Source organism: Haliotis asinina, chromosome 8 (genome assembly GCF_037392515.1).
Source record: "Haliotis asinina isolate JCU_RB_2024 chromosome 8, JCU_Hal_asi_v2, whole genome shotgun sequence".
Lineage (NCBI taxonomy): Eukaryota > Metazoa > Mollusca > Gastropoda > Lepetellida > Haliotidae > Haliotis > Haliotis asinina.
In genome coordinates, this window is record NC_090287.1 from 50,924,795 (window position 1) to 51,068,973 (window position 144,179).

The 144,179-nt window shown below is 39.9% G+C and overlaps 1 protein-coding gene across 6 annotated transcripts; it reads left to right on the forward strand.

Moving 5' to 3' along the window:
• Nucleotides 1–34,286: 34,286 nt before the first annotated feature.
• On the forward strand, nt 34,287–115,791 carry LOC137293475 (steroid hormone receptor ERR2-like). Of its 6 annotated transcripts, none has more exons than XM_067824034.1 (7): nt 34,287–34,434; nt 82,372–82,771; nt 96,284–96,400; nt 105,402–105,515; nt 106,022–106,204; nt 112,859–113,131; nt 113,616–115,791. In XM_067824034.1, exons 1-7 carry the CDS (start codon nt 34,360–34,362, stop codon nt 113,855–113,857), a joined length of 1,404 nt encoding a protein of 467 aa, XP_067680135.1. In that variant the 5' UTR covers nt 34,287–34,359; the 3' UTR covers nt 113,858–115,791. The 6 variants fall into 6 exon arrangements, with proteins under 6 accessions (XP_067680135.1, XP_067680140.1, XP_067680137.1 ...); XM_067824039.1 differs by lacking the exon at nt 34,287–34,434 and adding an exon at nt 68,217–68,501; XM_067824036.1 differs by lacking the exon at nt 34,287–34,434 and adding an exon at nt 68,753–68,820.
• The last annotated feature ends 28,388 nt before the right edge of the window (nt 115,792–144,179 follow it).

Genomic DNA, 144,179 nt, shown 5'->3' on the forward strand with positions numbered 1-144,179 from the left:
GGTTTGTTGTATGAAATAGGTAACAGGCAGGAGATTGCCGTTGGACCATGAACTTTGTTGGCATAAGCTGTCTGGGCTATGGGCTATATGGGTTTGGGCAGGTTGCTACACACAGACATCCACTATTACACGACTAAATATTGTTTGTGGTTTTCAATAATCTGTTATCTCTAGAAACCAGACACCAATTGCGTGTCTAAACCACCGTTACGTAGATCGAGAGAAGTGGAGATCCAAGTTCGAATTTGTTTTCAGCATTCAAGGCTTGCAGTAAGAGGCTACTGACGTGAACAGGGTGTCAGACTCGCTGACTTCGTTGACACAGGTCATGGTATTTTAACTGCGTGAATCAGTGCTCATGCTGTCAACCATTGGATTGCCAAGTAGCAGGAAAACTTGTAACGTTAAACAAAATAGAAAGAAAACCTTCAATTCAATGAAACATAGACTTGGGCATTGCGTGACTCAACGAATTTTACTCTTCCACCGCCTTCACTCATGTTCTGTCATACTCTGATAACTGTCAGACTTCATCCTACCTTCAACTGCTGAGTCATGGGGCAGATGTATCATGTCACCCGCAGCCTTATTGTTGCGTCAGTGTCAAATGTGGAAAATGTTCAAATTGTTGGTGATAATCAGATTAGGTATAGGCATCACAGTGTCGACTGTGGTTTGATACCGATAATTATTTAACTAAGTTAATTCAGAGTGATGATAAAATTTATATTTTATTGGATTTCATGATGTATTTGCATTGAAGTCAGTACTAAAAAATGATGGAACAATTGAGAACCTTCATAGGCATAATGGATTGGAATTTGCGTGAGAAAAACAAATGAGGGTGTATTTTTTTCTGTCGGAATAGAACAAAAGACACAAGAACCAAGATCCCCATGCCTATTATACCCGCCCAGCAACGATCCCGCAGCAGCCAGTGAAATTCGGGTTTTGATCTAGCGAATGATAAAGCTGTTGATCAGCGATGACGGGCTGCCTTAGTCGAATGCTAATGGGGAAGAAACACTGTGGACTAGCATTGCAAGAATCTAATCTGAACACGTTGAAACACTCAACATTCCAAATTTATAATAACATTTACTGAACAGAAAAAACGCAGCCCTGATTTTAGTCAATTTGTTTTAATAGAAGACATAAAGATGAACGCTCACTTTTATGAGATTTCAGTTTTTTGAAACTTGTTTCAATTGTCTTTTGTTGCTCAGTATAAGTAGTGTACATAGCATTGCAATACGTGCAGGTGTAGGTGCTATATTGTTAAGTTTGAGTTAACATAAAAGGATTTACATAACAAGTGACACATACATACATTTTTTTCTAATTTGGGCATTCATCAAGTTCACACTAGAATAATATCTTCAGCTGGATACCAGAGGGGCATATATCTCCTGTCTTTTCAACCATCACAAGTTCATTAAAATGCATACAAATACTCTTCAAAGATTTAAATTCTGCGAGAAATGTCCTGTTTCTTGACGCCATCCACTATCATGCTGGGCAAAGAAGACTGACCGTTCAAAATTGTCTGTATGGTACATGTTGCCGATTGAATGTATTCCATCGGAATGTAAATGAATTTGATATTCTAAATTACCGTGTAATTTATAACCGTAGGTAATACCAGGACCGAGAGAGCGCAGTTCTCTCACAACCTTCATATTATCGGAAATGGTCACGTGCCTCAGACAAAAAGGAAATTGCAGCATGTTGCTGAAAGACCAAAGGTGGCACTGGGATATGATCCTGTACCATTATCATGGCATAACACTAGACGTCACACGCTCTGTACCAATCATATCCCATACAGATAACTGTCTTAGTAGATGAACTTTCTGTGTAAGCATACATACATACATACATACATACATACATACATACATACATACATACATACATACATACATACATACATACATACATACATACAGACAGACAGACAGTTGTATTTCGTAGATGTGGCCATGAGGCCTATAGTACAAAATGACAACATGGAATAGTTTTTTATAGAGTGCTTGGACATTATCTTGTTTACAAGAATTGCTAGACGGAGTATGATATTATGATTCTTAGTTGTTAGAAGATCTGCAAGGTTTTTGTTTATTTGGGTTCATTGTATACGTGCATGGTATGTAGTGCTTTGTTCCGTTGCATATAAAGGACATTTCATTAACACATGATACTCATCTTCTGGTACATTTTTACTATAATCACACATAGCTACACCAATGTCACGGTCTTTAGATCTTCTATACGGAACTATTTTCAGATTGGTGGAACCGCTTCTGAATTTTGTTAACACTGCGCAGGCGTAGCGAAGAGAGAAGAGTCAAACACAATTCTAGAACAATATCAGATTTGAAAGCAGAATGTATGTGCAATGATTTTTGAGTTTCTTATATGCATACACAATGATTTAATAATATTATCGGGATAAAAAATTAAGAAAAGGAATTGACATTAGATTCTGCCCTCCAGTATAACTGTTTGCTGTAGAGAATTAATTCTTCTGATTCAATTATTAAAAAAGACAACAACATAGTGTCAATGAAGCCACTTGAGAGCAGTCATGTTAAACCTGTAATAGTAACATAAGTTTATTACTAAATATACCCTGACTTATTTTATATGGGCTGCGGCAATTCGGGCACATCAAGCAGATTCATGACATGACCGAGACTATGTGTCATGGTGTTGCTGAATCAAGCTCAGTAATGATGCTCATGCCACTTGAGAATCACAAAATATCTCTCTGATTGCTACACTGAGTAGGTAAATTGAATGGTATGCGGGATCGCCTGGTGTGTTTTATTAAAGGAGCAAACATACCTTTTCATGTGCATCACGACGAATGTATACCCTAGGCCTTCCGTGAATAGATACATTGGTTCAAGACGAGACACCTGTGAGTCATTTGTGAGACATAACTGAACCACGAGTGAAGCACGGGATATCCATGCTTTAAAACCGACATCAATACTATATTTTATCACTCAGTCATGCATGTTGAACATTGGGATTATATACAGGTCAAGTTAATGTTAAATGCTTATCACGACCACAAGTGCCCAGCGGTATTAGAAACCAACGAAGCAGTTCGGTGGAAACCTGGTTTAGTACAAAGAGGCATCGCCGTTCTAAAGGATGTCAAATATACGGCACTTCTTGAGGCTATTCAGATGTGAAAGCAAACATGTTCCAGAAACGTTATCTACACCTCTACTGATGAACGGACACAGACTCGATTAAAAACGAAGTATATCTACCCATAAGGATTCCTCATGCAACAAACTTACCTATTATGTAAACAAAAGAAGCTTAGTTTGAGGAAGATATTGCAGTGAGAAATGTTTATTTTTTTAAACGAATTGAAAGATCTCAATAGATACAGGTGTAGAAAATACGGAATATGTATTGAGGACCAGGCCTAGGATATAATCATGAAAAATTTATATCGGACATTTACATAACATTTGAAATATATAAGGGGTTGTGTATATTCAGTGGTTACTCAGTAACCTTGATCTTCATGTTTAACATATACGTGACTGAGATTAACAACATCACTTTAGGATTCTGAATGGGATTTTCAATAACTACCCACAGAAAGGCAACGTTGCTGTCTATTCCATGCTTTTTTCATTTATGAGAATATTAAAAACGAAAGGGGGACCACGACTAATCCCTGAAGCACCCAAGCGAGAACAGGGTCGTAGTCCCAAGAATTCTTTGGAAAACTCTGATCACAACCAATGTGTTAAGAATGGACTTAAGAAGTTTCGCAGAGCTACGAACGTTTCGAGAATAGCTAGAATCTCTTAGAAGAACGTATATTCGGCATTAATACTATGTGTGTTCTGTTGCTTTGACAACTATTAAACTATTAAGATACATTCAACTATTTAGATACATGAAATATTGTCATCAATACCATCTAGCAATCTAGCTCCTCTGCTTTCAAACTTTCACTCTGCCCCAAAATAATGCATACATACATGAGGTAGAAATTGTAGAAATGATTGGAAAGTTAATTAATCAACATTTCTGTGTAAAAGTATATCCATTAGCCTTTCGTCTCAACAACTCTCGACAACAAGGACTTGATTCTGACCAACTTCAGCGCTGAAACGCACCTCTTGACAACTTTACAGCGAAACAGTAAAAGACACGTGTTTTGCAGGCAAGGGCAAAATGCACGTGCATGCATGGTATAAAACATCCTCACAGCAGAGAACAGATCGTATTTCAGCAGAAAAAATATTTTACAATGCCGAGGTTAACTTCTGTAGAGCGAGAGAGGGTCATCGACATGCTGCAAATGGGCGCTACATCGGGTCACGCTGCAAGAACCTTCAATAGCTCCGTCGTGACCGTCAGTAACCTTCGTCGGAGTTATCAACAGATTGGTCAGACCTCAGACAGGTCCTGGACAGGCAGACCCCGGGTGATAACTGCGCAGGACGACCACCATCTGAGGACATCACACCTTAGAAACCACTTCCTGACGGGAACATCATCAGCGTCAACAGCACACGGTCACCCAGTGTGTCGAAGGACAGTTTCAAGTAGACTAGGGGCCTATTGGCATCAGAGCCTACCGAGGAACGTTGCTGGCAGACAGACATTGTCGCTCGAATTGTCCAGAACTGTTTTTCACGCCAACAACGTCATTGTACTGCCGTGGCCTGCATGCTCTCCTGACATCTCGAGAATCGAACACGTATGGGACCAACTCGTCGATACAGTTATTCAACAGAATCTACCAGTTACAGTACAGAAAATGGCTCAAGTCCTTGTCAAAGAATGGAGGCGAATCCCAGCTGACGTCATCAGACGCCTCACACTGTCAGTCACAAGACGTGAGTTTGCGTGTTTTCTTTCCAGAGGTGGACAACCTCGCTATTAGAGACTTCTGTTGTCGCTTTGCTGTGTTTCCCGAATTCTTTAGCTTGACCACAACCTGCCCTATACGTTGTTGTTAAAACTCAAACGTTTGTACGTGCACGTGCCCACGTCTTGACACATTATAATTTGCAAACTTCATGTTTTTAGTGATATAACAAAAAAGGGGAATAATAAAAAAGGGGGAGGGGTGTTACGCGGATATACATAAAATCCTTACATTGTTTGTATAATAATATGCCGTTAGCTCCTAACAAGAGATATTCCTCAGCGTTTCACTATGTCTACATTTCACGGTTAAGTTTTTAAATTCTCCCAGTTGCCTGTTCTTTGAAGAATCTTTTGACCTGGGTTACCCGCCCTTGGTAAACTACCTTTTGCTTGAGATAATCAAGAAGACAGGAAGCAAAGGCTCACACAGTTGAGATATGGAGTGAAAAGGACAATGGGAAGAAACGTCGCACTGAGCAGAAGGTCAATGCAAAAAGACATTCTTTTCGATATTAGCATCTGACCATCATTGTATTTCTACTGGTCAGTCAATGCCGTATGTTTCAGGTTGTTATGAAGTTATACTGTGCCAGCTGGTACTGACTAAACAATCTTGTTATTAAATGTCATAATTCCAGTGTTATCCTTGTTACTATATCATAAATATTATCAAGTTTATGTCTCTCTGTTTCCTGGCTATTTCAAAGGTATCAAACACTTGGTGTTAAAATGAAACAAGTCTATAATAGTATTGACAATGTGAAAATTGACTGAATGTGCCAGTCTAAGTATAGTATTCCCAGAAATTATTGAGAATCATGTTGCGTCATGTAACTCATTACGTTTATTAACTTCTGGCGTTTTACTTACATAAACATGTTAAAACATCATCCTTTTACAGTCTCAGTCTTGTTTTAGTACTTTGTTAGACCTCCTCGCTCAGCAATGCATGCCTGAATACGCCTAGGCACACTACCCATCAAAGTTTGTAGGTAATCGTGTGACAGGGTATCCCAATATTGGACCACCTCGGCCTTCATATCTTCAATATTTCTCAGTCCCTTTTGGTTTATTCTGTCCTTCATGACTCCCCACACATTCTCAATTGGGTTTAGGTCTGGGCTGTAACTGGGCCAGTCTAAAACTTGAACATTTTCGCCCGACAACCACTGTTTTGTGTAGCGCGTGTGTCACCCCTTTCAAAATCATCTAGAATGAGCTTTCTTTTCTCTCTTGCTGTAAATTCTGCCATGTCAACACAGGAAGCCATCTGCTCAGACAAGGGAGATAATTCTTGACGTAATGAGCTGCCTTCTAAGCCTTCAAGAGTTGTCTCCCTTATTTAGTATGCTTAGTGCATAGTGAAAGCCCTTTTCCCACTCTTAGCATCATTAGAAAAAAAACAAAGATTTTCTCAATAATTTCTGGGAACACTGTAAACTTAGTGTTATTCGTTACACCGCCATACTGAGTCTAAAAAAGGATAGTTGGAAGTCGCGTCAGCGACCTATGACCGTCCAATCAAAAACAAGACAGCCGAATTTAACTAATTAGAAAATAGTTACTATAGGGCTCGGCGGGATTTACAGTTCCCTTTCGAAATCACCAGTGACTAGTTTGATCTTTGAGTTTCTGCGTGAAGTGGTTTTGGATAATTCTCTTACTAGCTTTCATTTCTGCAATATGACATCCTGGAATATTTTCGAAAATGCTGTTTTCAGCGACTGTTTACACACTGGATACTTCCATGTGTATCACTCGCAGGCGATCCTGCGGGAAATAGCATTCGGAATCGTTCGAGCACTAACGTTTTCGACGTAAAGGTCCTACGGTATGTGCGAACGTTAAAGAACGAATAAACCGTGTGGGTAGTCTTAAGCGGAAAACCAAATTCTCCCTTAAAAAATTGTGGTCAGTTAATGCCGAGAAAAGTTGCCAAAAAGGTAAAAATCAAAAGCACTCACTAGTTGTAAATGATTGATGACCACAAGGGTTTTGCATGACACAACTTGTGTCATAACGATTTCTTACTCGGACGCGAAGTTGGGGGTCAAGGTGACAATATTACTGTAAGCAGTGTTATATTGACACTCACCTCGCTTCAAAGAATGAAATTGTCATGGTATACGCTATACCATGCTAAATCCTATTTTCCCATATTTAACAATTGTGACGTCAAGGCTAAAGTCAACGATTTACAACCATTATGACAACTAGCGTTTTGACAGAATCGTCTATGAAAACAAGTTGTAATATATCGGAAGCTAAACAAAACAGGTGGCAAGATAAAGTGACAGTGGATTATGAAAAACTTTCATTTTTCACAACCATTGTCAACAAACTTGTAAACAAGATAATTTACCCCCAGAATGTACATGAATTCTACAGCGCCCCACACAGGCATACCTCACCTTATCAATATTGATACAATGTTGTTCATAAACAAAGCATGAGAGTTTTCAGGATAGATTCATAACCTAACTAACATGGTGGTGCTGGGTCCTGTTAATGAAGCCCAGGCCACAAATCAGACGAAGTGGACAGTCTTTTGAAGTGTGCTCATATCTGACAGGTTGACTCCTGAGAGTTTCGAGGGATTCAGTCCTGTCCCACGACGGAACACATATGGCCTCACCTTAAAGCTTGATGCATCCCCAAAATAAGCATAATTGAAACACAATTATATTTTATTTATGGCATATGATATACATTGTTGATTATGAAAAAAAGAAATAAATAAAATTATTAGCGTGCAGTCGCAACTTAAAACTGCAGTATTTTGCTAAACATTGGTAATAAAATCCCATCCACACATACACACTCTCTAGCCCATACACACAAACGCAAAAGCATGCGCGAGCGCACGAACACACACACACATACACACACTTTCTTACGCTAAAATCTTACCTTATTATCAAAACAGATTAAACTATTCTACAGAAATAATTTATTGAAACTTATTATGGAGAATGAGCAAGGGACTTTACGAACTGGTTATTTGTAAGTAAACGCAACATTCTGTCTACTGCCGAGATAGATGGGAATAAACAATAGACACTGGCTATTTCTTTCCAAAGATTATATCTGTGATCTGGGTAAAAGTTAACCAGAAAATGTAATTCGCCTCGAACAGCTGCTACTACAGCGAGTACAGACCCTTTCATGAGGAAGTGACTCCGGACGAGAATATCTTCCACGTTCTACCTATAATGGTAAAGTGCCACAACGGAATGTACTCAAGATACTGAGATGTCATCTGAGTAGAATTATATCAATATAATGTTCATCCTGTAAGAAATCTTTTAAAAAGAAGATAAGTACGAAATAAATTTATTTCCATAATTATTTTTTGTCCTGTCATTTATCATTCCAAAGCCCAGAAATCCTTAAGATGTTCTTTGGTAACCACAAAATCCTCATGTGAAATACTGAACAGATCAGTTATAGGTAAATGAAAGCAAACTACTAATTTATGAGCTCCAATACACCAAGATCTCAGACCTGCAAGGCATTATGTAATGTACATGTACCGCCCATTCTGCCGTGTTCCCCAAACAACGGCTCCATATGAAATACGATTATAATACAACTTAATGTCATAGACTAAATCATTTCAATAGGTTTCCTTAAAACTTCATTTATTCAAACAATCTATTTGTTTCAATATAAGTCCAAAGTGCACCGAAATTCTATCCCCTTTGTCTATGTAATGTATTCGGCAAACATTCGGTGTATCCCCTCTTATCATAAACCCCCCTCCGGGCAGGACCCTTAATTCTCAAACGCTATCAATACATGTCAATTAACACCTCCTTAAGTCGCCTAATCTTACGTGTGTACATGTGCATGGGCCAGTGACCTTGCACAATGTGGCGTAATGACTCTGTATAAAAACCTGACCGATATGGTCAGTCGAGAGACCATCCAGGGACCATCCAGCGAGACCAACCAGCAAGACCAACCATGGAGACTAGATCATCGACAGAAGTGGACGGATTGTGCGTCTAGTCGGGGTGTCGGCCACGGCCGTCGCCCCACCTACGACTCCGTCGACGATGAAGAATCACCGTCGGACTTCTGAACGTGTGTAAGTGACAGAGCGGGTCTCCACATCGGGATCATTGGCCACTCAGTCCCGATGTGCGTTCTGTCACATGTTTACCACTGTATGTACCATTTCGACCATCATTCAACCAAACAGTAATAAAACATGGCTGCTGCTGTCTTCAACTCTAACACCGACTCATGTTCTCCCTGTCTCTAGTCCACCATCCTAAACTACCACCCGAGAGCGACGACCACGACGACCGCTCTTGGACATTAATGTAAACTTTATAATCCATACCACCAACTTCCTTAAACTTAAAATATCACACCAAAAGTTGTACTCGCTGATTAGCTATTTCCTTAGCAGTAAAATGTAAATTTAAATTTAGTGATTCATTTGAACTTCAGTTACATCGCGTTATTTGTCAACTTTAAAGGACCTACTTCCTACTCGTTGTTAAATATAAGTTTAAATCATGACCGAAAAGATTTTGCATGACGCAGCCTGTAACATAGCGATTTACAACCATTATGACAACTAGCGATTTTGACAGAATCGTCTATGAAAACAAGTTGTAATATATCGGAAGCTAAACAAAACAGGTGACAAGATTAAGTGACAGTGGATTAGGGAACCAACCATTGTCACAAACTTGTAAACAAGATAATTTACCCCCAGAAATGTACATGAATTCTACAGCGCCTCACACAGGCATACCTCACCTTATCAATATTGATACAATGTTGTTCATAAACAAAGCATGAGAGTTTTCAGGATAGATTCATAACCTAACTAACATGGTGGTGCAGGGTCCTGTTAATGAAGCCCAGGCCACAAATCAGACGAAGTGGACAGTCTTTTGAAGTGTGCTCATATCTGACAGGTTGACTCCTGAGAGTTTCGAGGGATTCAGTCCTGTCCCACGACGGAACACATATGGCCTCACCTTAAAGCTTGATGCATCCCCAAAATAAGCATAATTGAAACACAATTATATTTTATTTATGCATCGTCTGCATCATTACACTTAACGACGAAAACAATGATTCTGCTGAAAGCTACGACAACGTATTAAAAGCAAAAATGCAAATATTAAAATTAAAGTTATAGGAGCAATGTCAGGCTATTACCTTCTTCGAGGAATGTATCCATCAATATCCACAAAAACAAGTGATATATAATTCATCTGCAGATTTCCCAAGTGATGTGTCTTTTAACAGTCTAAGATACAAAAACGTGATGTATCGTTTCAGGTTTTTCACATTGCTGTACAGTTTCATTGGTTACCCAAGATAGCACACCTGGCAACTAATTGCATAGTGTGCGTCATTCTTTTTAAAAAGTTATTTAGTTAGCCAATAATGAGCAATCAATCAATGTATTGGCGGTTAATCCATTGAAAGAAGGGCGTTGCTTTACGTAGACACAGACACCACAGAGTGTATTCAGTATAGATTAGTAAATGTACATACATAAACACTACCTTTTGACAAATCCCTCATTTAAATCCCCATAAAAGTAATTAATCAATCAGCTTGTTATCGGTTAATCCTTTGATCGACCCAGACAAAAGAAATGCCAAATGGGGGCCTTGTCGGGTAATCTAAGTGGCGTTACCACTGATTATACCTGTTATAAATTCATTAACTGAGCATCAAGTGAATGATGGCAAATAACGTCTAGTTTTATACCACCTAACACGGATTACAACCTAGCGACAAGTGATTTTGACAGAATCGTCTATGAAAACAAGGGTTGTAACTCGAAAACTAGGCAAATCAGGAGACAAAACTAAATGATAGTAGATTGTAAGAACATATAGCTTTCATTTTTTTCAACAGCTTTCGCGATTTCAGGTTTGTACAAACCTGTAAACGAAATAGTTCAACCCCTGAAATGTAGATGAATATTGCACAGACCCTCATTTCTATACCCACTATTACGTCACGGAAACGTGCTGCTCTGATTGGTTAATATTTTGTTTGCGGCTGAGAATTTTGCACCGTTGACAAAAAGGTCGATTTAAGGTAATTAAAGATCGAAATGAGCATTTTTAATGAGGGGGGTTTCATTTATAACGATGTCAGCAAGTGATTTTGCGTTTGTACCCTATTAGAGTGTATGTGACCTTTAAAAGTTGAAAAGGCATTTTTGATAATTTGTTACTGTACATCCACACAGAGAGCTATCAGAATCTGCAAAGTTGTGCTTTGCGGTGCATGTAAGTTTAAGCAAGTGAGTTTGTTAAAACATTACCTTTATTTACTCAGCCGAAAATGGGTACTCGGTGGGATACTTCATGTGATGGTTAGCCGTCTAGCGTTCCACAAGCAGTTTGGTTTATCCGGAGTAAAAATAATAACCAAATTGCAGCGCTTTGAGCATGAGGCTTCGTGGTGTCGAATTCGAAATTCCAAATGCCCTTTCTAGGGCTCCTTCCATTAAGGCAGGAGACCCACTTTAATTGATATCATTCGGATTATAATATGTTATTCTGCCGTATTTTGTACCAAACATCGATCCTAAATTAGTGCTCAGAATCGCTTCCGAAAAATCACTAAGGTACCACAGCGTTGGTTGCGCCAAAACCTCAGGACTCTAGGTCCAATAGCAAAGGACAGATAATTCAAAATGAATCAAACTACCAAATTCCTGGAGCAGCTCTTTAGACCCATAGTGCTATGAGGCAACGTTTGACCGCTATGCAGGGTTACAGGAAACTTGACGGGTGGGCATTTCCGTTATCAATAACTCTATGTGTATGATGTCTAGAACTATGCACATTTGTACATATGTATGATATACATCAAATATGAATAACTCAAGCTGTGTTGCGATACACTGATTATTTACGAATGTGTAGATTTTGGCTTTTATTTTTTTTATTTTCTAAAATGTATCTTAAAACAATCATCACTATTTCAACTACGTCTCTTCCAAGTTATGGGCTATGGTTGATATTCCAACAGGATAATGCCCATTCTCCCACGACTAGAGGTGCTGTGGCTTTTCAAACGTGTTCAAATGCTGCCTTGGTCTGTAGTTTCACTGCAATCTATCGCTTACTGAGCATGTGTGAGATAGAATAGTTCGACTCCTACGTCATATAACAAACCCGTGATTTGACAGCAGAAAACCATTCCACAAGCCTCCGTGCCCATCTGACAGACTTTTTGTGACGATGATGCACCATTCCTCTTACTTCACGGTGGGCATACCAGTGTTTGTGACATCGCTTGACCTCTACCCTGCTATTTAATAGACATGGACATAAAACATGTTTTTCCTGTCTTCTGGTGATCTCAGTATTCACCTGTTAATTGTTACAAGGAAACCTTTCATTGTTGTGAGAATTCCAAACTGAGACAGACTTACAATATGCACATTTTTTATTGGTAGCTATACATTACGTGTTGCTATAATATTAAAATTGTGGCCAACTAATGAATTTATTCATCTGGACAATACAAAATGTAATCTAGGGGATCCTGTTCTATCTTTATTTTGTTCGTCACAAATCAACTCGGAAATATTCGAGAAAAATAACCCGTCCATTTGAAAAAATATGCCATTTTTGTCTAGAGACGGATTTCAACGATCAACACTTTTAGAAAAATAGTCATTCACATCCATCCACTACGCAAAAGGTGTTGACACTGAACTGCCATGTTATGGAAAGCAATAATTTACATGCAGCGAAACAGGATATTGTGCTCCCCTGTAACAGCTTCCTTGACTCCTTGTCACACCACTCTTAAAGACACGGGACACAGGGGCTAGCCATCATCAGGACGACATATCCAGCGAAGCATTTAACAGTAAAATATATTAGATTACCCAGGCAAAACGGGGTAATATACCATGGTTGGCGAAAGAGGTTAAACGTTGTACATTTATACTTTGTAATTGTTCTTTAACGGGTAATTATTGTTATTGCGATTTCACTTGAGTAGTAGATGACATTGCGCACGATTACTGTGTCGGTACATAAGTACATGAGTATAAGTAAATCAGATGAGTCAAACAAGGCCGATGACCCAGAGTTGAAAATACATTTTGCATGTTTTAGGAATTAGGAAATGCACTGACTAACTTCCCACTGCATTTGATACGGAGAGTTTTAACAAGTTTTTCAGTAACCACAAGCCGTGGCAGCAGCGGCGTGCTGTGGCGTCATTATATATTTTCGAAAATCCATTATTCTTAAACAAACGGCGGCCTGGTTTTCTATTAATCATCATCTTGAACCAACATGTGTTAGCATTGGGGCTTAAACCCGCATCTTACATGTTTGTGTGCATAACCGTCAGCCACACTGGGGTGTGAAATTAAAGAATAAAATTCTTAAAAATGTGTACAATCTAGAAATATTCGTAAAAGTATGTTTAATGTCATTAGCGATATCAACTTTTATATTAACGTTCTCAATCACTTCATGAAATTAATGGAAACGATGCAGACAAAGTATAAATTTCGAAACGAGGCTTCAGGCGCGCGCACCTGGATCAAAGACACTTTTCATGTACGTCACGAAAGACCGCCTCACTCAGTTCTTGTCAGTTTTCAAATATTTTCCAGATAATAATGCTTTGGCTTTTTGTTAGAGTAGGAGTGGATATTTGGTATTGGAATATCCGGTTCATCAACTCTTCAATGAATGGACAGTAACTGGAATAATCCATTCCAGTTAGGGACCTCTCATCTCTATGATAATGTAGTGGACTGGGTCCAACAAAGTTGTCTGAACGGCTATACAATAAGTCTAGCGAGGGAGTGAGTCTGTATACAGTTTTCCAATCAACCCATGTTGTACCAGGATCCGCTGTGTTGAGTTGTATTGTCTCAGTGTTGTCTCAGTGTTGTCTCAGTATTGTCTTGAGCTGCTTCCCCAGCCTCTTCCATTTAGTATTCACTTGAATAATTTATCATTCTTCATCAGTAAGGTTAGACGGTATTTAAGTATGTAACTATTCCACCTGATAACATCATTTGGTAATGAACACATAAGCCGTCATAATGTACATGCGGTTTGTAAATATTTATACTTCACTTGTTGCTACAACTAGAAGCTCAGCGAAGGGACCTTTTGATGACCGTAATAAATCATTTTGTTATCTAATGATATGTCCGAAGTAATAACTATTATCAGCGACCACAACAGTGGACATAATATGTTCAGGTGATCAAAGCGACCAATTATCAGGACAAACATTAGCATTGCGATAGAAACAATTGGAGTTTGTACGTCTGAGTTTATGACATAATGGGATTTGACATTACTTTTACTGCGTGAGCCGTCAGGTGAAAAGTTCAGTCCCTGTTCCGAGAAGCCTGTACAAACAACATGGTTGACATTCTAACATGATTTATAGAAGGAAGAACTGACAATTCTCGAAACATTACACTTGTTATATAAACATACAGAGAATTGCAACAGCAGGACCATCAGCAAATAAACTAAAGCACAATCACTCTTACCATCACGACAACAATCTTTACCGATAACCACAAAACAATGTTTCCAAAATTAGAGAGTATTACAAGACTCCAGCATGTCCTCGTGACTCATTGTCAAGCATTGATGACAACGAGTGTTTACGAGACAGTACGCGTGCTGGACCCGACTGACACTGTCACAGACAAATAGCGATCAGAGAACGTCAGAACTGTTTCGATGTATCTTATATTTTTAATCTACGATAGTGATATGGAAAATAAGTGCACTGAGAGGAAAATTGGTCTGAAAACTGTAAGAGCACTGAAATGAATTTCAGACGTTACATCATCGACCACACATAAACGTCTACGTCGACAAGGAAGTGTGAAACCTTTAACTGCCGCGTCCTAATTTGTCTGCACGAATACCATTGCTGATTGATTGTCTGGATTGTCATGTAGCTTATTTACCGATACTGTAGACTGTGTTTAAGTTGGTGTAGACCTGATCCCAGCAAGAGGAGGCGTGATGCTGTTGTGAACAATATTTCAGTTACATCACAGTCTGTGAGCTTGATGTGGGATCACTGAGACCGGAATGTAAATCTTCTCCACTGTATTGGAATTCAATAGCAAGAAGGAAGGAAGCTGATCAGCCAAAATGTTATTATCACAAGTATATCTGAAATTCAAAACCACTTTCGCTGGTACAAACGTCTACACCGTCACCATCACCGTCACCGGCTCCATCACCACCGCCATCATCAACGAACTGCAACGTGAAGTTAACATGGCATTCATTTTGAACACTACTACACGTTTTTAAAAGACATAAAGGCATTTTCATAATCATAAGAAATATCTGCCCAAATCTGCGTCCATTGTAAAACCATGTGATACGTGGCAATACAATGATATACTGATCATACACAGTGTTCTTATTTGGGTGGACGTGTACTACTTCACCGTTGTCATACATCACAAATACAAGCAAAGTCAAGTAAATTGCATTGGTCATCTGAACATTAAGAGTATATTTTCGCATGCGTTGGTTTACTAATGATTGCCTAACCCGTTTTTAATTCAGTAAAAAGGCGGCCAACCTGATGTTACATGACAGCATACAGGCCATAGACGAATATATATCTTTGCGGAAAAATAGAAGTCTTTAGAGCGAGCTGCGATCTCGGTACCAAGCACCAGTTGCACCGGTTCAAGACTACCAAAGGGCGTGCAGTTATGAACACCGGGAAAAATGAAAATAGCACAGTAAATGTATAGTTCTCTGAACCGTGTTGAAATACTTTCAGGGTGATAAACAGGGTGTACTCAGCTATCCTGTTTTGACATCATCCCGGATCTATGCGCTTACCATCCATCTACTTTGGGGTCAGTAAACTGACCTACATTATTTAACGTTTGAGGTGACCTATTTGCTTACCGATGTAGATAACGCGCACTTGGAATAAACCGGCTTATTTTCCTGAATCGTTCCTGAATATCGCTAAGTATATTGACCCAATCATCACTCAACCAAATTAAATACAAAATACTGAAAAGTATCACCAATTAGCGACCTAGCTAATGTGCTTGTAAATATCCATTAAATATGAAAAAGTACGAATGAAAATAGAGATAGATGTCCCCTGTACAGACGTGGAAGAAAGGCCGACAGTACCCACGACCAGGTGTAATATTATCAGTATTAAATTTGTCAGCAACATTGCACTATATGACGGCCTGAGAATACTTGTGTCTGAAACGAGCGTCAATTTATTTATGCCAACTGGAAGCGATGAAATGAACGGGCACTGTCAGTTGCCGCTTGTGACATGCATTCCCGGATCATATGAACATATGAAGTGACAGCCCCGCCTCAAAGCCCGACAATAGATACGTTTTAGAAGCACAGCACTAGTGATGGGCACTTGCAAACAGTTCAAAATATACAAAATACTCTTTTTCTAAATCGCCATTTGAACCAGAACTGTATTCAGGTGGTTAACAAGCAAATCGCTCTGCATTAGATATTCAAATATTTCGTCTACGGTTATCAGAAATAATGGTTAACACTTGACGCCGGTATACTACGCTTTGTGACATTATTCTCACAGGTGTATAGTATGCGTGCATCTCTTATAACTGGGTTATACTTGTTAATATTATCTTATTGCACTGTTGCTGCTTTGAATACGTGCTGGGGGTGTTTTGTACAGAAACACATCTTGATCTGGAATACATACATTCTTTCAAACATACATACATTCAAAATGTTAGTAAAAATGTTGCTAAAATTGTATGAGACTTATGTGTATACATTTCATATTCTTTTGTGTCAAGTTTACCTTCATATACTGGTTTATAACACAACTAAACTTGATCTGGAATACATACATTCTTTCAAACATACATACATTCAAAATGTTAGTAAAAATGTTGCTAAAATTGTATGAGACTTATGTGTATACATTTCTTATTCTTTTGTGTCAAGTTTACCTTCATATACTGGTTTATAACACAACTAAACTGACTATTCGTAAAATATGTCCTGGTCGTATAACACGCACAACAGCTGAGCATAGACTGACATTAGCACATCAACACACATGACCCTAGAATAATGCCTGACATAAGTTAACTTGTGATATTTTCTTTGTGGCCGCTGTGCCTTTCAAAGTTTCATGGTCCGTTGAGCGCTGGAGTTCGTCACGTGGTTGACCTTAACCCAGCCTTGTAAATATAAATATACCGAACACAGCATAAGTCCATTTCACCATTATGGGGTCTATGACGCATATGTGTGTTAAATGGAAGGAAAATATATGTATGAAAGGAATGGGCAAGCACGGCGATCATTCACTCATGCACATTGCCTGATCGAGCGAATCACATCATGTGGTATCTGGGAAGCGTTGTCTCTGTCATTTAGGGGTTTAAACAACCTGGGATTACTTTGATAAAGTCTTTCTTGGAGCAACGGCTATGAGCTATATGTTTGTGTGGGTAGTGCTGTGTTACCTTCGCACCGTATTGAAAGTGGAGAAAAGAAAAAGCAAAACACTCAACATATACACGAAGAACGTTTTCAGCACCCTTGACATATCTCACGATTGAATGAGCCCCAATCTTAACCCTCTAGGACATATCTGGGACATGACTGGTCTTCGTGTGCAACAAAGGGATCCTCTTGTACAGAGCCGGGCCCATTTGGAAGCTGCTTTATACGAGGAATGGAGCAGACTTTACCTTGAGAGGATCAGGAGACTGACAGGGGTATGAGGAGGAGAGTGCTGGCTGCCATACAGTCACATGGAGGTTACGCTCAGAATTGACCTTGAATCTTGTAAGACACACAAAATGACATTTTCAATGTTCACATTCACCAATAAATTCAGTATTAAACCTTCAAGGGCCATTCTTGTACTGATATGGTTTTTTTTAAAAAATGAAAATCAGTTTTTTTTAAAACGAGCAGTTATCATGATAAAATCAACATGGATTCCAATCATTTTGTCGTGTTCCGTGAGTCAAGGGATCATACAGGTCAGAAAGTCTCGTGCTCACCAAGAGAAGATTTATGTACTTTTTGCAAACACATCATTGCAAACATACAAAATAAAAAACATTCAGCACCCCTGCATACACACACTCATCACCTTCCCAAACCCACCCAACTCGCTGGGTTCGCCTATGATGGGCATCGATCTAGGCAGCTGGGCACGGATGACTTGTGTCAACCAACTCTGTGAGTCTGAACACCCACTCCTACGACAAGCAGGGGTTAATGAAGACCTATTCTAACCCGCATCTCCGCGGGACAGATTGTCCCATGGCCAGGAGCACGCAGCCTCCTTCGGTTCATACCGGTTCAGAGCGTCGTACTATCGCTGTCCGTTGCGGGTAAAATTCTTCGAAATGAGTCATGAGTCTGGGTCATTGGTCGTCTTCCCTGGTCACACAGGTCTACCAATATCTGTACTTTTCCGCTGACCACATGCATACCTTACAAATCGAATACTATAGACATGAAATAAAGTATCGCAACCCCTGTGAATTTTATCGTGCACTTAGTCATTTATATCCATATCGTAATATGGTCTATGTGGTTCATATCTCCCCCCTTCGCGTGCACCGTACATTGCATTTATGGCATGATCAAAGGTATCGTAACTTGCTTTAACCGGTCATTAAGCAAACATTAAAGAGAGGTCCTCCATTGGTAAATCTTGATTTATCGATACAAGCCCTCCATCTTATATACTGGAAGAAGGTCAGGGGTGGCAGTTAGCGGAGGTTACACCAGATATTGATATTGACAGGCAGACAGACAGACAGACAGACACTATAATTTATATTGGCACCCATGCGATTTCTTGAAAATCGTATTATGACCACACTCTGATAGCGTCACACGACCATAGTTATAAGAAGTAGAAAATGAGTCAATAATTTGTCATTGTTGTTACTCAAAAAAACCCAACCCTGCACGCGTTTGTCCCTTTTTGCGTTAATATTTCATATCTAATTATTCCTTGAGGCAATTTATCCAGCGTTGTAAGTTTAAATGAGTCCCTTTGCGATGGATAAATTGCAACACATTGGTACTATACAAATTGGGTGTAGCGAAACATTTCGTTCACGGTTAATGCTGTAAGTACCGTTACTGAAGCTGCTACAGGACGTCCATGCATCATGCATGCCTATACCCTTCCTTTGTGTGTTTTCTGAAAGTTTACGCCTTGCCGTGCCAAGTATAATCAGTTCTGGAAACCGTAGTGCATATACTGTAATTATGAGAGTTCTTCTCCAGGGCGCTTGGAGCAGTTGTAGAACGTGAACTTGCGACTCATAGCTTTTCAGATATTCTGTGAAGCACATACTTTACAGGTGCAATCCAGTGTTTTGGGGTAGGATCACCTGACTGAACCAAAATGGTAAAACTTAACCTTGTGTTCAGAGGTGGTGCTTAACGAATGTTATCAGCATATATCTTCAAGAAGATGTCAATGTAGGGATAACCCTCTGAGACCTTAGGGCAGCTGCAGGTCTCCTCCTATCCCGCATTACCTTACCTTGAAAACGACACGATGAGTGTATTCTGTAATCACAAGTGAACATGCTTATAGAATGCAAACAATGCTTGGGGCTATTTGCATCCTGCAGTGTCATCTCTGCTAATGATACCACGCCCATGTCGGGTATTTGTTGTGACTGTTCAGTTCTACTGCCTTCGAAATATTAATTTGTTCCGACCTAGCCGAGACAGTAAGTTTGTACAATATGCTGCTCTCGCACTCTGTAATTTGAGTTATATCAATGTGATCACATCATACTTTAGTTACTACCTGAAACCACTGTGGTCGTTTTTGATCACTTGATGTGTGACCCGAAAAGTTTTAGGCATGAATGTCTTGCAAAAATACATTTATTTTAACTCGTTACAAACACGAATTCACTCGTGCTCATGTCGATGTCGATTTTGTCAGTTCACATGAGTGTGATACCTGACAGGAAAAGACAACTCTGACAATGATACCACGTGTTCAGAGTTTTGCATGGTTCTTAAAGTGAGTGTGTGAGTAAGTAAGTTTAGTTTCACGCCGCTTTTAGCAAAATAGCAGCAATATCACGGCGGGGGACATCAGAAATGAGCCTTAACACATTGTACCCGTGTGGGGAATCGAACCTCGGCTTAAGGCATGACAAGCGAACGCTTTTACCACTAGACTACACAGCCGTCTCTATATTTCTTAAAATTCCTGGTCAGTGTTTCTTCATAAACGATTCCCACTAAATGGAATTCTCTGTGCTACAATGCTAAATACGCGTTTTACATGAGTTCTCGACTTAAAAGGAAAACGTCAGGAAAAATCTCCATTTAAAATCTAACACTAACTATGATAATAATTTATGCAACGATACAACCTTCCCAAAGGTTTGAGCCTGTGATTATCTTTATTAGGACAAATAAAGAAGCAGGGTGACTGCAGAGTCACTACTGCAGTTGGCTTTAGCTGCATTAATCTGCTGGTAGTTCGGGCAGTGGCAGAAAATATATATGAAACTGTTTTGTGAAAACGTGATGATAATGAAGCGAGTGTGAATATGTCTTTGACCAAATTACCAAAGAGAACACCTAAGAACCAAGAGAAGAAAATCAGGATTGACTCCATGTTCAAATAGTGCGTAGCGTCAAACAGATCGATAGATACAGACAGTTGAATATATTACACAAAAGAGTAACAAGTTTGTGTTTTGTTTGTTCACGGAAATGTACTGACTGACCCATGTGAGAGCATCCGTCCCTCGTATGTTGACTGCTCAAGCACAGAATGAACCTGACAGAAAAGGCGGCGTGACATCAAGCCGGTGGTCTATGGTGGAAACATGAAAAAACTCACGTGATTAGAGATCGGTAAAGGAAAGAAATGTCGGTACTTAGGATGCTTTTAAAGAGCTTTTAGACAGTGGGAGCGTTATTAATATAATAATTAGCAGTTAACAGCATTTCAGCTAAGTGACAGAAATATGTGTACGGTGAACAGTCGTGTTGGCAAGCAGGACAAGAATGGTGGTCCATCGTTTGAACCGTTCGTGTTCGTGACTTCGGTTCTGATAATTGGTTCTTTCTTAGTGACATTCAGGTGCCATGTAATTATGGCAATTTCGCACTACTGGCTGTATATCCTTAAACGCTACCGACTGTATTTCTAGCCAGAGGAGTTGTATAAGTGAGGAAAAAATCATTAGATTGGAAACGAAACTAGTAGAGTTGTTGAATCCTATCTGTGAAACGTGTATGCTGCCAGGGATAAATCTTTAATATGTATAGAGATAGCAGTAACAAAGGATTTTACACGCTTTACTAGCATCATACATTGGAGTCATTATATGTGATTACTCAGCGAGAGGAAAAGTGATGGAAAGGTGAATCTACTGAGGTTAAAATTTAATGAACGGTAACTGCACACAGATTATACGAAGAAGGAAGTCAAGTAAGCGCTAGTGAAGTCTACTCTGATTAAAAACGTTCATTAACAACACGAAGAGTATACGAAGATGGAAGTCAAATAACACATTACAGAGGTCTGTATGAAGAGCACATTATTATCTTGAGTAATATCCAGTCATGTAGAAACCCCTGGCAATCATCGGACTTTGTGCCTAGCAATCTGATTGTGTTACATCCATATGTAATCATATACACTCAGTCTGGTATATTCACAGGCTCGTACTTATTATGTAAGGAATGTCGTTGAACAACAACAAACATGTCATAAGATCAAACCCTGTATTTTGTATCTTGTTTATCGCCACAGGGTGCATGATTCTTAATAATTCAGCTCTTACGCAGGGAGCTAGCTGTACGGTGTCAAAAGCCCTAAGCAAATATCTAAAAATATTTAGTCAATTTTGCATTTTAAAACCATCTGGGTTAGATGTACAGCCTAATGAATATTGTATAATGAATATTTGTAGTATGCAAGGACCACCATAGATTAACGTTTAGTCTCTGAATGTGCATATTTTTATTGTAACAAACAGACCTATTTAAATTGAAGGGAGCCCCTGTGAGATGGGAGACATTTGCTTTATTTAGGGCATTTTTCGCAGGTAGGGCTGGGCAGAAGAGAAATGATGTGGTTCAGGGACTGAGACATACAAGGAGTATGACTGACTCGGTCTTCCACGCCGCCGCAGTTCATTGTGCAGAGTTGTGTCCCTTGGACCGTCCGATCCGCATGACAGGTTTCACATGCAAGATTTCCCCGATTTTGTTTCCAGGTTTGTCTGCATCTTAAAGCGTTCACCCACGTGATGAATGCCGTGACACTTTCGTCACTTTCGTCACTCTATTCCCACATGTATATAATACACCCGGTTATTAATCAGAATACTGTTCACAGCAGCAATAAACCTGTGGCAGGGAAATATGTGTATGTGTGGAATGGACAAATCAAGCAGCTCTCTGGGTATTTACTCAGGGTATTTCGAGATTTGAACCCAAAACACCCATACCCAGCAGTCAAGCACCCTGATCACGAGCCCATCCAAAACACTTCAACCACAACCATTCGACATGAATTTGAAATTTACTTCCACATAACAATGCCTAATATTCCTCGGCACACTGTTTACATAGGCAAAACATATACATCAAACATTTTCCTTGGAATAAATGTTTATAATCCAGGCATGTGTATGATGTGAACGTCTCCTCGAAAGGAACCAATTTTTCCGCAGGCTCAAAAGCGGACCGATGAAAACATATCAACATAAAATACTCAAAGAAACAATTTGTTATGAGCAAGGATTGCAGAGAGAGGGACAGTCTGGGGTGTGAAAAAGGATGGAGACGTCACAGCACAGGATAATTAATCAACAACTTTGTAGGCACTTGTGAGACTGATTCTCGAACAAACAGTGAACTGTGTCAATATTTTAATGATAGTTTGTTTAACAGTCCTTCTATTTTTAGGGAAAAAATTCTGCAAAAGTCTCACCGAGTTGGTATGATATTTTGATCATGATCAGTATTTCCTTGAATATTTTGTGTTTATTTGTTTTCGAGTTAGGTTGCAATTTATCGGTCCACTTTTGAGCCAAACGGACTATACCAGCGAGCACTGTATGGGAACGTGTGGCTGGCTGTGACTGAAGATGAAACAAAATAGAACTGTTTTCTTCCCGATAGTTTCCATTTTTTTATGTTTTATAAAAAAACACGGGTTCGATTCACTGTTTGAACAATATTTTTAAAAAAGAAAACTTTAAACTCTCGCAATCATACATTGTTTTATTTAGTTATTATTTTAATTTTGAAATACGTGACGAAATCGGTGATGGAATAAAGATTTTAGAAAATTTCGAATCATAGTCCTGATCAAAGTTGTGTTTTAGATCTTATGTTTCGTCGACATTTTTCAGCCTTGCAACGTTTTGATAACGTTTGAATTGTTCTAAACCGATTTTCAAACGTGTACTGACTTTCGTTGTGCCGTTTATTTCTTAGTTGAAAAGTCCAATGTGTCTTTCGGCTCACATGTGATCCCTTGATATAATGCCTGATGACTGATCTACTAGATGCTAACTTTTCAACCCATTTTGTTTTATACTTTGCTCTCATCCGAAAGTACTATGTACAATTCCTTAGTGCTTGGCTTCAGGTGTTGTCGTGAACCGTATTCAGTAGGAGTTGTCTCCCCTGGACCGTATGGCCTTCGACTCAATTGGCACCGTACGTAAAATCCACTGTTTTGAGTTAAATGAACATATTTTTATCTTTATTGACCTTTGAGGTAATTATGTACTTCGTACGCAAATATTGGTATATAAACAGTTTGCCCGGAGTATAATTACGTCAGAGAGGGAAAAGATTCAGCCTTGCTTTGCATTCTTTAGCTAAAGGAAGCCCCGTCACTCACGCATCCTTAAAATCGTGGACTACCTACCATTGTCATTGTCAGACAATGTGAATGTTTTGTTTAAGTCATAATTGAAAATGATATATAAGATAATGTTTAATCATACAACAGCTTTAAACATAATTTGATAGTCTTTTGAATCAATCATTTACTGAAAAAGCCTTACATTTGCCAGTGGCTAGTCGTTGAGTTCCCTTGAATCCTGTAATCGAATTACAACGTCAAAACCTTGAATTCTGGTTAATGAGACACGCAGAAAACAAATATTATTATACTGACACCTCAAAACAGGCTTTTGTATTATTCATGATGTCAAAATAACTTGTCCAATTGAGCTCGGAGAATTAAATCTTGAAGCGAAACGTGAACTTGAAAAAGTGAATGTTTGAATGTTTTCCCTGAAGCATAGCGAAGGCGAGTTTCATTTGACGACGCCGTGAAAGTATGCAAGTCCTTTTACGACATGATGACCGATGTAAATCTCAAAGTGACACAGATGTCAAATATTTGTCATAAACTAAATGATGCGAACCGGGATTAAAACCCACATGTCCAACTCTGGACAGCATATCACGGTGACTTCGACAACTGGGCGTCATTGTAGTGAACTGTTTTCAGAGTTAAATCATTCTGTTGTTTGTTGTCAGCGTGCATTTTTCATCAACAATATTCCAGCTATATGATAACAGTCTGTAAATAATCAAATTTGGACCTGACAATCCAGTGATCAACAGCATGAGCATCGACCTACGCGATTTGGATATTATGACATGTGTCAATCTAGTCAGCGAGCCTGACGACCCGGTCCCGTCAGTCGCCTCTTATCACAGGCATGGGATTCTAACCTGCACCATCACGGGTCGATACAGACAGAAATAAAGGCGATTTATATGAGGACGCTGCCAAATTGTTAGTAGAGAGTGAATGAAAACATGAGGAATACTTAGAATTGATCTTCAGTGGCCCTTGCTTGTCGGAAGAGACGAATGGCAGGGTCGCGAGGTCAGGCTGACTTGTTGTGTATAGTGTTGATCACTGTGTTGTCTGGTCCAGATTCGATTATTTAGATAGCACCGCTATATACGTGGAATATTGCAGAGTGAGTGAGTGAGTGTGGTTTAAGAGTAAAGATTGAGTAAAAATAAAAAAATGGACTTCACACATTGCACCCATGTGGGTAATCGAAACCCTGTCTCCGGCGTGTCGAGCGAACGCTTTCACCACAAGGTTGCCCTATACCGCCTCCGATAGAGAGGAAACCAGACCAACAACTCAAACACATTGGTGTGATTTAATTTTAGCTTGGGACTTGTCTTTCCACTCTACAGAGTGATGGTACGAACTTTTTCGAATTTGTATAGTATGCATATATACTAGTATACATCAGCTCTCCGTCATCATTAACCAACCATCATAAATCCTCAGCGCTATTCATTGATATATGTGTAATTTGGATCTCTGGATCTTAGATTTCTATTTGTACTATGTACTTGCGTCCTTTTATAGACTATTTCAGTTACTTTTAGGACGAACAAAATTAACTCAATTGCACCACACCTTTGAAATATACGGCTAATGGAGACAGCCCAAAAAACATACAATGACAGTTTGATGATCTTGTCATGCAGTTTCCCGAAGACGTATAATGAAAACAAGTGTAGTGAAAGAGCAAGGCCTCATAGGGTTACCTTGTCCGACGGGTACACTGCTCTTTGTCTGGTCTGTGTAGACAGGCAATAAAGTAGACCGCATGCAGAGTACTACAGAGGTATTACAGTGGGACGTTGTACATTGTAATGCTGTCAGGTGAGCCATGGACCAATAAACCAGACACATACAGGGGAAAGCACTCCAGGCTGGACGACTGCCATGTTTGGCCAAGAACCGATCAGACAAATGGTCTCCACCGTGGGTCGCATATGGCCCTGCCATCATTCGCTTTGCACATTTACGTCTCCTTGGAACACCAGCAACGCATGACCGTGTGTTTGAATCCAGGTTCTTCGTTTGTCATCATAATAAACACCCGGGGCGGTAAGGTGGGATAGTGGTTAAAGCGATCAAACATCACTACCGAAGGCCCTGGTTCGATTTCCCATATGGGTACAATGTGTGCAGCCCATTTCTTGAGTTCTCAGTTAGTACTCAGATATTGCTAAAAGCGGTGTTAAAATATATTAACTCACTGACAATGCACACCCGATATAACGTCGGATTATCTATGAAGCTGACATGACGCTGCTTCTGTTTGGTTTTTAAGCTTTTTCCCGTTGTATTTACAACGTCAATCCCTTGGTAAATTTCCTGTTCTAAACCCTGGTATGGATCGTGTGTTTCAAGAAGAGCAAAGACAAAAAGATTTGAGGAGGACCGATTTATTCATAATAAGACACATCCTTCTAATTGCCATCGTTCTTTGACTTGTTCTGAATAGTATATAAGGAAGCCTATACCAAATAGTACTAAATAATCAATTATAAACCAATCGCAGCTGAAGATCGAGGTCACATTGCGACTGGGTTCTGGATTAGACGAAATTCAGGCCGTAAACGTTTTTTTTCTAAATTGTCTCAGTTTCTTATTGTTACAACCAGTCTTCTGGAGAATGCCGTGTCTTGCAGTTCCGAAACGCGATAGCTGTAATTCTGTCATGGCTTCAGTAAATGCAGGATTGGGATTAGTTAATCAAAGCAATTCAGAGGTATATGATAACAGGGCATACCTCTAATTTTCCAACAGAATGTGTATTTTTTGAAAATCTTAATAAAGTTATGGTAGAATGGAGATAAACGTACTGTGTTGGACGGTATGAAGAAATTATAACTCTAAATTACAATAGCTCTAAATGTTCACAGTTTTCGCGCCCTGGGTAAAGTTTGCACAAATGAACTACCATGTAAGATAGGTTCAACATCATCAAAATCTTCATTGCATTTGAAGGCAACAGGCCCATGTACATATTAATAAGCATATTCCGGAGAAAGTAACCAACAAACTTTTATAGCGCAATCGAAATTTAAAAAAGAAGTGAACACAAGCGTCGCCTTCGTTGGCACTAATATTTCGTTCATTTTTATAGTTATATCAAATGTAGGCGGTAGTGCCAGTGTAAAGGTAGATTATTCAAGCTGATGACGTGCCAGGGTCCCTGCAATCTTGCTTGGATGCTCCAGACGACAGTCGGTTCACTTCAGTCAGCTTCCAGACATCGCCTTCGACTCACTTCTGACACCTAATTAGCGTGATGACATCAATAAAACACCAAACTCGACGCCATGATCCTGTCTAATTGTCCACTTCCTCAGTGCAGGCACGGCTTGATGGGCTGCACCGCGTCCTTCTATGTAATTACGTCTATTGATCGAGCATGTTCTAGTAGGTGGTCATCTGATGCATGTGGGAGGGACAAGGATGTCGAGTATCAAGTCCAGACAGAGGGTACACATGTTGGTTTGCATATGGATATGTAATGACTATGTCATAAAGGATCGCTTTGATGTTCCAAAGGATGATACTGGCTATTTTACGTAGGGAAAATGTGGAGATCAAATCGTGTATAGATCAGCAGACAGGTCGATTTTGCAATTTCTGAGCTCGTTCGAATCCTATTTAGACTCGAGCTCCAGATGGTGTACACCACAGAAAACCACCCAGCTAAATTATGTAAAAACGCGTTTTTGTCTACTGACCGTTAATATTTTCAAACCATAATACTTCACTATATCTTGTATCCACGATACAAAACGGTTGTGGTGTAGTCGAATGGTTAAAGCGTTGATTCATCAAGATCAAAAGTCGGTTTCAGTTCCACGTACAGTGTGTAATGAAATGACCCTACTTCTAACCCTCTGCCATGTTTTAAGCAGGAATATTTCAAGAACAGAGCAAAAACTTCACTCATTCACATCCGTGTAGCAGGATTAGCTCTTTACAATTTTCTTTTCGAAAATCCCAGAACAACCAATGATTGGTTGTGACAAATTTCCCAGCTGATAACAGATGAAGATATACATGTAGCCAGGTGTCATTAATATCTGTGCCACTTTCAATCAACGTTTACCATGTATCTGGTATGAGCCTTACTTGTACATGTGTCCCATTGCACACTAAAGTTAACCTGTTTTCTGTTCATTATTTTCTGATCTGAAACATCATTGTGTTTCAGTGTCCTCTAACTGAACCATCCCGTTGTCCGTATTTTTGTCAGAGTTATCCATAACTAAAATATCAACAGTTACATCTTTAGTCACAGTGGTCTACATTCTAGCTTGTGTGTGTACAGCTTTGCTTTGCCTTAGTAAGTCCGCAAACCTGGACAATAATGAACTCACGCTGTGGGTCCAACCGTTAAATTCCCTTCGTGTCAGTTCACTCGTGATGCCGAAGTCTAGACAATGTGTGTAGCCGATTTCTGGTGTCCCTTGTCGTGATATTGCTGGAACATTTTAAATGCAGCACAAACCCCAACTCGTTTCACAGAAACGAGGTGCTGGGATTTAAATGGTTAATTGTTCGTCGAGTGAGGATTTCTTAAAATATTCCTGGTTCGAGAGTACATTTCAACTACATGTACTTAAAGCTGATGCCTTTTTTCTCCCGATACACGAAATATGACCCAAGTGTCGTCATTGCTATTGCGAAATTGTGTTTCAGCTGGTAGCTATTGCGTAACTGGGTCATATTCAGCGTGAAGATTTGGGTCCTCGATTACGCCACTTCCTTCAAACTAATGTATATAGAAACATAGTGTTAACTGAACAATGAGTTATGTTAAGTGAGTGAGATAAATTCTGAGAGTCGTATTGCATATTTCTCCATAGTACATTTGGCATCTGAGGACAACTGGTACATAATTTACAAGTAATTATGATGCACCAGTAATGATTCATTTCAAGTCGCTTTGTGTCCTCTCAACAGACAACAGAACTGTTCATGTCAAAGTTGCAAATGTTCCAAGTGACGTCGAGTGCCACCTCCTGTAATCAAAGATGGGATAATTACAAATTCACCAGCAGCACAACAACCGCTGGGCTTCGGGTGGTGATGCCAACTATCATTACGTATTCTGTTTGGAATGAGTGGAGTCAGCCACGTTGTAGTCAGCGGCTTCGTGGACGGACACATGCATTTGTCATCTCGGGAGCAGTGGTAACACTTGGAACACACATGCCTGGAAAATAGTGATCCATTTAGAATATCTTCAAAGAGATAGTTGAGCGACAGGGTCCTTGATAAATCAGAAAGTGTGGATGGTTTTAGAGACCAACCACAGACTCATTTCAGTATTGCATGAGCGATTGATCATTAGTACTGTTTGTGCAGTGTGCCCTTGGGAGCTGTGAGTGATGGCTGGTATGGTATGCACAGCATGTCCCAAGGGAGCTGAGTGATGACTGTTATGATATGTACAGTATGCCCATAACGAGCTGTAAGTGATGGCTGTTATAGTATATGCCTTGTCTGTGCCAAGGAAACTGTGAGTGATGACTGGTATGATATGTACGGTATATGTCCATAGAGAGCTGTGAGTGATGGCTGGTCTGGTATGCACAGTATGTCCCAAGGAAGCTGCATGATGACTGGTATGGCATGCCTTGTATGTTCATAGGGAGCTGTGAGTAATGGCTGGAATGGTATGCTCAGTATGTCCCAAGGAAGCTGCATGATGACTGGTATGGCATGCCTTGTATGTCCATAGGGAACTGTGAGTAATGGCTGGAATGGTATGCTCAGTATGTCCCAAGGAAGCTGAATGATGACTGGTATAGTATGCCTTGTATGTCCATAGGGAGCTGTGAGTGATGGCTGGTGTCGTATGTCCCAAGGGAGTTGAGTGATGACTGGTGTGCTATGTACAGTATGTCCATAACGAGCTGTAAGTGATGGCTGGAATGGTATGCCCTCTATGTCCATAGGGAGCTGTGAGCGATGGCTGGTATGGTATGTCCTGTATGTGCCTAGGGAGCTGTGAGTGATGGCTGGTATGGTATGTCCTGTATGTCCAAGGAAGCTGTGGGTGATGGCTGGTTAGGTATGCCATGTATGTGCCTAGGGAGCTGTGAGTGATGGCGGGTATGGTATGTCCTGTATGTCCAAGGAAGCTGTGGGTGATGACTGGTGTGACATGTCCTGTATATCCCTAGCTAGGGAGCTTTGAATGATGGCTGGTGCAGTATGCCCGAAGGGTGCTGTGGGGGATGGCGGGCATTGATAGATACTGACAAGTTGAGAAAAACAGACGAAGGTAAATCAAACTGCGTACCACAATGCCGATTATAAATTACAACACGTAACAGTGATGTAGACAGAGTTTTTCCCAGGTTGTTTAGAGTGAGTGACATTGATGATACAGGTCATTTTAGACGGCAAATTTACATAAATTAGCATGCGAATAACAGTCACGCGTCAGGGTGCTTGAACGACCATGAACACGCGGGCCAGTTCATGACCAAAGTTAACTCAGGGTGGACCAGGCTATATCAAGATAAACCCTCATATATCAGGGTAGACCGGGCTAAGCTAAGACGAACCCTGGTAGATCCAAATGGATCAGATTAAACCAAAGTGAATCTGGCAGATCAAGGTGGACCAGGCTATATCAAGATGAACGCTGGTAAATCAGTGTCGACCATGTAGAACAAGACCAACTGGGGAAGATCATGGGGGTCAAGGATGGACAAAGATGAACCCTGGTAGAGCAGGATGGACCAGGTTTGATCACGATGAACCCTGGCAGATCAGGGTGGAGCAGGCCAAACCAGTATCATCCTAAGCTGACCAGGGTGGACCAGGGTGGACCGGGCTGGACCAAGGTGACCTGGATGACAGGTACTAGGCCAAAGTAGAGGACAAAACAATCTTGACGTTTGGACAATAAGCCTCTAGACCTGCAATAGGGACTCTTACACTGTCAAGTGCCCACTACTACTGCCTGTGATCCCCGATAAGAGTCCGTGTCAGCCAACAGCATTACTTGATCTACATAACTAACCACACTTGTGTTGGCCAAGGAACAACGCCAAAAGCTTTCCATATCACGGCTGACAACTGACATATTTAATGTATAGTCACAAGATGTATATTAAAATACCGAGTCTATAAATGTCACCATTTATTAGCCGGATTCTTGTGAGTGTTGCTATATCCAGCTCTCTATGACCCTCACGTTGCTATATTTGATTCTAGGTCTCTCCCTCTCATGTCATGATGACAGGTGCAGTAAAACAGCTGAGACTGCAATCTGACAGCACTGACCTACTAACAATGTAAGGCGCAGTGAGGGAGGGAGTAGGGGGTGGGGGGTTAAGGTCATGACGACAAAATCCAATCGTCGGCCATGAGCCTGGGTACACTCACCGTCGGTAATTCGAGCCGATAGTAATCCTTTGATGACACTGAACCTGTGCATACATCAAATATCAGCCTGACGCGATGACATGTTTCAACTCTACAGAACGATTCCATACATCCCTGCCCAGTACCACTTACATGCGGCAAAATAGTATAAACGTGAAACTAAATTTGACAAGAACATTTAACGTTATCAGAAAGTAATTGAGCCATTATAATTCATCGTAAAATTAAAGACTCAAGGCCCCAAACGGTAAATGTATCTCGTGTCTAATTCAGCCATCATCAAACATGGGTGTATACTCTCTTTTTCACTTCAGTTTATTTTAATGATAAAGAATATATGGCTGGAACAATGCTACCTGGCCTAGACTCCACTGTTCACAGTCCACTGTCATACCACAGGGCACGGCGTCGGGAGACCAACGAACACTTTCATGTGAAGGCAACAGAGTGATGAGTTCTACCCTAAATGCTTACACTTTTCGCGTTGTCATTAAAGATTTTCAGAGGCCCATCCACATAAACTTAAATCACTATTGTGTGATTTACGTCCCATGTCACGACAGATAATTGAAACATATTCTCCATTCTCCAGCCATTTTCATTTTCACCAGAGTGGCAACGTTTTAAAAAGAGCATCACTACAGGCTGCTTCCTCCCTCAAGAACAAACATTACAAGTAGCAAACATATCATATGAAGAGCCCGTTGTGAAGGCAGTCTTGTAAAGACTTCATCTGGACAATGGTCTAGGTGGGGGTTAAAACTACTCTTATCAACTCCTTAGATCTTATTGGACTCCATGTTGAAAAATGAAATCTACAGCTTCCTGTGCAGGCAACAAAGTATGCCTGCAAATATTTTCGCCCGAATTACAAACTTGATTACGACTGACATATCTTAGAATTGGTAATCAGGTTGTGCTGTCAACTGGGTAGTGAGTCGGTATATGTGTTTGACAGTGAAGCGTTGCGACGTAACCACTTCATTACTGTCCGTTGCACTCCGTGGGTAACGGAAAAAGCCGAGTGGGTCTGAATGAGTTGAAGGTAATTGGTCTGCTGGTTGTACGTCTGCAGGTTTACACCCGACCATAAATCGATGGAGTAATCCACACTGTAATTTTACTTCACTTGTTCCGGATATAATTTGACTGAATAGATAGTGTTGATGCTGTCTATTCATCCACCAATTATTGGGCTAATGGAGATCGGCAGATAGACACACAAACTGTTACTGAACCGGTGAAGACCGTTCCATGTCGTCCGTATAAAACCATTCGCCAGTTTCATTCCCATAAATGAGTGAGCGACGGAGACGTTCAAAAGATTACTGTAATGAGTACAATAAATGATGAACCCATCAACTCATAGTGTTCACGTGCATGATATTTCAGCAATTTGATGCATGATTCTTTTGTAATTGACCTGCATCTATCTATCTAGCTATCTATCGATCTATCTCTAGAACTAGAAGTTATTTTGAAGCGTTCGTCCTTCAAATCAAGGGTATTAAGTGTGAACATGGCCGTCTTACCAGCATTATAGTTTACAGGAAACTGTTAAGGGTAATTCACCTGAAATAAAACACAAAAAGAACATTAGAACCATGATATACATGAATTTAACATAACAGAAAGAATGCATGTATGGTTTTGCAAATTATTATAGCATGTATTTAATGATTGAAAGTCAGTAGCTACTTACAAAGATTATCATGGGCCCCTATGTTGAAGTGTCCTCGGGAATCTGCCCAGCGTATCCAATGCATTGGGACGGAACAACGTGTGAAGCCTATTTCTTGTGTCTTCCATTGTAATATTTACCGGAATATTGCCTCACAGATTCAAACCAGCTTCACTCATTCACTATGTGTTCTAAGTGAGATCACAATGTATTCATTAAAACTGAAACCGGTTTACCCACATAAAACAGGTCATGAGTCTTCGTGAGTTTGACATGAGGCCCCGTGGTCATATTTTACAACTGAAAACAAACCTCACGACTCCTTCTGTACGTCGTAAAAGCAATCTCTGATTGCATGTTAGGATCACCTTCAACAACATTCGGTGCATGTCCGCTAAATGTTTACATTTCTGGCAAAACTAACGAGAAGAGGTGCTATATGATGTAAGCGGACCATGACTCCAGGGCTTGAACACCTGAGCAGCGGGTCCTGTAACGGCTAAGGCACGAATATCTGACTCTGATCACTACTCGATAACCATGATTAACCAACCCGTAAAGATCCGGGTTAGAACTGATCCTCAGTGACAACCCATGCTTGTCGTAAGAGGCGACGAACGAGATTGACTGACTTGGTTGACACATGCCATCGTATCCCAATTGCGTAGATCGATGCTCATGATGTTGATACTGGATTGTCTGGTTCAGACTCGATTATTTACAGGCCCTCGCCATATAGCTGGAATACTGCTGACTGTGACGTTAAACAACAACCCAACCAACCATATTTTACTACAGGCAGTTGAGAACACCTCGTATCAAATAGAGGCGTGTCAATAGTATGGTACTACGGACAATAACATATACAATACCAAACAGCATACCAGGTAATTGTATAGCCTCTTTACCGTTCGCATATTCAACAGAGAGGTCAATTGGGGAGTCGTGTGTTTGTTTTCGGACCGTGGTTAATTTTCCCCTCGACTTAAACCGAATAACTGCGAACATGTTTACCACACGACCAAGGCCACGAGGTCATGAATAAGACCGGTGGCCATTTGTGTTGTTTAGCCCTTGAAGTGTAATACCAAACTGACACGAGAGTTTTTAGGAAGCATATAAGCTGGTTTTACGTAATTCAATTATCTACTGGCACTGTTATGTCTGGCTGTTGATGTCAATTAGCCCAACGGTTCAGTAACTTGATATACAAGATGCATGCAAGACCAAGTACTGAATGAATCCTCTATTGTTCAATTTTAACACACATTGTCGTAAACGTGATTTACGTTTACGAAATAGGTATGAACTGTTTCCCCCTACCCTATTCAAGGTGATGTATTTCCTGTAGACACACGTCCAAATACGCATTCAACAGATACGCATAGCTGTCGACGTGAGCATTGATCCACGTCGTGGAAGTTGGAGACTTAAGTACATGACGTTCTGGCTGACATCTCATTGTTTCGGGTGACTACCAAGTCATACATTATACATTAATGGCCATCCGATCCTTGTTTCATCCGTCATACGCCAACCGGAGTATTGGTGCTGTTTATTCACATGAACAAAAGGTGAGATTTTGAAATGTTCAATAGTTAAAATGTCGACATGAATATCCTGAATATTTCTTCATGGACGTCAAAGACCAGTCGTTTCCAAACAGCAAACGTAGTCCATTGTGACATAATTTATTCAACATACCAGATGGTTTTTTAGGACTTTGAGGTTAAAGATCAACCAGAAATTATTTTTTACAACCTTAGCATCCGAAGAATCCATTCCAAATATATTTACAGATTCAAAATATATTCATACAAAAAGTATTGATTTGGCGTTGATGTACATCATCTATACATTAGTCAAATATTTAAACTTTATTACATATCGTAGTCGTCGAAAAAGTATCTGTCAAAATATGACCAATCACTGTATTGTCTGGTTCACAGGCCGACGGCATAAACATGGTGTATGAATATGCAAATACATGACTAATGCTCACGAAGAGATGTCAGCGCTTCGATCACCGTCTTATGCTAAGATAATCGCCTATACAAACAATCTTAGAACTAAAATTACTTTCTACATTCCGATCTTAGTGCTACGATTTCTTTACTTCCCATGCTTCAACATCCACCTGTCTTAAAATCAGAGTAAGACGGCGATGTGATCTTCCACGCGAGACAGATATAACCCTAAGGACACTGTGAAATGACTGGCAAGTGAATGTTGCTCCCGGCCACCCTCCCAGTTCTAACAGCCCTTCCACCTTATATATTGCTGCGTTACGCAGTAGCACGTAATTTAACTGCTCCACCATCTTGAAGATATGTGTACACATTTGCAGTTTATGACAGTAGGTTACGTAGTTCCACACGACACGATTCATAACACTTGGGTAGATGATGTAGGATGCATGTGACTCAAGGTGTGTTCCGAGTGAATATACAAAGATTACTGCTCTAGATTTGAACCTACTGGAGAAATGAATAGAAAGACGAAAAACTTCTCTCCTCCATACCTGGTCAGTTTTGAAAACATGAGTGAGTGAGAATCGAGGTTATTGTTTTATTTCCCTATGTGTCCCTAGTCTATGTCCCTATGTGTCCCTGGCCTATGTCCCTATGTGTCCCTAGTCTATGTCTTTGTGTGTCCCTGGTCTATGTCCCTGTGTGTCCTTAGTCTATGTCCCTATGTGTCCCTGGTCTATGTCCTTGTGTGTCCTTAGACCATATCCCTAGGCTTTGTCCCTATGTGTCCCTGGTCTATGTCTCTGGTCTGTGTCCCTGGTCTATGTCTTTGTATGCCCGTGGTCTAAGTCTTTGTATGTCCCTGATCTGTGTCCCTGCGTGTTCCTGGTCTATGTTTCTGTGTGTCCCTGGACTATGTCCCTAGTCTATGTCCCTATGTGTCCCTGATCTATGTCCCTATGTGTCCATGCTCCATATCCCTATGTGCCCCTAGTCTATGTCCCTATGTGCCCTTGGTTTATGTCCCTATGTGTCCCTGGTCGATGTTCCCATGTGTCCCTGGTCTATGTTCCTGTGCGTCCCTGGTCTATGGCAATATGTGTCCCTGGTCTGTGTTTTTGTGTGTCCCTGGTCTATGTCCTTGTGTGTCCCTGGTCTATGTCCCTGATGTGTCCCTGGTTTGTGTCCCTGATGTGTCCCTGGTATATGCCCCTTTGTGTCCCTGGTCTGTGTCCCTATGTGTCCCTGGTATATGTTTTTGTGTGTCTCTGGTCTAAGTCCTTGTGTGTCCCTGGTATATGTCCGTGGTCTATGTCTTTGTATGTCCCTGGTCTGTGTCCCTGCGTGTACCTGGTCTACGTTTCTGTGTGTCCCTGGACTATGTCCCTATGTGTCCATGTTCCATATCCCTATCTGTCCCTGGTCTATGTCCCTGTGCGTCCCTGGTCTGTGTCTTTGTGTGTCCCTGGTCTTTGGTCCTGTGTGTTCCTGGTCTATGGCTCTATGTGTTCCTGGTCTTTGTCCCTGTGTGTCCCTGGTCTATGCCCCTGTGTGTCCCTGGTCTATGCCCCTATGTGTTCCTGGTCTATGTCACTGTGTGTCCCTGGTCTTTGCCCCTGTGTGTCCCTGGTCTGTGTTCCTGGTCTTTGTCCCTGTGTGTTCCTGGTCTTTGTCCCTGTGTGTCCCTGGTCTTTGTCCCGGTGTGTCCCTGGTCTATGTCCCTGTGTGTCCCTGGTCTATGTCCCTGTGTGTCCCTGGTCTATGCCCCTGCGTGTTCCTGGTCTTTGTTCCTGTGTGTTCCTGGTCTATGTCCCTGATGTGTCCCTGGTCTATGCCCCTGTGTGTCCCTGGTCTGTGTCCCTGTGTGTCCCTGGTCTATGCCCCTGTGTGTTCCTGGTCTTTGTTCCTGTGTGTTCCTGGTCTTTGTCCCTGTGTGTCCCTGGTCTTTGTCCCTGTGTGTCCCTGGTCTATGTCCCTGTGTGTCCCTGGTCTATGCCCCTGTGTGTTCCTGGTCTTTGTTCCTGTGTGTTCCTGGTCTTTGTCCCTGTGTGTCCCTGGTCTTTGTCCCTGTGTGTCCCTGGTCTATGTCCCTGTGTGTCCCTGGTCTATGTCCCTGTGTGTCCCTGGTCTATGTCCCTGTGTGTCCCTGGTCTATGCCCCTGTGTGTTCCTGGTCTTTGTTCCTGTGTGTTCCTGGTCTTTGTCCCTGTGTGTCCCTGGTCTTTGCCCCTGTGTGTCCCTGGTCTGTGTCCCTGTGTGTCCCTGGTCTATGCCCCTGTGTGTTCCTGGTCTTTGTTCCTGTGTGTTCCTGGTCTTTGTCCCTGTGTGTCCCTGGTCTTTGTCCCTGTGTGTCCCTGGTCTATGTCCCTGTGTGTCCCTGGTCTATGTCCCTGTGTGTCCCTGGTCTGTGTCCCTGTGTGTCCCTGGTCTATGCCCCTGTGTGTTCCTGGTATTTGTTCCTGTGTGTTCCTGGTCTATGTCCCTGATGTGTCCCTGGTCTTTGCCCCTGTGTGTCCCTGGTCTGTGTCCCTGGTCTGTGTCCCTTTGTGTTCCTGGTCTTTGTCCCTGTGTGTTCCTGGTCTTTGTCCCTGGTCTTTGTCCCTGTGTGTCCCTGGTCTATGTCCCTGTGTGTCCCTGGTCTTTGTCCTTGTGTGTCCCTGGTCTTTGGTCCTGTGTGTCCTTGGTCTTTTTTGTCCGTGTGTGTACCTGGTCTGTGGCTCTATGTGTCCTTGGTCTGTGTCCCTTTGTGTCCCTGGTATATGTCCCTATGTGTCCCTGGTCTTTGTCCCTGTGTGTGCCTGGTTTATGTCCCTGTGTGTTCCTGGTCTTTGTCCCTGTGTGTCCCTGGTCTTTGTCCCTGTGTGTCCCTGGTCTATGTCCCTGTGTGTCCCTGGTCTATGTCCCTGTGTGTCCCTGGTCTATGCCCCTGTGTGTTCCTGGTCTTTGTTCCTGTGTGTTCCTGGTCTTTGTCCCTGTGTGTCCCTGGTCTTTGTCCCTGTGTGTCCCTGGTCTATGTCCCTGTGTGTTCCTGGTCTATGTCCCTGTGTGTCCCTGGTCTATGTCCCTGTGTGTCCCTGGTCTATGCCCCTGTGTGTTCCTGGTCTTTGTTCCTGTGTGTTCCTGGTCTTTGTCCCTGTGTGTCCCTGGTCTTTGCCCCTGTGTGTCCCTGGTCTATGCCCCTGTGTGTTCCTGGTCTTTGTTCCTGTGTGTTCCTGGTCTTTGTCCCTGTGTGTCCCTGGTCTTTGTCCCTGTGTGTCCCTGGTCTATGTCCCTTTGTGTCCCTGGTCTATGTCCCTGTGTGTCCCTGGTCTTTGTCCCTGTGTGTCCCTGGTCTATGCCCCTGTGTGTTCCTGGTATTTGCCCCTGTGTGTCCCTGGTCTGTGTCCCTGGTCTGTGTCCCTTTGTGTTCCTGGTCTTTGTCCCTGTGTGTTCCTGGTCTTTGTCCCTGGTCTTTGTCCCTGTGTGTCCCTGGTCTATGTCCCTGTGTGTCCCTGGTTTTTGTCCTTGTGTGTCCCTGGTCTTTGGTCCTGTGTGTCCTTGGTCTTTTTTGTCCGTGTGTGTACCTGGTCTGTGGCTCTATGTGTCCTTGGTCTGTGTCCCTTTGTGTCCCTGGTCTATGTCCCTATGTGTCCCTGGTATATGTCTTTGTGTGTCCCTGGTATATGTCTTTGGGAGTCACAGGTCTATGCCTGTAAGTTCACGGTCCATGCCACGTGTGTCACATTACCCATATGCCTTGTGTGTCCCTGATATGTCTCCCTACCTTGCCTGTGTGTCCATATGTGCCCCCTTGACTCACCCTGGTCTGTTGAATAGATGGGGGAGCGCGGGGGGGGGGGGGGGGGGGGGAGGTAAAAAAAAATCACACAAGTTAACTGTTCATCTTATCCACTCGCTCACAGTAAAATCTCAATTACGTCGACACAATTTAAGTGAACGTTATTTAAGATCGCCCAAATGGTGTCTCTGTTTCCAGTCCATGTAGAACAAATGTATATTTAAAGTCAGGAGCTTGCAATCTACGTCAGGGAATAAATAATTCTTTGCTGGTAGATTGAGAAATACTTTAAATATTCATGTCAACAGCTGTTCATCTCTATATATTTGTACTCAAGTAGTTGACCTGATCCACTCCACAGCCTCGCAATATGACCCAGTGTGTCGTCGTCACTGATATTGCGAAATAGTGTTTCAGCTGGTCGTGATTTCAAAACTGGGTCAAATTCGGCGTGGATATTTGACTCAGTTTCATCAGTTTATTGCAATATCAGTTGCTGTTTATTTGTATTTCAGACATAAAAATGCACTTATGGCTATTGACAACAAAGACAACTATCTGTGGATTGCCATTTAATAAGAAACTGAATGCAGGGTCGCAACAGCGCTTCGTGAGTGAGTGAGAGAGTGAGTGAGTGAGTGAGTGAGTGAGTGAGTCAGCGAACAACATACAGCGTCAGAACAATTTTCTGATATTTTTTAATTCCACCAACCGGCTAAAATATCAGTTTATATTAATTAAAAGTCTTCGGTACCTTCGAACATATATCGGTTTATCAATAGTTCGAGGAAAACGGAATCATCATACCATTGAGCCGATAGTGGTTCTGGGTGGAATATGTTTATCTTGGGTATAGACTCAAGTGGAGTTTCACCGGATCTAAACAAAAGCCAAACGTTTGGTGAAGATCAACGCATGCAATAATCCTAACGTGAATTGTAGTACATAAATATGGTATTAAAACGAGGTCAGCATTACAAGCAGGTGGAAAATGACTGACCTGAGGTCAACTGTACTTAGCCAACTAACAAGATATTGTAATGGAAAGCTAATGTGTTAGGTGAAAGTGAAAGTGAAAGTGTTTTTTTAAATAAGATTTAAAGATGATCAGACGAGAAAGCAAGGTCAAGCGGTGCTGGTTTCTCAGGAGATGAATATACTGGCAAATCAGAGGTATATAACAAAATTAAAATAGCTCTAAGTCTTTTTGAACACTTCGTGTTCGGTTTGAAATGAAATTCCAACACAGCATGTTTATCTCCATTTTACCATTACAGCGTCACTAAGATGTGAATAAAATACATACTGAGTTGGACAATCCGAGGTGATATCTCTGAATGACTTAACCAGGCACAATCCAGTACTTTCTGATGTCATGGTAGAATGAATATTTAACGCAGCATCGGTATTATTTCAGCCATATAGCAACTCATATAGATGGGTAGTAATGATACGCATTGGTAAACATTAAGTTCAGTGATGTAGACAGAGATTTTGTCCTCCAAATGGACTGTTTACTTGATCTATTTGACTGACGGCCACCCAGCTGTGGAAGGTCTGTACATTGTGTAAATGTCCGGCTGCGACCTACCAAAAATAGTCCAAACTGCTAAAAAATCATACTTATGTTTCCATGCCGGAATGAGGTGACATTGTCCGACTAGGCTCCGTTTTGAACTGTGTTTTGAATAAAACATCCCTGATAGAGAAATAAATAAAACTGCCATACGTCTAGACGTTTACACACAGTAACTCTACCAGAAAATCACTAACACGTGCGCTTCAACTCGACTTTAAACCCCTTCTATTAACCTTACCAGTTTGACAAAGACTTATTCCGTCTGAATTTGCATTGATGCAGTTGTGTGCATGTCCACCACCTGCTCATTGATACATAAAGTCTGGCTGAATGCCGTTAACGTACCAAAAATATCTGGGACTCCGATTTCATTTTCTCCTTACGCGTGGGGCGTTTGATAAGCACTCGACCTAGTTGTCCTCACTCACTGGGTCAGTTTGCTGACTGGATTATCGACATGATCGAGTCACTTCTTCCGGGAGTGTCGACCACGTGGAACAGAGAACAGCTGTTGATGGGACCGCTGCGTGATTCTGAACTAACCCGATCTGCGTGACGGTTTGCCGGCACAAACCGGTGACTAGGTTCAGTCTGTAGATCTCTGGTATCAGGCTGTTCAATCGTGGTGTTAACGCCGATTATTGTTAAAATGATTGGGGAAGGGCTGGGGGCACTGACCGAAAGATTTTGTCAAGGTAGTGTTTATTGTTTGTTAAATGTTGTATAATATAACAATGCAATCTGCAATATTCTGTATTTATGAGACCAGTGTGTTAATAATCACTTCTTGGTCTAATAATCTCTAGGTTTGCGTCTTGAGTATCGTTCTCTGTAATTGGGTTACGATGACATACATCGGCGAGGTCAGCGAACCTGACCACTAGATCCCGATAGAGGCCTTTCACCATAAATATGGTTTGATAAAGACTTATTGTGACCCATACCTTCACGTAATAACATTTCAGTGGGTATTACCTCATAAACAGTGTACAGCATCTACATAGATAGATATTTACAAGGGGCGAATAAAATGGTTGAAATGCTGATTAAATTTCAGTATTTTTACAGAGGGTGTCGCGCTACAGAAGACCCAGACCACTTAGCGGTGGGGTAGCATAGTGGCTAAGCGTCCACTCGTCACGACGAAGACCCAGGTTCGATTCCCACTTGGGTACAGTGGGTGAAAAGTTTGATGGAATTTTGCTAAAGCGACGTAAAACATTAAAACATTACTCACTCACTTAAAGACGACGACTAAATTTAGACATGGCTTCGTAATAGCATGTGCATGTTTGCTTATCACCAGGAACTATCTCGTTCAGACAAATGTAGCGTCTCAATACTTGTAACCTTTGTAAACAGGTTATGTAGCATACAAATACATAACGCTTTGTAAATATATGTAACGCACAAATGCGTACAGAGAACGTGAAATGCTTACGTGGCAGATAATAATTCATCGCACAGATTTAAGACGATTTCATCATAAAACATAAAACTGTGGATTGCGTGTCATTGTATCACGGAGCAGTGCTCATGATGTCAGGCATTGGTTTATCTGGTCCAATTTCGATTATGTACAGATCAGCGTCATGAGCACCAAACAAAATACACATTCTCTAAAAGTTTGTTTCACATTCAGTTATTCACACATTATATCGCATCATTCCAATATATCATCATTGTTTCATATTGAGATCAAGCATGAACGTCTCTCGTACTATGCCTACACGCCGTTGAAGGATTTGTGAGTACTTCGCTCTTTGGCAGGGTCGCAGACTTTACATTATCCCGTTGACTGTATAGAGAGCCCATTTGGCGGGCTTAGGGTCACAAATATACACAACGTGATTGTTTCGATATTTGATACCCATGTGTCAGCACAAATCATTCCGGTAACTCAAGTTGTATTATATATGAACAGGGTATTGATGTAAGGAATGCCAACGCTGACACAAGCTAGACTGATATTAAATACACTGGTCACAAGTGACGACCTCTTCTGGGTATGCTGTATGTATGGTTGGTTCAATATGGCGTTAATGTTAGAGGTGGGTTTAATGCCAAATTACTTCGTTGCATACTGTAACTTGACTTTACATGCATGCAAAGGCAGACTTTTATTTTTAAAAGCATCATATGTTCCAGAAATTTAGGACAAATTGTATGGATAACAACTTCTTTATTGCGTGATTGCGACGTTTCGGTACAGATTCTTGTACCGTTGTCAAGCAGGAATGAAAGAAATTAAATGAGTTGTATAAGTCTATTGTAAAAATAACACACACACACACACACACACACACACACACACGGGACGCACGCACGCTTACGTGTACATATACATATGTAGTGTGATTTGAGCACTGACAATATTCAGTAAATATCCGTACACACTACCACTAATGAAGTAACAAGTCAGGTTTGTGCAGATCACTGTAACTGTAACAAATCACTGTGACTGTAACTGTAACAGATCACTGTAACTGAGCGTCGGACAATTGTTTTCGTTGTTTCTCTGGTATGTGAATTTCCTTTACGGAGGAATATGCAACCTTGAGTTGTTAAACACACACTTATGCTCGCATCAGCCAAACAGTGTACTAAATCAACAATAGTTCCGCAATAGTTTCGCAAAAGTTACTGTCGAATCAGTATTTCGAGGTACTTTCAGTGCGTTGCGATATAGAACCAGTTAGTAATGTATGGGGCTACATACGCTGGTCTATATCCTACCTAGAATGTCATTAAACTAGGCTTTGATAATATAATATAAAAAGACTGAGACAGCTTCCTATTACACATATATTTAATTCCCGTGTGTGCTGTCTTCAGCACTTGTAGAGACAATTACGTCTATCTGACCATACTGTCAGCATATGTTCAACACCAAGAGCTGTGCCTTGTAGGTTGATATGTACGAAATAAAACAGACAAAACGCTGGCCAACTGTATGACTATCATAGACATGTGCTTATGAATCACAATGATGACGATATTAGATGTTCCCGGAAAGATGACATGATGCAACAGCAAATCAGTTGTTTACTGGAAGATCCAAGTTCATGCTTGGGAATTGAATCTGTTCTTTCCAGTGATTCATAAGAATTAGAAATGTCCTCCACATGTGTATCATAAAATGTTTTGAAATTTTGATCTATGTCTGCATACAACATACGTCTCTTCTACATGGACATGCTTAAATTTAAGGATGAACAACTTCGTTGTGAGATGATGCGACGTTTCGATACAGATTCTTGTATAGTTGTCAAGTTAGTAAGACGATACAAGAATATGTATCGAAATGCTGCATCATCTGAATAAAAAAGTTGTTCATCCATTAAGCTTGTCCATATTTTACTCCCTAGCTTCTAAATAATGCCACTCAAAGAACTGACACGGCTCTTCGATGAAGTTGGAAAGCCAATTACGGAACGAGTTTTAGTTTATAATAATCAGTAAAAGTGATCGTACTGCTGAATATAAAACATTAGTTTACGATTGTTTTTAAACAGTTCTTATCAAGAACAACCCACAACAGGCAGGAATACGGGCTATCTAATACGCTTGCTTTGTGTTACATTTTTGGAACGAATTAGTCGACAGATAACATGCTGAACCGGAATAAACGTGACCACAGACAACTCGAGGATAGGGCTATTTAGTGCTGTCGAACTCAGGGGAAATCTTTCCCGATAGAAGTTTATTACAAGATGGATGACGGATGCTCTCGAGTTCTCGCATTTTATCGCGTGACTTGAGAGAACTGCCGTTTCCAATTGCCATGCATGTTGGTAACTGTCTGTGGATATGCATTCACTCTGGTGCGTGCAACGGACCACACGAGTCCACTCTGGACCACTGGGTAAGTTCTATACTTCGACGTTGGACTGATGCCAGACTAGCGTTTTGTGGTATACTGCACTTGAAACAATTCTGTACAAACAACTCCACCCATGACGCTGATTAAAAATGATAAAAACAGAACATTCCAGGTGTTAATTGTTTAGATGACATTCACGTCGTTAAAATCTGCTCAGGTTCAGGATTCCCCACAACAACGATTCCTTTCGTCCCCTGAGTTATTGTGAAGAAGCAGAGGATATATCTTTCTGAATTGAACAACATAGCTTAGGCCAAGAGTACTATCACACAGACACAGTATATGGTTATTTCCAATAATGAGAAGGTATGTCTGTGGTTGCAGTGTTACTGGGTTCAATACTATCTGGGCTGACCATATATCACAACATTGTTACTTTCCACATTCGGCCTTATATTTACTAACAAAGTTGTGTATACATTCGCGGTTCAGTGGTAGTGAATAGGGTTTATCTCCTCTCTCAATTTTGCAATAACATTACGCCGATAAGATCAATGACTGGGGGCGTCAAGGACGGATATGTTGTCCTTATAAACTATCTCTCTGAGTATCACACTCACAACCAGACTGATAATCTGACAGAATCTGGATTGGAACCTAGGATCTTGAGACTTGTTTGTGGTATTATTAGATTATGACCATTAGTACATCACGGTCATTGGGGTTTTGTGTGAGTCAGTTGGGTTTTACGCCGCTTTTAGCAATATTCCGGCAATATCCCTGTGGAGGACACTAGAAATCGGTTTAATAAGTGTAACTATGTTGGGAATCGAACACGGGTCAATTCGGCATGACGAACGCTTTAACCACTAGGCTACTCTACCTTCACGGTTTTGTATGATTTATGAAGGGTGAGCTTCTGCCCCTTGACACTGTTGGTCAGACTCCCGAGAAATGAGAGGATGTTTCTTGAGTCATATCATGTATAAAAGCTGTAGATTTTCAAAAGCAGAGAATTAGTCTCTGCGTCTGGTGACGATTACAAGATGAAGAGAATATGATGAAGTATTTATGATGACAAATACATTATGATGAGTTCGTTATGACGAGCATGTGATGAGGGGGTTCATGATGACAGGTTCATGATGACGAATATATGGTGACGGGCTCTTGATTCATGATGTCGAATATATGACGACGGCAGGTTCATTATGAACGAGTATGTGATGACTTGTGCAGTCAAGATTCTGCTTATGATTACGAATGTTAAATCACGATATATGATGTATATATGCAACGAATAAAGATCAAGAGAACAATTATTATACATATGCAGCACACTATAGCAACCATACACCAGTATTGGGCTATCACTTCTTTGAACTGTTCAATTAAGTTCAATATACTAGTCCAACGAGTACACCGTCCTTCAGACTAATCAGTTTCAACGATCGAGTGACTTAAAGTATCTGCTAAAACATTCAGGATTTCAAGGTCAAGGAAATATTTTAAAAGGAATATGTACAATTTGATAAATGTGATATTCTTTCATACCCCCAACTCTGCGCTTGCCCTGTTCCGGGGTCACGGTGACCTATTCTCTGAGTGGGTAGACGAGATTGCCCACTCAGCAACCAGTGGATGGCCTAAGCGATCGATATCTGGATTCAGAGTCATGAGCAGGGGTGAAACATTTGATCTCCGCGCTATTGTTCGATCGAAGTTAGCTTGGTTCCAAATGGTAATACTACCCCAAGGAATTGCAATGCTTTAATCAGTTGAGGGCGAACGAAGATGGTAAAGTTATGTCATGTTTTATTTGTTTTTTGCTCAGAATCAATATTCAGATAATAGGGTGAAAAGAGATCGTGTATTACTTGAATTGTAGGAAGAGGTGCATGGATTGAAGAGGCAGTCTGACACTGTCTTCGCACGGACGTTACTCCATGTCTCCTCTCTTTCTATTTCAAAGTGGATGATATTTTATGTACGAGAAGTGGTGAATGTAGTCTTGTCGTACAGACCCTGAAGTATACATATCCAAGAAAGCCCACGAAAGTCTAGAAAAAGTGGCAAGTCTAGGTTTCCTTAGTTTGACGAAAATGAAGAAAGTCTCAGGGCTTCAGTCCATGATATTATTTTTTTCACCATGAATGTTTTTTCAGTAAAATATGTTCATTTCAGAGACTAGCTGTTAGTCTATGGTGAATGGTGAAATATCACCAAGCGAGGTGTTGGCATTCTTTATTTCAAAGAAGCCTCAACCGCCATTTTATTTTGTGAATATGTTGCCGCTCACTTGTTTGAAAACGTAATCTCCAAAAGCACCTGACATAGTTGTAAGAGCGGAAACTCCTTTACTTCCGTAGCCTCTCTATCAGTAGTGCGCCACCACACCACCTTCTACACAAACGTGTGCGTCATTCTCCCGACCCCTTCATCTTCCAGTGTGTCACCCCTCGCTCATCACCACCACCCTCAATCAACATCGTCACTTTGGTTGTTCCTATCATTGTACAAATACATTTTCAGAGTCTTCACAAGTCCCTGATCTGTATGATTTCCCTCCTACCAGTCCCCACTGTAATGCAAAGGCTTATACAATACAAATTGTAAATTTTGGTCAGGTGGAGATCCTTTTAAATCTGAAGAGAGTGCATCAAAACGTTATTTTTTCAACTCTCCCTAAGCTCCACCCACAACTACCCTCAAGTCTACGTGACCTCCCAACAGGTGTCCAACTGTGGATAATTTCCGTGGCTGTTCCCCCACCCCCAGCACCCCGGTTTCGCTTCCCTGATGGTGTGTACACTCGCACCCAGTCCACCAAGCGTTCCTGGTGTAGCAGGGCGTCAACTGCCTACGTGCGATACCGCTCGTCCGATCGTGTACAGCTTTGCCCTGTTACGGCATGTTGCAGACAACAAGAATCACTCATGATTTGCATTAAATTTCAATCTAATTGTTCAGGAGCTTTTGTCGCTGTTTTACAGCTTGTAGGAAGGACCTGTCAGATAGAAAAGTCAAGATTTGTAAGCAATCCATTAGTCTTGCTCTAAGGCTGTATTGAAGGAAAGGCCACGGATGTTAAGTACTTCTATCTTTGAAGAGTCAGGTCTATATAAGCGGGCTTTAATCTAAGGACCCATGGACAACCTGAAGTTTTCATATGTATAATGTAAATGAAGAAAACATGATTGTAAAATAACCCAAAACTTCTTTAGAGACTTGCGCAAGTCTAGCGTTGGAACGCCGTTTGAACTGAGGTGTCTGGCTTCCGAGCGCTAGACTAACAACTAGTCTCTGAAATCTGCATATTGTACTGAAAAAAGTTCACTGTGAAATAAGCTGAAATGAAATGATAAGTAGACCTAAAACGTTTCCAGAAGCTGTGGAAATCTAGACTTGCCACATTTTCTAGACTTGCGTGGGCTTTCTTGGTTATTGCTTCAGTGTCTATAAGAGAGACTATCCGGACGCAGTCAACAACCCTCCTACATTTGGTCAGCTGTAAAATAAGTGATGAGTTTACCAAAGTGCGAGAGTTGCATCGAAATGAAGGAACTTTGTTATGAATGAAATAAATAGAACCGATCACAAAAATACATAATGATATACAACTGCTCCGTTCTTTCACAGTCAACACAAAAGCATCCGAAGATTTCATGACGCAACTTCGAATAAGATATTGCCAGATGCACATAAGTTAATTCAAGATAGTTGTTCCAATACATTGATAACAATATTGTGATTGTTTGAGTGTTGTATTTCGTTATTTCGACTTAAGCTGTTTAATGAATAGCATAATATGAAATGCACACTAAGATCAGTAATAAAATGTGCATGCTTTGATCTCTAGAATGAAACAAATCCACTTTCAGTATTGTGGCAGACTTTGTCGGGCTGTAACACTTTGCAGTAAACGTGATATGGATTGTGTTGGAAGTACATTGTTTTGAAGTTAAAATTCATTCCGTCTCTTCTTTTCATCCATGACATTACAAATGTATGACCGGTGGTTTCATTTTAGTCACTGGTAGGAAGTGTGCCTCCCTAGAGATCTACGTCATACACTGACATTGACCTCGATGGCCGTTGACAGTTGGAGCAAATTTATGCCTGCCCGCATGTTTGCTGAAAATGTTTTATTCGAAATGAAAACAGAATCTAACTTGCAAGAAAAAAACACCTGGAAGTGTTTCGGTTTCCTGTAAATGGATGAGTGAGTGAGTGAGTGAGTGAGTGAGTGAATGAGTGAATGAGTGTTTCACGCCGCCTTTAGCAATATTCCAGCAATATCACGGAGGGGACGATACAAGGGGGGTGGGGTTAGGGTTGGGTGGGGGGGAGGGAGTGATGGGTGCGAAGTTGGTGTGAACATGAGCGAATAAGAAAATGTGCACTAAAAACAAGTCTTGAAAGTCTGTTCGAACAACCCTCTTTCATAATTCATTTTTATGTCTATGAAAGTTTCATCGTCAACACTCACGTAAAAAATTACACCTTTGACTCTACCTCTAATTAGACTAAATCTAAACATTATAGTTCCTCCTTGTCAGTATTGCACTGCAGAACAGGCATACTCCTTGCTTAACTGTACGGTATCATTGCTTAATAAAGGGATAGTCTACTCAAAATTCGGAAATACAGTAGTTCTTCTTTTTTTAAATAATGAGAGCCTGATGAGGCCACGCGGAAGTATCTGTTGCCAAAATAGACATTTGCGCAAGAGATGAATGGGCGCAGGCGTGAAGGCATTGATCCCACTATTTTAGGTTGATGGGTAGCAATGTCTGGCCTGTCTGAAGGCGAGGCTGAGAATAGAGACGCCCTTGGCGACAATGTGGGAGGAGTAGGTCGATCTCTCTATATCACAATGACGATTTCTGGCTATATGGGGCTCAAGGGTCGAGGTGGGGAAAGTAGGACGGAGGTGAGTTGAAGGAGGATCGAGAAGCAGAGCGATGTACCTTACTTGAAATATGTTTATGTTTCATCTTGTGTCCCTCTATCGGAACTTTGGGGTAGCGTTTAATTTGTTGATTCAGGAAAAATCATGCTAAATATGTGGACCTCGCCTTTGAAATGTCTCCCTCACATCCCAAGTACACTGTCGTTTGGCTCACCTTTGTTCTCGATCTCCTTGGTTTGGTACCTCCTGATCTCTTGGTGCAGATCAGGAGAGTGCCCCGGTCCTCCACCGTGAGTGCACCCCTTCTGATACTACAGGTGATGCAGAAAATGTTGGGGAGTCTACATACACTCCTGAAAGTTCTTGATGGGTTCGACTAGGCAGCGTTTCTTGGGAGAAGTCCTATTCGCTGCAATTAGAGCCCTGAGCTGATGATGAGCCTACCGTGCCAGGATCACCCGAACCCTCTCTACTGCATTTTCATCTTAATCTGTTAAACATAATAAACACTCACTCAAATCCAAACACTCATTCACCCATCCAAACACTACTTTGAGCGTGCGCTTGGCCTCGGCTCGGAAGCCTTGGCCTCCGTTTATCATGCTGCCGAGAAGATACCTTGCACTGGCTTCACCAACATGATGACCGCCCCTCTGCCACTCCCACTTCTCCGTCACCCATCAACTCCAAAAGGCAAGAATCAGTTCGACGTCTTTTGTTAGACTAAGTAGTGGAGCGTAACGAAAAGTAGTGAGACTAGGTTTACTTTGACTGACCAAAAATGTAGATTGATGGAAGCTATTTACTTAGAAACATTTTGGCTTAAAATTTGGAAACTTATGTCTGAATTATCAAATGTAGCTGAAAAAGCATCCAGTGTCCATACAAATCCCAGTCACCCAATCCCGAATATTAAGCAGACGGCCAGGAACCATTAGAAATGTGTTCGCCTGACCACGGTGTTTACATTAAAGTCTTTCACTGTGGAATTTTAATTACACATCCCTGCATGCTTAATGGTACATAACAAAACGCCTGGAGTGATGTTTGATGTTGATATCTATCTCCCTGCCCGTCTCACCTTGGGTCAGCAGGACAGGTTAATGTCAGGTCATGTTTGTTTCTGGAAGCACATTGGTAAACACCAACCCATCTAACAGGTCAAAGTGTCATTTGTGTTGGGATGATAGATACGGGGTTGACGCTGCTTCTAAAAGTATTTTCGTCATATCATGGCGTGCAGGTTTAATTGTGGAGGAAGTCCAATGGGTTGCATATGTGGCACGGGTCAAAGGGATTCACTATGTCACGATTGGAGTTGCGTCCCTTGGACACTCCAGAAACCGATTATTGGTCTGAATCCCTATTCGCCTTGTTTGTTTTTCAGCACCTTAATCCGTGATTTCCCCACATGGGTAAACGTTTGAGATCTGCACCACTGCAGGTGTCTCCCCCATATTAACTGAAGAATATCTTATCATACGTAGGATCCTACTTCTTCGTTGTAACCCCCTAGAGGCCGACGTGCTCCTTGTTATTCAGAAACAGATGTTTATGGCCAATAGTAATATCAGTGTCATGTACATCTGAATTCACCTACAGGAGACCAGACACGGTGGTCTGTCATACACACCATGAAACAAATATTTTCAAGAAGCCAGAATAAGTGGCAAATCTAGATTTTGCACGGTTCTGAAAATGGAGTCTCTGGAGTCCTTTTCATAATATTTTGTGAGTAAATGTAGTCTAGTTCTCCAGAGGTGGAATAGTTTGACTAAATGCCGTTATAAACAGTCTTCATAATATGGGAGGAAAACCCGAAGTGGTGTTAGAGATCATAAGACAAACTCCAAAACATGATCAAGACGAATGGGAATATCTACGAACCCTCTGAACTAAAAAAAATCTGAAAGTTGGTGCCGAGGCCATTGCAGCTTTACTAATGAGCTGAGACTCGTACACCCGTTCTTTGTATCCTGTGCCACAACCTCGCCCGCGAATGACCAAATTGACATGGAAAGTCGAAGTCATTGTTCTGAGTACGTTTGTGTTTTATCTATTAGATGCCTCGTATGAAATGATTCCAATCTGGGTCGTGCTTGCACCTGTTCCCATGAGAACCCGGTTCAGGAGACCGCTGTGAACTGGTGGTGTTATCGGTACAATTGTGCTGTTGAAAGATTGTATCCTATTCAAACCTAGATAGGCTAGCCGAAACTAGACAGTGTACACTGACAGGTGCGAATGGCAATAGCGAATCACCCTTTGTCACCCTTATGTGACGCCTCGTTGGGTCCTGGTAAATAGCGTAACTACATCGAGTTATCTCTAGATCGAGACAAGCGAAGTTTCATGTAAACAGCGCATGATTTATTTATCTAAGTATGTTCAATGACGAGAATACATTAAGCAAAGCGATGGGGTAGTCTGATAGTTACAGCATTCGCACGTCATGCCAAAGTTAGTGAGCTTAACAACGCCGCTTTTTAGCAATATTGCAGCAATATCACGTCGGGGGACACCAGAAGTAGTGTAAGTACTTATTACCTATACTACTCCAGAAATGGGCTTTATGCATTGTACCCATGTGGGGAATCGAACCAGGGCCTTCGGCGTGACGAACTAGCACTTTAACCACTAGGCTACACCAGCAACCCGTGACACCAAAGGCCCGGGTTCGATTCCCCTCATGGACGCAACGTGTGAAGCACATTTCAGACGTTCCCCCGACGTGAACTTGCAGATCGAGCAGAATGTATGTCAGAGTGTAAATCACTGCTTTGGACCACATTGTAACATGTTTGTAGCATATTTGAAGCATATTTGTTCTTGATCTGCATGTCATCGTAGCCTGTCGACTTAACACTGTTACGTTCAGAGAAGATTCTATATGTGACGTCGTCATGTAGGTTCACTGATACCCACTGCAGAATGTAACAACATCCTGGCACGTACACAATCGAACGACGACGACGACAACAACAACACAACCAAACCTCTTGCGTTTGACTCCTTTTTTTCTCTAATTTGAAACTGTGTGGTAATGGTTGTGTAAGCTAAGAGTGCGGCGTAGGGCACAAACGTTTACTGCCTACGCCACACAAACGTTTACTGAAGAACACCGCGAACACGTATGTAATGTCGTCAAACTGGAAATTATATTCAGTGGCAATCTGTGAATCGATTTCATTGCTACGACTGGAATATCACAGCTGAGCGTACAAAAAGAGTAAAATTGTTCAAAGAAAGTTTTATTCCAAAAGTAATGTTTTTTATCTTTCACAACGCAGAGTAAGATGATTTAAACGTCATAATGACCCGGGGACGTGAATTATTTCGTTTCAGCTGTCAAGTTCGCTTTCGACATTTCCTTTATCGATTGGCGCTCTATTGGTGGAGTGACGATCACCGCTGCTACGCACACAAGTGTGTAATCTTGATGCTGTATTGCCTCATCAATCAGTGTATTTTCATGACATGCGGTCCTTTCCTGTCGTATTCCCTCTATATATCTGGACCTCTTTAACATAGATATGTTTTGTAATCGTTCACATTAACTCCGCCATTACACAGACACTAATGAATAACAGCATCATTTTTCACATCACTGGAGAAAAGTGTCGGTATAATAATACAATGTGACAAAAGAACTGATATCGATCATTAGATGGTAACTGTATTTGAACTAAACGGGGGACGATGAATTTCGGTCCTCGAATATGATGACAAATCACACAGAAAGTAAAAAAAGATGTTTGTGTAAAACTGAATAATTGTTATACCTAAATATTCCATATTTGTGGGTATGAATTGCTAAGTAATATGAAGATGAGTAAATTGCGGTTTATATTCTGCTTTTATCACAACCACATTACTCCTGGAGGAGTGAGTATGGTTTTACGTCGCAATAATCCAGCAATATCACGGTTGGGGGACACAAGAAATGGGCTTCGCACATTGTACCCAAGTGGGGAATCGAACCCGAGTCGCGCCGGGCCACTAGATTACTCTACCGCCCCACTCTGGGAGGAAAGCTTAAGCTATGTGTAGCAGATGTGTCCCACTTTGGCGATACCCATGGCCACAGGAGTCATGCTGACAAAACAAAATCGTTGCGAACCTTGATTTGACTCATCTACTGTCGTAGGTTTCTTGTGTGCGTTCCAGAAAAGCATTCCTGTTTTTGTTGAAACTCGGGATATGACACATGATGACCCACACAAGTGTGCATAAACACCATGTGTATTCACATGTAATCTCGTCAGCATTAAACTTCCGGGTGTGGACATGAATCACCTCACTTCCGGTGAACCTTGAAGCAGTTCTAGGAATTGAGATTTTCTCAACAGATACAGGCAAGTATGAGAAGTGTGAGATTTCAGGCTTCAGCCGAAATCATAGTCTGTCTCTGAACAACATTATTTTCACTACAGTCTAGCCCTAACTGCAGTGCTATTTTAAAGCCCTAATTGATGCAAGTCTAGATTTTCCCTGGTTCAGGAATCTGCATTCTGGTCTGCCTTGCGCTCCTTTTCAATCTGAATGGGATTGTTTGTTACAACTAGAATGATAGATTCAGAGCTAAAGTGTCAGTATACAATAAACAGTCTTCCGTTTTGTACTGTGAGACGTCCATTTCAGTCATTCAGAGATTTAGTGTGTGTGTATGTGCGTGCGTGCGTGCGTGCGTGCGTGCGTGTGTGTTTGTGTCTGTTTGTTTGTTTGTTTGTACAAGTTTTGACAAATGCCAGTATCATTGTGTTGCCAAGCATCAGACAGGGTGTCAACAGTTACCATCATATAACGTCCGCCCAGACAATCGGTCCATGTAAGAACTATAAGATAATGAATGAAGCAGTTCAAGCACATGTCCAAACAGTATCAATGTGAAATCTTACTTGTAACATGGCGGAGTGCTTGCCTTTAACCATCTTAGTGTTGTACAGCGTGTCTACTTATTCACACGTGTGAGTGAGTTCAGTTTTATGTCGCTTTTAGCAATGAGAGTGTGCGCTTTGAACAGTGTTTTAGTTACATGAAAGACGGCTTAATGGCGATGTTCAAGATGATGTCGTAGACATTTATGGCCTTGATGTAACCAACGACCATGTTAATAATTCCACCAAATTTGGGTTATAACTAATAGCCAGGGCCTAGATTTAGCGCTGAGATAGTCTTAAGTCAATGTTAATGTATGCCACTTACAACTATCTCAGCGCTAAGAGAGCTTCGAAAATCGAGGCCCTGTTCCTAAAGCATTCATAGCGCAGCTACCGTCGACAGTGTCAGTCTTGTTGTTTTACGCCGCAGTATTCCAGCAATATATCGACGGTCTGTAAATAATCAAGTCTCGACAATACAATCCAGTACTTGATATCATGATCATAATTAGAATACGATGACATGGGTCAACCAAGTTAACGAACCTGACCACCCGATCTCCGTAGCCCCGACAAGTATGGTTTACTGAAGACCAGTGCTAACCCGAATGATCACGGGTTGTTAGCCTCTGGGCTTACGGGAGATACAATCATCATAGCAGTAGGATCACGGTGTCAAACGGTACCTAGGATTCCAATCCTCGAGACTGATACCGCTTTTGGAACGAATCTTCTTTCCGTGCACGCATACATTCGAACTAATGCACATACGCATGTATTCACTAACACAGAGACACGCTTACACGCACACACACCTCCTAGAATTAAGTAATTACTTGCAACACGTTACATGATCTCGGTACTGTTTACGGACAACTAATCCCATCAGGTTGTAATCAAGTCAAGTGTTCATGGCTAGGACTCGACACTTTGTACATATAGCTTGTAGCGATCTCCTCACGATTGTGGTCAGGTTGATTTTCGTCATGCAATCAACGGAAGGTATCAAGTAATTGCAGGCCTATCTGCACAAACAAAGCAGTTGACAGCATGCAGCCACTGCACGGGATGATCTTGAAGATCTACAACTTCAGGTTTCAATGGTGACCATTGCAAAGGTAAAGTTGTTGTTGTCGTCGTTGTTGATGTTGTTATTAACAAATGCTAAAAGCGTTGTCTTGTTCTTAACCTTTATCGTGATCAGATTCCGGTTTATAGGAGTTTAATGGATGTAAACCGTTGTGACATTGCTTGATTATTGCTAAAAGCGGTGTAAAACTAAAGTCGCTCACTAATGGATACAATCTGCATTATATTCGCATTCTCAGCCATCAATGACATGTATGCCGCCTAAAATGTTAAAAAGTAAGAGACAAAACGTTTGTGGACGACATTATATGTGAATACTCTGCTCTAGTTTATGTTCATTTGCACTATGCTGGATAGGTCATGTGTCTCATCCAGAGTTTGAACAAAAGTTTATATTTTAGTGAAAGAGCCTCATATCACCAAAACAGTTGTAATTCTGCAATTAACAGTAATGCTCTGGGGACAGGTAGGAACAGTTAACTGGGAAGGAAACCGTCACACAGACCAATGTGGTAAAACTGCAGCGCATCAAACTTAAACGCTTTTCAAGCGGATGGGAGATAATGATAGCGATGGTGATGGTGATGGTGATGGTGATGGTGATGGTGATGGTGATGGTGATGGTGATTAAACCTTCTTTTTCAAGCAAACACGTAACAGGATATAATATCTGTATTTTATGCAAGTATTCATGCATCTTTTCTTGCATTGACAAAACAAACCAGTATTGAGATCTACATGTAATTAAGAGCTTAATGAGGATGGATACCATGGTTTGTGCTCATACCTGAAGTAGACGGAGCACGTATTTAGGGTACGCGGTTATTTCCCTTTATCTAGCTTCTAATAATACTGTTATTTTGGCCAAACAAGCATTTATCCTGAGGTAAACTGGGCAAGAGTTATCTCCCCTTATCAACTTTAATTGAGCATGCTGGTTTAATTGGAGATAATGTTGATGCACTCTGGTACATATATTTTTTTATTTTGAATATTAACCTAGTGTGAATGTACTATAAAATAATTAATTTATAAAAGAAATCTTGTTGTTATAAACATCTCTTTCCACTGATGAATCAATATATTTTAAATTCCTGTCTTTTTAGAAATTAATTAATGTGTCAGATACTACATATTGCCCTTAAAATTGGTTTTCCTGCTTTATTTCATTTCAATGCTGAAATATCTTTATGAAAACACATATACTGAATGTTAAAAGTAAACAATTTACCTTTAAAGAACATCTATATCACATGTTACTTTTTGTCATAGTGTCATAGTTGGGCGTCACTTGTCAAACACATGCAGAGGTGACTTGCTATTTTATTGCATAATTACATTCTGGAGACATTTTGGTATTTGAAATGCAACCTCCTCCTCCATCATTGACAAGTCTTTTATTAGCTGTGGAACAAATCAATCAAACCGTATAGAATTTGTCATTGATTACATCAGGTCAGTTATGTATGCTCAAGGGTCATTCCTACAGCTGTGTATCAGATTTGAAGACAATTAATATGGACCATCAGTGTCCATCTGTGTCCAGTGTTGGTGGAAGTAGACATTCAAACACTCATTCAATCAACTGAGTAAATCCCAATCAAAGGACTCTTGGGAATACATCAAGTCAGGCTGTAAATGTTGCACTTTACGATCACGTTAGTGCTTTCACATACGAACAGTTATGTTACCATAGCAACGCATACCAAACCCTAATAGTAGCAATGATTGATAGCTAACAGTTGACTTGGGCATCAGAGATTTGTGGCACGGCACTGTTTGGTCGATAATGTTTGAGTCGTTGCTGATTAAAAGCGCCATTTCAGGTTAATTGTATATTAGAAAATTATACTTTGTGAAACAGGAAAGATTTATATGAAAGATTATTTAGTGAACACCAAATAAACTTACTATTAAAAGGACAATTGTTTTAAGGAGATAAATCACATACTGCAAACTACAAATATTTACTTATTACAATTATTGGCATCAAAATTCATGTTCGTGTGGCTGCATACTGACGTCCCTTTTTGACAGACAGTCAGACAGTGAATGCACAGATTAGTGGTTGCAGATACGTGAACTTTTAACAAATACGTTCCATTAGATCTATTGGAAGTGAGCGAGTGTGTATTGTTATACTCCTTTTGGGGAAATATGCCAGCAATAGGACAACCTGAATGGCCATTATACACATGTTCCTATCGGGGAATCGAACCCGGGACCTCGGTTTGGCAAGCCAACGCTGAATTACTAAGCATTATCTTCTGACCTGTCGGCTTTTATCATGACAAAAGTAGCATATGACATTGTGCACGTAAAGGGATGATTCGGTGTTCTATCAATAAGGTTCTGAAACCTGTGACATTCACGACATGCTATAAAATATGGTAACACGACACATTATTAATTACGGTAATAAGCGTTTATCACCACAATATCGTGTTCTTCTTCTGTTTATCATGTTAAAGTATACATATTCAGTTTTAAAGTGATATATAATGAAAGCAGTTTCCGGTTGGAGACATACCCGAAAGGTCATCTGAATGATCTTTTTTTGTGTTATGTAAAATATCAGAACGTCGGACACGAAACCCATACAAAAACATCTAGTGGGTAGAAATATGGCTGTACACTTGAATTACAATAAAATAAGCGGATTCTCTGAATAATGTCCATTGTAGAAGTATAAAAAAATCGTTGGAATTATTTCATAAGATTTCCTTTTTTATGGTCTGATTTATTGTTAACAGGACGATTTGTTTGAGATAATAAGATACATTAGTTTGGGACTTTGTGTACATCAACTTGCTTTTTAAGTTGTGTTTTTTTATCTGTATGAATCTGCCTTTAAAATACCGCATGGTTTGCCCACTTATCATGTTGGAATCAGACAACTGTATCTCCTCGCTTTTTCAGTTTTATTCTTCCGCAAACTGCACTCGACAGAGAAATGTAGGTGGAATCCTGATACAGGAAAACATGTTTTCATTGTTTTAGTTATGTTAGTAGTATGTTTACTTATTTTTAGTTTATTTCCTTGAAAATATAAATTGGTTGTGTGATCAATAGCTCAGGATTCAGTATTGTTTTTATTGATTTGAGTAAAAGGTTCAGGTACTTTGTGGAACAGTCAGAGGATCTTTTATGGGAATTTGTAAAGTCTTGAAACAAAGTTGTCAGCTACTACCAAGTTGTCGTAACGTGAATATAAAAATACTTCCGTTTGTGCTCTATATTATGACGCCAAAGGCACGGCCGTTCTGTGAATACCACAATCTCCATGTTAGTAGATTTTACCCCTACACGTGTCTCGTCCTTATTCCACACACGATCTCGGAGTAGTCGTCAAGAGCTGGTGTCGGGAGTAAATAGATACCCAACCGAAAGAGAGAAAAAATATCCCTGTTCATTGACGCCTACAGTATTTGACCACGGTATTTTGTGAGAAGAGAAAAAAACCGTATTGTGGGGTTAATTGATGGGCAAGTTTCCACAATGAGCATTCTCGACGTCCGTCAGTCGATTTAGTACCTCATTTCAGCTGGAGACGACAGTTCAAGAAATGCCATATTAATCCATGCCCCTGGTCAGCAAACTGTAATAGCCCTAATGTTATACGTGTTGGTTTAAATGGTTACCAAAGAGACATCATCGTGGGGTTAACTGGTTCTATGCATCTGTCCAGAGACATTACAGTAAACTAGTTGTCTGTGTTTATGAGAAAGTAAACTAATACCAGTTTAATGGAGGGTTCGTTAGAATATGTTATAGGGATAGGGCAGACATTCCAATTTCCAACCTTAATGTTTTAGCACTGACAGGTGAATACAGCGTTATCAAAGTGAAAGTGAATACTTAAGGGAAACTTGTCAAGTGGAAGGCATTCAAAGCAGACCCTCAACCACATCGGCAATCTAAAATTCAAATTGACACATCTCAGGCGCAAAGAAGTATTCTGAACAATAAAAAGAATTGATTTATAGACAAAAAAGGCGTTTGATGGGAAGTTAGATTTGCACGCAAATCCGATTTTTTATAATACTTGGTATTGTTGGTCTATTAGTTTGGGTTTTCTTAGATGAATATTTTATGAGCTAAATACGCCAATGTGCCAGAGGTCAACGTCAGCGTAAACGGTGACGTCATGATGAAAACATTTTAGATCGATTAATGCAGTTGGCGAGTTGAAAATATTCAAATCAACTATAACTTCTGCTAGAGTTTCACGGCACTTCCGGAATTAATACTCTGGAATGTGTGCCTCGTGCTTGTGCCATCGCCATGTCGTGGCCGATGGTTCTTGAATACAGTTCATTTCAAAGTAAATGTACTGAGAGCTAGGAAGCTAGGACTGTTGCAGATAGTTAATGCGTTAGCTTCGGAGAAACAAACTTTTTTGTAGTGCGTTTTAACAAGGCATGACGATTTAAATATGGAGGTTCTTGTACCTCGCAGTAGGCGAAGACGGCAACGAGTTTCCCTATTGCTATATTAAGATAATTATAAGAAAGACAACCTGAAGGCCACAGTAGCAAATTATGTATTTAATGAATATTGCCCAGTCAGCTTTGTGTAACAGTTTAGTTTTTACAACTTTCCAAACTATCAGTACGATATTGTATGTCACGACTCGTGTCCTAGTCCCGCCTCTCCATATAAAACCATTTGGAGGAACCATTACGCGTAGTGATGCGAATGTGTATGCATGAACTTGACACGCATGCGTCAAAACATGCCTGTATGGCGTGTACATGCCTGTCTATGGAATTGCAGCCTTCCCCCAAATGTCCCATATATCAACACACAACTTCACTAGCTGTCTGCACCTGGCATACAGTCGTTATGTCCCCTTAACACCATCATCACGAAATCAACTGGGTCAATACCACGGGTTAACTTCCCCCAAGCCCCACTTTCTGCTGCGACGTACGGTTTGAACGTGACGTTCTCCTGGTCAGACGGACTGACCCTCTCCAACTCGTGATCAAACGCCGTCGGCCCGGCGTTCTCGGGTCCTGATGGGTGACAGCCTGCGTCTTGAACAACAAACTGTGACACAACGGTGTCAGGACCTGAGAGAAGTCTGTGACAAACAGGTCGAGATGGACCTGATATGGTTATAAGACATGTTGCAAACCATGGACTCCTTTCACAAAACAACCGTTACTAAAGTTATCCTTACCTTCCATTTTTAACATTGCGCATTGACGTTGCCTTAAAATCACATACGAATCACCTTGGAGCTTTATGAAAGAGGCCAAGAGTGTCAACCTTTAAAGACTCAAGGAAACATTTTGTCCCTTCACTACTCATTCTTCAAAGCTTTTTGAAACTATGGACCATCTTCTTCCTTTCTGGTTTGTTTGTTTTATCCGTAAATGTTTTTACGCCTCAGGTGAGTGAGTGAGTTTAGTTTCACGAAGCTTCCAGCAATATTCCAGCAATATCACGGCGGGGGACACCAGAGGAGGACTTCACGCATTGCACCCATGTTGGGTAGGTAATCCGGGCGAACGAACGCTTTATCCGCTAGGTACCCCACCATGCCGTCACACTTAGCCCCAGGTTCCATTCCCCCACATGGGTACAACGTGTGAAGCGCATTTGACACTTCCCCCGACGCTTATCCACTGGTCTACCCTACCTCCCCTGTAGGCCGCAAGTGTCTTTGAAATGTTAAAAGTGTAAAAATAACGTCAGACGACTTTTGGTTTACTGCGCCCAAACTTACCAGAAGGTTATGATTGTCTGCATTTTCACTTGTGCACTTCAGCTATTCACATAGTGAACATAGTAGAAATCTAATGTCCATACACTACTGTATTTGAGATCTGTATTAAGTTATGTTTTGCAGGTGACGTAAAAAGATATAAAACTAAATCAATTTCGCTCTTACAGCTTTCAGCTGCTGTCACATGTTTATACATATACGCCCGAGACATAATAAATGGGGTAATATATTTGAAACGATAATTTGCATAATTCCTTCATGATAACACATCGACCAGACAGCATTATATAATCAGTATGATATAATATACAGACATATGTTGCGACATGTATTGTGAAAAAAATACCATTCTTAAATTTAGATACATAATTCTAATTCGGAATATGGCATTTCATGAGTGAGCTGGGACAAACGTCGCTTTGAACAGAACTGCAGTTACATCATGGTGTACCTGTTTAAGACGAGGAGAGAGCCTAAAGAAGCCCATGAAGATCCGGATTAAAACTGATCTTACGTAACCAATGCTTGTCATAACAGGCGACTAACGGGGTCGGGTGGTCAGGCTCGCTGACTCGGTCGACACAAGTCGTCGATGCTCATGTTGTTGTTCACAGACTGGTCTGCTCCAGACTCGAATGTTTACAGCCCGCAGCCATATAAGTTCCTAAGTATAAGACGGTCACATTTGGTAGAAGAAAGATATAGCTGGAATATTGCTGAATGCGGTGTAAACATAAACTTATACAATTCCATACATGTCTCAGATATTTAGCACTTTAGTGAACCCTTTATGTAATGTTTAAAGCTTTAACACAGGTAGAAGCTTAATGAGGGCCAACCGGGATTCAAACCTAAGAGCGTAGGTTTCAACACAGCTGACTGCGTTATTGACATACGAATGATGCATATGCAGCTCTCAGCATCTCTATACATGACTGAAAACATTATTTCATTTCAGGCATAAATGTATTATTAAAAATATAGAATGATAAAACTTATCAAATGTCGTGACAGCATATGCAAGCGTTTTGTCTGTTTGTTGTGTTACGACACGCTATGGAAAAGTTCACTGTTACGGCAGTCTGAAAATAACTGATTGTTGACTGGACAATTCAGTAGTCGATAGTGATTGTAGTTACTGACCCTGACATCTCGATCCAGGTGGTAGCGCCTTACGGCCGTTGCCGGAGTTGCTGCTTGGGTTGCTGAGGTTGCTGCTAGGGTCGCTGGGAACTAGTTTAACCCAGAATCCCCACCGGGGGCATTAAAACACTACAAACATAACATCTTTTGTTTTTAGACTGATTATAAAGAAACAATCTATTCCACAATGGTTTAGAAATATTATGATCACCACAAAAGTCATGTCACCAGTTTTACATTGTCAGTTTGCTTTATCCACGCAGATGTACTACCCATCAAAGGTTTAGACTCACTTAAAGCGCTAACTACATGTTGCACATATAGGTGGTTACATGGAAGATTGATTCGTTCACTTTGGGGAACCAACTGTAAACCTTATGCAGATCAGTTGCACACAGGCCATGCGTTAAATTGCTGTAAAGCATGTGCAAATATTGTGCGTGTGAACCGCTGCGTTATGGTGTAAAGCTTTGGTAGGAATTCCCCAGCGTTCCCTGATTTTCATTATCTATTGAACTCACGACAATAACCTTTTCAACGTTACGAATTCCTTCATGTGTAAACAGCACCTTTAAACAGTAGGGAATATTTTGCAAAATATAGTTTAGAACAGTTGACTGAAGTAATTGGCTGCATTTATGTTAGTGAGTCTAAGCCTTTGATGCGTTGTAAAGATCAGTTGTTTAGACATCAAACTACAACGACATTCGGGTTTAATTGATTTATTCAGACTACAAGCAGAAGCTTAAAAGTCGTTCTGCTTTCCCTGCATTATGTCATCATCTGTCAAAACATGTACAATACATTATATTATAAGTAACGATGACGCATCAAGCAAACCAGAGAGAACCCGAATAACTACTTACTGCGGTGACAATGTCAACGAATATCAAAAACAACTTGAAATTCAAGCAGCTCATTGCGTCACATATGTATATGTTATTCCCCAACTGACATGCATTATTTACGCGAGTCGTAGGTAAACGAAAACCATTGCTGTGGACGTAACATCGCATGAAGTGCGTAAGAGAACAGTAGTATGTATTTGGGCAAGCAATTAAGACCGTCACATATGTAACGGCGATATATGCGAATTTCCCATGCTAAATGGCCACGGTCTGATAATCCGTAACAACGCTAGCGTACGAGGTGCGATTTTCATAACCACCCCACAGTGTTGTAGGTCCCTGTAGATGCGGTTATATAGTGAGACCAACGTATTACATTGAGTAGTTGTTTGTACATGTCCAGAAGGCGCGCTATACCGGCTTTGTCGCCTTGCAGTGGGTACGATTAGGTAGGGGGTTTAGCTGCTAAGGGGGAGATAATACGCTATAATGATACGCTTCGGACATGCTGAGAGACGTAATCTTCTGGAGTAAGTCCCAGCTAGCTCCACTATTGTAAGCCTGGATCTGTGGTCTACACGGAGTGGGTGACGATTTCGAGTATATGTGTATGTACATGTAGAAAAAACTGCTTCGTGTCCAACTTTTCTTCTGCAAAATGGATGAAGAGGTAGGGAGCGAATATGCAGCCTTGTCATGTACCATTACCGTGGCGCTTTTCATTGTGTCATCCCTTTAATCACAATAACATTACCAGAATGCTTTCCATCAATTCATCTCATACTTGTTTTATATTACTATGACAACCAGTTTTTTTCTTTTTTTCTTTGCACAGTTCATGGCATACCCGTACTCTGGTAAAATGTCACCGAAGTTTTGATGTATATATGTTAGAGAACTGTTAAAAAACATATTTATATAACCACTTTTTTAAGAGATATCAAGTAAATTGCACAAATTTATTGAGGGGTTTCTGTCACTTGCTAAATTACATGCTCATATTATGCTTCAGTAAACTTATGTTACTCTTTAAAATGGATCGATTACGTATGCGTTTTGACAAATTACAGGGTAGTGACTGTTCTTTTCATATTGAACGTTGAAAGGAGGCTCTTTCACAAACTGTACATTCAACGTAATTAAACATAATATCAGAAGCAATTCAGTCCCACTTACAATTGATACCCAAACCGGGCCTTCATGCATGTCTGTACATTTTCTGCACATATATTTGATTTTCGCTTTGGTGTAGGGGCGGTGGGATATCATTCTGGTGTAGGGGCGGCGGGATAGCCATGTGGTTAAACCTTTACTGGTCACGTCCAAGGTCCAGGTTCGCTTCCCTACATGGATTCAGTATGTTATACAAGCTATATACTGAATAAGTATCATACCTCAGCTACATGCAATAACTTAAATGTTAACATGACATTTCAAAATATTGTCATTTAAAGTTTGCATACGAAACTTTAGCAGGCATGAGTCGAAAGAAATGTAAATAAATTCTTCACATATTGCCACCAATGAGTGCACTGGTGCATTTAATACAAATATCTTTAAGAAAACAACCACAACTTGCGTCAGACTAATATCCGTTTCCCTATATATGTCAGAAGACAATCATCACATGTATCAGTGTGTAGTACAGCATAAAAGCAGGTAGACATGCATACATGCCCGGCTTAGCTGTATGAGACGTGATCAATTAGACGCTGATTAGACAGACATGCCCAGACACAGACTCGTTACACACGATACATGAGGTCCAAGAAATCATATCCTACAACAGCTCCAACTGTCTCATGACCGTAATCTCTTGTTTCCTTCGGAACGTATATTTTGAATAGACACAGTAATTGCTTGGCCTATCTGCATTGCTCCTTCATGTGGTACACGTTAACACTGGTTGCCGCAGACGTTGCAATTAGCGTTATAATTGTTGATTCGGTGCAGACACAAGGTAGAATAGAGGTTTCATGTTACCTTTCTTTTGGTACATGTACATCTTTTGTTTAATCTTTTCATATATGCTGGGATATTTATTTGTCGTGAATGAATATTACAAGTAGCAACACGAACAATGAATTTCGGTCTACCTCTCAACATTGTGATAAGTGTGTGCCGATATTAAAAATCTGACGTCTTAAAATCACGATTGTCTTCAAATGCCGTGCCTTCATCACGCACTGCAACTACGAAGCATGATAATTTAAAGAATAACTTGGGATAAAGTCATTACTTCCTGGTAGAATGGTTTCTTATTGGTATAGCATTTCCAGTTTGGTTTTACATGCTTCCCCATCAGGTAGCCCGAGGCATTATGGCTTCCTTCCCCTCGTACGTGATGGAATACAGAGACCTTTGCGGAAACGGCGAGTTACACTAACAGGAAGCACGCTCTTCTTACACTGTATACTCTTCATAACATGACCCGTACTTCGTTCATGGTTGGGCTGGCGACAGCTAGTGGGGTTAACTAACATTCACAGATGTACCTCCATGAGTATCTTGTCCTTGATCGTGTTGAGAATAATCACATTAAAGTATCACGTTATTTTGATACATGAAGCTGCGGACAGTGATAGTCCCCGTTAATTCAAACTCATTGATCTAGACACACCCGTACTCCTGTGTAGTGCCCCTACCCGTGACAAAGACGCAACAGATACAACTGCAATATACTGGTACTTCAGTAGTTTGTCTTTTGTTAAAGACCTACACACAGGCACATCGACAGGACAACATGAAACAGATGTAGTTTCTTTAGCCTCGTATATTCCGTGGCAGTTGATCTACTGAGTGTAACTAATAATACTGGGACTAGGAGGTTTAGGTAGACTGCATAACGACATAGTGGCTTCCAATCTGTGACAACCGTCCCCTAGTCTGTCATCCAGACTCTGAAGCAAATACTAGTATATCCAAGAAATATGGCAAGTCTACATTTCCACAGCTTCAGTCTCAGGGTTCCTTTCCATTACATTTTATATTTTTTTCTGTAAAATATGTTCATTTCAGAGACTACTTGTTAGTCTAGCCGTACCCTTGTATGTACCCCAGCATACCGCCGTACACCATGCGATTCCCAGACTAGACTTGCTCGGATCTCAGTGCTTTAAGTGTTTGCATTCCGCAGTTGCGTTAATATAGAACGGCGAGAACTTCAACTAAAATCAACCACACAGGCGTTCTGGCAAGTCTAAATATTGCCAGTCTGGGAAAGTCTTTGCCACTCCAGATGTATTTGATATTGTATATTATATGATATTGATGTAGATTTTGTATCACAGGAGACTATTTAGTAAAGGGTCCACGGGCATACAGTTAGATATAAGTAAAGAGATTTTGAAAAGGAGCCATTGTCACTTCTGCATGTTTCATTAATGTCTTCCTTATATCATCATTATATGTCACTAGTGACTGGAGTCCATATACGTGCATATATTTCGATGAACTAAATCTAAAACATGTATCAACCATCAACCAGACCACAGATCTGTCATACAGACCCTGAAGCAAATATATCAAAGAAATCACCCAGAAGACTAGAAAATGTGGCAAGCCTAGATTTCCGAAAAGAAGAAAGCCTCATGGCTCCTTTTCATTATATTATATTTTTATTACTATGATCTTATTTTTCACTAAAATATGTTCGTTTCAGAGACTAGTTGTTAGTCTTCCAGACCATCAAGTAAGCACGCCTCCGAAGTTGACCGTCTCTGAGAAAAACAACAATCTGTCCTGGACGGTTGGGGAAGGGATGGGGGTGGGGATGGGGGAGGGGATGGGGAGGGGATGGGGGTGGGGTCTTAAACGCTGTGCATTCCTTCGTTATGTGTGTCTTTCCCTGACATTAATCTCACACGTCACGAAATATTGTTCAAGACAAGTTAACATCCACTCACACAGTACGCCACACGTCAGTTCTTTTTTACTTTAGCATTTCCAATCCATGCAACTGTCTGGTTGAATGCAGACAAGGTGAACGGTTGGAATAAGAACTACGTCAATGTATGTATTATTCCATACATTTTATACGAGACCCCAGATCTCTTTAAAGTATATGGAAACGAATACACAACGTATGAATAAAGCAACATTGTCGAAAGTTATAAAAACCGTCCTATTAACAATGTATGTATCACTATCAAGACTCGTGGGTCTGTATTGCCTAAGTACGACGACACAGGCTGACTGACAACTCTAGGAGAACATGTCAGATGACCCAATTGTGTCTGATACGCTTATTTGATGAAAAAGTATATCGAAATAGGATTAATACAGAAATAATGATTCGATGTGCGTGTATGTGTATTGTAAGGTCTAAGGGCAGTGTTTGTCCTTAACCCTGAAAAACCGCAGACTCTATAGACCCTGAACCATACAAAGCTATGGGTCGTGATCAGAATGCGTAGAATTTTAGCTACAATATAAGGATTCCTAGCAAACCCCAAAAATGTGACAGTTAACGAACAGAGTTAAAGAGTGTAATTTAACTCTAGTGACTGACAAGTCTTCATTTACATCAAAATCAACATCCATGTCAAGGATCGAGTCTTCTGACGAGTCTAAAACCGAATGTTCAGAAAGGAATATGTCAGAGTTGTCAGAGTCATTGGGGATGAAAAGGTGTCGGCCACAAAGACCTGTAGAAAACAAAAACTGTGGGTCCGGGTGGATTCTAGTCGGCTTCGGGCCTAAGGATCGACATTGATTTCGAAAGTAACTGTCTTAAGGGGTCACAAAACGCACGCAGTTACTAAACACACTCTGGTCCTTGTTGATATACGTGAATGCGATAGGAATGGTTAATAACTTGAAATCAACTAAAGGATTTGATTTTGTGTTTATTACAGATATGCCTTATAGCATTAACACTGGCGTTTCACAAGACACCAAAGAGATGTCTCAGAATGAGTTTCGTCATTCAGCACTTCAATTATCTTTGTGAAGAAAACCACGTTGTTGAATTTGCTGAAGCTTCAAAGAGGAATTGATCTAACTTATCGACTGTCCGATAGGGCATTTCTATTTGACCATCAAAATGTTACTTTTCATGTATTTTCTCCCATTAGGAAACGGAAAGTGTGGATGTATTTACAATAGCAAATAGTTTACCTGTCAAACATCCAGTCGAAATTCAGTGTCCAGACTTAGAAAGCCGCGAAAAATCCCTAAAATACCGATGCCTAATATAACGTTCTAATAGCAGACACTGCCGCCCGCGGCTGTACAATGTGGCTTCACCCAAAGCTATTTCCAGTAACCCGTTTGCCTAGTTATCAGATTATCAATCAATACTCTATGTGCATTAAAATACTACCGTGCCATGAATATGTAAGTACATGTATACCCACGCGTTCATTTATATTGCATATATGTCTATGTTAAGGGTAGTTAGTTGAATGCGAACGCTTAACAGAAGTTTCGATTTACTATTTCTATATAGAGGCAATTGATTTCCCCAGCGAGAAAAAAAAATTGACTCCGTTACGTCGGTGCTCTGCATTTGCGTAGGTATTGTACGCACGTCAGTTCACAAATAGCTGCGCTTCCCTCCAGAAATCCAATGAAGAAAACCCCGTGTCCATAAAAGAGCACATGACGTCAGAGATCATGGAGCATCCAGACCCAGCACCGAAGGGATATCTACACTTTTCAGTGAAGTTTTAAGTTTAATGTCTTGTCAGAGGAGGTAATCACTCTCACACTGACTTGCTGTTGAAGAACTGACCACTTTGGGATACAGTGGTGTGCCCAGTGCCTCTGACCCACATCGTACCGGGACACAAGGATATATCGACTTGATTGCGACCCAGCGCTATGCTGACGCAATACACTCCCACTTGGACTCAGGGAAATTTTCACACATGATTTTCACACAAGGTAACTTTCCGCATGTCTCACGGCTCTCATTTTTCTACGATCTGCTCTTCTGCTTGATTTAAGTCGATTTTGTACATGGCCACAACTCGGGAGATAACTTGTAGCTTACTAGTATTTTTACAACTGTGCCGAAATGTAGTAATAGAGTTCAACGTGCTATATTAGAAATGAATGTGAAGGCCATGTGTCTTTCACTCATTCTGATTGGTTGCCTTCACGGAGGCTCGACGAATGATAACCAATAGTATCGCGTGTAACTTAACCATCGTTTCTAAATGACCCGGTTCAGTTTTAGCCTTTCGCCGGTGTTGCAATGCAGGTAAGTGTAAGAGCCTGTTGATTTACATCAGACGTACACTTAGACTGTTCCATATAACACTCATACTTGCGTCGGGGTTCAATGTGAGGTGGACGTCACTCATGTGTACCTAATGTTTCGTTGCACATTACAAAAATCGGGATGATAGATTGCGGTCTGGCATAGCGGATAGCGTGTTATCACTTTGGAGCTGGAATATATTCCGTGAATGGATCAAATAAGCTATCTTCTTGGGAAAAGAAGTGTGTGATGTGCTTCAGGAGTGCAAACTGTGTTCGATTTTCGTTCTTTGCTCTTAACTTTCACTTGAAGATATCCTGACAGTGTCACGATAGAGCATTACAAGTCTGCCACGAGTGATGGAAAGTGGATAAACGTCACAGATCTAAACACGTCAACTGACAGAGAATTTTCTGCAAAATTCAGAGCTTTATAATTCAGCTAAAAGCCTTCTCGATTTTCACTTGCTTTTGGTTTTATCTCTCCCTAGTTGCATACAGACTGTACGACATTTCACAGACTATTCCGATCCTCAACGCAGATGTAACCTCACATCTGTCGCTTGTGTTTCTAAGGGAGATAACCCATGCTGTTCTACTGTCAGGTGGATTGTCAGTTGACAGGTGGTAGATTTGGTAGCAGATCAGTCTTTGGTAGCTTTAGCTGTCAATTTGACGTCAACCAAAGAGGATGGACACAGTTTTGACAGTCTGTCAGGTAGATAGCTATTTTTGCTTTTTCATAACTGCTCATAATTTATGCTTGTGGTAAATCAATACCAGAATCTGGACCTGTTTTGTAACTTTTTTTCGTACCAGCAATTCGTTTTATAAATTTCATGACTTTATCTTAATGGAATACTTATACTTTTATAAAGGTCTTGTACTGATTGAGATGACTTTTGAGAAGTTTTATATACTTTCATCCCAAGTGAGAATCTTGTGCTTAATAATATGTACATTGCATTGAAAATAACACACAGTATTGTTATCTTTTTCATGCTTTATCAAAGGTATACAGATTTTACATTTCCATACATAACTGGTCAGTATAAAATCAACGTCTGAAATTCTTGAATTCCAATTCAAACTCAATGGCATTGTAATGTATGTATGTACCTTGAACATAAAAAATGAATAACTACTCACATTTTATGTGAAATATGATGAAGTTATGATTTGATCAGATATAATGCTGAGTGACTGAGGCTATATAAGCAGGCTGTGTCGTGCAGTGTTTGCAGACTGTACAATCAGTGCTAAAATGAAACTTTTGGCATGTCAGTTCTGGAAGTTAATGAAACTAGTATCAAAACTACCTTTGAGAAGTAACATGAATGATCATACTCTTTTCCTATGTTGGTATTTCTCTATATGATACAGACACCTGTAAACAATTGACTTGTTTTAACATGGTAACAGCTAATCCTTGCATCTTTAGCATTTAAATGTTGGAAAAGACCTGTTTGTCGCATAGTAGCCTAACTGCCACAGTAATGACAAATTTTATGGGAAAATCTGAGTTTCTTGATATTCTTGGGAAAATGTACCTTTGGTCTGTTATCTGTCTGGTATTGATCTAGATGTACTTCATGTATATGGAACTTTATTTCTTCACTATATACCATTGGTGGGTTGCCAAGGAAGAGGGGTATTGTTCGGACTTGCCTGAGGTTTGGCTGACAGTTTGCCCCTGTATGGACTGGGTTATCAGCTGACAGCCGTTCTGTTGCACACAGCTCGAGGCTGGGCAGTGGTACAGTATGTCACTAACCTGTATCGGTATAACAGCTGACTTGTAGATCTTGAGCCATATCTAAGATTTAATAGCTTGTCAGTAACACCACTTTCATTGATGTGTGTATTTGGATGTTAGGTAACCAGCTTTGTGGAGCTTTGAAGTGCAATTAATGCCTTTTAATGATGACAATCTCCCATGAAGAATTTATGACCATTTGGTTCTGTTTGCATGTTCACCAATTATGCAATTGTTGAGTTTGTGCCAAGAGAATTAATATTTCTGTTTCCCCTGTTATCTGATGCTGTTCTTGATGATTACATGTTTATGGCCATTTTTACTATGTTTTCGGATGGTCTTACTCAAGGCTCTGTTTGTCATCCCAAGTCAATGAAAATATAATAGTCCCATAGCTTTGTTTGTGAGGTTTAGGTAGCCTTTGAAATAATTTAGAATGTATCCAGACAGACATTGCATGTTCATAGTAATATGCTCACAAACCAACCACCAATACTGTCATTTCCATGAATGAGAAATTGGTGGGGTAGCCTAGTAGTCAAAGCATTCGCTCGTCACGCCCATTTTACGATTTCCTACAGATTGGGTACAGTCTGTGAAGCCCATTTCTGGTATTCCACACTGTGATGAAGCTTAGATATTGCCAAAATGTGGCATAGGATCCAACGCACTCACTTACTCGATAGATGAGCCAGAGGTCTGATAGCTCTACCTTTAAGGAATCCAATTGTATGTAGGTAAATTAAGTTACTTCATTTGGGACTCTTTGCCCCCTAATTGTTAGACATTTGTTTACTGTTTTTTGTGAGTAACAATATAGTCTCAGTCACTAGATGCCACTTGCAGTTGATTCAAGTGTTGAGTTATGTCATTGTGTGCTATATCTGTAAAAGAAATCATTCAGTGAAGTCAAGAGGTCTGTAGCATATAAACCATAATGCAACCCTTTGACAGTACATTTTGGATTAGTTTTAAACTTCTCTAGTCAGGAGACACAATACCTGTTGAAACAAATTCTGTTTTAGAAATATAATGCCAAGAAACAGTACTGTCCTATGATGTCTTTAATACCATAATTCACAGGGGAAGCTATTTGCTCTATTCACTTAAGTCTTCTGTTGGTTTGTTCATGAAGTGAAGCCTCACAGATAAGTGTTATTTATCAGCAAAGCTGAGCATATTTAGTGAGTCATGTGGAAACTACACTATTGTAGCTGATAGTGTCCTATGTTCCTGAGATGAGATTACGTATTTAGCACAGGGCTATCTGTCACTATGGTCACACACTAGTGTCCTGAATGACTGAAACTAGAATTTTATTTATGACTCAAAATACTTTTCTTTTCCTCTATAATTTTAATTTAGATAATTTCCTTAACTGATTTTAGAGCTGTCTGCAAGTATTTGACAAAATAATTTACCTTTACCAGAATCAGTTTATGGACTCTTCATGTTTGACATGCCATTCTAAAATATTGATGTGTTAAATTTGTGTTGGACGGGTAGCCTAGTGTTAAAACTGTTTGCTCTTCACACTGAAGACCAGGGCTCCATTCCACACATGGGTAAGATGTGTGAAGCCCTTTTCTGATGTCCCCAGTTGTGTTTTTGCAGGAATATTGCTTAAAAGTGGCATAAAACCATACTCACTCACTTTAATTTGTGACCCGTGAAGCTCCCGGGGTGGAATAGGCCTTCAGCAATCTATGCTTGCCATAAAGGGTGACTGTGCTTGTCGTAAGAGGCGACTAAAGGGATAGAGTGGTCAGACTCACTGACTTGTATGACACACACATCGGTTCCCAGTTGCGCAGATCAATGCTCATGTTGTTCATCACTGGATTGTCTGGTGCAGACTTGATTATTTACAGACCGCCGCCATATAGCTGGAATATTGCTGAGTGCGGCGTAAAGCTAAACTCACTCATTCACTTGTTTAGTTTGTCATGTTTTTCTTACATGATAAGTTGGTAAATAGTTGTAAACCAGTGTCTTGATGAATCAAGCAAGTTCATTCCTGTATCTTCTGGTTTGTATGCAAATTGTCCAAAATCTGAGGGCTCCTCCCCAAATAAAAAGAAAATGCATAGTACCTGGTACAGGTGATTATTTTCAAACTCTTCCACCGAGGTTAACGATGATCTGCCCCTGCCTCTACCAACACACAACAGAGGTAAAGCTTACGCACATGGTCCTGACTTTATCTCTCTCTTTTAGCCTGTGGCAAAACAATCCAGTGCACTGGTAAAATTAGCTCAACATTTCCCTCTTCAGTCTTGTTCATAAATCAAAATGTTTTTCTGTTAGGAATGATTGGCTTAAAGCCAGTGTAAAGGTCCTGCGTTAACTTGCCACTTTCACTGCACATTGTTTGGCAGGGTTTAGCAGTAGTGGAAATTTCCAGTGAGATAACTTTGTTCATTTTTGCAACATCTTTTTTGCTGTCCATTCATATGGCTCTAACACAGTCACAAGTAAGTAATGCTATTTCTAAGTGTGTAATTTCAGTAGGAGAATGAATGGTGATACTGCAGTATGTCCCACATGATGTGAGGGTATCTGATGACAGCTAATATTTCCTGTGTTGTGTAAACAACTGAAGTAATTAAGGCAGTACCAGCTTAGTGGTTAGCAAGGCAGTTTTAGAACATGATGAAGTCAAACTGCCTCAGTGATATCACGGGAGAAAACTGTGACCAGGGCATGTTCATTATTTCGCCAAGTTTTGATAAGATGTAATGGTACCACATTTGAAAAATGTTTTCAGGAAATTTTTAGATGATGATTATCTCAATAGTTTATTTATACTAACTATAAACTATTGATGATTATCTCCATCCCCCAAAAATGTAACTTCTCTGAACCACTAAGAATAACTTATGATAACAAATCTTTTTAATTCTTCAAAATTCTTGATGTTCTACTTAACTATTAGAAAAACTACAAGTCCAGTACTAATTCTTCGGTCCATAGATAAAATAGGTACTTTCACTAGTGTTGGTAATTAGTAATGCTGCTTTAAGTCAAGGGTGTAAATTGAAAATCGGCAAACTACTTTCTTTGCAGGTAATTTCCTACTTCATGTATTTTAAGCAGTTTGTTGGGTACAGAATTTAGGGTCACATTCAACAGAGCGACTTGTTGATAGTGAGTGGTAAGACAGTAGTACACAGCTAATATTTAACTCCAGCTAGACATTAGTGAATGTGAGGTTATGCAACAGACATACTTCCTATGTCCCACAAGTTCAGGCAATGTTTGTTTTGCTGTGGAGGAGGAATACAGTGTATGGATTAACCCTGTAGATCAGGATGTGTGACAAAATGTGAGGCCAATCCCATGGTGGCGTGAGCACTTGCCTTGTCTACAGGAATTATCTTCCTCTAATGAAACATTTTCTGAATTGGAAACGTTTTTGTTCTTTTTTAATAGTTTGTCTATAGGTATGGTATTGATCATAGTGGTATGTGTTCTTATTCAAATAATGAAACTTTTTCAACCTTTTTGGACTTTTTTATTCTAATTTCGACATGACTAGAGTGAGTGAATTTAGTTTTTGCACAGCTTTTGGCAATAATTCAACTAACCAATAACCCAGGAAACACCAGAAATGGGCTTCACATATTGTACTCATGTAACGAATTGAACTTTGGTGGCCTTCAGTGTGGCAAGCAAATGCTTTAACCACTAGGCTACATCACTGCCCCCCCCACATGACTAGACAGATAAGTATGAAAAGTGCTTTCATCTCAGATCACATCCTACTGCCAGATGGTATTGTTGTTTCAGACTAAGTATTAGCTTAGAGAAAATGAACCTCAATATCTAAGTTTATGGTATAAGTTTGTTGACTAATACATGATCTTGCACAATAATGATAAATCTGAACTGTGGATCAGTACAAGATTGCTGACAATTTTATGCTACAAAATTTTGCATGTGAATTCGTTACTTGATATATTATATACTATGTGTGATTTTGTTAATGGGATGCTTCAGGGAATTGACTCTGAATATAGTGCTTATGTGCCTCTGTGGTTCAACTTGATATTTTAAGCCGGAGTCAAATATAGATTTTCTGGTCGATTTGGATGGAGTGTATTTCAGGAAGCCATGTGATTATGTAAGGCAGTTCTAACTTAGTATCTGTGTTATGTTCAATAACTCATTATTTAGTAACATCTGAAGTGATGAAACAAATGAGAGTTACTACACAAGCACACTAGGAGTGATTGTATTTTACACTTGTTGATACAGTGGTATTTCCTGTTTTCCAGAAAGGCCTTTGGTCTCTATGCTATTCTTCAGTTCCATGAAAATATTGATGCCTTGTATCAAAACTGATCTATCGATTGCTACCTTAATAAATTGCTTGACAATTGATTTGCATCAAGCCTTCCCACTTTTCGGTCAGTTTGTATCGATGTTGTGTAGTTGATCTGATAATCACCATCCCACAGGGCATTGATTCTTCAGCGGCTGTACATGTATGGCCATGTAGACCAGCTCAGGTTCCAGCGCCATGTGACTGAAATCTGGCCACATGGCAGCCCAGCACCCTTCCCACCCACTCCTGATAGCAGCAGCTGGCTGTCCCACCCACGGCCCCAACCAACTCCTCCAGTCCACTTCTTCATTGATTGCAGTGTAATGCTGATCATTATGACTTGTGGAGATCAGTGTTCATTGCCATGAATTATGTACAGCTGATTATGGCTGTGTGAAAACGCAGTCATTTCGGAACAATATTCGTTTCATTTTCTGTTAGTTGTTTTGGGGATTGGATGTTTTTGTTAGGTTTACTGTGATTATTTGATGTCTATAATTTAATGTTTTGAGGATTGGATAGTTGTGTATGATTTGGTGCTTTGGAATGGTTGAACATATAATTTTTTGTTGTGCTTTTGAATACTTGTGAGTGGTTATCTTATCATTTAATGATGTTCATTTATTAATTTTGAAAAATTCTAGAAATTTATCACTTGCATACCTGTTTTTTGTCTGTAGCTGGTTTGTGTTCAGGCATGCTGGTGGTTTCATAGGTTAAGGATTTTGATATATGTAGTGTTGTTCTGACAGTTTCTAGACAATGTATGTGTACGTATGATTGATTAAGGCTGTTGGGATATCAGTCAATGTGTGTCAGCTTATGAAGACTTATTGTTGGTATCTGTGAGTAGTTAGAAAGTAAGACTGACTTGTGCCTTGTACTGTTTTATCAGTACCCAAGTGCTAGTAACTGGTTAGACCACGACCATAGATTTGCTGGATGTCATAAATGATGGTATGTTTTATCCCCTTAGAGGAATGATTGTATTGAGATCTTTGTTAATGATTGTATAGAGATCTTTGTTTTACTGTATTCTTTTAGTACGAGCTGGTGTTCATAAGGGCCTAATCAGATTTGTCCATTTGGGAAATTATGATTTACCATCCCTGGTTTGTGTGAGGATGTATCCTGATATCCTGGAAGAATTTCAGGCATTTTTTTGTTTTCTTATGTTATCACTACTGAGTAGTCTGTTAATGTTTCAGGTTAAGTTGCAACGTCACTAATGGAAACTAAAGTGGAATCATTTCTTATGTTACCAAGAGCCATCTTGCTCCTTTTAAACAGAATGAAATTAGTGTTTACTTCATCTTTAATCAGGCACAATGAAGCAATCTTCTCCATCTTTCAGATGGACGGCTGACTTCCGCAACATATATTGCCTGCTATTTTGAACAAAAATGGAAAGCCCCTGTCCCAGAACGCAGGAATTGAAAACAGCTGTTGGAGAATGAAAACATGGTTTCGATTTCTCTGACGCATCTAGACACATTTCTGTTAATAACTCTAGCAGGGTGCGTAGGCTCTCTGTGGAGTAAGCTTTCATATCAGGTTGTTCATATTACTTCATCTAGTAAGCTACATCCTGTCATTTTCTGTTCCCTTGTCCTGGGTTGTCCTAGGTCCCAAGGTGTGCCACAGAAAGGAGTGGAGTAGGGGTGGGGGAGGTATGGGGAAAGGTGAGGGAAGGGTTTGGAAGTGAATGGGCCACTGGGAAATAACAGAAGCGGAACTCAGATAACTAGGACAGACACGAATTACAAAAGTCCACAGAGTGCATCCAAAAGAATTTGTAGTCAGTTATCTAGAACTTGAGTTAGTGTAAACAAAATCCCAGATCAGGCTTAACCATATGTGATATCAGTTCATGTCAGCCTCATCTTATATTGGGGTGCAGTGATAAGGTTTTGATGTTGTTGACTGATTCATTAAGCTAGTTTGATAATCTGATCACCTGATAAGGAATCTGATTTGATCCTGAAAAGACATTCCATTGTGTTGTGAAACACTTTATTACCTGTGAGCCCTTTCTTGAGATACACTCATCAATGTTATGTCACATTCAAGGGTTATGGATTTTCATGTTGAAAGTGAGGACAGCACCATTTTTTATGATTTGATTTTTATTAGCAACTTGTAGATTATACATATACAGTGTTATGTACAAAATCCATATTTGCATCCCCTGATCTTACAACTTTACATCCTGACTGGTCTTTGACCATACATGATATAGCCTCTGAAGGGATGTTTTTGAAGTTTGCCTGAATTGAACTCTCTCTGTGGTGAAATGAAAGCTGTTTATGCATGTTTCTGTCTGTGAATGAAGTGCACCTGGCTGACTCCCACAGCTGCCACCATCTGCTGCAGCCAAGCCCCATTTGGTAGTGAGTTCAGTTTACTTGAACCACTTGAGATGGCTCTGTTAAAACAATGGAGTAAATGTTTTATCCGATGAATTACATTTTATTGGCCATTAGTTGAAGGTATGAAGTATGAAGCATGCCTTGAGTCTGAAAAGATCATCAAGATTTGATAAGTTATATTGCTGTGGTGTTAATGCATTCATGTGTTTGACAGGGAATTGGAATTGTTTGAAGTAGGTTGGATATTGTCATATATTATTGAAATAATTCAAAGTTAACAGTAATATGGTTGAGCATATGTTAGATGTCCTGGGGCCCGTTTCACGAAACTCTCGTAAGCCTAAGATCTCTTAACTTTTCTCGTAGCATCCATAGCTCCTGTGTTACAGTATAGGAGGTACAATGGCTACGAGAAAACTTACGAGATCTTAGGCTACGAGCGTTTTGTGAAACGGGCCCCAGACAAACATGTTGTTTAATCAGCAGTGATGTGGCAATTTCACCCTTGGTGATGAATTAGGTGGGGTTATCCTGATCCTGACTGCACATCCTGGTTGAGGGCAGCCGAACCCAATATGACACTTTATGTTGTCAGCACATCCCAGAGTGGGAAAAGCTTCCTCAGAGAAACATTTAGGATGACAACAGGACAGAGCACTCGCTAGTGTGGACAGAACAACAACAATCCATTTTGGAGGTAAATAGCAAAAACATAGTAAGGGGTAGCATTCTGTCACCACTGTACCCGTAGTGAGCCAAGCACACCTCAGGCACACACCAGACCAAACAGTCAGCCCACCGTGACCCCAATTAGGAAAAGCCAAACTCAAAGTCTGTCAGACACTGATGCAAATATGTCCAAGAAAGCCCATGCAAGTCTAGGAAATGTTGAAAGTCCACAGCTTGTCTCTGAAAATGAAGAAATGAACGAAGTCTCAGGGCTTCTTTTCATTATATATATATATTTTAAACATAAACTTATATGTCTGTAAAATATGTTCATTTCAGAGACTAGTTGCTAGTCTGCCAAACCCACTGTAATCCAGTTAGCACAGCACAGCTCTTCCCCTCATAACCAAAGCAAGGACAGCCCAGCCCAGACCACACAGGCCCAGACTACTGTAACCTCAATGAGGACAACCCAGCCCTGTCTCCTGTATCCCTAGTGAGGACAACCCAGACCTGTCTCCTGTATCCCTAGTGAGGACAACCCAGCCCAGTCTCCTGTATCCCTAGTGAGGACAACCCAGCCCTGTCTCCTGTATCCCTAGAGAGGAAAACCCAGCCCAGCCCAGCCATAGCACATACACATAACTGTACATACACATGATTGCACATTAATCTGTCTGTAACCCCAGTGAGGACAGTTCAGCCCTGCCCCTTTTTACTCTAGTGAGGACAGCCCGGGCCTGTCCCTAGTCAGGCAAGTGGGGATAGCCAAGCCAGCTGTCATTTCTGGTGAGGACAACCAAGGCCACCATCACTGAAGTGAGGACAGACCAGGTCGGTCACTGAAGTGAGGACAGCCCAGGCCGCTATCACCCTTGAAAGGACAACCAAGGTCACCATCACCCTTGTGAAGACAGCCCACACAAGTGAGGGTAGTTTGCTCCCGTGAGAAGTCCTATGTCATGATAGCACACTCTGTTGAGGACAGGACACCCCAATGTTCCACATGACTGTACATCCATCGTACAGCTGCCACCAGTTATGACCCATTTTCCCTTTGGTTGACAGCTGGAGCATGGCTCACTTGTGCGTGTGCACATACAAATCTCATTATGTTACAATCATCACACCATTTGATGTATACCATGTTATATTATCAAAATACGGAAAAGAGTTGAGAGTCTGGTTCTGCTCTACTGTTATAGGCAAGTAATGGATTTTTTTTTTTGTATGAAAGTCAAAGGTATTGAGTGCATATTTTGAAACATGGTTCAGTGTCCTGAGCATGGATGGTCTTCTACTTCAATTGATAGAATGTAATTTCACCATGTAATATGTACATTAAGGAGAGTAGAGCCTCAAGAATGTCAACCTGATAGCTACAACACTTGTTGACAAATGTTGCATGAGTAGATGTTTTTGCTGAATCTTATTGTTGTTTACCTCCGACTTGTTTATGCTGCTGTTACTGTTCTGCTCTGTTTAATATGAAATTCATGTATACCCTCCCTGGAGCATTGACGTCACTATATAAATAGTCCAAGTTGTCTCTTCTGTAATGGTTGGTCACCTGCAAAACAGCTATCTGTTTTCTTTGATGTTTGGTTTGATTAGATTGTTGCGTAGATGTAGACACCAAAATGAGTCAGATATACACTTTATGTATTGAAAAAACATAATTACCCAAACAGTTGGGAGTATGTAATGAGAGTATACTACATAAGGCATCAGAGTGAATTACTGTCAGTGGTAGTTTCAATCTTCCAAGCGAGAGGTGGCAGCAGTGCTGTGGACTGGGACAGCTTTTCATTCCTCATATCCTATATATTGATTGTGCAAGGCTGGTGAAGCCAAAGTGTCCAGCAGACGGAACCATTGACTTTCCTGCTGTTGCCAACTAGGTGTCTCAAGAATCTCAGGGCACCCTTGCATCTACCTTCTCAGGTCGGGATATCTTCTCACTTAGTTCCGTCAAAAGCAGCAGGTTGTGTCATGTTGAGTCGATGCACCGATTTCATTCCTGCTGATATATTTTCTGTCCTCCTTGGATGAAACATTTTGCTAAACTGCTTCTTACTGTTGGATTTGTTTTGGTGACAGTGATTTAGCATTACAAGAAATGGAGAAGGAAATGGCTGTGCAATTTTAACAGTTAATTGAGATGCTGGGGCTGTGGTGCTGCTGTCAGGGTTTGATACAGATAATCCAGGAGTATTAGCATAGGCATATATTCGGTTTGTGGTGCACTTGACATTGTGCATAATAAGTGGTTTTGTTGTGTGTGGCACGGACAGTAATGGATTCACAGCGTAAGGTAATGTCCTTCTCCAAGTGGTTATATACCTCCAGCTGTGCTGTAACATGTATCCAAGGTTGTCATGGTCAGGCTGCTGATGTGAACTCATGAGAACATCACATACCACAGCATTTGTAGCATTGATTTCATGACAGTGGTGATGTACATATGTCTTTTTTTGTGATCTAACGAGCTGTACAATATCTCTTTGAGTAATTTCATTGTCAAATTTGTGTATGTCACTGAACGAGCAAACTGACATTGTTCCATAGTTCACTGGAATACATGAATCCTTCCAGCAGTGCTATCTATTTGTGGCCATGCATTAGCTGTACTGGTTTTATGGTATGGGGGCGATGTGTTGTTGTTATGTGTTAGTGTCTGAGCATTAACTAGTCACTGACTTGACAACCTGCCTCCCTGTGTTGTCAGGGAGCATCTCCAGTCAGTCTGTGTCACTGTAGCTTGTTTCACTTGTCTTGTGAGGAACTGATTCTTTTGAAACTGGTATGTATAATAATATTTTCTCTGTGCAAGAATGAAACAAGTATTTTTGCTGGTAAAAGAGCTTAAAAAGACTGTTGATGTCTTTGATGTAATGAGGAAGGGTGAAAACCTGATGCTATTCCTATTGCATAAAGCTACAGATTCATATGAACAATAGTATCCATAGGAATTAGATTATGACTGTTTACGTACATACTTTAACCATCAGTGTATTCTGAGGAGTTTCTTCATTGAGGCTGCAATAGGTGATTTTAATTCATTATTTACTGATAAAGGAATGTGAATACCTGCAAAGGAAACATTATCTTATTGAAATATCTTTTTTCGTATAGAAGCAATAATATCAAGTTCTTGATGATACAATACAAGATAATAGCATGAATTCTTTGATTTACTGTTTGTGCTTGAGTACTCTGTATATTATGTGTGAAGAATCTTAATAGTAGTTGCCCAGGTCATGTCTATCGTTTCATGTTGCTGGTCAGGGTATAATTTGATAGAAATATGCACAAAGCTGAGTACAAATTTGTAATTTTATCTGTTGACTGGGTTATGTGTATTGTTCTGTTGTGGCGATAAGCAAAGATCATGATGATAAAATATAACCTTTAGGCACCAAGCAGGGGGCTGTTCAAACAGCTCCAGGTTTTTATATCTGCCAGTTTTGATATGCCAGGTAAGGGGTTGTAAATACCTCATATCACCTACCAGCTCTGGCTAGTTAAAACTGGCCAACATCAGCTTCTTTCAGTACTATGCCAGCGTGACGCCTATCATCTCTGGTCATGTTTTGAAATATGGAGCTTGAAGTTCTTCATGCTCCCTTAGGGGAGTGATGGAGCAGATGTGCAGAAGCTTCAGCCGAGTCTGTCAGGACAAATATTGATAAACACTATACTGATCACTTTTTTTTAGCTCTCCTGCACTTACGGTTACATCCTGATATATCCTTGAAATGGTATTCAGCCACACGCCAGGGTGGTTTCCAATTTCACCTGAGCGCGTCATTCTTACATGAAACATCTTTGAATGATGCACACAAGTAATACGTAAATGTTGGCTAGCATACGTCATGAAAGCGAGAACGTAGATGTGTATCTACTACATTCACTCCTCGAACATAGGCAGTGATGACACAGATTGGTGGAGTGCCAGTTTTATTATTAGCTTTGAGTGTGAGAATGGGGAGTTCTGCTACCTGTACATATTTAAGGAGGAACTGCCAGTGTTTACAGTGGCTGCTCTAGCACAGGCAACAGCTTCATGGAGGCAAGGAACTTGGTGTTACAGGATAATGACTGGATCAGCAAAATGCTTCATGAATAACTCAGCTTTTTAGATTTGACTTTCATTAAAATTTGGAAGCAGATGTCCATGTACATATTTTGTGGAAATGATAAATGTCATTTAGATGTTTTTTGATAAGCCTCTATTAGCATCCTTGGATCTCGTGTCAGTGTTTGGTCATTCATGCATCTAGAATCATTCTGAAACCTATATTCTTCTTTGTCCACAGGGTGTGAGTATTGAAAGTTGTTGAATGCCAATCGGCTGTGAGATGTGTAGATGTAGTCAGGGAAGATCAGTTGTGTTTCTGTCAGGATTGCACATCATATTTTTTGTTTCAGGGTTCCGGGACGTTAGATTTTCCACCCACTTCCCTATGGTCAAGTATGGATCTGGACTCCAGTATAAAATGTGAACCTAGCAGCCCTCTTGGATTAAGTCGATGTTCACAACCATCTCTTGATGAAAGTTTCGGACGGGATGTTTTCGGAGATTACGGCACCCATGATGACTATGGGTCTGACCGCTCCTATGGTGACAGTGGCGATAGTGGAAATATCTCGCCTTGTAGTGTGGAGAATGGCAAAATGGATTTCTGTACCAGTACCTTGTCGGTGGAGTCAGATAATGCTGATGGAACGAAGAGAATCTGCCTTGTTTGTGGTGATGTAGCATCAGGATACCACTATGGTGTGTCGTCATGTGAGGCATGCAAAGCCTTCTTCAAAAGGACAATTCAAGGTAAATGTCCTCTTACAGATTTTCTCTTGGATTTAGTGTAAAAGGTGATAGCATATTTATATATCCTATGTTCATGTGTTGCTGAGCACAGTTTGTCAATGGACATGTATCTACTGATAAAGGTAGGTTTTACAGTGTCAGTTTGTATCAGTGTACAAAAACAAGAGAACCATTATCTTATCTCACACATAAATGTCGCTTTCTGATTGGGTGAGCGCTCTTATATTATTTTTAATGTACCCTGCTTACAAGTGAGGTGCATTGCAATGCACCCAGTTGCCAATGGTAACTCATTTGTGGTTGTACTTCTTTATCTCGAATAATATTGAGTCAGGTATGATGTATGGAAATTACTGATGGATTACGAATTCGAGTCGATGGAAGGGAGATAACTCTAAATCTGTTTTTCCTTGTGGCATTGACAAAATCTAGCAATGGCTATGAAAAGATTTGCCTTGCGTTCCGATATATTAATTTTGACAAAACGTTCAACTTAAGTCTGTGTGAATACTGAGAAGAGAAATTACACCATGTCAACTTCATTAAGACAATACCTGCAGGAGACACAGCAAGATGCAAGATTCGAATTGAGTTATTCACACAGGTTCGTTGAAGTGTATGATCAGATACCCGTGCTCAAAACAGTTCAAAATTAACATTGAGGTGTTCTGGAAGATAAATACTTTGTTCACTGGTCCCTCAGAGTCCATGGGTTGATGTACCCTCAATGTTTGTTTATGTTCCCCTTGCCATTAGGGCTCAGGGAACATTAACAAAAACTGAACATACATCAACCCATGGTCGCCTCGTGACCAGTGAACAACTTACAATATATGGTATTCAAGTTTACTAAAGAAGTCAAAGTGTGTTTCTTACAATCCTAATTTCGTAAGAGAAGACATTATGGGGATTGTCAGAGTAATATACTGTCCCTAGATACATCAAGCACCAAATAAAGATTTTGGGTTCAAAATGAAATAGTCTCTGCATAGCATCTGTATGCAAACACATACCAGAAATTGTGTTGTTCTTGGTGTGATAAGAGTGGTACCAGCAGTGTACATCAGTGCACAGCATTGCGTGCATCATTGCTGATAGTTAACTGCATGATACGTACCATTGCCATGTCTTGAGTAACAACATGACGTCAAACATTTCTGCTGTAATAGCATGCTACTCATTCCATGCGGGCCGTGACCTACATCCGGTATTTATTTTTGGTTTATATTGTATAAGACATTCCCTGATTTATTGGTGAGCTAGTTGTAGTGCAGGCCCATCTTGGCTTTTTGTGTCTAGGAAAAGAAATCTATGACTTTCTTCTTCTGCAGGTTTGTAATGGCAGTCAGACAGTGCCATAGACCTGTGGTTGAGGTGTTGAGCTCACTATGGGAATAGCCTAGGTTCACTTCCCAAATTGGGAAGAATTTTTGCAGCCCACTCTTCATGTTGCCCTCTGGTCCTGCTTAATATTGCTACACTGCAGATTTTGCTGATGGCATTATGGCTTCCCACTAAGCAGGTCTAGGATTTGATTACATGATATGTATGTGCTGGCAATGCTAGTCTCTCTGGGGATTTATATGCACTGAGAAGAATGTTGGCATGGGACTTGTGGAATGAAAGGAGGAAATGTTCATACAGAATTTATATCGTGCACAGTTTGTTTTTCTTATAGATGTTTGTGTTCAGTGACAAGGTCTTGGACTTAATAAAGTAGTTTCCTTAAAAAGTTTATGGTTTTGTTCCAAATGGATCTGTTTCAAACTCTGTATGGGTCTTAGTGTGTGTTTCTTGGTATTCCTTCATTGGTGCAGAAAGTTTAGTTTTGATGTCAATCATCTGAGATGGAGACGCTTTTTCAACAATCTAATTCTGAGAAGACGTGAAAGAAAACATACACAAATTTTTTTGATAACATCTCCCAGTACTATACATACATGTGAGAGTTCTGTAGTTGTAAGTGTTTCTGTGATGCAGCAGCTTGAGTGAACTTAGTGGTGGGGTTACACCAAAACTGGAAATCACACTTAGTGTCCATGTGGGGAATCAAATCCAGATCATCAGCATGACAAGCAAACACTTAATCCACTCAGCTACCCCATCTCCCCTTGCGGAAAACTAAAGTTGTTTGCAGATGTAGATCACGAACTCCAGTACTGTTACAGTCTCATTTGTCTCCATTGTTCTCATGTCTGTGGTCACGTCATAACTTGCTTCAGTTAACATTGATTGAATTGTTGTGTTATCCACCTGTGACTGTAAACAGTAGACCTTGTTCATGAAAATAGATCCAGCAAATCCATATTGTTCACATTTGGTGATGCTTACTTCTTGATAGTGTGAAACTCAATACATATAGAGCTGGAGCCCTGCAGATCAGGCTTAATATCCATTCTGTCCAGTATTTTATGTGCAATAACAATGTCCTGACATGGATCATACTTCAGCAGATATATTTGTTTATCTCCTGTTTTGTTCATTGTGAACAGATAGATTTATGATATAAGAACATGTAATAACTGTGATAACTTGTCCAACTTGTTGAAGTAAAAATCTCAGCTAACTATGCAGGTTGTACCAGGCAACCAACTCGGTGGTCAGGGCTGGTTATTTGTGTGTTTACAACAGATCATTCTGTACCAAGTTTTTATATAACAGATAGAAATTTGATAGTGTGAAATGAAAATAATCATGTTGATTGGAATTTCAGGGGATAGTAGATGGTCAAATTCATATCAAAGCTGGCTCCAGGGGACTATGTAGTCAGGCTCAGTGCCATGTTTGATTGAACATTGTGGTGCCCTGATGATGTGGCATGCGGTTGTCACTGGTTTCTTTGTCCAGAAGGGCAGATGGGGTAGCCTAGTTTTTAAAACGTTTGTTCATGGCTTTCTAGTAGAAGGATGATCAAAAGCCCATCATACAGCAAAGTACATCAGTTCTCACTTTAACATGGCAACCTACAGGTTGGTTAGTTTAGGAAGGAACATTTTGACATCTGCATGCAGGGGTTCAAAGTCTCTTTTAAAAGCGCCTTGCCACAGGGCAAGTGGCTTCAAGAAAGTAACATATCTTGACTAATTTTCCACTTGCTCAGTTTTTATGACACAGTGTTTGATATTAATGTGTACTGGACTATTTATCAAAGAGTGATAAATTGCAAAGAATGATATTTCTAAATTACTATTATTGCGAAATGTAATAGCTACATTATGAGCAGATATGAAATGAAATCCAAGTTTATTTGCAGTCTGAAACCATAAGTGGCAGTTATCTAGTAGTCCATGAACAAGTAAGATACCATTATTTGATTGCCCGAAATGAAAACTGACTTGTCCCAGGCATTAAACTGACTTGTCCCAGGCTTTGGGCGATGGTATTTTTGAACCCCCCCCCCCGACATGCATGTACGTAAACAATTGAATGTAAACAAGTAGACTTCCTGTTTTAGGGATAAGGTTTAGCCTAGTAGTAAGTGGCCCTCTCGTCATCTTGAAGACCCAGTTTCAGTTCAACACATGGGTAGAATGTTTGAAGCCAATTTCTGGTGGCACCTGCTGTCATATTGCTAAAAACAGCACAGAACCAATCTAACTTACTTTCTTTAGTTGTTAAACCATTTCTCACTCACTCTCTATATTAGATACTGCAACTTATGTCCGTGCAACTATTATTACAGTTAGTTTCAGCTGTTGATTCTGTCTTCTGTAGATCTACAGAACTGTTTTTCTTATCCAATAAAATAGTGAACAGGTGGATGGGCAGATATAAATATATTATAATTACTGATATATCCATTTCTGTATTGAATGGATCCAGTTGATTGATCACTGAAAATATATGTAAAAGAAAATTTGCCTGGCCATTACTTACTGTTGTAGTTTAGTATAACCTATTATACAAGGTTTTTTATACATCTCTGTGTCATAAAGAATATTCAGTCAGATCGCATTTGTCAGAAAATACCGACGACAGTTCCAGGTGAATGAGTGCTCTATCCCACATTGATTTGTAAACAGCTCCCTCCCTTTCTAATCCTGATATAGAAGCTTAAGCCCTGGTGAGATATTGATTACTATGAGAGTTATTTAACGGGTGCGTATAAACAGTATACTCGGTGTTCAGTTCTTTGCAGAAATACGTCTGCACATTCATTAGTGTCAAAAAAGAAAGCTCAGGGGTACTGGATTTATTTATAGGATCAGGGTATTAGATGCCTATATAGATTCTTTGTATGCTTCATCTTAGTCTGGTTTAGGCTTGTTGGATTTGACTGAGGTCATCTGCATACAGTCTAGTTGGACACCACTGGCCTCTCCATATTGTCAATTATAAGTTTGTGCAAATCTCTGTAAGTTTCAAATTTTTAGTTATTTTACGGTCTGGAACATTTTTGGGGTTTGTGCGCTATATATGTATCCTATAAAATGTTCTGCATCCATGGTTACAAAAAGAGGTTTTTTGTTTTTTTTCTGCAACAAATTTCTACTGAGTTGCAAACTCCTTAATTGCAAAAACTGGTCATCCAAAATAATATTGTTAGTATGGGACTGTGATGCCATAAGCCTTTTTGAAAATAAGCTTTAAATGATAACAGTCAGTGTTCTAGGATCTGAGTTGGTCTGAAATTCTGTGTTATTGCAAGGAATAACAGTCAATGTAACAGACAACTGACATTGTCATATCCTGGTATATGTTAGGGTTTAACTCGAGATATTACCTCACACTGTATCATGTATTACAGTATTGTCAACCTGGCTTACTAACATTTGTATCATTACTATCACTACATTCAAGTTTGGACATGTAGATGTCTTCAGGTATAACTTTATAAAGAGTGACATGTTGATTTGTAAATGACTGAATGTCATTTGTGTGGATGTGTGTGAATGTCAGATCTTTAAGTTGTCATGAAAGTGCAAAGACTTGGGACCCTTTGATTGAGAGTATTCACCCAAATTCTTAAGAAGCCATGTTAGTGACCCTCTTTAATATCAAGCAGTGCAATATGCTGCAGCCTCTACCAGTTCCTGTTGTCCAGGTCTTTGTTACTTCATGTGATGATGTGATATGTGAGATCAACATCTCTGTTATTGCACGTTCTGTGTCACTAACCAGAGAAAATTGCAGAGATTAAGAGGTGCAGATCGGCCCTTCAATAGATAGCTTTCATCTGCTATCAACTGGCAGTTGTAAGTGGTCCAGTTCAGTATAAAGCTATGTTGAGGCTTGCCGGCCTAGATTGAAACCATTGATTCTGGAAAGGGCTGACTTGCCCATAACGATATTGATTGGTGAAAGAGTACTTTATTCTGTAAGATCTGCCTAATCAGCATAGTGTCACAGGACTGTAGAGCCAGTCTAACGCTATTGATCACATGCTTTTGTAATATCATAAAACCTCACCCACAAGCACGATGTGCTTGATTGACAGAGAGCAGATAAGCCTTTTAACGCATCTCTAGAGAATCAGTTTCTTTTCATATTTTGTATCAAGTTGACATTTACAACTCCTCCTTTTGCCCCGGCTAATGACTGCACGAGTTGATGTCTTCATGTGAAGCGAGTTGGCAGATACTGTTATACCTTATTTATTCTTGAGCTGTGATCACACTTATTTGATAGTGTAGGAGGGGCCATTTTACTTCAATAAAGCTGAGAAACTACATCGGATTTAGATTCATAATCTTTTCAGTTCACAACATTGTGTTAATGGCAGTACAGAGCTGAGTATGTTCAATTTTTAAACATAACTGGTCTTAGATGAAGAAAAAACATTTGAAACTTATTGTGCAAATTGGTTTGTGTTTTAAAGTGAAAAATGTTTTAAAAGATGTTTCTTTTAAATTTTTTTGTGTATATTCAGAGTTTTATTGTTAACCTGCTAATTTTACAACGTTGAGAATAGTGGAAAACAATTGAAAGATGCTTTTTGAAAAGCTCAGGGATATGTTTGCTGTCTTTTGTTATCTTTGGCAAAGAGTAGAAATTGTCTGTTTCACCTCTCAGGTCAAGCAGAGCTATTGTAATGCAATGATTATATATTCCATTGATAAATGACAAACAGGCTTAGTATCATCAGACAGTTGTACAACTCTACCATGCTAGATTGATTGTGGTCACATTTATACCATCCACCAGGAACAACGTTTCACAGTACGTGATACTATTAATGTAGGTAGTATTGATTCTAATGGATAGTAGTCTACGGTCAGCATTTGTAGAGTCTGACAGATCGTAGGATGACATAGCCTTGTTAGAACAACACTGTTGTGTGCAAAGCATATAAATGGAATTCAGTGCTTGCCTGACAGCACATGGCTAGTAAAATGTTAAGGACCAGTTGATACTGGAAAGATAGTATTTATTACTGATTGCTATTTCAATCCAGCAGTATATGTTTACTTCCAAATTGTTACGGTTTCCTGGTTTATATATTCTGTGGTTTAGATTCACATCACACAGTGTTTTATCAGAGTTGGCACAACTCAGAAAGTTTCTTACAGTTGTAGCCAATCATGGCAATCACAAACTGTACTAAGGTAGACCAGTGCCAGTAGATATATCATTTTGGTGAGGTGGAATATGTTTAAATACTGGCAACAAATGCTACATTCAGTATCTATGGCAAGTTTGAATTGGCAGAGAAAGAAATGCATAACCAGCTGTGTCATCAATGATTTTCACTGATCTGTCATTAAAATAATTTCCATTACTTTTTTGTCTTTTACAAATGAAGGAATTTCTTTCAACAGATAATCATTAATGATTATTCTCTGCATGACATGATGTGTTATATGTTTCTGTTGTCATATGAATCTAAAGTGTATTTTTATTGTGTTTTGAATTTAACATTGCTAAGATTTGAGGAAATTACTTAAAATTTTATGCAAAATTATTTTTAGATATGCAGTGGTATCAGTCAAATGACTGATATTTGGAATGTTTCATGTATCCTGATAAAGCAGTGATTAGAGTGAATAATTATTTGTGCTTCTGACGTGTATTTGAACATACAATCCACGAAGCAAGTCCTGTTTACTCTTTGCTCTGGTACTGCAAACCAGACGTCCAGGATTTAACCTGGTCTGGAGACATACCACTAGTGGGGAGGGGGTATTCAGTATCATAATAAAATGCAATAATATCTGTCTGATTTGTTAGGCCTTGTGTGGTGGTCTGGAAAGGTGCCAATGACAAGCTCATGACTTATGTGACTTAAGTCAAGCCACTATTGTTGATTTTACACCTATGGGAATGTATCAAACCAGATTGGAGGTCTCATAAATGAAATTTGTGAGACTTGGATGAATACCTAGCCAAACAGTGAGTTCATGTTTTTTTCTGATTTAATAATATTCGTGTCATTCAGAAATTGATGGTGGGTCTGGAACTCAAGATGCAAGACTGATTTCTGTAGCAGATGGTGATGGTGCAAATATACTTTTACATTGATTTTATTGGTGGATTAAGTAGTGTTTTATCGTATGAATAATGGAAAGTGATGCATCAAACCTCCTGTTGCTTTTATTGATGTTCACGTCCTGCACTCTCCACCTATTGCACAGAGAAAACTATGCATGTTGATTAGAAATAGGACACAGCTGATATCTCCATGGCATACGTTCTGGTAAGTCTCCACTATACCCTGGGCAAGTCTGCGGCTCTGCCTGATAAATTTATTTCCTACCTTGGCTGACTTTTTATCCAAGCAGGTGTCTACACTGGAAAGTTGAGCTAACCAATCAGAACCTTTTTCACTTTTTAAATAATCTAAATGATTAAACATGGCTACACAAACCATGTAGACATTCTCAGAAGGAGGTAGAAGACTTCTTGCATGTATTTTGTTGAGTTCGGGGGGAACTTTTCAAATGTCTGTATTATTACCCCAAAATCTCAGTCACACTGAGAATAAACCTTCGCAGCTGAAACTGTTGTCTTCCTTGACACTGGCAAGCTTGGTTGTAACACTGTCTTAGATGATTGGCTTCTGTCAGAATGCAGAGCCAGCAAAGGGAGGTAATAAAAATAATTGGGCCGTAGATGCATCCAGGGTATAGTGGAGATACATCCAAATGTATACACTGGAGATATCGAGGATGATGTAAATGATGTCTTATGATACTTGGCAAGTCTAGACTATTGCATTTCCTGAAACTGAAGAAAGTGTTTGCCCTCCTTTTCATGATATTTTATGATAATTTAGGACTTTCTGTAAAAGAATTCAGCTAAGTATATTTGTCTTGGAGAGTAGATATTAGTCTCAGCGACCAGGTATCTTAGGCAGTAAGTCTGCATGCAGAGTTGCATGCTGTTAGTGTGTTAGACTTACATATTAATTAATTCAGATTACAATTTTTCGCTTGTCATGGCACTGCATCTGTGCCTGATGGCATCACAAAAATATAACAGACATTAGGCTTTCTTCAAAGTAATGTTGCCATGAATAGTCTTACAACCCATAACCATTCAATTGTTTGTTGTATAGATAAACCAGTAATATTTTTAACAGCTGTGTACATATTGTGTGACTGCTATGACAGAGAATACCCACAAAGGTTGATTGATGAAAGTAGTGGCCCTTGACACATGTGTAAAGAACTAGATTAGGTAGTGATGTATGCCACTGAAAAAAGACCAGTGACATTTTTCTTTATCACTGCCTGTTCCCTGTTCTGGCTGACATGGGTCTGAACCCCTAGTGGAGCAGGTTTTCCTTGTGGTGTCATTGTTAGGTATGATGTTGTCAAGTGGACAGGGGGGCATGTGCATTGTATGAACGATATCATTTGTAATCCGTTCTGCTGGCAGACTGACAGGAACAAAGTGAGTTGAAATAATACAACATGCTTTCACCTGAATTGTTATTCCCGCTATGCTTGTCGTAAGAGGCGACTAACGGGATCGGGTGGTCAGACTAGCTGACTTGGTTGACACATGTCATCGGTTCCCCATTGCGCAGATCGATGCTCATGTTGTTGATCACTGGATTGTCTGGTCCAGACTCGATTATTTACAGACCGTCGCCATATAGCTGGAATATTGCTAAGTGCGATGTAAAACTAAACTCACTCACTCACTCACTGTTATTCCCGCCAATGTCCAGCTAAGAATTAAATGCTTGTGTACTGCTAAGATTTTTATGTGCATTCAGCCTCCCGAAATGCTACCAACAATGGCAAATGCTCATCTGTTTAATTTTCCATTATATTAATGTTAATTGTTAGTATTTGAATTTAAGGATATTACAACTATATTGTAACTAAAAGGAAATATTTATAGAGTGTTTTATTAAACAATATTTGGGAAAAGGAAGTACAAATATCTGTAATCTTCTTTCGATTTACCTTGCAGTTTATGCCACTACTGGCCATTGTTATGTGTCAGTGTAGCTATGTGTAGATTATGCTTCTCAGTGCCGCTCAGTGTTTGTCATTGTTCTTTGTACATACCAGCTATTGTCTTGCATCAGTATAATTATGTGTAGCAACTGTTGAGATAACGATCAAGGAATACTGTTGAGTGACAGATGGCAATACATTTTTCTTGCAGTGTCTTGACAAACTTTAGGTTTTGCTTGTTCTTGCTCTCTATAGATCAACCACTTGTTTAATGGTGATGGGCCACAGCTGTTTCCAAATATGGTCTTGCAATATTATGAGTTACTATGGCCTTCTTATGAAGCCATTTATGGAACTACAGCTGTAACTCCCAAATTTTACCACAGATTTACAACAGTTTTAGTGCTAACTTAACAGTCCTGGAATCATTTTAGGTGCTACAACTGTAACCTAGTTAGTGAGTGTTTGGAATACAGAGAGATCATCATGTACTAGAGCTATCTTATGTCAGGTGTTTGAGCTCAGACTTGGATTCACACTTGCATCAGTGGTAGTGTCACAATGGAACAAGGTATTTGGCATCTGGGATATATAGAAATATGGGTCACTGTTTATGTTGCACATTTTGGTTGCTGTTTGTAAGTTATCAAGTATGGACATGAAACTCCAATGACCGATGTTATTAGCAGTGATTCAAGCTGTTCAGGTTATACAGACGCATATTCATCATTAAACCTCATTCTATTTGCTGGGGACCAATCCTAACCAGAATCTCCCACGGATGTGGAGGTGATAGTCATACTATTGAAGTGGTTGGTACGAGGGGATGTCAATAAGTTTTGAGCCTTGAGCATTTTTCATACCCAGGTGTCATAGCCAGGTACAACATTTAACCTTAGGGTGTAGCTGATGTGATATATAAGTTTTGGTATCCTAGTCTCTGAAGTTATTGAACAGCTCTCATTGACAGAAAGAGACCCACCTTACGGCAGTGAAAATGAATAAAATTGAGGATAGAGCAGTAATCAAGTTTTTAGTTCTTGAAGGAAACTCGGCGAAGAACATTGAAGAAAGGCTTTCAGCAGTTTATGGGAAGTCTTCCCCTTCATCTGCTACCATCAAACGATGGGTCAATGAATTTATGCATGGTAGAGAGAGTCTTGAAGATGGCCCCCATCCAGGTTGCCCAACAACAAGCACTAGTCAGGAAAACATTGACAGAGTGCATAGACTTGTGCTGGAAAATTCTCGAATCACACTCCACGAGTTAGAGGAGACCACAGGCATTTCACACGGATCCATCGAGACAATTCTTCATGAACTCTCGTCATGTCTCAGCTGTGCGCAAGATGGGTGCCAAGAATGCTTACAGATGAAATGAAGCAAACAAGGGTCACCATAAGCAACTCCATGCTAACCAGATACAACAAGAATCCAGAAGATTTTCACTTTTGGCTAGTAACCTGTGATGAAACCTGGATCCACCACTATGATCCTGAGAGCAAACAAGAATCCATGGAATGGAAACATGTCACTTCTCCCAGGACCAAAAAGTACAAAGCCTCCAGATCAGAGCAGAAGGTAATGGCGACAGTCTTCTGGGATAGCAAAAGCGTCATCCACATAGATTACTTACTTACTTGGCAGAAAAGACGGAACAAGTGTCTTGACTCACAAGGGGACTGTGTTGAAAAATAAATGTGGTTCATACCAATATTTTGTATTTTTCTATGCAAGGCTCAAAACTTATTGACATCCCCTCGTACCTACATCAGTCTTGCCATGATAGCTGATTAACCTGGAAATAAGGTGTTAGCTCTCTGAAATTGTTTTTATCCATGTTATCCTTCACTACTTTGGAATGATTGATTGTTAGTGAAGGAAAAGATAGAAAAATATCAGAAAATTCTGTTACATTCATAAGCAAACATTTAGCATGAAACTAACTGCATTGGAGAGATTTATGACGCTCAGTATGTCTTGCAGATCCTGTGCTTAAACTTTAAATCTGAATAATGAAATTGGACAGAAAAGATCTCATAAGACAGTTTTAAGGAGATTGTCCATATTATACTGACAGTTGTAGAGTTGAGGCGGGTCCTTAATATCTGTTGTGATACAGAATGTTAGTATTTACCTCTTGAAATGTCTGCTTGTAGTGCAGAGACCCCCATTAGGCTTGGATCCCAGCCAGGACAAAACTATTAGTCTTGTCAGATCTGATGTTAACACAGCTAACTACTAAGGTGATTGAGAAATGGAAGTAAAGTTTTTTCAAATCACAGCAACTTTGTATATTTTGTGTGATACCAAGTAGGACAAGTCTTACATCTACAGAAGACTATGTTGGAGCTTTCAGGCCACACAAGGTGTTGGCAAGGCCTTGTCTGATGTGCTTAAAAAGAAAGTCTTAAGTGATCTCAGTTGGTATCAGACTTCACTTCAGTGAAACCCATGATCCAGGGGGTGCTGACAAATATAAAAACATTTTGAGGGGAACACTAATTTGAATCCTATGACATATTTCTGGCTTACTCACTGCATGTAATTGTTAGAACCTTTCATATATAACATGTGTCATCTGCCAACAGTGACATGAAATACATTGACTTCTTCAGGTTTCTATTTTCATTTAGTTTCATATAGTTACATTGAATATTTATCAGTAATAGATCAGTATTTAGTACAGTGATTATCGATATGTATGATCAACATCAGTAGCCAGGTTATTTTTATCACAAACTGAGTTGTGCATCCTTGGGTCATCATGACCTGTATTACACATACAAATTATGTTGCTGAGATCGGTTTACTGTTTTGCACTGAGTATGCACTGTACTTTGGTGACCTCCATATTTCATTGTCAAGATCAGAATTAAGTCAGAATTGACACTGATGCCACTTTTTGCATGGTTTCTCCTTTCGAGACTTCTGTCATTGACAACTGATAATGGGGAGTTTCTGAAATGTTTCACATGCTTTTAGAAAGGAGGAGGTATTATGGTGAATGTGAATGAGGTGTGAGTGAGACAATTCTTTGTGTTTGATCAAGGAAACCAAGAGTTGTTTTTAATTTTCAAAAACATTACCTATTTATCATGTTAATTATTTCAGTATCATTTAAATTACCAAAATTGCAAATTTAGCAAAACCTCTGATCTTTGTATTCCAATTTCAATGTAATATTCCCCATTGAAATGTTTGTGAGAGTAACTTGTTCTGAGTTTCATGCCTTTTCAAGAAACAGTGAATAAATTGGATGTAGCACGCTTTTGGGAAAGATCTTGATTTCAGTTTTTAAAAAATAAGTTGTTAGATTCAAATCTGAACTCCCTGAGGCCTTGAGCAATGAAAAATGTGCTGTCACAGGCCTGGAAGTATGTCTGTCGAACTCACAAATGGCACATTGTGTGTTGTGCCATTTGTGCTTTGCAGCTATGTTATATAGCATATATACGCCCCTTGCATTTATACCAGTGTACATACGTCCTTCCAGAGCACACTAGTGTTGACAAGGCTCAACCTGCTTTATAGTGGAAATCCAATATGTTTCACTAATCATAGTAATAAACGTGTTGGGTTTCTGAATAGGCCCAAGGCTTTAGATTGACTGTAAGGAAGCGATAAGCCTACAGTTGCTGTGATTTGACGATAATACCAGGTTCAAGTTAGACTAGATTGATTTTTGTTTAGGGAATGTCAGGCTGCCTAATTGCAAAGGAAAATTGTGAGGAGTTTTTATTACATGGTTTTGAAAAAATAAGCTTAAGAAGTTTTGTGTAAAGAATACAGGTTTGTTGATGGCCATTTTATGAATTGGGTGTTAGTAAATACATTGACGTAACATATGGAATGAGCTTCATTAAAGATAAACAACGAAGTTCCTAAGGTGTGTTGAAAACTGAAACAATAATTTGATTATATGGGTGAATTATTTGTTTGCTTTTCTTTTTTCTAAGAAGAATTAAAAGCTGTGAAGAAATTACTATAGATCCATGCCTAGTCAAAAGACTGAATATTCAAAAGGGAAATATTCACCAAAATCTGATGATTGTTATACAAGCTATTGAAGTTGTATTAAGCCCTACCTCATAAAGTGTAAATGAAATCTTGGGGCTGTCAGCAGCTGTGATGAATGGGACTTATGTATTATTTTCTCTTGTAGGAAATATTGAATACTCCTGCCCTGCCAGTCAAGACTGTGAAATCACCAAAAGAAGAAGAAAGGCATGTCAAGCCTGTCGGTTTCAAAAATGTTTACGAGTTGGCATGCTTAGAGAAGGTAAGAACAGATTTCAGGACCTTATTGCTTGTCAACCTTTTGAAAAAAGTATGCTCTACATAATTCTCAGCCTCAAAGCCACTACAGCACTGTATTGGATCTTACATACTATTGTAGTATACTCAGCAGAAAGATTGTAACAGGTCGTAAAGAGGTAATGCTACTTACCTTCTCAATAAACCTTCAAATACATGCTCATTTACTTCACCTGCATTATTGCATGAATGGATCTTTCACTAGGGTCATAAAATAAAGCTAATGAATATTGTCAATGTTCACGTTATGTATTACTATGATGATGGCCCTTATTGACGATTAAATGGCTGTTTCAATGAGGTTTTAATTGATATTGCTGATTAAGGGATCTGTAAGGTTTTTGTTTGGAGAAAGAAAATTGGCATATATGAAATAGAGAATAATGAAAATTGTTATACCTTGATGATTGCTGTCTAAAACCAGTAAAACATGTAGGTAAGCAGAAGTAGTTTTTAGCAGACACTTTTCATCGACAGCTGTTGTTCTAATGTGTCAGTTTGGTGGTATGTTGAGATCATATATCAGTTGAGGCTGAAGCTTCAGCAAAACATGCCTGCTCATGTTCAACATTTACACATTCATGACAGACACATTCTTAATTGCATGTAAAGCATCTCTGTAAACATTTCCTATTGCTGTGGCTGTAGCAGCATGGGCTGGATTAAGGTATTGTTGTACATATAATGTAGCAATTCAGAATATCAAAGGATCCTGGTTACTGACCCCATGAAAGAATTCATATGGCCCTCTGGATACCTGGACAGTTATTCCACAGGTGACAGGTTCAGGTTACTTCGTCACAGTGGTGCTGTTATGTGTCTGTTGGTGTGGTATTTTGAAATATTACAGCACACTGCAAAATAAGCTTAAAGAGTGTTTACTATGTTGTGTTCCAATTTGAAACTTAACTACTAGTTTCTAGCACAAAGTTACAGCTCACAGAATATCTAATTACAAACCTGAGCATGTTTTGATCTGTATGTTATTACTGTTGCAAATGGTCTTTACAGCCTTACAAAATGGAATGAGTGTGATGACAGTTGAGGGTAGCGGTAATGACACTGATTGCATAACTGGAACATTTATGCCTTTAACATTTGCTCAGTCTGACAAAGACAGTCTTGGGTTAGTCACTGTCATGTGCACAAATTGTTTTACTGCAAATTATCATTTACAATAAATGGTGAAAGTGGTAGTCCACAAGGAAATATCATTGAAATGCATTTTGTGAACACACCTATATTAATGTCAGTCCTGTCCATACAACTGATCAGTTTAGTTACAGTTTGAAAGTGATCACTAAGTTATGTTATCACAGATGTTTAGTGAGAATGAGTGACTGATTACCACCTTCAGCGTACAAATCTTTATACTTCTATTTGGTGTGCCATCATTTTCAAAACGAAGGAGCCAGTCAACCTGTCAACCACTCCAGCTGAATTTGGTAGGAATGGTTCTTTAGGCAGCCATGTATGTCGTCATCTGAAGTGGAAATCTGTAGAGCTGTTATCTATAACCACAGCCTAATATATACTTAGAGGCGAATTAGAAGGTATGCTGTGGAGGCATGTGGGATGTCAATTGGTTCATAATGACCATGTTGAAGGTGATGGTTGTCACCCTTGCACTAACTGCTCTCGGAAATGGATATCAGTAAAGTGTGGCTAAGTACATGGGTGCTGTCATGACCAGAGATGTAATTGATACTCACCATTTACTTGGGTTCTTTGTTTCATCGGTTTGTTGTGTCAGAGATGATATGGGTTGTCTCAACAGATGTTGTAATGGCGGTTTTTGATATTTCTTAATTACTGTGAGCCAAAAAATGTTTCTGGTTTGTATGTCTTGAAACCAATTTTTACTAGTGCTGACTAAATATCAAAGTTAATGTTCAGATGTATTCTCAGGGAGAGGAGTAGATTTTTGGTTCATTTTGATGGTGAGGTTAACCAGTGCTTAAAGACTTGTTGGTCAGCTTAATCAGACCAGTTTCATTTGCAATCACAACGTAATGTCTCTAGTGCAGTTTTGGTGTCACATAAGTTTGACGAACTAATACCTGTAAAACTGATGGTTAACCAGTTTACATGAAAGTTACATGAAAGGGATCTTTATAAAACCTTTATTGTAAAAATTCAAGGACTGTGAGCATGTATGTTGAAATGCTATAGGAGCAAACCTCGAACAAGACCTGGGCCCTACTGAATTTCAAACATTGTTTTCTCTGTAATGGACTTTTGTGACTCCATGTGGTAAGGAGTAAAGGATCAAATGAGTTGAACAAATGCTGGATTGTTAACAATGTCACCATTACATCTTGTGGTGTTATTTCATTACCAGACTGTGTCAAAGCATGTCCAGCTTGATCAGGCTGGCCAAAGAAACAAGGGTCACCACCATGTGTAGGTGCTTATTTGGACAGCCTTATGCCTGACACACAGTGGAACCTCAAATGAACAATCATGAAAGACAGGTATTGCCAGAATGATTGCCTTCCTGAAATCATTCAGCCTTATGAAGGTTATCAGACTACCAGCAAAGAGAGGAGTTCTTCTCCAAACTAATCTGATTTTGGATGGTTCTTGATTTGCCTGATGTGAATAGTAACCCTGGCAGACGACATTTACCAGTCAACTATCAATACTGGCTGCTTCCTACGTGTTGAGGGAGGTCAATTTGGGTTCTTCTGCTTGCTGGAGTAGGATTTGGGGCGTCATTGGACTTGCATGTAGAGTATTGATTTGCAGGGTTTGTGTGCCCCTGCCTCTGGCCTCTCCATGAAAAGAGGGGTCGGGGTAATTGATGTCGTAACAACAGCAGAGTCTGTCATTTCTATTCTTCCTTTAACCGACGGCCAACCACCAACAGTCTGGGCACAATCAGAAAACCAGAAATCAAGATTAGCATGGAAAGTTGGCTTTTATCAACTTGTCAGAGAACCTCTTTGGAAAATTTATCAGAAGTTGAAATCAATCACAAATTTCTCATCCGGTGCCTCTCTTGCTTAGCGCCATATGGAATTTTAGTAAAATCCAATGTCAGTTGAAATGACATGGATGTCTTTGTTAGCATCTGCTTAAATAGTGGATATTTTTTCAGAGGGAGTAATTTCAGGTTTTATTGTTTTGATAATGGGATTCAGATAGAATATCAATACAAAGTGTACTTAAAGTGATAGTTTTCTTTGAACAAATAGTCTACAATCAGTAGACTAAAGATGTTGATAAGCATTGATAGTTTTTTCATTACAAGATTTTATTTCATTTCTGGTAGAAAATCTGTGTTCACTGTTGTCATAAATGAGAATGCTTTGGTTCATGATATTCAAGCAAAAGGGTGGTCTATCTTTGTGATGTGTGCTTATTTTAAGTGGTAAATGCTATTGTATTTCAGTTTCATAAAAATTCTGCCAAAGCCTTTATGAAAGACAGTAAATTCATTCATGACCTTAATTTATACACTGTTGCTCCTGAACAGGAATAAATTGAATGCCCTTTCTCATTTAGTGATAAACATTTATGGGAGTTGCAGTGCCTCTTTGCTGACTGTATTGATTGATATGCTAAATGTCACACAAATACTCTAAGAATCGCACAAGCAATGAGGGCATCCAAGTTCCAACATGCTTTGGTTTCAAGAGATAAGGAAGCTATTTGGCAGATTTGGATGATGATTGTTCACCCCATCAGGAAGCCGCCATGCCTTAATTGACCTAATCTGTATTTTTAAGACGTGAAACCCAGGCCATACATCCTTGTTCTAATTGTGACCGAGTCAGATAGACCTTAATGATTGCTCAGAATTCATCCTTGCCCCAGCAATAGATATCTAGACATGCAGTTCACATCCGTCCACCCTTGAAAATCAGCCTGGCAAACAATCCTAGCAATGTTCAGTAACTGAGGCCTGTTCCCACCTGTCTCTCACTGCTTTGTCTTATTTCCAGGTAGCCAGGCACTGTTACTATGGTAACATGCATCCCAAATGTCAGTGGATTCTGTTAGGTGGTGCTTAGTTGGTATTCTGTGGAAGTGATGAAGGGAACATGGCCTCAAGGTATCTGTTGCCACACCTGGCTGTTTAAACAGGAGGAACCATGGTCGGCTCTGTCTGTTAGAGATGCCATTCCTTGTACAGGAAGGAAAGGGGATCTCTTCCACTGAAATCAGCTCATTACAACCTCCAATAAACATTTAATGGGCCAGTGAATCAGATGAAAACGTCTTTTCAGATAAGCCTTAGACCTTAATAGCATTGGAGATATGATTTGTCAACTGTTGATATTTGGAAATGAGGCTTTGGAAAAAATTGTTTTATGACTTTTTGACTTCACATGCATGGTGGCTAAGATCAGGGTTGCAATACTTAATATGCCAAGTATAGTCTGTTCTCTTGCTGACACATATATGGTATGATGTTTCTGATAATGACCATTTGAAAGGAAACTTTAACAGTTTGTATCAAATTTGAAGTGGAATTGATGGTGGCACTGTATTGGCATAGAAAGATGGACTTGTATGTTCTGTCAATGCAACATAATTGTACAGTGTCTTGTCCTGTTTAAACTTGCTTGTAATTGCAGTGAATATGGCTACACTGAAATGTTAAAAGGCTTAACTGCTGAAGTCTTCCCCAATAAAACAAGTTCTGACTTTCCTTTGGTATAAAAAAGGCAAATAATTTGTAGCATTATACATGAAAATTACCAACATTGTAGTGGTGTGGATTGTTGTTATGCATAGCGATGTGGAAAATATCCTTTTCCTGTAATCTTAAAGTCATCACTCATACAGAACGAGTGTCCTTGGTGTAATTCAGCCATAGAACACAAGCAATCAGAACATTGTGTTATTAACGTTGTCATTCAGTATAAGAGATGGGAAATGCACAGAAATAAGATCTGAAAGCTGAAGGTTGTGTGTGAGATGAACACGTGATGCTGTGATGACAGCCATGGATCTGCCTGTTGTAAATACATGTAAGGAGGTAGTTAGACAAGTGTCAGCTCATTTTGAGGGGCACCCTAGACTGGCAGGACAACCTAACAACACTCACCCAAAGGGCAGATGTAAGATCATTCCACCCGCTAGAGCATTGTGACCCGATCAGTTTGACCCTATATGCAGTTCATTGTTAGGGGCTTGATGAGGTTTGCATACTATGTCATTTGGGAGTAGAACATGGAAAAGCTTAAAGTTCTGTTGTAATTTATTTATCTGTCCTAAGAAAAACAGAATGTATTGTTTTTTTAAGAATAGGTATTTTTTTCTTCTAACAAATCTGAAAGTTCCAGTGGTTGTTGAACCTATATTTTTGTTTTGAATTAAAACGTAAATCCAGATTTGTTACATGGTTTCTGTAATACTCTTTAGTTGAAGATGATGTAAGATTTTGCTATGTGAAAGAAAACCCGTGAACATTTGTTGAGATGGACTTCTTCAAAGTGGATAAAACCCTGTATATGCTGTAATTTCATCACATCTGGGATGTAACCATGACTCGACTGTAATAGTGCTTGTTTGTGTTGTGTTTACAAGTTCAGAAATATCTAGTTGATGTAATGTTGTGTTGAATGAAGTGTTATTTGCTTTGTTAGATAGCCATGGTGTGGGCTTTATCTTGCCTAGACAGCTTGAAAGCTGAGAATAGTTAAAATTACAAATGCCTGAGGTTGCTTTTATTGTAAAGCAAGTGACTTTTAAAAAAATATTTTGAACCTCTGAATATTCATAGGGGGACACCAGAAATGGGCTTCACATCTTGTATACTGAAAGTAATGACCCTCCCTAAATACTTGTCATACTTTTGGATGACGTTCTCTTTGTACGTGTACATTTTTATCATTCTCCCCCACCTCCCGAAAAGACAAATACAGGACTCCTTATAATTTATTATGAAATGTTATCATGTTTTTCGCTAAATTCATGTGTATGCACTATTGTTCATGATCTTTGTAAGGGAATTTTGTATTCACTGGTGAACTCAACATCACCAACAAAAAACATAACTATAATAGTATGAAAGAATTGCATAGTCTTTACTAGTTTTAACGGTGCATTTATTTTTAGATGAATATAAGTTTGACCTCATTCTGACAATGTCACTTCAGTTTGTAGAAATGGGCTAGAAGTTACTGTTTTGATCCACCATTTATCATCATTCAAGTAGATATGTTCTACTGAGATGAGTAGAAAATGAATAAAACAATTGATCCGCCATTGTTACTGTTCACTCATGGTCAGTGACATACACTTGTGTCCACTTCGTCTTCATAACTAAAACAATTGATCCGCCAAAGTTACTGTTCACTGATGGTCAATGACATACACTTGTGTCCACTTCGTCTTCATAACTAAAACAATTGATCCGCCAAAGTTTCTGTTCACTGATGGTCAGTGACATACATTTGTGTCCACTTCGTCTTTATAACTTGTCAGATAGAAAACCAGGTGATGAAATTTATTTCTTATTGAAAGTCCTCATACTGATAAACACTGAGCATAATGTTTTTGTTTGTGTTTTGTCCTGAATGAAATTGCTGTTTTTGCTAAAACCATTGAGGATTTCAAAATGTCAGCTACCACAAACAGGAACTAGCCCCAGCCGTGCTGACAGAAATGAAGTTATTCCAACAGCATCAGTGCACTGGTGTCAGTACACTGGCATCAATACACCTTTAGGTTTAAAGTTCCTCAGGGCCAGTTGGATTCAAATATTTTTCAGCCATCTTGTCACTAATTGGATAGATCTTGTAGGCATATTTCTGTTGAGGTATAGATGAGGAACATTATTGAACCTTGTACAGAGCCATAGGCATCGACTCTATTCAGATATTTTGTCATATTCTGTCATTTTTTCTACAACAAACCACTGGAATGTTAACTATCCCCCCTCAACAATGAAGTAAATTTCTCTGTCAGTGTGTCTGCAATACATTGTCCGAAGCATATCTCCTAAACTATTCGTGATAACTTAAACAAACGTGGTACACATAGCAAGCATGATCCCAAGATGTGCTGTTTTGGGGTCAGACCTAGATATGAATTTCAGTTTTTGCAGTTTCCATGAAAACATGACTTAGGCTGTGACTGTGAGGACGTCATTTTGTCTGGAGCATATCTCATAAACTATATATGCATGCTTCATCAAACTTGGCTCATATAAGAAGCAAGATCCCTTGATGTGCCTTTTGAGGATTAGACCCAGATATGAATTTTATTTTTTGTGGTTCCATGGAAACATGACTTAGGCTGTGACTATGACTGATGATGTGGATGTCATCTTGTCTGGAACAGATCTTCCAAACTATACATGCTCGCTTCATCAAACGTGGTACATATGTCAAGCATGATTCCCAGATGTGCCTTTTGAGGATTAGACCCAGATATGAACATTGTTTTCTGCAGTTGCCATGTAAACATGACTTAGGTTGTGACTATGGTAGTGTCATCTTGTTTGGAGCAGATCTCCTAAACTATAGATGCTAACTCCATCAAACTTGGTACATATGGCAAGCATGATCCCTGATGTGCCTTTGTGGATTAGACCCAGCTATGAATTCCATTTTTTGCAGTTTCCATGGAAACATGACTTAAGCTGTGACTATGAGAATGTCACCTTCTCCGGACCAGATCTTTAAAATTGTCCACTGCTTCTTCACCAAACTTGGTACATAGATAGGTTTGGTGGCATAGTGGTGCCTTTTTTAGTGGGTTGGATATCTTAATAAAATATTGTTTGTGTTTGCTTGGCGACAAGTTTTACCTCAACTGAATTTGGTGGTAGTGTTCTTTCCTGGGGCAGAACTTTAAATCTTTACAGTTCTCTCCTGCCACTGTACCATATGCTCACCAAAACATTGACATACTGTATCATAATTAGCACACTCATTCATGAAGAGAACATTTTCACTGTTTTCATGTTTTTGTTTGTGGAGTTTTCTTGAGTCATGAACACAAGGGCAGTTATGATTCACTCTTCACAACTTGTGAAGGAAACTATCTTTTCATAAATTCAATTCATCATTCACTATTACAGTAATTTAATATACGTAAAAAGGAGTAGTTTCACTTCAAATTGAATGTCATTGCCCATAGCGTGATACGCAGTGTGTACATGTAGTAGCCTTAGAGTGTATTCACTACAGCCTTAGTAAGTACCCAAAGTGCACTTATCACCGAAGGCTTTCTCCCAAGCAAGTTGTCATCATGAATTAATTGAAATACTGTTTTAGGAACCAGTAAGCCCAACTCATGAACCCACTATTCATTCACTGGGTCAGTCAAATATTTACCTACCATGAGCAGTAACCCCACAATCTTTTGCTATATTGTTCATGTTGGTTGGCCTAGCAAATAGGACAGATCCCAGCAGCCTTTACTGTTGTGAGACAAGGCAGAGTGGGCAGATTTGTCATTTTACACAGGCAGTCATATAGCCAGAGTGCAGTTCAGTGCGGCATTAAACAACACATACAACTAGCTGAGCCTAAGCAAAATATGTGACTCTTTTGAGGAACATCAAGGCACATCAAGTAGCAGCAGAATGAATCTACAACAGCGTCAGATTGATGTCAATGATGGGCTGTTTGTCAGATGTATAGGGCACTGTGATAGGTCTCCTGTTGTTTTTCTCTTGGCTCAGTTACTATGTATTTTTTTATGTTAGAGACAAATTGTAATGGTTGGATTTCTATCATAAATGTTGCAGAACAATGTAGAGGGAAGTGAATGCCATAACTCTTCCCTAAACGAAGGTTCTTATGACACACTCAGTGGAATGTTATCATCGTATCTGTTTTCCCTGCTTGGGCTGACAGTCACTGATGCCTGTTAAAAACAATCACACGCAAGCTTGCTGCAGCCTGACATGATAAGACTACCCATCATTATAGCTGCTGTTGAAGATAAGAGTCATCATCTTTGTTATGAGGTACAGAGAATAGTATCTGTTCTGTTGTTTGCAGGTGTTCGCCTGGACAGAGTACGGGGTGGCAGACAGAAATACAAGAGAAGCTCATCAGACAGTCATCCATTGATACAACAGATTATACCTGTAATTAAGAAGCCATGTCAAGATCGTAAGTGCATCTGATATCAGAACTTGGAATTCAATTTTTATGAGACATTCAGCTGTTCAATTCTTTGTACTGTTTGTAACATTATTTACATTTTCTAATACTGAGTATCTGGGAAAATCCAGTTGAAATTGGTCTTCATTTGCCCATGCTGTCTGTGAGAGTTGACGGATGGCATCAATTCCTTAGACTAGCATGACTTTTGTTCACCCAAGTTATTGTATCTCATTTGCATAGATAGATGCTTGTGATGTCAAATCATTGGATCCTTTGACTTTTATATTATTATTGTTTTTACGGATTGTCACTATAGTTGGCATTAAACAACAATACCAGAAGTCGACTGAACTTGATGCTGAGATCCAGGAATTAGGCAAAGATTCTTGGTTTGCATTAAAATTCTCTTGAAAGCCCTGGGGTCCTGTCTGACACTGGATAGGATAATAGGCATTAACCATAAAGACTTTACTAGACATCATTCTGTTGACAATGATATTATTTTCTTACAGCCGTCGCAACTCCCGATTTTAAGATTCTCAACACACTTCTTGCACTGGAAACCCAGTTAGACAAATTGTATGCTACGCCAGATCCCAACCAACCTGATGATGAAGTCAAGTTCATGGCTGCAGTGTCTGACCTTGCTGATCGAGAACTGGTCATCACCATCAGCTGGGCCAAACAGGTGCCAGGTGAGCTTCAGCCATCCTACTTTTTTATAATTAAGTTACAACTAGAAGTGTCAGCTTCACCAGATTATTGTTTGTTTATTTGTGTTGTCTGGTTGAGCAAATGATCATACTTCCAGGAGTCACACTGCCATGATATTCTGTACATGCAACCACAAGATTCTGTGCACACGCAATGAGTCTGTGAAGCATAACCTAAGATTCTGAACACAACCATGAGGTTGTGTAACACAACAGCAGTAAGGTTATGTAACACCTTAAGATTCTGAACACACAACTATTAGGTTCTGTAGCACAACCACAAGATTTTGTGCACACGCAATGAGTCTGTGAAGCATAACCTAAGATTCTGAACACAACCATGAGGTTGTGTAACACAACAGCAGTAAGGTTATGTAACACCTTAAGATTCTGAACACACAACTATTAGGTTCTGTAGCACAACCACAAGATTTTGTGCACACTGCAATGAGGTTTTGTAACACAACCTTATGATTCAGATCCACTCCTGCTCACATATTCAGATACAGTGGCCTGTCCTACATGACCTCTTAACATGCTGTGTGGGTGCTTTTGTAAAGTAACAGATGTCACTGCTACTGTCACCGTGGCAGACAATTTGATGTAAATGTGGTTATTTTTTTACAAATCGTACATTTTCATCAGATATATTTATCAGCTATACCAACGTTTTGTTTTGTGTTTAGTATTGCTCAATGTCTTTGTATAGTAAAAGATATTAAAGGCAAACAGTACATTGATAGTGGTGATGGGGTTAGGATTGGAGGGACTGTATAATTGGAGAGGCTGTGCAGTGATGCTTCCTTTGGTTGAAATAGAAACCTATGATTGTGGGTACTGAACTTGCAATGACCAGCTGTCATATCGGTGTCCATATGAACCACTGTTCATATTGCAGGCCATGTGTCACAACTGCCAATTTGGTGAATATGTGATAAACTGAGATATTATTGGCTATGTGATACAGTTGTCATATTGCTGACTACAGTATTTATGATACCGCTGTCATATTACTGGCTATGTATGATACAGCTGTCATATTACTGGTCATGTGATACAGGTGTCATATTGCTTACTATGTATGATACAGCTGTCATATTGCTGTATGATACATCTGTAATATCGCTGGCTATATGATACATCTGTCACATTGCTGACTATGGATGATGCATTTGTCATATTGCTGGCTATGTTTGATACAGCTGTCATATTGCTGACTATATAATACAGTTGGCATATAAGTGATGATGTATGATACAGCTGTCATATTGCTGGCTATGTTTGATACAGTTGTCATTTTGCTGGCTATGTTTGATACAGCTGTCATATTGATACTCATACAGGATACAGGTGTCATATTGTTGGCTATGCATAAAACAGCTGTCATACTGCTGACTATGTTTGATACAGCTGTCATATTGCTGGCTATATATGATACAGCTGTCATATTGCTGGCTATATATGATACAATTGTTATATTGCAGGCTGTGTGATGCAGCTGCCATATAACTATGTATGATACATCCGTCAAACTGCTGTCTGTGTGATACAGTTGTCATGTTGCTGACTGTATGATACATCTGTCATATAACTAACTATGTATGATACAGCTTTTGTATAACTGGCCATGTATGATACAGCTGTGATATTGCTGGGTATATATGATACAGCTGTCATATTGGTCTCTATGGTGATACAGCTGTCATATTGATGAATGTGTGTTAAAACGGTCATATTACACCATGCTATAGCTATCATATTGCTGTCTATGTCATACAACTTTCATATTGCTGACCAGCATGACATACAGTTTTCATGATGCATATTTTAGTACCAGTTGGCCCCAACATGATCCTAGCAGAAATTATTTCAACTCCATCAAGAGAAATTCATTTATTTCATAATTGTGTTCTCATTCTGTGCATTCAACTGGTGCACCCATTTTGGTAATGATAATTAATGTAGGTGATTACTTCCCAGAAACATAGATATTATAAGTCCATTATTAGCTCCAGTTTATCAGATAAAGATTTCTGTGTGCTTCAGTGAACACAATGATGGCTAGCCAAGTCCTAGTGGATGCAGCTGTCTATGACATGTGATTGAAATAGTTCAGAATAGAATGTTGTTATTGTATGTCATGTATTGTCATGATAAAATTGTACAAATGTATTTAAACAGATATTGTATAATGCTATTTCATTTGGATGCATTTAAATCATCTGTATGTCCTTGTCATGTTTCATGCTATGTTGGTATGTCTGTATATTTCATACAGATTACTTCAATAGAAATATTCCATGTAGCTTCAAGTAAATGGGAAACATGCTCCTTGGCATGACAACTTGTCTAGAAGGAGGCTGATTATCTTTTGCTATAAAACTTGCTATAAGACTATGCATGTCGTAAGAAGTGACCAACTGGATCGGATGGCTAGGCTCATTGACTTGGTTGACACACGTCATCGGTTCCCAGTTACACAGATCAGTGTTCATGCTGTTGATCACTGGATTGTCTACTCCAAACTCGATTATTTACAGACCACCATGCTATATCTGGAGTGTGGCATAAAGCTGAACTCACTCACTGACTGATTATCTTTTGGATGAGGTTTGTTGCCCTCATTACATTATGATGGAGAAACTGATGAAGCTTTTATTTAGAGGACATGTAGAAAGAAATATATTGGACCAATCTGTGAAGCATTAAGAAACCATGGTTGGCATTCAATCTGAGTTAATTTTATTGCCTTTAGATTTGATCAAGATTCTATTAATCAAGAATATTGAGAGAGGGAAAAACCTGTAAGTTCTTCAGTGGCTTGAATCCAGACTTTATGCAAAGTGATTTTGTCTTGGTAAATGCACATTGTTATTTTGACATTGTGTAAGCATAAATATTTATTTCTTTTTCATACGCTGACGTGTCAATATAGTGTATTATATGCAAATCTTATCTGGAGTTCTGGGTATTGACATAGTTTATTATGTTGATATGTGAGCAGGCATTTATCCCATTGCTAATTATGTTAAATAAATTTGTAAATGGCCTTTGTTATTGGGATCGCCTGTTGGAGTGATGAGTTCCCAAGATGTGAAACTGTACAAGAATTTGATAGTGAATTAGTGCCAGGTGAATTAAAATGGATGGGCTGGGACGACTGGATAGCTCTCTGTCGAGCGGAAACAGGTGTTGACGACAGCCACCACCAAAAAATTGATTTGGTTTAATTGGATTGTTGTTGTGAGCAATAGCAGGAAGAAGTTTATTTTCAAAACCTTGTTCTGTTTCTATGGTGAGTTCAGAAAGTGCATTCATTACTGATGAATTTACTAATGATGCCAAAACATGCCCCTTTATCAGCACAGAAATAATGGAATGGCTGGGTTAATTACATGGATACATGACATGTTTATGTTTAGACAGTAAGGTATTTACTATAGGTCTTAGGTTCGAATGTTCCTGGGCAGGACAAATGAATAATTATGAAAACAAAAACAAACACTTGGAGAATAGTTAGGGAATTGCAGTTGAATCATGTTATTTTCTATAAGGTTGATGTTGTATCTGCTTTCCAATACATGCTTATCTGTTATTTTCGATGACAAGGTTTGTTATCTTTAGTTGTAAGGAACATAATAAGGTTGTGTGGATCCTTAGCAGATGTTGTGTGCGATGAGACATATTCTCCAGATGAATTAATGTATGGAAATTCTTGATGTGGTGAGCGAGTCCATATGGCCGTGGAGATTAGCTCTCACTTCCTAGATGTAGACATGTCATGGATCTCAGCTTGGCCTATCAGGGAATTTTCTCTTGGAGCCTTGCCCACCACCTGAGCTGCAGGGACTTCCTCCCGTCTTGCAGCCTGGACTAAAATGTCGCCCATTTGGCTTGACGAATTAGAAATTTCATGTTGGCACTGTGCTTTGTGTGTGTCGTGTTCATTGATATCTGAATAAGAAAGAACTAACTCCATACATGTTGTCTGCTGATGTATGAACTGCTGATGTATGAGATGTGGTACTTAAACAAAAATACAATGAACAATTTTTAAATGTGGAGCACATGTTGAAATGTACATTAAGACCAAACCTGAAGAATAGCAGTACAAATCCTACATGTGTTGTTCAACATGTGCTTCCTGTTGTTTCTCTAATCTTGATAATGAAATAACATTGCTGCTTCCTGGTGCTCGATGAGAATCATGAATTTATAATTCTGTTTTTTTTTCTGATGATTCTCTGCGACAATACAGGATATCAGCCATGTAAAATGATTGATTGGAATTATGCTTCCTATTCTTGTCTTGCAGCAGCTTGTTAATATAGACAGATGGCTCAGGCATTATTATACAATGTTGATATGTGACAAGAGAATGTTGCAAGGCTCTGTTTGCTATGTGCATATGTTATCAGCTTTGGAAAAGAGTTTGAAACAGCTAAAGTTTGAGGAGTTTATCTGTCACCTGTCACTCTTCATAGATGAAACTCTTTCGTTTGCAACTTGTCTGAAATGAATAAGGAAAATGAATATTCATTATCTTGCACTGGTAGTTTTTTGGTGTTTTGAACTTTACAGACTTGTGTATTATCATTTGTGATTGATGGGTTCAGTTTTGAAAAATGCATGTCTTATTTCCGCCTTTTTCTTTCACATATTTCTAAAGTGAATAGTATCCCAGGACGACATTGCATGATTAAAATGGGTCACAGATGTAACAAGGACTGCAGGGTGAGAATGTTGCATGGTGAGAATGGGAACAAACTGTACAGGTTGACTCTGCTGGTGAATTTCTCATCTCAATGTAGTCCTCTGATAATTGCAATCATTGTGACATCGTCCAGTCTGTCAGAACCTGTCAGGTTGATGTTGTCAGGTGACACTTAGAGTCAGTCTTTGCGTTATCATCAGTTGAGAACAGTTTTGGTGTAACCTTTTGATGTTTGTAATGACCATGTGAAGTAATAATATAACTGGGAGGAATTAAAAATGGTGGAACATATTCTTAGAAAATGTATCAATCAATATGATTAATTTATGTTTGCATCCTTACTTGTCTTGAAAGTATCATGTATGGAAGACACATATCTGACTGTGTTAAAATAATACATTAAGACACTACTACATCAGAACACAGGTCAAACTCAAGACAGCCATGCCATATGATCTTGCCATGCAACCCTTGAACTTTTACAATTGGGCAGATAGGTTAAGACAATAATGTGTGTATCTCAAGTGCTTGATTCATATCATTCTTATCATGTTGAGGTCCCAACTACAGAAAGATGAGGACTGTTTCATATGCAAGTTCAGAGCAGGAAGTCCCTCTGTGGTAAACTATCTCTAATAGGATAACATATAGGTCACTGATATGATTCTTCTTCACCTATGTACAGGAGAAGTCCCTTGTGCAGTGTTGGAAGTGTTAAATGCTGACACTATTTCTGGCCTTGTAGAAAGTGCCTCATGGCTTTGTACTGCGTTACTGACTGTGGAGGGAAGCTGGACTTGCTGTTTTGATTGATGCTCCTTTATCACAGCTGATAGAAATGTATTGATATGGATCGATCGTCAATAAAAAAATGGAAATTATGTGCTTAGGGTACGGTATGACAGGTCCATGAGGGCCATTACGTAACATATTTCCGCTAATGAACAAACTGACGTATAGAGGCCAGAGTTTCATGGGACTTACACAATCCAATTTGCTGTCAGTATGAATTTGTAGCAAATATGATTGTTGGGATTTACTCAGTGACAAGACTAACTGATTCCTGTCCCATGATACATGAAAGATAACAGAGCAAGGCCACAAGGCCATACCCTACAGATGTAAACCTGGTTTAGAACTGATGAATTAGACTTGTGTGTAATTTACTAGAAATACATATGAAATATATAAAAATCTATTTCTTCTTGTCTTTGGGCACAGACAGATTTCTTTGGGGGCAGTTCAAATAGCTGTTGTAAGTCTCTAGGTTTTACATTTCTGTTTGTGACATTGGCTCTATGACTGTTTGAGATACACAATAAGAATTATTAAGTAACTTAGCTACATGTACATTTTGAGGAATATACCTGGCTTAAGGCTCATTCCATCAACTGACATTTTTTTTTGTGAGAATAGGAATGTCATATAAGTAAACCCTCTCAAAGACACAAAGTTCTATTATTCCTCTCCTCCTCCCCCCTGTCAAACTAAAACAAAAACAAAGCCCTCAAACCCCAAAACAAACAAAACAACAAAAAAAACCAAAAAGCTAACCATGACTCCCCCCTCCCCGCTGCCCCATACCCCCCTTAAAAAGAAAAAAAAATGTATATGTAAAAAAATCCAAAACTAAACAAACAACCAAAATACTAAAAAAATTACAAAACTTAACATGCGGAAGGAACTGACTGAGTCTCCATTCCTGACTTGTCCTGATTATCCATGAAGATCCAGATGGGAATGCTTGTCTTCAGAGGCAATTAAGTGGATTGGGTCATTACTCTCATTGATTCAGGTGATGCATGTCATCATAACCAAGTTTAATAGATCGATGCTTATGATTGTCATTCACATGATTGTCTGGTCCACACTCAGTTTTTTACTGACTGTCTTATACCTGACCTTTCTGTGTTTTGTTGCAGGTTTCACCAACCTCTCCTTACAGGACCAGATGAACCTCCTGCAGCACTCCTGGCTGGAGATCCTGTGTCTCAATTTAGTGTTCAGGTCATGTCCTTACAACGGTTCACTCAGCTTTGCAGAGGACCTGAAGGTTTCCCATGAACTAGCCAAAACATACAGTGTACCTTCAGAGTTTGATTCTCTTACAAGGAAGCTTTGCAAGAAATTCACATATCTTGGTGTGAGCAAAGAGGAGTATGTGCTTCTGAAGGCAATCACTCTATGCAACATAGGTAAGTGAGGTTAAAAGATGAGTTCAATTGTCTTCCCAATTATTTTACATTCAGACAAGAATGAATTCCTTTCATTTGCCATGAAGAGTGACAGATAAAGAAGTAGTAGGCAGTTAAGTGAGCAATGAAATGTTGTACCTGGTTAAGCACTGTTCGGACTATGTTGACTTCATCTCACCCACTCAGAATACTTTCTCTGAGTGTTACACAAGAGAACTGACATGCGCATAAAGCTTACATCTTTCTTCACTCATTGAGGTTGGTATGTGTGTGTCTTATAAAAATTAATCAGGTCCTGGATCTTCAAAGATTTGATTGTATTCTATACAAAAGACACCTCAGACTTATATCATATTTAGCATTTGGAGTATCACAAGTAATTCTTTGACTGTCCTTTACCTTTCAGCAGATCAGTTGAATGTTTTTTGTTGGAAGTATGTTCTGTTTGAAAAAGCTGTTCTTAACTAGAATTTTTCCCCAGCAGATGTGGTGGCAGAGGTAACCGATTCAGTTCAGACTTTGCAAGAAAAGCTTCAGGACTCTCTCATGGAGATCATCAAGATCCGACATGCTGGGAACATGCGGCGGCTGGGGCAGCTTTTTCTGCTCCTACCCCCTATAACACACATCAAACTGCTGGCCAAGCAGTTCTGGTTTGACATGAAGAAGGATGGACGTGTCATCATGCACAAACTTTTCTTAGAAATGCTTGAGGCAGATTCCTGAGGAAAGTGTTCTGGCCAACTTGTGGGGCCATTCCTAATTTCTACAGCATCTAGGGAACATGTCATCTTGAGGTAGCCTGCTAGCTAGGACACTGAGGAGGAGTACCTGCTTGTAGGCTCATGAACAAGGAACAGGATGAGTGCATTCTCTTTGTATAGTGTGTGATATTCACTCATGGAATCTACAAGTAACCACTGGTAAAGCTAAGGGATTGTGTGTAACAAGGTATCAGGTTGTAAACTAGGAAAGGATCTTGTTTGTGTTGACTGTGTTAAAACAAGATCACCATACTCAGAAGGATTACTGGGGATATGGGAGCTTTGGACTACCAGCAATGTCTAAACATCAGTGATAATGTATATATCTGTGTGTGTGTCCATGTGACCCTTCCAGTTCCATTCCTGTCATGCAACAGTAGTGCTTCCCACAGCAGTGGCTGTAGGCAGAGATGTAGAGCAAACCACAATCAAATAAAGCAGTGTGCTCCAGCACAGGCCTTATATCTGGCTCTTCAAAGGTGAGACGTTCAGCACTAACAAGATGTCTTGGTCTGACAGGAGATTGGTGTCTGGTTCAACTGGGCTTGATGTCTGGTTCTGTTGGGGCCTGATGTTTGGTTCTGCAAGAGCTTGATGTCTGGTTCTAACGGGATATCTGATTCCAACAGGACTTGATTCCTGGCTCTGCCAGATCTTGATGTTTGGTTCTACCAGGCTTGATGTCTGGTTCTACACATGCCGGATGTCTGCCTCTGCCCTTTCTCTACAAGAGAGCAAACATGAGGTAGGGAAAAGTGAGCTCAAGTGGATTACAAATGAATCATCCCAATCACAAACTGGTCAGATGGGCAAACTCATTCAACCTCAACCAAATGGCATTTCATCCTGTGGGTGATGCAGCTAAATGGCATGAGATGGTTCTTGTAGCTTGAACATGTACAACATCTATGCAGAAATCATTGGACAATGTACTCATGCGTGTTAACAGTTTGGAGCAGGACATTTGTGAGATTATCTTCCATCATTATTTGGTAGGGCCTACCTTGGCCGCTGCCCTGGGTGTCCTAGAACTGACCTCATTGTCATCACCATCCAGCTCCAACGCCAAAGTTCTTGAATGGCATTAAAGCTACCTGAACAATCAAGCCAAAGTTAACCATATCAAATATATTGTTGTGAATTTATCATCGTGAATTATCTATTGATTGGACAGACAGCAAGAGAATGGTGATCGTTTGGTGTTTAAGCTTGGAGACACTGACTCAGGTTGAATGTGTTCCCACAAAGGCAGCACTCATGGTATCTCTGTTCATTGTAGCTTTGGGTGTCAGATGTGCAGTTTCTGCCACTGTAGAAGATGCCAGTGACACAGTCCTTATAGCCCTTGCAGTGAAGGCTTTCTTCTGCTCATCCATTGTGTAACACTGGCTTTCTAACACGGTCATTAAGTGTTTTTATAGTCACTATTTCTGGGCCAGTCAACTTAGGATGATCTTCATTTTGGTATTTTCTGTGATGTTATGTAAGTACCATAACCAGTGTTTAAAAGTGTGGCATGTAACATATATTATGTTTATAATGAAATTCAAATTGCAAAATGGCTGAGTTTCATCAGAAATGCATTTCAACATTGGAACTTTCTTGACCATGTAAATCATGTAATTACTTTCTGACGCATTTGCTTAAATCTTTATGGACCAGACCTCACCAGGCAATGTTCAAATTCCAAATTTATTGCACCGATCAAGTTTGAATATGCTAATTATTAAATAGAGGGAAATAATTTAGAGCCTGACAAGTGTAGGTTGCAAAATCAAATTACGGCATTTGGTAGAAGAGTGGCTATATTTTTAGAAGCCATGTTGTAACTGTGTCAGCTTTTGAGTTTTATGGATTTGTTTAATCAGGTGTGTGATATGCAAAAGAAAAAAAAAATATTGTTCCCTTTGAAGATTTTTGTTTGAAACTTGTGTCACTGCCTGATCTTGCCAAGTCAGAATGCATTTGAGGGAATTTACATCTTTCACCCTGTAGGCCTAAGTTGCTTAACAGCAGTTTTACATGTATTTGAACTGTTAGTGGCATGCATGTCAAAGTGTGCTATTTTCAATCAAACCTACCCATAACTGATAGTCATCTAGGACCAGCTGTTGATTCCAGTGTTAGACACCATGTTACTACTGCATTTTATTTCTAATTTTGGTACCTTGGTGTAGTTATTGTTGTTAGTTAATGACAAATGTTATGACACTCGTTAATCTTTCCAGTGGGTTACCACCTTCTCATTATGTGGTTTATTTTTCATGTGTTTTATTATGTTTTGTGTTTTGTGCTAGTGTGTGTGTGTGCTAGGAACAAGACTAATATGTAAAGTGCATGTTGTTAGGCTGATAGAGGTGGCTAAAGTGACTAATCCAGACATGGAATTTAATATTGATGTTTTTGTAAAGTCAAGACTCTGATGAATTTCAGCTTGGATTTTCTTCCCTAAAAACAAACCGATTCCAAGGAATAATGGATATTGTAAATTTACTGATACAAATTTAAGAAGGAAACAGTGATATAATATATCCTTTCATTTTTGTATGTACTTCTGACATAGATACCATCTATCAGTAGTTACAGGTGTACATTGATGAAAATCTGTTTTCTCTTGATTGTACAAGTCTGAATGGTTGACTTCCACTTGGTGGTCAAAATATGTGGACAGCCATTGTCCTGCAGGGGACAGGATTATTAAAGAGAGGATAAGGTTCATCATCAAGGATTGAGGATTCTGGAGACTATTGTGTTTCCTGATTCCATTGTTTGATTTATCTGTGTCTGAAGATGTTACTTTAAGTGTCCTTTTAATTTAGTTGCTCCTACTCTGTTCATTTGGATCAAGCAGTTCTTCTTGTTAATGTGGACAGTGTTTGATAACTTCCACAACTTTGGTTCCAGCTGCTTATGATCCTTGTTTTTTCAGACTGTACTTTTTTACCAAAGACTCACAGATCTTGACAAGTATGCAACATCTAAGAACCCCTATCCATGAACAGAAGTTAACATGAACTTTACTAGACATTGATTTTGTATGCTTTTATGACATTGTTATGTTAAACTGTGTGATAGAGCAACGAGGTGATAAGGAAATCGATGCAAATTTTGTCACTTATTCCCATCAAATGGGCACTGTTTGTTTCACCTATCAGTAGTATACTTTTAGGCAACATTAGACATCAGTGTTATAGCATTCTGACTAGTGTGTGAATTACAGAGGCCTTTGAATAGGATTGATGGGCTTGCTACAGGTGCATCGTGGGCAGAGTCCAAGATACTCTGTGTATCTGAGGAGTCAGTGTATCTGTGATTGCGGTTCTGTCCCTGTTATGCCCTGATTGAATGTGTCTTCAGAGTGCTCCTTAGACAGGTGGCATCAGTGTTGCCTGGACCACTAACAAAGTCCTATTGAAATGTTGAAGTTTAAGCATGTATCCTACAGTTATCTCTTGCAATCTCAGTATTGTGGCATTCCTCCCCACCCACACCCACACCCACACCCACACCCACACCCACACCCACACCCACAACCACAACCACCACCCACTCCCAACCGTCCAACACTATGAATTTCCTGAAATGATGTCCTGAATGTATTTTTGTGTGCATTTTCTAGAATCTGCTCATTCATAGTCAGTCTTCTTTCGTTTTCTTTTTTCCAATGATTGATCACAAGCAGTAGAAACGGAAGCAAGGAGACAGCTATTGCCCTACCGATCTTGTAGTGAATCCACATTTGCTTGTAGTGTGTCACTATTTCCTGTGGACACATGGATGCCAAATTTGTATTGGTCAAGAGTGGAACATATCTGGAAAATTGTTTCAGGCAAATAGAAGGAAAAGAAACTAATAAAGATATACAGTCATATCATTATGCCCAGGGCTGAAAAGTTCTTGACATCCATCACCACTGATTTGAAGAAGAATTTCAAGCCGCCTTGGTTCAAAACATCCAGCACTCATTCTTGATCAGTTTAAAGGCAGCAACCATTCTTATTCTGTTCTGTTTGTCACATCATCACTCTTTCAGTTTACTGTTCCAACTTTAGTCCTCATTTTGTTTGGCAACTGTCATGTTTGTTCGGCAACTGTCATGAGTTTTTGTTGAAAATGTAGAAAGGTTCATTGTCATCATCACAGTACACAGAAAAATGAAAGCAAGGTAAACAATGCAAAAAGAATCCTCTTGTCCTGTGACATCTGTTGTGTTGTGTCTGATGAGTTTTTTTTACCTTTCTGTGTGGGCATGACCACTTGACACTTTTCCTATGTTAATTATGTCAAAGCATGGTCTCATGAAGGTTATGTTGTCATGTCAGTATTCTTGTAGGATAGTCCAAAGATTCAGAGCATATCACTACACCCTGTTTCATTGCTAGCTTGCACAAGCTACCATCGGATTTCATTTACACGTACATGTACCCACCCATTATTGTAGAAGTGTAGCTGTGATGGGGGAGGGGATCCCTATCCTGGACTGATGTGTATGGTAATTAAGTACCCATAGACCCACGGAGAAGCAGCTTAGCCAGCCAAGATACATACACACATATTATAGACCTGTAGCAACAAGCTCTGCTTGTCCTGCTTGGGGTAGATTCTCAGATGAGTACATGAAACATTCCTGACTTTACTGATATTTTCAGCCTCTCAGTCTCCTTTGCCCTGGTAGTGTTGGGCGTAGGTGACTGGGAACCAAGTATAAGTATTTATTGCATAAACATGTTGGTGTTTGGAGTTACCCACTTTGTGATATTTTCAGGTTGCCATCATTAGATATAAGATGGCTGACTGTTGGAGTGTTATATTGTATTAGAGTGTCATATTTATCAGGTATGCAAACAAGAGTTTATGTATCATGTCATAATCCCATCAGTGCACAGCACCTTCATCAAAGACTTCACTTCACCCGGAATTTCATTTTACCAGATGTTTGAGGTGGTAAAGAAAGGTGGACTGATTTCATATCTTAAATCAAGTCCTAAATTATGATCCTTGAAGGTGAAGTCTTTGGACCATGACTGATGGCAATTGGTTCCGTGCACTGATGCTCATACACATTACCCAGTTCCCAAGTTTCATAGGGTTCCTTTATTTTTGTATACACACCAGAGTTGGAATACACTATGTCACAGAGTTTATTGTTAATATCCAAACAAGAGTCTTTTTCAGTTGTTCGTATGAACTTATAAACCAGATTACTGTTTTTGTTGCATTTATTTCTAGAATTCAAGCATATTCCAGGCCCAAATCTCTTTGCTTCCTGCTTTCCTAGATCAATCCCAGCTTTGGTATGTGCAAGACAATGAGCAACTGCTATGTCCACTGTCAGTACCTGAGATCATACCTTGTTTTAGTGGAATGTATTGTTTGCTTTCAGTACATCAGTATGTCTTCTCATCTATCATACTGAATGTATTCCAGTAACATTTCCAGCTGGAAGCAAATACAAATTACAATCATGTGTTGTCATGTCAATGATTTGACACCACTATCAAATCTTTGAAAGCTTCAAGATCTAAGCAGCTGCATATTAAATTAATTGATCATTGCTTATTGTATATTAAAACCCCAATTATGAACACATATTATTATTATATATATATGCATGCATCTTCTCCCTTCGACCCCTCACAGGTAGTATTTTGCTCGTTTTGATTTGCTAACATATATAACAAGACTTATTTCATTCTACTTACGTATATCACATACCTTTGGAATATTCAGTTTCTCTCCTTTAGACAAATATTTACCACATTTATAACTTATTAGGAATTATTATGGAATTGTCAGAATTTGAGTGGATAAGTTTGTTTTATCAAAATTATTTTTATTTTGCTCCACTTTGTTTGTGTCCAGAGTTTTTTTTTCTAGCAAAGTGTGTTTAAATAAATCCCTGTTAATCCTTTCAGATAGGAGGGTTTTATTATGTGTACACAATGTTATATTGTTATGTAAAATATTCACTATGTAATGAAGTGATTGATTTTATAGATTTGAAAGAGTTACTTTTTGAAAGCTTTTAGATAGAAATGTTAACTGTTGGTTTTATTTTTGATGTTATTTCCCAAGCCATTTGTCACTGAATTCTTGTAAGAATGTGGCCTTAGGAGGCCAATATGTTTGTCATGTTGATGAATGATGTTTTGACAATCAGCATGAACTTACAATTATTTCACCCATGCCTTCTTCTCCAAAATAGTGTTAGCATTATGATCATCATGTCTAGTGGTGGTGCTATGATAACCTTGAGGAACAAGGCTCGGTTTGGTAATTGTTTGCAGTCAAGTTTACAGGATGTTGCCAAGACCACAAATAACGACAGACTCTGTCTAGAAGTTAACAGTGGTTTTATACATCTTTGATGACTATTTACACATCATCCATTTGAGTCCCCATTCTTACTTGAGTTGCCACGGTGATCAACCTTGTTATGCCTAATATGAGTAGTATCAGGTCCCCATCAGAGGAGTCGGGAATTTGACCCTTTCTGCTGGGCCCAACTATAGAAGTCAGGATCTGAAAGAAAATGACAACTTTGAAACCTCAACTCAGAGGCTGTGATGTCATTATTGCCTTTTTCCATTTTTTTTATTAAACGTAACTCAAACTGCACATTGTGTCCTTTGTTAGTTTACAATCCCTGAGGATGCATTTCTGAAAACTGACTGTCCTCTCAACTCTGGAAAGTCAAACCACATTGAACTATTTGTAAACCTAATAGGAACATATACAGTGTTCTGACTACCAATGTTAAAAGTACATTTCCTTAGAGATATATATGATGATACTGCTATATTCAGTTTCTTTGATCTACATTCTAATTGCCTGATCCTGAAAACAAGGACAATATCCTGTTTAGTAATTAGTGGTGTAACAGCCCTTCATTCAGCAGTAGTAGACATCAAGACATGTTAATAATTCTGTAAGGTTAATTCGTTTTGGGATTGATGAACCATTGTGTAAAAACTACAAAACCTTTTATCAAGTTTTAATGCCATTTGTTTTACTAAAGAACCAGTTGCTTTCTGACCCAGTTGTATTCTCTCTTTGAACTTAAAACCATTTTTTCTGCTGTTTTGTTTGTGAGAAAACTGGGTATAACATTAACTCTTGTCCTAGACGTATCATCAGACAGTATTCCACGCTAGGTAGTGATGAAAAGTGGACAAAGTAGGATGGAGCTGTGGATGATTTCATTAGCTCTAAGGAACTACCTTGTTGGAACAGTATGGAACTGAACTTCATATCATCAAATATCATTGGGAGGGAAGGGAACTCAAATTGATCTCGATATGTTATGTTTATTTATTTTTGTAGGCCAGTTAAGGCCAGATGTTTTATACCTTGTGCTCCATGACAAATGACCTTCACAGATTGCCACTGGGTACCATGATAGTTTAACTCAGTTTAAACGATATTTTCATGGTCACAAGATACGCTTGCAATCCTAAATCAGGAACGAATCTCGTAGCCAAGTAATTTGTGACCAATTGAATTTGTCACGGCATTCCCTCGGCAATCTGTGAAAGTATTGTTTTGGTGTCTGAAGCAATACTCATGACCTCATATCTCCACTCTACTTTGTCCGTCAACGTCCGACTCCTCTGATGTGTTCAGTATAAAGCTGCAACCGTGTCTTGTGCCTTCTGTCTGTCTCTGGCCCAGCCCGCCATTTCTTGTGCCATCCTGTCTGTAACGTAGGTAACTCAGCCTAGAAGGCTAGCGTTTCCAGAGCCTTGTAGGCTCTTATTGTCTTGTTTAACCCAGGCAAAGAATAACGCCTTGCCTTTGTTAAGCAAGACCTTTACAGCCTAATCATGTCCAAGCATGGACTAACGAGGCTCCCATCAGACTCCACCACCATCGAGTCCTGACAGAATCACTGAGGTGCCTCACAGCCCTCGGGGATAAACGACTCAGCCACGTCCTGAAGGTTTATCACATTTGCAGTCTTATTTTAGATGTTGATTTCTCTTGTTGATATATTTATCGGATGTTTTTTTAAGGAGATGCCAGGTTTGTTGAGTGTATATAGCAATAAAAGGATGAAATTTATGAATCTTGTGTTTCATTGATGTATTTGATCTTGTGTAAGTTTTGATAATGGTGGTAGCTCATCGTTACATTATCATCACGATTCCCGAGAACAGGGACACTGAAGAACAACACTGACATTGACCAACGATAATGCCCAATTGCTCAGAGACTTAAGAGGCAGTTCTACATCGATTTGAATAATTAGGTATTTGTAACATGTACCGAAGACGTTTGTTTTCCTCAAGTGCTCATTTCTGTGAACGAAATATCCTTTCCCTGGAACTCTTGTCATCAGCAAAGAGTCGTTACACTCATTATGTCATGTCCATCAGGACATAACCCCAGGAAGCCATAAAATAGACCCTAACAGAATATTCCATCAAATGGGTACAGGACGTCCTAATACATTATTTATCATCGTCAAGCAGACATCAAGTCCTTATTCGGGATTCAGGCACGCCATGACCCACAGCTACCATTTCTCTGCATCTGAAGGCAACATTAAGCTTGGGAAATAACCTGACGAACATGTACCATGCAGGTTTTATGGTCAATTATCTGTTGTGGTAGCCTGAGCAGCCCATCAATATAAACTGACTGCAGTTTTCTTGCCAGGCACGAAGACATCGACCTTGTATTGATCGTCAGCTTTCGTCGTGATTACGCCCTCGGCGGCTCTGGCCCTTCGCTGATGAACCCCTGGGATCGATGACGCTGTGAACTGGGTCGCTTCAACCATGTAGGTGTATTTGTCTACTTGTGAGTGGGAGGCATGGGACAATTGCATTAAGTTAACAATCGACACGCTCTATAAGTTCCGTTTCATTTGACTAGAACAGAATCTTTTACAAGGGTATTGATCTTGTAAAAAATATCGGAGTTTTTTTTCCTGCCTTGACGTGTGCTCGGCTGGCTTTCGAATTAGGTCCAGGACTAGCCACGAGGCAATGCTTTCCTGATTATATTGCTCTCAAGATTCTACCATTAGATTTGAAAGCAACTTGATTGCATTATTGGTAACTGGTTTCCATGAATGCGGGGTCGTTTTGAAGTAGGGACCGTTAAGATTATCTTCCGACAATGTTTGTATTGTATAAATCGTCAGCTGCTGAGTAAATGCTGACAATACTAGCCGGTTAAACAATACTAGCCGGTTCAATTACAAAAAAACCCCAACAGTTTCTTGTCCGGGGCATCAAGTTTAGTGCTGCTTTCTTCCGAATGAATTATTTCTCTTTAGCGCTGGGAATGTTGAGATTATTTCCTTCAATTTTGTGATCTTTTCGGTACCACTAGATTTAACTACATAGATGTAAACCTTAAAAGGTTTACAGGACATGGACCAACTTGGATTGACGTCTACAAGACCCCTACAAATGGCTAGGGTTGGAGACAAGGCATCTGGTTCCAAGCTGATGTATATAGATGTAGGTAGTGTGACGAATGTTGAGGGTCGAAAAAGGATTAAAATCGAGTTTTAGATCAAAGACGCTAGACCACATACAAATGAACACAATTCGGGGAGAATACAGATGATCGACAACACCATGTTACTTCAAATTCTGGTTAAGTTGGGATGACTGATATCGATCAGTTGATGATGCTGATTAATTGTCATCTGAATCACGAACCTTTGGTCTTGTGGAGCCAGACGGTACCATCGAGTTCCTGAATGATGCAAAATGCATTTACTGTGTCAACCATTTCGTTTCAACGATCTTTCTATTTTTTATTTCTGAGACGCACTGGCCGGAGCTGCGAGAAGTGTTTGTTCTTGACTAGTTACGAATATCAAATATATATCTGATACTGTCATGTAGAAAATACACGGCATATGCAAAAATGCACTATGATTCGTGAATAATGACAGCTTTTGTAAATAATGTAATATATTTCAGCATTTAACGATCGGAAAGAGAATACCTTCGGCAGTTAGTTGATTGTTCTCACTGAGGTAGTTACAACATTTACAGATCATCGAACAATGGTGGTCGTTGCTCGTATTGTCAACCACTGGCCCGGCGTATCAGTACTCGGTTTACAACACATCATTATGAAACTAGGAAACCGATGCGAGCAACGTATAACAACTCTCACACCCACGCACGTTACATATAGCTATATGCCGTCACACATCTAATTTTTCTACGGCATGATCATCGAGTACCAACGGCGTACATCCAAACTTCTGATGTCAGTCCCTAATTGTCAAGTCCAGACCGTCGTTAGAAAGCTAGAATATTGATGATCGCGAAGTAAAACAACGATCGCATCCGTTTACGATAAATATTGACATATGCGTCCATGTACTCAGTTGGTCCACAACTCCCCGTGCTTTTAGAATGAGACTGATGAGATTCGGCAGACTCGCTAACTTTATGGACACATGTCATTGAATCCACAGGTCGACAGACATGATGCAAGTCACTGGCTTGTCTGGTCTACATTGGCGTATTTACAGATCCTTGTCATAAGGGCGGAATGTTGCGGAGTGCGGCGTTAAACAACAAACAGAGCGAACGATTCTTAATACAATCGGTCAATGTTGCATTACAATGACGCACAGATCCATAGAAAGGAAATGTCAAAAGTTAAACACATATGCATTACTACTTAGACGCCGTTATCCAGCCATAAAACAACTGGATTGATGTTTACAACCATATTAACGTAACGTCTATGCTCATCAGAAGAGACATTGAGTACAGCCGAACAATTGTACAGAACAAAGTCAAATTATGTCAGCTAATATAGTCAGGTTATTATACTAATTCCCACGGCACCAGAGCCACGTCCCACCAAATTGAAAAATTGCGAGATAACAAGTGATTGCAGCACGTGAAATGCTCTTCACGTGTTTGCCATGTACGACTAGTCTGTTGGGTAATCATTGCTGATTTGTGGACATCGGCAATTGTGCATAATGTGATGGTCCTCTGCAGTGGGCAGTCTTTGAAAGGGTACACTGATATATCAGATAGATGTAAGGATCTGTTGTCATGTCTCGCCTGATTAACACGACCATATGATATTTTCTACTAAGGAGGTAGTCTACCTAACCACCATACAACAAAGGTCCATCCAACCGCCACCCTTTGTGTGTGTACACCCAACTACCCTGTAAAAAGTACGGCATATATGTCCGCACATCCACATTGTAACAAAGGACGGTGTGTATGTACCTAGCTACCTTGTAACATAGGACGTTGTATGAGTCCACCTAACTGCCCCCCTGTAACATAGGACGTATGTGTCCACCCAACCACCCTGTAACAGAAGACACTGTATGTGTCCACCCAACCACCCTGTAACAGAAGACATTATATGAGTCCACCCAACCACCCTGTAACATAGGACGTTGTATGAGTCCACCCTACTGCCACCCTTCAACATAGGACGTTGTATATGCCCACCAAATGACCCTGCAACATAGGACTTTGTATGTGTCTATCCAACCTGTAACAGAGGGGCCTTTTATGTGTTTATCTAACACATAACATTGGGAGTCGTATGTGTCTATCCAACCTGTAACATAGGACGTTGTACGTGTCCACCCAACCGCCCTGTAACATGGGACGTTGTATGAGTCCACCCAACCAGCCTGTAACGTTGGACGTGTATGTGTCCACCCAATCACCATGTAACATAGGACGTTGTATGTGTCCAACCAACCACCCGGTAACAATGGGACGTGTACGTGTCCACTCACCGACACTGTAACATAGGACACGTATATGTCAACCTAACCACCCTGTTACATAGGACGTGTATGTGTCCACCCAGCCACCTTGTTACATAGGACGTGTATGTGTCCACCCAACCACCCTGTAACAGAAGACATTGTATGTGTCCACCCAACCATCCAGTAACATAAGACGTGTATGTATCCACCCAACCACCCTGTAACATGGGACGCGTTTGTATCCACCCAACCACCCTGTAACATGGGAGGTGTATGTGTCTATCCAACCTGTGAAGCAGACACATAGGAATGTTGCAGTTGCGGTATACCCCACCAAACCGTAATATCCACCAAACCACCCTGTGACATGGGACGTGCATGTGTCCACCCAACCACCCTGTAACATAAGACGTGTATGTATCCACCCAACCGCCCTGTAACATGGGACGTGTATGTGTCCAGCCAACCACCCTGTAACATGGGACGTGTATGTATCCACCCAATCACCCTGTAACATAGGACGCGTATATGTCAACCTAACCACCATGTTACATAGGACGTGTATGTGTCCACCCAGCCACCCTGTTACATAGGACGTGTATGTGTCCACCCAACCGCCCTGTAACAGAAGACATTGTATGTGTCCACCCAACCACCCAGTAACATAAGACGTGTATGTATCCACCCAACCACCCTGTAACGTGGGCGTGTATGTATCCACCCAACCACCCTGTAACATGGGACGTGTATGTGTCCAGCCAACCACCCTGTAACGTGGGCGTGTATGTGTCTTTCCAACCTGTGAAGCAGAAACATAGGGATGTTGCAGTAAACGGTATACCCCACCAAACCGTAATATCGGTCAATTGGGTAGTCATCATGGTACAACAACACCCTTTAACATGTAACTTGGTAGCGAACGGTGGACCCAAACGCTATAAGATATTCATAAGCACCTGCCGAAATTCCTTGTTTCAAAAGAAATCGTCATTGAATAACCTGTTTCTTATTTACAAAGGCATTCGGTATTCTTTCGGTACATATTTTGCAAGGATTCAAAACATGGAGTAGGAACTATTCTCATTGTACAACTAGCTTCATGTTTAAACTCTGTCCCCGTGTACATATTGACCGGGATGTATGGGCAACAGCAAATGCATCATTTGGTTTAAATAAACCAACACGTCCGTGATGACGATCTTTTTGCTGTTGAAAACGGGACATAAGGATGTTTTCACTGTCGCCTTCGTTAAGAGTAACCACCCGGAACTTGACATCCTATTTTGCAGGATACACGAACTACCTGAATCGTGTACGATCATTTTTTTTTCACTTTGTTGACATTGTCATGTCCGGGAACACATGTTGATATTGCTGACTTTTCTTCGAGCTACAAATCTAAACGATTAGGAGTAACTAAAAATTTGAAATTCCCACCTTTAGGATATAAGTCATCCGTTTGTTAAACGTGGACTTATTTTCTGAAGCATTTTTACTTTGTTTCTTTCACAAGCTCCAAATGTGGAATGTGACTAGAACATCTAAAATCTTACATCTTTTCTTAGGGAGACAACGCGTGCAGACGACATAAAAGGATACATGACTGTGTGACGTTTATATTTGCTACAGGAACCTGCGCAAGTATATATATACACAGCTTCAATCTTTAGGCATTTCATTTGATCGACCCAAAGTTTAATGTTAAACTTTTGTAGATTTTCTCATGTTTCTTTTAAAATACGCATCAATCACATTTGTTTGATAGATTCGCCGTATTTACAGAGTAGTATGTCACTTGTGTTTGTCTGATTGGTTGCGTTTCATTGGACTCATTGGAAAGAACGTGTAGAACTCATTATTTCTTCGACACTTCCATTGCGTTCAGGCAAGCCTGATCGTATCAGCAACGCCTTTGATTGAGAATCTTTTAGTTTTGCCAAGGTTTGTCCGCAACGGAGAATCAGTCTTTGGAATCAATCAGTTCTATTGGACCTGTACTCTATAGCTAGCCAACTAAAGCAAGGTCACAACCTGAGAACCACATAGGCCTTGAGTCCAACGTTTGTACACTAAGTATAATCTTCTATTTCCTGAACCATTTCCCAGGTCTTGTGAAGGAACCTAATTACAATATACACATCCAACTTGGGGGGATTGGGCAGAGTTGGTCGTTGAAGATAGGATCGATTCCTTGGGCGTCAGCCGTTTGTCTTCAGGATGGACCTGCGGGCGCATCGATACCTACACTCAAATGACGCCCCGCGGGAATGGTATGACAGACATAATCTGGGACCTTGGCTGTCTCCCTTACAAAGACACTAATTAGACCAAGGAAACTTAAATCTTTGCTGTATTTTACCCGTTCCTTTTCCAAGCAATGCATCCGTAACATTTGATTAAGATGCAGGAATGTATCTGTTCCGTGTATCTTAGTTTGATGAGAAGGGAGATGAAAGAAGGAATTACGCCCTTTAAAGGGGTGAAGGGAAGACGAGATCCTATTTCCAACAACTTAGATATCAAAAGGCACATTGCGTCACTATGCATACCCTGAGGAATGTCGTTGTAAATTGACTGTGAATACCGTATGGCAGCAATTTGTGTACAATTGGCATGCTGTTGGTGGGTATTTACAGCCAGATCATGACTCATATATTCACGTTCTTGATATTATTGTGGGTTTATCGCCGATTTGAGCATTTACATCATACTATGTTCGTGAAAGTCGAAGCGCACACTACCAGGATTTGAAACGTCCACCGCTTGAGTAAATCCGATTAAAATACGATTCGTGCCGACCAAACAAGGGTCGTTCTTTTGGGAATATCGGATTTAAATGAGTAAGTGAGTCCGTGAATGGTTTTCGTTTAACTTTGAAAGAGTTCAGTTATACAACAGTGTGTCTGCACGACGTGGGACAAAAGTCCGGAGAAATGCAAGCCTTAGACGTTTACTAATTTGCCTAAACCCACGAGCAAGACACAGTATCAGGGGGAACCGGGTTTCGAAGTCTCATACATGCACGCACAACTCTGCACAGAATTGCGATGCCTCAGTCAACTGGGCTACCCGTGCTCCCATTTTGCTGTTAGATGCCCCTAGTGTCAGGAAGTTGTCAGGTAGCTCGCAGACATCAATGTTCTAATAGTTGTTCTCCGAAACTGATTCACCACAGAACGTATCAATCAAGAGTACAACAGTTCCCAAAAATGAACAAACTCTTGGGCGAGTGCTGTTTTCAGTCCATCGAAAGTTTTCACCGGCGTTAAATATCTCTATTTAAGACCTGTAAAGCCAAGAAGAAGTGTTGCAATGTCGTTAACGGCTACGTTGTCAAGCTGGGCCGGCGTAACGAACATCACCAACCTGAGTCTAGTGCTATAATTACCTGTCTCTAAGCTAAAAGCTTGTTAGCAAGAACCAGGAGAGAGTTTCTACATCTGCGTCGAAATTATCAATTTTCCCTCCAGAAATACCCGCATGCTTCTTCGTGAAAAAGAGTATTGATTTAACAGGCAAGTCGTACTTGGAAGTGATTGCAAAACTCTAAATATGTCTTACTCTGTCTGAAACATATTGCTCTAGGATACTTTTTATTAAATGAAAGTTATTAATTAAAGATAAATCTTGTTATTAGATTGCCACGAGAGTGGTTGTAGCTTGTCCCTATCTGACAGACTGAAGGTTCACCATTGCAAACAAGCTTCTCAACGGTGGCGTCGATGTGTGTCAGTGAACGTCAAAGACAGATTAACGTATATTGGGCTTGTGTTCAATTAATGTGTGTGCGTGGCATCCAAGCCACTGTGAATGGTAGTATGTGTTCAATGCTCCTCTCACTCCCTCAAGGATGCCAGTCAAGGTCACAAGGTACATCCGGTCACTAAAGAACCTGTCTTTTTGCATACTAGCTTATCACACCACAGATTCGCAATCAATCCTTCTGTTCCTCATTGAATCCTGCCTATCATCCTGCTGTTCCTCATTCAGTACTGCCTATCACTCTTTTGTTCCTCACTGAATCCTGCCCACTTGTCACTCTTCTGTTCCTCGTTGCATCCTGCCTATCATGTTTTTGTCCCTCATTGAATCCTACCCATCACTCTTCTCTTACTCGTTCAATCCAACCTATCTCCCATCTGTTCTTCAGTCAGCCGTACCGTCCATTGGGATGTTCCCAGATCCATCATCACCAGCGCAACATATCTTCCATCTGTCTCTTCTTCGTTCTACTCAGCCATTCGCAATTTTTTCAGACCACACTATCAACCTTCCATCTGATCTCCAACTTTTACCCATTTTTCCTTTCTACAGTTAATCTCATCTTTATCTGAGTTACCCTTTGGTCCATCCTTTTGCCCCTCGACCCACCCTTTGGTCCATCCTTCTGTTCGCCAGTCCTTCCCATCATCCATCGTTCTGTTCATATGATCACCCTTTGAACCTTCAATATTTGTCATCCATCAGCTCACCTTACAGCTCATCATATTTCTTCATTGCCTCTATGAGTTCATTTTTCATTTTCTTGTTATTTCATCAGTCCTGGTGTTGGTTCCTTTCGCCGCCATCCTTTCTTCATGGACCCATATAAGGCAATGTATCACATTTCACAGACCTATAGTGTTTTTTTTTGTCGTTCATTCGCGTAGAAGGCAATTTCAAGTATTAAGAATCGAAGTTATTTTTTTCAAATTTTGAATCAAGCATGTTTTACATAAACAAGGGAAGCATTACTTCTACAAACCATTTCTTTCACGTTAATCAGCGTAATGTTGTTGAAACTCCGACTCTGGCGAACAACATCGCCAGCAGTGCCAGGAGAGGTACAGGGAGCGCAAGTGATGATAGCCACATCAATCACAAGGATTACCACTTGCAGAAGCAATTGACACGCTAACGTCAAATTACAACGCAACTAATGGCAGCCAATATCATATGATGCCATCACACTTGGCGGGGTCAGATCACTAGGCAAGGATGGAAGCGACGGATGATGTCGGCATCAAGTAAAACCCTGGCTCGTGGTTGCCAAATTTCAATGTAATTTAACTTTACACTGTGTTAGACTCAGTGCTTGCTAGTTCACATAATGTATAGCATAAAACAAGTGATGATGTGTGGAATTAAGTCTAATGCAGGATCATGTTAAGGAAATTTCATATTTTATAGTAATTATGTATTGTGTAGGAATGGATGCCTGCCCGTTTACATAGTGTAGAACATAGCATGTAGCGTTGAGAATTACGTCAAATCCGGATTATCTTAACGAAATCTATATCTTTTCACAACTATACATTGTGTAAGTATCGATGACTACATATGTACATACTGTGCACTGTACCTCCTCGAATGCTGAGAAAATACCCAGTAGTTTTAATCCACGCTCACAAATAGAATCGGGATAAAAACTGCCATTATAATCATCTTGAAGTACCGCTAGAAGATTGTAGATTGCAACGGCAGGACGTCGTCTGGATGACCACGAGATAATCATTCATTTCTTCATACTGATTGTCCATCTGCCGGACATTAATGGTTATGGCATTATGCCAAGATATCTAGTATTGTACCAACAGCGACATTTCAATGAACAAATTTACTGTGGACAAAACGTATTAATAATATACCTTCTTCATAGAACTAATTTATAAAATTCCATCTACTCTTATTATTTGAATTATTAACATACCGGATTCACATTTCGATACACACTTCAAGAGAAGTATTTTGCTAACGAATGTCAAAAAACATAACAGATCCGATCTTTGACATGACAGGTAAAAAGGACAGTGATACATCCAAGACATCAGTGTCCCTTGGGTCGATGCGGTAGCTTAGTGATTAAAGCGTTCGCTAGTCACGCCGAAGATCCGGGTTCGAATCGTGGGTACATTGTGTGAAAGCCAGTTTCTGGTGTCCCCCGTGTTATTGCTTTAACATTACTAAAGGAGGCGTAAAACAAAACTCACTCACTTCTTAAGTCACTTAAGAATGTTACAAACTTTAGAGCATCTGGATAGCATTACAATAATACAATTTATACTTGTTCATTATTTCTGACCTAATGAAAACAGTCTATGTATTCACATTCCAACAGGGCTCACTGAGTCAATACGACCTAAGCGCAATAGTTCTGATATCGCGCTTGATTGTGGCATCCTGCTTTGAGAATGATTTGTTATGCACAGCTATGGAAACCAACTTTAAATGGTCATTACGTCATGTTGGCGCACTTGCCCACCGAACCCCGTCCAACTCTGTAAACTGAAAACGGTGAACTGTGTAGACAGTAGTTAGACGTTAATCTTGCTGTAACATTGTAATCGAATCGGACTTTGTCGGTTGCACTTGAATCAAATCGGAATATCCCGCTGTTCTGCATGAACATTGTGAAATACTATATATTCACCTAGAGATTCCCACTGTTTTCACCCTTATATATATGCAAAGGTTACATTAAACATCAAACATCGTCATGGGCAACCCAAATGTAGAGAAAACATGGTTTCAAGTAAGTAGCTGTAAAGCGGGAGGTCAAAGGCCCGTATAATCCAAACGCAGTGAGTTGAAATAACAGTTATTAACCTTTGTTAAAAGGAGATAACTGATTTGTGGTCAGGTCAGAGTGCCCGGATGTCCATTACCTGTACGGATGCATTGGATATTTTAATAGAGGAAATTGGGATATTGTTTCCAGGAATGTTCACATTTAATCTGCAGGTGGAATTATCTTGATGGGCGATATGGAAAATCTCACTGACGTTAATTGACGTCACGCCCCACGCATTGTGATAGCTCGCGTTACCTGATAGACTGAGAGCAGAAGGAACATATACAAATGTCCATAGCTGGTGTGACTGCAATGCAATCACTACAGGCTGTCACAGCTGACATCTACACTAAACTTGTTACACGCTGAATCGAATCAGGATGTTATTCTGGAAACAAAACACTAGCGATTTCAAGCACTAGCAAGTACAAATATAGACAGTTGACGTTTTCTAACACCTTGGCGATTTCAACGTTCAACTCCCAAATGTTACTTCAGTCTGAGAATGAAATATTACCGTCAGTTTCTGCCATAAATCACCACCGTGATGAATGTACAATGGATTTTTTTACTCGCTACACAACAGGGGGTACATTTAGATGAGCACTAAGCGGATATGCGTACACTGGCAAATAACCATACAACCTAACGAGGCGTTGCTGCCTGGCAGAATCTGGAGATGAGGATGTCTGGAAACAAAGCTACCAAATGCAGATACATTCATCTGATTTATCCTTTTGCTCAACACTGTCTGTGTGACACTGATGACTACCGACGATCGAGGTGATTCAGTCATCTTCCTGCTGAGAACTCTTTTACCAAAGTCATGAGCAGCCACTTGGTGATTGGAGATAGGGCGCTATACAAATGGACGTACTATCCTTATCCTTATTACGGCCATGTTATAAATGGTACAACCTGAGGCATAAAGAAAAAATGGTGTATGCCTATCTGTGAAACGTCAACCATCATTAATTAACATTACTAATGTTACATTAATATGTGGACTTTACTGAACATTTTCAGAATTCATATTTTGAATTTCCTAGTTGACTACAAATGCGTGTATGTCGTAATACGCACGAAATGTTATAAGACAAGTTGTTGTTATCACCCAATTTGTGTCCCTTCATTAGCTTTATAAAAGTGAATGTATAACTTGGTGCGGTGTCTATCAGGAACAGATTAGGTCAGTTAATTATTGATTTTGACAATTTAAATGGAGTCCTGGAAACCTCACCCATTTTGAAATTCGATAATTGTATACCGTCAGGTTACTGAAATTTTGAAACAATGTATTCAGCATTGGTTTACTACTTTGAATCTGCGATTCATGATTTAAAGACATGTCAGCTGTTTCCGTTTGTCTTCATTTCCAAAACCCATTGTTTGATTGTTTGAGTGAAGTATATCTGATAAAGCTAAGTGACCACTTGAAGCGAGTCAGCATTTTACCATTCAGAGGGTCCAAAGTCTTCACCACACTGTACCAAGACGCACAAGAATAGACTGGTGTACCCTTAGCTGCCTGTTGTCACGATCATTTCAGCACAACCCACGTGAGTGAGTGAGTAAGTTGGTGGGTTTGTGGGTGAGTGAGTGAGTGGGTGAGTGGGCGTCCCCCGCCGTCAGTTTCATAGGGTATTGTTGAAAGAGACATAAAGCCACACTGACTCACCTTTAACCGATACATTTAACATATATACACAAGGAAACCATAGGTTGTCAAACTGAAGCCACAGCAAGCGGTAGTACGTGAATGAATGGAGTTCGTGAGTGAGTGGAGGACGTGAGTTGTGGCTATAAAAATATTTACGTAACACCACGTTGCATCAATTTTAGATTGGATTAGAACTTATCAAGAGGGAGGAAATTCCAGTTCACCACCTTCTTGTGGCTATAAAAATATTTACGTAACACCACATTGCATCAATTTTAGATTGGATTAGAACTTATCAAGAGGGAGGACATTCCAGTTCACCACCTTCTTGAAACTTACTAGCCCGTGCAAGTGACGCTGAGTCATGCAATAAATATATAACAGCATTATCACATCAGGGGGTACCAGAAATGTGCTGAGCTCGACATGTGGAATAAATGTGAAAAACGAATCATGGTCACAGAATTGATTTAACGATTGTTAAATCTTGATTGTTTTTAACATTAAAACGAGGGACACAGGAAGTAAACATGCTTAACTCATTAAGATGAAATAAATGACATCGAACGAATCACATGTTTTTCTCCTTACACTTTTGAGTGACGGCTTTTAGATACTTTTCCCCATCATTATTGATATAAATAAAATCGACTCATTCATATACTTTCTGGACGGTGTCTCTTCTCAAGAATGTATAACTTAACCTCTAACATGCGTGATCTAAGTTGTTGTGCCGTGCGATGGCCACTTATGGTTTTCCAACACGCTGACGTTTGCGTCCCTTTGGACACCTTATCGTTCAATAACCCCCAGCAGCAAACTCGCCAGGATGGAAGGGAATCCGTTCTGACCTGTACCTCAAAGGGAAGGCCTGGGCCCACCGAACTGGTACAGACTCCCCATAACTGTCACCCAGATTGGGATCATGCCTATGTTTTACCATTAACGATGGTATGACGTCTAATTGATCAATTCAAACTGATTTTAATCTTATAAAATACATATTGATCTACAAAGCAAATACAAGAGAAGACCTAGAAAAGTCTTACTTTTAGGAGCTGAGGCAGTCTTGACTTACCAAATCATTCATGAAATGTATTCTCTTGGATCTTGGAGACTATTCATAGAAATGTTCACTTGCCTTTCTTGGTTCTTTCAGCTTACGATTTGCCTCTAAAATACTCGGCAGGTTGTCTTGCTTTCCCGATCAGCATCACTCAAATTGTCAATATCTTCCTCTGCTATTTCGGCGTACCGTCTACATTCTTTAGACAGTATATACAATACCTTCTGGACCTTACTAAGATATTTGTTCACGTACTTTCTTATAGAGAAATCAACCAAGGCAGCACTGCCTGAGATTTAAAACTGATATTAGATCTAGCACCAGTGTTGATTCAGCAACAATATGTAACAAAAACGTAATGTGTACTTCGTTCGGTTGCTTACAATTTATTCCAGCACATATTTGTCTCTTTGTAACCTTATACCTCGTTCCTTACTTCGCCTTACACATTCAGATGAGGATTGGTTTTATTAGGATTATTACGAAGTCACTTCCATTTTCTGCAGAAGAGATGCTGATGATAATGCTGATGATGCGGTATTCCATTGTCTGCATCTTGTAACCTTAACCTTGAGCTTCCCTGAGCCCAGAAGGGCGAGAGGAACATAAACAAACATCGGGGGCACATCAACCAGTGGGCCCTGTGGGATTTCCTTATCTTCTGAAAATGAGGAAAGTCTCAGGGCTCCGTTTCATTATATTATTTTTTTCACTATGAACGTTTTTTCAGTAAAATATGTTCATTTCAGAGACTAGCTGTTAGTCTAATCTTACCGAACACCTCAATGTTAATTTTGAACCGTTTAAAGCATGGGTATCAGGTCGTACACTTCAGACAACTTGTGTGAATCAAACGATTTGAATCATGCATCTTGCTGTTTTCCCCTCAGGTATTGTTTTAGTAAACTCGCCGTGATTTAGTTCCCCTTCTTAATATTCACTGGGAGTGCACATGAACGTTTTGTCAAAATTTATTCATTGCAATGCGAGGCAAATCTTTACGTAGACATCGCTAAGTTTTGCAGACGAAACAAGAAAAACAAATTTAGAGTTGTCTCCCTTCCAGCCATTTGCATTCGCACATTATTGGTAATTTCCGTGCACCATGCGTGATTCAATGTTATTCGAGCTAAAGAAGTACTATCACGAAGTACCGAATGAGTTGCCATTGGCAGCGGGATACAGTGCAATGTAGCTCGCTTGTAAGTGGGGTACATTGAAAATAATGGAAGAGCGCTTAGCCAATCAGAAAGCGACATTTATGAGTGAGGTAAGATAATTTAAGTTATGTATAGGGGATACTGAGCACGGCATGCCTAACTGACACGTATTCAGTTACACTGCATGTATTTCTAGTAAAACTTTTATCATGTTGGATGCAATCTGTTGAAGATGAATGATGCAAATTTTCTGTGCTGCGATTCGATACCATGTCTAAAGAAGGGGATGCAAACAGAGACAACTGATCAAATGACATGTTCAATATAATGCTGTCACAAAAGTGTCACGTTATTAACTGTCACGAATCACTATCAAATAGTGATGGTACAAGGTGTTCGCGAAGAGGTATTCGATTCCATGGTCCACCGTAGGCGGCCGTCACAAAACGGTCAGTTGGTTGCAAAATATATTTCTTTCCATGTCATTGTTTCCAGTCAACTGTATCGCGTATAGCGTGCTGGTCGTTTTGACTAAGCAGATGTGTTACATCACATACCAGCTAAAAGTCTTACTGATGCAAATCTTCTATGCTGCGATTCGATACCATGTCTAAAGAAGGGGATGCAAACACAGACAACTGATCAAATCACATGTTCAATATGATACTGTCACAAAAGTGTCACGTTATTAACAGGCTTAAAATTGTTCTATACTGCCGTTAAACGTTAGCAATAGCTAATAATCCCAGGCACATCAGGATTCTTGACTTCAATAGATAACACATCAAAAGGCAAAAGAGGCTCGTCTCTGATATAATGAACCCACTACGATATTAGAATTTACAGTAAACATTGTACAGATTTATATCCATCTGGAACTGCCAGCATATATATCGTGAGCATTAACTGGTGATCTGGAGTCGTCTGGCTTTAGTTCCGCGTTCCGTCCAGTGACGTCATCACCAGGATGTATCGGCCTCAACATACACACTCTCATTATGATTGGTACAGCTCCGTGTAAGAAATTAAACAAGGTAGGATTGTCATATGAATAAATATTTATCGTGAATGTGTGTGTTCTTTGTGATTATAAAATAGGCCTCTTAATACGCTATATACATGTAGACTATATGTTTTATGTAAGCTATATTCTTTATTCGTGGTGCTCTATTATATTAGATGCGCTTAATGTTTGTATTTTTGTGTTTAGGGTGATTTGATTGACATGATCACATACGTACGTATATCAGACGTTGTCCCCGTATCTACCCCCAAATCCCCACCTCATACCCATTATGTGATCAGCTTAAGGTCAATGCACCCCACAATTCCCTTAACCCCTCCCCAGCAGCCTTGAGTACTCCACCATTGAATGACCAGACTTCGACGACCCCTTTCATCTCAACTGACCATCAAACGACTCTAATCAAAAATACCAATCGAGTAATCCTATTTCCTGACAACCCCGCCGTTCTAATGAAACCCCGAGTAAGTAATTAATTCAATTCCGCTCCAGAGCTTTCGAAATATTGAAGATCGCTCGGGGCTGCTTGATGAAGGAATAAATCCCTGAATACGTTATGAACAGCCCTCCCCCTTAAACAAATGATTACTAGATGCGGGAATAATTTGACAACATGGACTTGAAGGACCTCACGCTGCAAGAAGACAGGATATATTAACTCTGAGCATATGTGGTAACGTTGGTGTGTAGAAGCTGAGGAAGTTTTGGAATATAGCAGTAGCTTTTGTCAGGACCGACAAATATGAATTTTTGATCTTGTCATTAGATATTCTATCAGTTATACAAAACTCTTTCCATAACCAAAAGAAACCTCTGCTGTTAGATGAGTTTATTTGGATTGTGCCAACACATCTGTCACGAATCACTATCAAATAGTGATGGTTCAAGGTGTTCGCGAAGAGGTATTCGATTCCATGGTCCACCGTAGGCCGCCGTCACAAAACGGTTGCAAAATATATTTCTTTCCATGTCATTGTTTCTATTCAACTGTATCGCGTATAGCGTGCTGGTCGTTTTGACTAAGCAGATGTGTTACATCACATACCAGCTAAAAGTCTTACTACACTGGGATTAATGGCCAACACTAATCTGTCACATACCATTACACAATTCAAGGTATCATGCATAATCACAGTTGAACGCATAAATCACTTGAACCCCGTGAAGATCCGGTTAGCGCTGGTCTTCACCTACCCATACTGGTCTTAACAGGTGGGATCAGGTTGTGAGGCTGGTTGGTTTGATAATGCATTTCATCGTATCCCAGATGCGTAGATCGATTCTGATGATGTCAATCGCTGGACGGTTGGGTCCAGATTCTATTGTGTATAGACCGCAATCATATATCTTGAATATTGTAAGGAAATAGGGCATGACGACTGTAGCTATGACTACGCTGATCGGCTCATGCTTGTCACTGAAACCATCTGTATACAATGCATATCGCGTGGTTAGAAAGTGTGACTTTGCTGAATGTACGTAATCGTACACCGGTGACACGTGTAGCTCATACCTTCATCCACTTGTTTTCCAGGACCTGACTACCATTATGTCACGATAAAGCCTCAATCCTACAACACACAAACAAGAGGAGGAAGCTCGTAGGAAAAGACAGGAATGAACTCTCGATCACAAGAACGAACGCCTTTAACACAATGGGTAATCGCATTACTGTCCCTATTTTACCCTAGTCGAATGGTAGGAATCCGTCCCCCCTCACTTGATAGCTGATCACACTATCAACCACATGCTTGTCCCCTTCTTGACACGAATACAACTTTGTGCCATCTTACTGTGATACATGACTCCAGCATTCGGTGTTTCCATATCGCTACATACGTGTTGATTCAACCACTGAATCTACTCAGTTCACAGGCTGAATTACAAAACCGCGAAATCAATGACAATCGCTATAGTGAATCACTCTCAGAGATTCAATTATTCTACTCGACTCTCGACCATAACACTTCTATCACCGAGTCACAATTTCAACCATTTAATCACAAATTGAGTTATCCAATCACGTTAGCACCCAATCGATCTTCAACCCAAACTTCCTAACACTTGATCCAGCCAGCAACAAAACAATCAACTGAAACACGTGGTTAAACAACACTGACTCAAAACGTCATCAACCAGCTGAAACATCAAACTGTCAACTACAAAATTATTCATTCTCAAAAAGACTACAAAGAACAACAAACCTTTTCGAACATGTATTTTTAGTGACTCTTTATACGACTATTTGTCTTTTGAAAGTCACTAAATCAAGAAAAATGGCCAATACACCATTCCGTGTGCCATTTCGTTGTCCTACCAGCTTCGACGCATCTGTTAAAAGCATTGATGTTTTTTCAACAGGACAATATATCGTAGTTCCTGAAGAACAGGTCGAAACAATCTTGGAACTGGCTGTGGATACACGTAAAACATGTTTCCTTCTCACCGATGCGACCTGACCTCAATATTTTACCTCTGATTGAGAGGTATATCCCTAAAAATCTCAAAATCCATTTTTCTCTTGGCCCTAATCGTATTCGTAAATAATAGGTTGTCCATGCCGATATGGAACAGAGACAACTGGCCCAACGAAGACATGCTGTCAGGGTACAACATGACACTTGTCTGATTTTATACGAAAGGGAATTCAAGTTTAGTAGTTGAATCGGTATTCTCTTAAAGCTGCCAGCACGATGCACTGTAGGTCTGTATACTCATTTTAGGATTAAAAAGATTCCCAATTATTCAAATTTTGAGGAATTTCTTTTTCTCCTTCCTGGCTGTTTCCCGTTGGGATTTCTGTGAAGAATGTTGTCGCTTTATCCTGTTTGTGTCTTCGAAGAGATTCCATCGCTGACAATCGCCTGCAATTCTTTTGTTATGCTCCCCGTGGGTGTTCGTGGACATAACACTTCATCACTGAGACATACTGGTTCAGTGTCTGTGAGGATAATTCTAGAGTACGTTACGTCCCCATTATAACGCGTCATCTCGTGGCGTTGCTTGAACTAGTAGCCCTGTGGTCAAAATAATGCCCTCCACATAATCACATTGTTCCGTTGGTATTTCAGGACACAACTTTCCCAGGCTACGACATACTGCTTTCTTCGAGGATATTGGGGGCATGTACTGTTTACTGTTTATTATCACATATGTGTGAATACCTCCTGTCGGTATTCCGTCGAATAACGTAATCAGTACCACTTGTTGGTACACGATGACATCGGTATTCCTGCGAATAACGTAATCAGTACCCTTTGTTGGTGTCCCCATGTTGTTCTCAGCACCATGTTCCTGCAACTCTAGTGTCTTTGACGGTATAGGACGAAACAGCCTCTAAATATAGAGCGTCAGCACCATAGAAGCGTCATTGGAGATTATCACCCAGAATAGGTCATACAGTAAAATGCCAGCTGGTAGTGAAAATTAGCCATGTCGAGCCGAAAGCCTGTTATTGATCCCCTGCATGGATACAAATTTTGAAGGCCACGGTGGGTGTCCCCGAGTATGAATTGTTTGAATATTGCGAAAAACATCGTAAAACCCTGCTCACCCATCCACTGTCATGCCTAGGTTTAAACCTGTCAACATTAAACACTAATTTCAAAGCTTTCACTTTGAGAAGTCCCTGCGGCGGTAATACAGACCAACAGCGCTTGGGTCTATGTCAGTATGCCTGGCTGTAAGGACCTACTGGGAAAATTGAGTTTCATCAATCAAATTATGCCAATGTGTTTAAGCTTATGGTCAAGTTTATTATGATTAACATCAATCTAATTCGTTAGTTATATCGAGAAATTGATTGAATCCCTCTTTGAGGATTAACTGTAAAAATTGAAATCATTGATATTAGGTTTTTTTTTATTCATATAAGGGAATTATCACTGCTACAAAAAATCCAAATTCAAGAAAATACCGCACAAAAACAAGATCATGTGAACGTTTGTTTTGTAAAATGGCATTCAGCCAGGGGATTTTCACTGTGGAAACACATGGTATTGTAACCAGGGCGGAATTATAAAGGTGAATTTAAGCACTGCTTAGGATATCCATCAAGATCCGGATTAGAACTGATCTTCAGTAAACATGATTGTCGTAAGTGGCGGCTAATGGGATCGGGTGATCAGGCTCGCTGACCTGGTTGAGACGTCATGGTATACCATTTACGTAGATCGATGCTCATGCCGTTGATCACCGGACTGTTTGCAGACCACCACCATATAGCTGGAATACTGCTGAGTGCGGCACTCGCTGTATATGAGTTATGTGTTTAAATTGTACAAACTTTGTTGCATGTACCATTAAGAAAACTGCGTTAATTTTGAGAGATCAACAGCTTTGGTTTTATATAGTTGTGTTTTTTCTTGATGGTAGCTGATCCGTTAGAGGATTCTGCAGCTGTTTGTGGTCTTCAGGTGAAAAAATATCCCCAGTAGGAGAGGTATTAAAGAGCCACGCTTTACAATAACAAAAAGCCTTTGATAGTTTGATTCAAAGGAAACGCAACTGTCCACGCATGGCTGTCACGTGACTTTGACCAGCTAGTATACAGGTTGTTTGGCAGGTTGACATTTCTACCATTACATACATACCTATATGAAGCCAGGTGGGTGGAATATGCCCGGACTGGCAACATTCGGTTACCGCTGAACGTGAGATGGTGTTTCATGTATATATAGGTTTATATGTAATTATACACAGCCGGCGTTCAGGGGTGCCAGACAACTGGTATTGAATATGCACGATGTTAAACTAAGCACAGAGCTGCGGTCCCAACCTTTCCGACGTATTACTACAGTGCACAAAGTCTTCCTAATATAACCAGAAGGAAAGTCTTGAGTCTTGAATTGTTTCAGCGTTAATCTTGACCTTCAAATAAAGGATACATGGTCAGTCCAATTATTGACGTCACAGGAGGAGAATGAAACGCGGTTACTGTGACTTAATCACAGTGTCTCACTACCCCGTCCTAATTTAATTCTGTTCCTGTGACAAGTCAGACATATAGACCAGCAATCACCCTTGAAGGCTGACGGGCAGTCTATTGATACAGATGATCTTTCGTCACACTGCGCTTGTGTTGGATTGTCCACTGTGGTACAATGTATAAGCCCATTGTCCTAAAGCGGCGTAAAATAATACTTACGCACTCAACTTTACCCTGTGTTACATTTGTTGCATTTGAATGGATCTATGATGAGACCCGTGAAGATCCTGGTTAGAATGAATCTTCAGTAACTCATGCTGGTCGTATGGGGCGACCTACTGGATGACTGTTCAGGCCCTTCGCCATGGTCATTGTATTCCATTTGCGTAGAAAAATGCTCATGATCCTGATCACTGGATTGTCTGGTGCAGACACGACTATAACAAACCGCCATATAGCTGGAATATTGCAGCGCTAAATTAAACTCACTCAATTCTGTGATGAATATAGATTCCCAATATCTGTTACAGTAATTTATTTGCCACAAAATATATTTACTGTATTTCCACTGTCGAACGATTGCGTTGTAACCAAAGTGTGTGACTGAGTACGTGAGTTGGTTTGACAAATTCATTCACGTAGTGTTTCCGGTGGATCTTGGAGGAAACTGGAAGTGGGGGTGAAGTCAGAAGTGAAAAAAAACGACAATGGACATAAACATATAAAACATACATGAGCATGGACGAGTTGTCAGTAATATGAAGACGTCTGATAATATAAATATAATGATTATATGGTGTACTGCAATATTAAACATTGACATTTCCACTGGGAGGTACTGCTCCTCCTAAAGACTAAATGATGTTGTATTAGACTACTCCTACTCCTAGAAATATTGCTATCACTATTTGTGCTGGAACAATACTAATATCTGAAGCCGGTTTCACAGGATGCACTTCTCCTACCTCTGTATGCACGGAAACGTGACCGCTAAAGTGGTCGTTGCCGACCTTGGATGACAACGTAACTACAGTACCGTAACGTTAACCCGAGCTTTAATGCGTTACAAGAGAAAATAGGGATTTGTCCTGAGTGTTTGATGACCTTGATAGCCTGGTTCACCTTACCCGGCTTTTCCTGGGTACAGTGCCCTGAGCCATGTTTACGTACTGTTATTGTCCGAAATAGGTCAACGGAATACGGTCAAGATGCGATAAGAGAGATTAGTGATGATAGTAATAATAATAATAATAAATATGAGACAGATTAAACGTGTAAAATAAGCTTAATATTTCACGCTGATACGTTTTGAAAACTGATAATGATGTGGGGGTTCACAAGCCGTGATTACCTGTCTTTAAAGGTATACTCTTATCATTTGTATGCTTACATGTTTTATTATATTGTGGTAATTGCCCATTCTGATATCAGCTCTTTGGTAGAATTTGGTGATATCAAGAACAATCATGTTACGCTCGCAGCACCTCAAACACACTCACACACACACACACACACACACACACACACACACACACACACACACACACACACGAACACGCATACGAATACGCGCGCACCCACATTATAACAAGACTTTAGTACATTAAAAATTATATTAAAATCATTTTTTGACACATTCCCTTAAAGTTTGAACTTAAAGGATAATTGTGTATCATTGGTAGGTTATACCTTATAATGTAAATTTCATTTTTAGTAATTTTTGGATGTTGTATATTCGTGAATTTTCATGTAATCATTATAATAGTGCATATTATAGTGGGCATTTATCCCCGCTCGTATGTATGGTCATGTACTTAAATATTATTTATAATCACCTGCAAGTATAGGATCAGTTGAAATATGGATTTGTTTGACTATCTAAGATGATCTAAAGTTAGTGCATCAAGTAACAATATCCATTCGTCACGTCTGTGGGGGTTGCTGTATTCTTAATAGATTAGTCCCTCCTACACCAGTATCGACAAAAGTCACGACATAGGTCTAGTGATGAATTTAGAATAACAGGCTTTGCATTTACCGAGAGTGTCCTTGGTAGAGGCACTGCCATAGCAATCAGTGCCGTCTCTGGGAGCCGTCGTCGACTGTGCTACGTCCTGTCGTCGGGGATGGGAGCCATTTGTGTGTAGGGAGAACTGCCGACACCCTCTCTCA

Excerpts from the sequence above, each read along its gene's own strand:
- LOC137293475 (XM_067824034.1), top strand. The coding sequence starts at position 34,360 with ATGGCCATCCGATCCTTGTTTCATCCGTCATACGCCAACCGGAGTATT. Across the intron at positions 105,516-106,021 it reads TAAGAAGCCATGTCAAGATC|CCGTCGCAACTCCCGATTTT; the intron begins GTAAGTGCATCT and ends ATTTTCTTACAG. Across the intron at positions 113,132-113,615 it reads AATCACTCTATGCAACATAG|ATGTGGTGGCAGAGGTAACC; the intron begins GTAAGTGAGGTT and ends TTTCCCCAGCAG.